The following is a 144,179-nucleotide window of genomic DNA, read 5'->3' on the forward strand; positions in this document are numbered from 1 at the left end:
CAGATACTGTATATAAACTAAGAGTAAGACAAGACAAAGCTTACAAATTAATGAAACATTTCAACAAATAAAATAAATAATCTGAAAATAAATTGGATGTATGAATCTGTTTGTTTACAGTACTATAAAACACTGATGATTCTGCATGCACCAGATAGAAACGTAGACTTAACAGCGTTGTAGAAACTATAGCATGCAATATCTAGCAAGAACAGGAAGACACCACAGTATGACAAAATCAATATGCAACTGGTAAAATATGCACCAAATATTGCAAAGTAAGAATACTTGATTTTATGAACAACCTGCTGCCAAAGTGGTTTTATAGCTGAAGAATGGAATATAGTGCAGATGTGCCCAATTTATAAGAAAGAAAAGAGACGTGAATATCAGAATTACAGAGGTATCAGCCTTCTGAATTCATGTTATAAACTGTACACTAAAATTGTAAGGAAACGACAATCGCCAGTAGCTGAAATTACTTTACCTGAGGAAATCATGTTCAGACTGTATCTTCACCATAGCGCCGCAAATAGAAAAACACTGTGAATTCAGTTTACCATCATTTCTTGCCTTAATTGATTACGAAAAGGCGTTTGATAAAGTAAATCGCAAAAAACTGTGAGAAATTTCGAGAAACAGATGGATCTCATCTCATCTTGTGACAGCGCTCAGGGTTTACTTGCGAATAACAAAATATAAATAAAAAAAACGGGCAGCAGACATACTACTGCTGAACCAAAGGAAGTAATTAGGCGAGTCGCCTCTCACCCACTCATTTTGACATATATATCGAGGATGTAACCAGAACTTGGGTGCTGACAACAAAACATTTTAACATTAATAATTTAGATGCTAGTACACTACCTTTTCTGACGAACAGGTGATTTGTAATCAGAATGCAAATGACTTACAAGAAGGTGTCTTAATTTCAGTAAAATAGCCAGAGAACACAATCTGAACATCTCTATCAGCAAGACCAAATCAATGGCATTTTAAGAGTGAAACCTACGAGCAGATCATAGACCAAGTTAATTCATTTAAATATTTAGGTTGTAGTGTAGGGTAAACCATGAAATGGAAAATAAGTTTTATCTGTTAAACTATTTCTGCGGAATTTTAGCAGAACATTGGGAAAGAAAGTCCTCAGAGATACTCTGTTAAAGTTCTATTAGGTTATCGCTATACAAGCGCTGATCTATGGACGCGAAAAGTGGATCCTTAAGAAGTAAGATGAGAAGAGAACAGAAGCGTGTGAAATGAGGCTGGCCGGCTGTTGTGGCCGAGCGGTTCTGGGCGCTTCAGTCTGGAACCGCGGGACCGCTACGGTAGCAGGTTCGAATCCTGCTTCGGGCATGGATGTGTGTGATGTCCTTATGTTAGTTAGGTTTAAGTAGTTCTAAGTTCTAGGGGACTGATGACCTCAGATGTTAAGTCCCATAGTGCTCAGAGTTGAACCATTTGAAATGAATCTGGATATACTGAAGTGGATAAAAAGAGAAACGATTACATCCGCGCTGAACAGAATATGCAAAATATACATTGAGGTGACAAAAGTTATGGGATACCTTCTAATATAGTGTCTAAGCTCCTTTTGCCTGGCATAGTACAGAAACTCGACTTGATGCGTTTGTAGCCGCCCATTATCGCGAAAGTATTGGCGGTGTAGGACTTTCTACACGAACTGACCTCTCGATTATGCCCCTTAAATGTTCGATGGTATTCATACCGGGCCACCCGCGTGACCAAATCATTCGCTCGAATTGTCCAGAAGGTTCGTCAAACCAATCGCGTACAATTGTGGTGTGGTGACACGGTGCGTTGTCGTCCACAACAATTCTACCGCTGTTTGGGAACACGAAGTACATGAATGGCCGAATATGGTCTCCCAGGAGCCGAAAATAATCATTTCCAGTCTCTGATCGGTTCGGTTGGAACGGAGGACCCCGTCTATTCCATGTAAATACAGGCGACATCATTATAGAGCCACCACCAGATATTACAGTGCTTTGTTGAATATTTGATCCCATCGATTCGTGGGGTCTGCCCCATACTCGAACCCCATCATCACCTCTTATCAACTGAAATCGGGACTCGTTAGACCAGGCAAAGGTTTTCCAATTGACTAGGGTCCCATCGATAGGTTCACGAGCCCAAGTGAGGCACTGTAGGAAATGTAGTGCTGTTAACAGAGCTATTCGCGTCACGCCGGTCGTGGTGCCTGAGCGGTTCTAGGCGCTTCAGTCCGGAACCGCGCGACTGCTACAGTCGCAGGTTCGAATCCTGCCTCGGGCATGGATGTGTGCGATGTCCTTAGGCTATTTACGTTTAAGTAGTTCTGGGGGACTCATGACCTCATATGTTAAGTCCCATAGTGCTCAGAGCCATTTTGAACCATATTCGCGTCAGTCGTCTGCTGCCATAGCCAGTTAGTGCCAAATTTCGCCACGCTGACCAAACGGATAAGTTCATCATACATCCCACATTGATTTCTGCGGTTATTTCAGGCAGTGTTGCTTGTCTTTTAGCACTGACAACCATACGCAAACGACGCCGCTCTCGGTCGCGAAGTGAAGGCCGTCGGACACTGTTCGGTCCGTGGTAATGCCTGAAATTGGTATTCTCGGCACACTCTTGACACTGTGGATGTCATAATATTGAATTTCTTAACGATTTCCAAAATGGAAAGTCTGTTAATTCCCGCCGTACGGCCTTAATCACGTGAATGACCTAGTCACAAGCGACAGCTCTTTCAATGTAGTGTCCTTTTATAACTAGTGCTCGCGATACTACGGCCATCTGTATATGTGCATATTGCTTTCCTATGGCTTTGATCGCCTCAGAGTATAAACTGGGGGGGGGGGGGGGGGGCAGAAGATGTTTAGGAAGAGCAATGAAGAGATTACATGACCAATTTTGAAGAGGACAAAAGGTGTGTGTGTGGGGGGGGGGGGGGGGGGGGGAGGCAAAGTCTGTGATGCATAATGGAATACGTGCCTTTCTGGCTACGTAGGCTGTCCCAGTGTAATAACTGATAAAATTCTTCTTAGGTCTGCAGCCGGATCACGAAATCATCTTCATGCATTTCTATTTACTGTGATATGTCAAAAATCTTGTTTCGATGAGATGAACCATTCAATAGAATGGGTGCTACGTCTTACTTGATTCGCCCTGTATATCCTCGGAGCTTTGCATCTTCATAGACCTATAGTTCCCATCGCAGTCCTGGTCGTGACAAGATAATCTCTGACCCGCCTGCCACTTGGTGTCTTGCAGATGGGCTGAGGTCAAGGTTGGCGTTGGCAGGCAGCCAACAGGAAGGACTGACTCACTGAGTGAGTGTGTGTGTGTTGCCTGGCGACAGGTGGTGCGCTGGCAGACATGGGAGGGTGCCGAGGCGGGCACGGTGCCCGGTCTGCGCAACCCGCTCGCCAACGGCTCGCTGCTGCTGCCCGCCTTCACCGCCGACCAGTTCCGGCCCGGCGTGCACCGCACCGCCTACCGCTGCGTCGCCCGCAACGCCGTGGGCTCCGCCGTGAGCCGCCGGGTCGCCGTCACCGCAGGTCAGTCGTTGCGCACACCTAGCTACTCGCTCTGCACTTGCCAACTACGTGTTCCGCAACATGCAGGACTTAAGCACACTGCTGGCCATCAACCCGCTAAGTGGGCATGACGGACACACATTACCTGATCAAAAGTACCCGAATACCCCCGTGTAATGCAGACTTGACCACTGGATGTCAAGAGACGTAGCCCCGCCAAAATAAAAGGATGCGTGGTTATTGTGTTATCAGCAGAGAAGCAATAACAGCCTATTGGACCGATCGTGAGAGCTCGCGCACTTCAAACGTGGACTAGTCATTGCATATCGCCTGAGTAACAAACAAATCAGGGTATTTTAACCCGTCTAAAGCTGCCCAAGACGGCTGTCGATGATATTATTGTGAAGCAGACACAAAAAAGGTAAACCACGACTATGCAGATCTCATATACTGACAGCCAGGGCCCGTGCAGCATTGCGGAGGGTGACTGTAAAATATCGCATTTAATCACCGGAAAAACGTCGATAATTTGACTTAGAAACGCATTTAGTATTTAGTGATTATGAGAAATCCTTTGATAACGTAAAAAGATCCATTTTGTGGAAAATATACGAAATAATAAGTTTTCCTAAGCACCTTATTTTGCCTTAGAGACTATATATAAATACAAAAATAGTTAGAAGCTCAGTCTGGAAAATGACATATTAAATTTTACAAGGGTGTGGTCTATCATAAACTTCATTTAATTTATATATTGGCGACACAGTTATGAAGCTGAGAGATGATATACAGTTAGGAATTAATATATCATCTAGTGTGCTATTAAATACTCATATACTGATGACCAGACAATTATTCAGGAAACAAAAAATGATTTACAAAGAGCAGAATATACACTGAGCCAAAACGTGACATATTACAACTTTATTATACTGCAGGGAAACCAATAACTGTACATGGAAACACGACGTCTAATTTGATGCGATGGCAGCATATGGCGCCTTGGGTATAGTAGAAATACTGCAGGGTCGTGTGGCCGAGCGGTTCTAGGCGCTTCAGTCTGTAACCGCGCGACTGCTACGGTCGCAGGTTCGAATCTTGTCTCGGGTTGGATGTGTGTGATGAACTTAGATTAGTTAGGTTTAAGGAGTTCTAAGTACTAGGGGACTGATGACCTCAGATGTTAAGTCCCATAGAGCTCAGCAGAGCCATTTTTTTTTTAGAAGAACTGATAACGGTTTCAATGTCATCCACCAACTGGCAGCGCAGTGGCACAGCTACCAGAGTGCCGACTGCGTTTGCCCTGGTCACAGCCAGAACGCTCAGTGTGGTGCAAACGTGTGAAGCAACCGGTCAACCGTTCCACAGAAGTACACTCGTGATTCCTACAACCAACTGAGCGAGTTTGAAATAGGTCAAATAGTGGCCTTCCGAGTGTCGTGATGGTCCTTTCGGATAGTTGCCACAGGAGTTGGGCATAGTGCATCAGTTGTGCAACGATGTTGGTATAGTGGTCGTGTGAGCATTTTCACTCCCGTAGATCAGGTTCTGGTAGTAGTCCACGCAGTACAAACGCCCGTCAGCATCGACATATTATAACAGTCCCAGTGGTAGATCGTACAGCTGACACAGCACAGATAAGAGGGCTTGTAAGCACAGAGGCATCAACACGAACTGTTGCGAACCAGTTGCTATGGGAAGGCACAACTTTAGCCCGTCTTTCACTCACGCCACAGCATTGACGTGCACCGCTCGACAGGTAGGATCAGAGGATCATTTGGAAGATGGAATGGCGCGCTGTGGCCTTCAACTATGAAACCAGATTCTGCCTTCGTGCAGGCGATGGTCGTTTGCGCGTTCTACGTAGACCTGGTGAGCGCTGTCTCGTAGGGTGCATCCGTCCAAGACACGTTGGCCCCACACAAGCGTGCAAAAACCTACAACTGACGTTCACTTTCGTTGTTTCTGAAGGGGCGCTAACCAGTGCTCAGTAGATGCAGAATGTTGTTTAGACCCGTTTTGTCTCCTTTCTAACAGGAATGTGATGTATGGTTCAACAGGATAATGCTTGCTCACACGCCGCCCGTGAAACTTAACGTGCTCTTCAAGACGTGCAGCAACTTCCCTGGCCGGAACGATCTCAGCACTTGTCTCAAGTCGAGCACGTGAGGGACATGACGGAACTAGAAACGACTCGTGTGACTCATCAGTCAACAACTCTTGAACAGGTAGAGCAGACGTAGAATAACGTATCCCAGGACAGTATTCACAATGTGTACGGTCTACTCGATGCCAGAGTCAGCGCCTGCATTGCCGGCCATGGAGGCTACCACCACATACTGTGGGCGTTTGAGCGTGAGTCAATACCTGGTATCTCAGAACCGCGTGTGCTACTGATCTGTAAATACAGTCATTCCATGTACTCCACATGCACTGTTGCAACAATAAATCTTGAGTGAATTACAAACCAATAAATCGATATACTATATTTCTTTTGGCAGGGTATAACTGCAAACAAAACAAAGATAGTGGCTTTCAAAGGAAATAATCAAGTCAGATCGAAAATAATAATAAATGAGAAAATTTTAGAACGAGTATCTCACGTCAATTACCTAGGTTTTGGTATTAGCCTTAACTATGAAAAATCCCTTTGAGAGGAAGGTTAATAAATCTCTAACTATCTGTAGAACAACTAGAAGAAGTTTGGGAAGGAAAACAAGAAAGGAAACACAAATGAAATTCTATACAGTTATGCCTGTACCTAGTCCTGTATATGGTTCCGAATCAAGGGTAAAATCATTGGGTGTACAACACTGTCATTTTTGGCTCTGAAGCCGATAATATGGGCAGCGGGTGCTAAATTTTTGGTGTGTTGAGGTCGGTGACTGTGTCCTATCTTCTAGGTCCTCCTGGCATTATTTTTCAATACGATAACATGAGACAGCAATTTTCCCGTGTCGCTTGAGCTCCCTTGTTACCAAGAGCGTTCTTTAAACAGGCCACTTCGTTCTTCACATGTCTCGCATCTGATCAAGGGTTGCCCGGAGACTCTAACTGCCACTGAGACTCACTCACTGGCTGGTTCGATGTGACCCGCCAGGAATTTCACTCCTGCGCTAACCTCCTCATCGCAGGGTAAGCTCGTTCTAGTGCCATGGAAGTTATTCCCTGATGTCTTGACGCATCCTGTCCCTTCTACTTTCCCGTGTTTTCCACATGTCCCTTTCTTCTACGATTTTCAGGAGAGCCGCCTCTTTCCTTATCTTATTAGTCTAAGCACCTTTCAAGATTCTTCTCTATCACCACGTCTCAGATGCTTTGATTCTCTTCGGTTCTGGTTTTCTCACATTTAATATTTCACTACCGTACAGTACAGTGACCCAAACGTTCGTTCTTAAAAATTTCTTACACAAATTAACGCCCATGTTTGGTACTAACAGACTTCTCTTCCCTCGGAATGCCTTTTTTGTCAGTGCTACATTTTTTGTGTCCTCCTTGCTCCGTCCGTCATGGATTATTTTGCTGCTTAGGCAGCAGAATTCCCTAACTTCGTCTACTTCGTGATAACCAATTCTGCTGTTAAGTTTCTCGCTGTCCTCGTTTCTGCTGCTTGCCGTTACTTTCCTCTTTCTTCGATTTACTCTCAACCTACATTCTGTACTCATTAGACCGTTCATTCTATTCAACAGGTCCTGTAATTCTTCACTTTCACTAAGGATAACAATATCATTAGCGAATGTTATAGATATCCTTTCCGATGAATTTAAATTCCACTCTTGAACATTTCTTTTACTTCTGCCATTGCCTCTTCGATGTATAGACTGAACAGTAAGGGCGAAGGACTAAAGCTCTGTCTTACACCCTTTTGAACCCGAGCACATCGTTCTTTGTCTTCCAATCCAGTTGTTCACTCTCATTCAAAAATGGTTCAAATGGCTCTGAGCACTATGGGACTTAACTTCTGAGGTCATCAGTCCCCTAGAACTTAGAACTACTTAAACCTAACTAACCTAAGGACGTCACACACATCCATGCCCGAGGCAGGATTCGAACCTGCGACCGTAGCGGTCGCGCGGTTCCAGACTGTAGCGCCTAGAACCGCTCGGCCACACTGGCCGGCCTCACTCTTATTCCTTGGACATACTGTATATTACCTGTCTTTGCCCATACCTTACTCCTATTTTCTTTGGAAATTCGATGATCTTGCACTAATGTACTTTGTCTAACGCGTTTCATACGTCGACGAATCCTATGATCGTGTCTTGATTTTTTTGCAGTCTTGCTTCGAATATGAAGCACATCAGAACTGACAGATCCTAAACTTTCTTTTCAGCTCTTCTGCATATTGTTCTTGTCAACAGCTTTGATCCACTAGCTTTTAATCTGACTGATTCACGGAGTAATCTAATTTTGCTATCTTGAAAATTATGTGGGTTATGTTTTTCCGAACGCCTGATGGCATGTCGCCAGTGTCTTAGATTCTACACAGGTTTGGGTGCCACTGGCCGCAATGATTTTAGAAATTCCAATGGAATATTGTCTATCCCTTCTGCCATGTTTGCTTTCAAGTCTTCCAGGGCTTTTTTAAATTCTGATTCTAGTAGTGCATCCCCTATGTCTTCCACATCAAACCAGTTTCTTCTTCCGCCACGTTATCAGGCAGTTTCTCCCCTTCATATATGTTCTTTCTGCCTATCCACTCTTTCCTCTGCATTCAACAGTGAAAGTCTTATTGTCCTCATAATGTTACCTACCTTGGCTTTAATTTCACCTAAGGTTGTTTTGACATTTCTAGTTGCTATGTCAGTCTTCCCGACGATCGTTTCCTCTTCGATTTCTTCACATCTTTCCTGCAACCATTTCGTCATGGTGGTCCTACCATTTTAGTTTATTTCATTCCAAATGAATTTATATTGCTGTATTCCAGCATTTCCCTGTATATTTTTGTACTTCCTGCTTTCGTCGAACAGTTGAAGTATTTCTTCTTTTATCCACGATTTCTTCACAGTTACCTTAATTGTACTTATATCTGTCTGTCCAGCGGCTGTGATTGACCTTTTCAGAAACGTCCACTTTTCTTCAACTGAACTGTCTTTTCTGATATCGCTTATTGAAATATCCACATCCTTAATGAATTTGAAATGTGTTACATCATTCGTCAGTACTTCAGTGTCCCACTTTCTTCCACACTGTTTCTTCTGGACGATTCTCTTAACCTTCAGTCTACTCGCCAGCATTACTAAACTGTGGTCTGACAAGGAGAACACGACAAATGCCACAACCCGATTTCCCAGGAACTTCACTCACTGGAAGAGGATTCGAAACAAGCGAACACGTATCTCAGCCTATCCGTAGACAGGCCGTTTCTGTAAAAACGACGGCCAAAGTTTCCGACGTATTTTCGAGGTACCTTGTGTACCTTCTACAACGTGATATTCTCAACAAAATGGTAGCTCAGTGGTCGATATTCCCACTTCGCGTGCGGGGTAGTGGGTTGTCCTAGTTCCGTCTCTTACCGTTAGCGCCACATGTGTTTTATGTTTCCTTTCAGTGTCGTGTGAGTCGTCGTCACCGTCGCACTGCTGTTTATCATCTATGGCTGTAGTACATTAAGACATGTTTTCATAAAAATGATCTGAAGATAGACCCCAACTGGCAGTTTGATGACAAACGATTTGTGACCATAGACGTAAATAAATCAAATTTATTAAAAATAATATTCCCTCTCACTTGCACATATGTGGTATCGGTTTCATATTATTTAACCAGCCAGAAAGGAATCTGCTTTATTTGTAATCAGAGCGACCACCGCCGTATCAAATATCCGCATCGTGTGGTGGTGTTAAAACTCGCTTACAGTTTTAAAAATTGACTTCAGTGGATGTTCTCCCACAGGTATCTGCAGCTGAGCCAATCCGAGCTATTGAGGGTGACAGGGGGACCTTTGAGGGATGATGCTCGTGACTTTACCCCGCTGCCCAACCGTAAATATATTACCGTCGTCACTCCCGATGTGCCGGCCCTGGTTTTCAAAACAAATGTCGCAGAATGCAAGACAATGGTGAATTTGAGGAACTTTTTCTTTCGTCTACCCCTTCGAGTAGCCTTCCATTGAAAGACTCTCTTTTCTCCGGCCTGAGTTTGTGGACGACGACGCCATGGTTGCTTCTGCAGCAGTCATATTGTGATGCAGGCGTCGTCCAGGCCGCCTCTCCTGCGCTGCCTGTTACAGACTCTGTTTCAGAACTCCACTAGTCCCTACCTTCTCTGATATCTTTCTTGTTGTCTCAGCTACTCAAACTACTTCTGCACCTTCTGTCGCGGCCTCCATGTCACAACCTTTTGATGAGCATAAATTGATTGATTCCCAAGGGCAGGAGGATCCCGTAATTACTAAACAAATCGCTATACTCGAGCTCCTCCAGCCAACAAGTGGGTTGTGGAGGTGTCTCCCTCTCAGTCTGAAACGGATTTTCTGCATGGACAACCCACACAACTGCATTAGGTATCTACAATTCCGAGGAGCCGCTGTGAAGGACGTATCCAGCCTGAGAGAGTCGGATCATGGAAGGAGAAAAAACAGTTGGAAGATGGGGGACATGTTCAAATTTCTTCTCCCTCCGCTTCGTCCATTGATTCTGCTATTGCTATCGGTATATAGCTCCGTTAGAAGATGGTTTTCTAATTTTGTAGTTCTTGTTCCACTTCAATTGTCTATGCAAGCATATACTTCTCTCACTTTGACTCTTAACAGGACTGCTGCTGATCTCCGGCTCGCCGCATTGCGACATTTTGTATATGCTTGGTGCAGATGTACTTTTTTTTACCTGTGACTCAATTCCTGGGTTGTCGACCATTTTAATGTGGCTTCCGTCCTTTCTATGGGCACTGCCTTGTTTTCTAGGGTTCCCTATGCCCTTCTGGCTCTGGTCGTTCTGTGGAACGTTCGCATTTCTGCAAAGAGGAAATCATTTATCTACTTCTTAGATACCCTACAATGATTCTATTGGGTGGTGATCTGACTTGTGTTCTCCGGTCAGTGGATCAGTCTCCTAATTTCAGTTTTACTACAGAACTGGGTGACATGGTGCGCTTCTTGCACTTACGTGAGGCGTGGGTTTCTTGATATCCTGTACTTGCCCTACTCACTTATATTACTGCCCCCTCTAGCAGTCGACTTGATCGCTTTTACGTTTCTGATTCCTCGTGCGGGCAGCTTTTGGACGTTGATTTGATATCCGACTGTTTGACCGATCATTGTGCTGTAGCCGTCAGATTTAATTATGTGCAGCAGCCGATAAAAATTTATCGTCGTCCGTGGATGCACAATATAACCTATGTATATGACTATTCCCTTGGTGTTATCGTTCAGGATGGGGCAGTCGCTCTCGTGCTATGGAATGTTACTCTCGTCTGTTGTGGAATGGTGGACACTGCATGCTACATCACAAATTCGTAATGCTCTCATGCGTTTTCGTACAGTAAGAGCGACAGACGTCCAGCAGTCTCGAGAATTTTATTACTCCGTATTACGTCAATTTTACGACAGCGCTAGAAAAGCACGTCTATGGATTATGGGTGTAAGGCGAATTAAAGCCAAACTGCTACAGTCGAAACAGTTTTAGACGGAGGGACTCCGGAAGAGATCTCAACCATTTTTACAAAATTAACTGATTTCACTGTACCATCTTACCCGCGTTTGTATTGCAACTTTCGCTAACGCCTATGGTCGAGTGTCAACGTCACAACATGGCATTTTCAGTTTAATTTGTAACTACTTCTTCAACTGTATGATCACCAAGCTCCAATTGAAAGTTCTTCTGACGACTTTTCCCTTTGCTGCATTGCATCGTCACCCACGAATTAAATGATGTTCTTTTGAGTGCTTTCCACAATGACGATATATACAATATGTGATCAAAAATATCCGGACACCCCCAAAAACATACGTTTTTCATATTAGGTGCATTGTGCTGCCACCTACTGCCAGGTACTCCATATCAGCGAACTCAGTAGTCATTAGATATCGTGAGAGAGCAGAATGGGGCGCTCCGCGGAACTCATGGACTTCGAACGTGGTCAAGTCATTGGTTGTCGCTTGTGTCAATGTCTGTACGCGAGATTTCCACGCTCCTAAACATCCCTAGGTCCACTGTTTTCGATGTGATAGTGAAATGGGACCATGAAGGGACACGTACAGTACAAGAGCGTACAGGCCGACCTCGTCTGTTGACTGACACTGGCCGGCGACAGTTGAAGACGTGTACAGACCATCACACAGAAATTCCGAACTGCATCACGATCCACTGAAAGTACTGTGACAGCTAGGCGGGAGGTGAGAAAACTTGGATTTCATGGTCGAGCGGCTGCTCATAAGCCACGCATCACACCGGTAAATGCCAAACGACGCCTCGCTTGATGTAAGGGGCGTAAACATTGGACGACTGAAAAGTGTAAAACATTGTGTGGAGTGACGAATCACGGTACACAATGTGGCGATCCGATGGCATGGTGTGGGTATGGCGAATGACAGGTGAACGTCATCTGCCAGTGTGTGTAGCGCCAACAGTAAAATTCGAAGGAGGTGTCGTTATGGTGGGGTCGTGTTTTTCATGGAGAGAGCTTGCACCCCTTGTTGTTTTACGTGGCTCTATCACATCACAGGCATACACTGATGTTTTAAGTACCTTCTTGCTTCCCACTGTTGAAGTGCAATTCGGGGATGGTGCTTGCATCTTTCAACACGCTCGAGCACCTGTTCATAATGCACGGCCTTTGGCGGAGTGGTTACACGACAATAACATCCCTGTAATAGACTGGCCTGCACGGAGGCCTGACTTGAACCCTAAAGAACACCTTTGGGATGTTTTGGAACGTCGACGTCGTACCAGGCCTCACCGACCGACATAGATACCTCTCCTCAGCGCAGCACTTTGTTAAGAAAGGGCTGCCATTCCCCAAGAAAACTTCCTGCACCTGATTGAATGTATGTCTACGAGAGTGGAAGATGCAATCAAGGCTAGGGGTGGGCTAACACCATACTGAATTCCAGCCTTACCGATGGAGGGCACTACGAATTTGTAAGTCATTTTCAGCCAGGTGTTAGGATACTTCTGATCACGTAGTGCATTATGTTGTTACCGGCTGTCAGTCACTAAGTCTCCTGCATTGGATGGTATTTACAAAGAGTTTTAGGTTCGTTTTCGGCTTCATGTAGGTATCACACTAACGTCGGTAGTTAATGAGGTGGTACGGAGCTGTCTCGCTTCCTGCTCCTTTCAGGGAAGGAAGGAAGGTAAAATGGTCATCTACCTGAAAACCGTGTCAACCTGATTCTGACTCACTTCGTCATCGCTCAGACTATAAACACCCATCTCTCTAAGTTGATCGACAACATCTTGGCCGTTCACCATAGTTGTTTGCCTGGACACACAAAACTGACTTCTGTTATCGAATGTCGAGATGTCCTTCCGGTCGTTGTGACCACTAATGTCAGGGGGATTTTCTCGATTTCGAAAACGGATTTGACCGTGTGTGTTAACCGCTTTGGGTTTTACTCACGACGCATCCCAGGTCGACATCTACATAGATACTTCGCAAGCCACCGTACGCTGCATGGCAGAGGGTATCCTGTTCCACTAATTGTCATTTTCTTTCCTGTTCCGCTTCCAAATAGTGTGAGGCAAAAGCGACTGTCTGTATATCTCCGTATGAGCCCTAATATCTCGTATCTTATCTTCGTCGTCCTTACGCGGCATGTATGTTGGAGGCAGGGGAATCGTTCGCCAGTAGCTTCAAATGCCGGTTCTCTAAATTTTCTCAATAGTGTGTCTCGAAAAGAACGTCACCTTTCCTCCAGGGATTCCCAACTGAGTTCCCGAATCATGACCGTAACACTTACATGTTGTTCGAGACTAAAAGTAACAAATCTAGCAGCTCGCCTCTGAATTGCTTCGATGTCTTCCTCCAGCCCGACGTGGTACGGCTCCCAAACAGTCGAACAGTACTCAAGAATAGGTCGCACAGCGTCCTATATGCGGTCTCCTATACAGGCGAACCACTCTTTCCTAAAATTCTTCCACTAAACCGAAGTCGACCCTTCGCCTTCCCTGCCACAGTTCTAGCATGCTCGTTCCACCTCATATCGCTTTGCAACGTTACGCCCAGATAGTTAAACGACTTGACTGTGTCAAGCAGCACACTAATACGGTATCCGAACATTACCGGTTTGTTCTTCCGACTCATCTGCATTAACTTACATTTTTCCACATTCAGGTCTAGCTGCCATTCATAGCGCCAACTGGAAATTTTGTCTAAGTAGTCTTGCACCTTTCTACAGTCACTCAACTTCGACGCCTTACCGTACATCACGCTGTCATCAGCAAGAAACCGCAGATTGCCCTTCACCCTGTCAACCATATCATTTATGAGCACTACTGTCATTAAAATTGCTACACCAAGAAGAAATGTAGATAATAAACGGGTATTCATTGGACAAATATATTATACTAGAACTGACATTTGATTACATTTTCACGCAACTTGGGTGCATAGATCCTGAGAAATCAGTACCCAGAACAACCACCTCTGGCCATAATAACGGCCTTGATACGCCTGGGCCTTAAGTCAAACAGAGCTTTGATGTCGTGTACAGGTACAGCTGCCCATGCAGCTTCAACACGATACCACAGTTCATGAGTGGTGACTGGCGTATTGTGACGAGCCAGTTGCTCGGTCACCACTGAGTAGACGTTTTCAGTTGGTGAGAGATCTGGAGAACGTGCTGGCCAGGGCAGCAGTCGAACATTTTCTGTATCCAGAAAGGCCCGTACAGGACCTGCAACATGCGGTCGTGCATTATCCTGCTGAAATGTAGGGTTTCGCAGGGACCGCATGAAGGGTAGAGCCACGGGACGTAACACATCTCAAATGTAACGTCCATTGTTCAAAGTGCTGTCAGTGCGAACAAGAGGTGGCGGAGACGTGTAACCAATGGCACCCCATACCATCGCGCCGGGTGATATGCCAGTATGGCGATGACGAATACACGCTTCCAATGTGCGTTCACCGCGATGTCGCCAAACACGGATGCGGTCATCATGATGCTGTAAACAGAACCTGGATTCATCAGAAAAAATGACGTTTTGCCATTCGTTCACCCTGGTTCGTCGTTGAGTACACCATCGCAGGCGCTCCTGTCTGTGATGCAGCGTCAAGGGTAACCGCAGCCATGGTCTCCGAGCTTATAGTCCATGCTGCTGCAAACGTCGTCGAACTGTTCGTGCAGATGGTTGTTATCTTGCAAACGTCCCCATCTGTTCACTCAGGGATCGAGACGTGGCTGCACGATCCGTTACAGCCATGCGGATAAGATGCCTGTCATCTCGACTGCTAGTGATACAAAGCCGTTGGGATCCAGCTCGGCGTTCCGTATCACCCTCCTGAACCCACCGATTCCATATTCTGCTAACACTCATTGGGTCTCGATCAACGCGAGCAGCAATGTCGCGATACGATAAACCGCAATCGCGACAGGCTACAATCTGACCTTTATCAATGTCGGAAACGTGATGGTACGCATTTCTCCTCCTTACACGAGGCATCACAACAACGTTTCACCAGGCAACGCCGGTCAACTGCTGTTTGTGCATGAAAAATCGGTTGGAAATTTTCCTCATTTCAGCACGTTGTAGGTGTCACCACCGGCGCCAACCTTGTGCGAATGATCTGAAAAGCTGATCATTTGCATATCACAACATCTTCTTCCTGTCGGTTAAATTTACTTAATTTTCTGCTGTTGTTCATTTCAGTATGTGTTCATCTCACCAGAAAATCTTATAGGCTTTCAGTTTCGCTTCACTGACCTCCGCTATATTTAGATTGAGCCTTTGTATTTTCCTTTTCAGATTTTCTAGCTTTCGAACTACATTCAAATTTATGACATTCCGTGTCAGTTTTTCTTAATGACTTCTGGGGTAATCTGATCCAGGAGGAGGTCATTAATTGACCGTAAGTTAGCCAGACGCCAAAAATAAGCGATCCAGAGGGGTCTTAAGCGACTCATGTAAAGGTGAAATTTAGCCACGGAATTGACAGAACCCACTCTCTCTGCGACATACCATGGAAAATCGTGAGCGCCACCTTTATATTACGGTTGACTCGCACCGCAAACGATTGACGATGGTATAGACGCCTGATGACTTTTGTCCCAGTGAAACACCATCATCTTCTTGCGAAGGTCATTAACCGGACTAGCTAAGTGCGTGAAACTGGCACGAACTTACGAAAGAAATTTGCCATACCGATAAACCTAGATACTGCCTTCTTATTCTTGGGCGCAGGAAACATATGTACATCCTCAGTGCGAATCCGGTTTACGCGACTCCATCGGCAGAAACTATATGCCCTAGGAAGGACATCTGCAGACGTGGCAATCTCTGATAGCCTGAGAGTCAATCCTGTCTCCTTAAGACGCTCTGGAACTGCCTCTTGGTGCCTCAGATGCTCAGAAAAAGTGATGCTATGAACCACTTCATTGCCCAGATAATTACAGGTGCACTTAAGCTTCAGGTCACCCAAGACACAGACCAAAACACGGGACAAAAAAGCAGCACCTTTGGATAACCCAAAATGAACTCTACTAAACTTATAGCGATTCAAGTCCTAGAAATATGCAGTGACACGTTTAGAATCTTACATAATGGGATTTGATAATACACTTGGTTTAGGTCAAGAGCATTGATAAACTTGGCCCCAGCAAGCCACGTGAAACAGTTATGAAGATCAGGTAATTGCAGACCTCAAAATGGTTCAAATGGCTCTGAGCACTATGGGACTTAACATCTATGGTCATCAGTCCCCTACAACTTAGAACTACTTAAACCTATCTAACCTAAGGACATCACACAACACCCAGCCATCACGAGGCAGAGAAAATCCCTGACCCCGCCGGGAATCGAACCCGGGAACCCGGGCGCGGGAAAAATGCATACCTCAAATCAACCGTTTGGTATACTAACCTATAGTCTGCCATCTGGCGGAACTCCCCACTCTTGCTTTTCGGCACAAGAAATATCGGAGACGGGTAGAGCGAGTTAGAGGGCCTTAATATTCCTTTTCATAACATCTCCCTAATTAGTAAGTGGAACTTTTCATCTTGGGCGGAGAAAGTCTGTAAGGGGCTCGCCGGACTGATACCTCATCTGTAAGGACTACTTTGTACTGTAACTCGTTTGTGACCCCAAATTTATCGGTTAACGCCTGGGGAAATTGAGCAATAATACGCAACAGCTGATCAGCCTCACTTGGACTCTAGTGTCCCACCTCAAATTTGGCTGATGGCGACAAGACATTACTTAGTCTCAAAAAGCATAGGGTAATCTTCTAGGCAGGCCCAAACTTGCAGTAGACCACTCTATCCCAATGATCTAGCAACAACCCGGTCTTGCGTATGAAATCGCATCCTAAAATCGCATTAGTGGATAGCCCTTCCCCAACAGGAAATTAATCAGCCAAGAGGAGTTGTAAAGACTTAACTTCGCCCTCAGTTCCTCAGTCAGAGGCAACTCCTGTCCACTCACAGCACGACGCCGTCGCAACGAAAGACGCAAACCAGGTAAATTAGAAATCGCCCTAAATTCCAAGTACCATTAGTAGTCTAGGAGGGACACATAACTACCTGAACCAACGAGGGGGCAGAAAGGGTCTCGGTCCAACTGAGCACAAACAGGAGGCAAGTATTCCCCTAGCACAGCAGTAATACGACGGTAAAACGTCGGACGACCACTCTCTACACGGCTCTTCCTTTTTGTGTGGGCTCTCTCTCCACTGCACCGGGCAATCACACACAAAAGTGTCGAGCCTAGTGTCACTAGAAACTTTTCTTGGGCCTGTTACGTTTGAAGGTAACGGCTTAGCACGTCTCAGAAACCACAGGAACACTTCGATGGTTGTGCCTCAAAAAATGGTTCAAATGGCTCTGAGCACTATGGGACTTAACATCTATGGTCATCAGTCCCCTAGAACTTAGAACTACTTAAACCTAACTAACCTAAGGACGTGACACAACACCCAGTCATCACGGGTTGTGCCTCATGTCATTACACTGTTGGTATTCGAAACTCAACACTTCGATTCCGGAGACCAATGCCTCTAACCCAGGAGGAATAGAAGACTTTTCCGCAAAGCCAATGCGCGAGCGGTCCAGTGTCCTCATACCTTCCAATACATGGTCAACTGTTTCATACTCAGTAAGCTGCAATTCTAAGGCGACACTGCACTCTAGATCCGTACAATACATTTGGTCAAGGTCTCGTGAGTCCCTTCTTGAACTCTTTAAAGTCTTTTCACTTAAGTTCATTTCTAATACGAAGTGAACGTCTATATTCCAACATAACTTCTGTGAGGAGTGTTACCATAATATGACTTAAATGTTTATTTCACACTATAATAGTGAAGCCATAGCCACAGTACATAGTTTTTTTTCTTTGAAAAAAAATGGTTACATTACCGGTTTCAACGAACCTTGTCATTTTCAAACGTAAAACATCAGTTGGAGAAATAGAATAGGAATTATAACCATACATCTGCCAACAATTACGTGAAATACGGAGACGAGGCAACCGAGGCAGTGGTGGCACAACCAAGTCACTACAAGCTATGCTCATGCTTGCCCAACCGTTCATTCTATGTCCTAATGTAGAATAGATTAAAATTACACCAGGGTAAAAATTCTCAAGAGTTCTTGCATTGTGTGTTGCCGTGACACAATGATCGTGTGGCTGATATAAATTCATAAGTCGTAAGTGTATCAAGCACAGCAAGCTTGCGTCTGGAATGCAGCACATTATTTTACTATGTTCCGAAAAAAGAATCTCAAAACACACTGTACTCTCATGCAGGACTGACGCACTGCTAACTTGCCAATATGTTAGCTAAGGTGTTGAAACCAGTAAGTAACCCACATTTTTAAAAAAAGAAAAAAAACTGTGAGCTGTGACTGTCGCTTCACTATTATAATGTCAAATAAACACGAAGTGAAAGCTTAAATTCAATAATCACATACGAAGACCCTTCAGCCCTGGCAAAACTTCGAAAAAGAGACGACTTAACACGCCACACGCTAGTGAATACAACTGCAGGACGATTTCATGTGACATCACCAAGACATTAGCATGAAATTCAAATTTAACACTTAGCCACAAAACAAATTACACCTCAGTCAGATTTTTCTCAGAAAGTTGATTAATACCGTGGGCAAAAGTCCCATCGTGTGAGGCAATTTCCCAAAAGCACTCCCAGCTGATTCTCGGAACGCGCCTACCGCCTGACTTGCTTTGAAGCCTTATAGGTGCGGAAGAAATTTCCTGCTCCCCACCGAGCGAGGTAGTACAGTGGTTAGTAAACTGGACTCGCATTCGGGAGGGCGACGGTTCAATCCCGCGTCCGGCCATCCTGATTTAGGTTTTCCGTGATTTCCCTAGATCACTTCAGGCAAAGGCCGGAATAGTTCCTTAGAAAGGGCACGGCCGCGTTCCTTCCCAATCCTTCCCCCAATCCGAGCTTGTGCTCCGTCGCTAATGACCTCATTGTCGACGGAACATTAAACACTAATCTCCTTCTCCTGCCACCAGCCATCGTGCCCAGGTCTTCCCGACTAAAACTAGTCACGCAAGCTGCATTCTCTCATCTGGCCATGCAAATGATGGGCTAGCTAAACCTGATCAGCACTAAGTTTAACATGTTAGATATCGCTTAAAAGATTGTCCCAGTGTCGTAATTGGCTCTGAAGTTTATACACCTGTTTTTGGATGGGCTGTCTGTTTTCTAGGATGTCGACGTTTTGGCGTAAAGCCGACAGGGCAGCAGCACACTCAGCTCACCCGCCTCATCAAGGCGTCATCGTTGACAGGTAAGGAAGTGTCGATATCCGAGCATAATCGACTCATCGGTTCAGCGACGCTTTTCTCGCAAGGCTACCATCTAATTATAGTCTCGTAAATCAATTGGTCCCTCTTCAGGAAGGAGATACCATGACAACATCGTGACCCCATGCTCAGCGGTGTTCCTGAAAATACAACAGAATTAAGCATAATGCATAATAAGCAGTTAAAATAACAAAGACAAAATACCGATTGATGTTTCACGGTAAATTTCCCCCGCTGCTAACCCAAAATACCCATGCTCTGAACGACCACTGGAGCGGCACATTCAGGCGGGCTAACTTAACTGGGAAAACAGCCCATGGAAATCAAGGAAGTGCTGGGCCGAGGTTCAGTTACACAACATTCACCATTGCATAAGACTATAAAGCACAAAATATATCGCCGGCCGAAGTGGCCGTGCGGTTAAAGGCGCTGCAGTCTGGAACCGCAAGACCGCTACGATCGCAGGTTCGAATCCTGCCTCGGGCATGGATGTTTGTGATGTCCTTAGGTCAGTTAGGTTTAACTAGTTCTAAGTTCTTGGAGACTAATGACCTCAGCAGTTGAGTCCCATAGTGCTCAGAGCCATTTGAACCACAAAATATATCGACACTCCTTTGGTCCTCAACGATGACACGTTCATGAGGTGGGTGCCACTTTAGCTGTGCTCCTGCCAGGTCGCCCTTACACCATATAAAACAAATGCGCCAGACACTTGTTGTCTTCTATGGCCATTATATACACTGAGATGCCAACGAAACTGGTATAGACAAGCGTATTCAAACACAGCGATATGTAAACAGGCAGAATACGGCGCTGCGGTCGGCAACGACTATATAAGACAAAAACTGCCTGGCGCAGTTGTTAAATCGGTTACTGCTGCTACAATGGCAGGTTATCAACATTTAAGTGTGTTTGATCGTTAGTCGGCGCACGAGTGGTGGGACACAGCATCTCCGAGTTAGCGATGAAGCGGTGATTTATCGTAAGAGCATTTCACGGGTATACCATGAATATCAGGGATCCGCTATAACATCAAATCCCCAACATCGCTACGTCCGAAAAAAGATCCCCCATGAACGGGACCAACGATGACTACAGAGAATCGATCAACATGACAGAACTGTAACCCTCCCGCAAATTGCTGAAGATTTCAATGCTGAGCCATTAACAAGTGTCAGAGTGTGAACCACATAATGAAACATCATCGATATGGGCTTTCGAAGCCGGGGGACCACTCGTGGACCCTTGATGACTGCATGACAGAGAGCTTTACGCCTCGCCTGGGCCCAGGAACTTCGACGTTGGACTGTTGATGACTGGAAATATATGGCCTGGTCGGACGAGTCTCGTTTCAGATTGTATCGAGGTGATGGACGTGTACAGATATGAAAATAACCTCATGGATCCATGGTTCAAATGGCTCTGAGCACTATGGGACTTAACATCTATGGTCATCAGTCCCCTAGAACTTAGAACTACTTAAACCTAACTAACCTAAGGACAGCACACAACACCCAGCCATCACGAGGCAGAGAAAATCCCTGACCCCGCCGGGAATCCGACCCGGGAACCCGGGCGTGGGAAGCGAGAACGCTACCGCACGACCACGAGATGCGGGCTGGATCCATGGACCCTCCATGTCAGCAGAGAACTGTTCAAGCTGGTGGGTGCTCTGTAATGGTGTGAGGCACGTGCAGTTGGAGTGATTGGGACCCCGATACGTCTAGATACGACTGTGACAGGTGACACATACTTGAGCATCATGTCTGATTGCCTGCATCGATTCATGTCCATTCTGCATTCCGACGGACTTGGGCAATTCCACAATTGCTACTGAGTAGCTCCAGGAGCACTCTTCTGAGTTTAAACACATCCGCTGGCCACCAAAATACCCAGTCATGAACATTATTGAGTATATTGCGATCTTGATCGTTGCCCGGCAGTAACAGTGTGCCAGGTTGGATCGTTGGAGGAACAAAATACACGAAACCGAGGGACCCTCAACGACAGGCGTGACCCGAGCAAACGTCTGCGCATCACGGCTAAGCGAGTCGAATAGCTCCAAGACCATGGGTGACCCCTACACTAAATATCTATCCTAAATAGAGCTATTTTTCCGCAATAGGTGGCATCTTTATGTCGTATACTGTGTACCGTTGAACAACCAAAAAATTTGATCAAGTGCTTACTCCAGTTAAAACTTCCAGGTTCAGAAATCTTCGTTGATATGTATGACGTTCTGTCTCCTAATGCGGGAGACATCTCCGAAGGTAAAACGGCACCTGCAAAGGTGTTTCACACAGGCGGGGCCGAAACGGGTGGGAATAGTCTTATACTGGGTGATTCCATGACGATGTTATATACAAAATAGTAATTAAATCAAGACCCTAAGCTGTCGACAGGCGTTGATATACATCAACGGGGACAGTTGAAAATGTGTGCCACGACCGGGACTCGAACCCGGGATTTCCTGCTTACATGGCAGACGCTCTATCCATCTGAGCCACCGAGGGTACAGAGGATAGTGCGACTGCAGGGATTTATTCCTTGCACGCTCCCCATGAGACCCACATTCCCAGCTTAATGTCCATACACTACATTCGTAGTGCCCATTTTCAGCTGTCTCCGTTGGTGTATATCAACGCCTGTGGACAGCTTAGGGTCTTGATTTAATTATCATTTCATTCTAAGAGAGCTGCATGGTCACCGATGGTGTCTGTTCTTTCGGACATATCCGAAGAAACAGATACCATCTTCATATATTATATACAAGATGGTTCAAATCGCTCTAAGTCCCCTAGACGTAGAACTACTTAAACATAACTAACCTAAGAACATCAAACACATCCATGCCCGAGGCAGGATTCGAACCTGAGACCGTAGCAGCCGCGTGGTTCCCGACTGAATGGTCTAGAACCGCTCGGCCACAGCGACCTGCCGTTATATGCTTCCAGGGATGATGGAGAAGGGTAAATTTGGAGTAATGCTCCCTGGTCCGGAAACGACCTACTCGAAAGTTATAATCGAAAATCTTTGTGATACCTCTGACAGTGGAATACATGTCGTGTTATTGTTCTTGCTAGGACTGAAGAAACTTTGAGAGATGGTAATCTGGACGTTAAGAAGAGAAAAAAGTCGAGTAAACATGGGCTCTTCCAAGAATACCTCAAGAGCTAAAAATAATTACTCATTTTCGATGCTGTGAAACCCATCGCTCCTATTGAAGAACTGATCATACCTCTTCGACATTTTTCTTGTTTTGGTCCATACTATCACCTCTGGAAGTTACCTACTCTACAATCTTAGCAACAGAAGTATCGGTAAGTGTATCCCACTGTTAAAGTTATCAGAAATGAGAACGAACTTTACATATAACTTTCGACTAGGTCGTTTCTGTATCAGGGCCCCTTACCTCAGATACATTTACCTTCCTCCCCCATCCATGAAAGCCTGTAATATCATCACAGAATCACCTTTATAGCGACCACCGCCTCTCAGCCTGGAAGTTTTAATTGGAGTAAACAGCGTAACAGCGGCCGTGAAAGCCTATATTGTTTGAGTAATCACTTGTTCTTTCTACTGTTCTGTACACGCACATATGTAAACTGTCGTTATTGGCTATCTTCACTGGTGCTGTAATTTTAATGGCTAGCAGTGTATAAACAGCTGCTATGTTTGAGAGGAATCGGCCCTCGCCACTAAGAAAGAAACAGGCACACCCAGTAAATTGGATGCCACCAGACGTTGCACTCATCATCAGCATAAAAACCGAGTACGTGAGGGTCGAGATGAGTGATTTAAGTACATTTGATGAGACGAAAATGTGATTGCTCATTCCAATTTCGAAACATTGCAGTCATTAGATGCCGCCGTGTCAAGGGTATTTCACGACCACCCGAATCTACGAGAGACGCTAACCACCGTGTTCGCGACAGGTGTTGGCATCGACTCTTACAAATCCAAAGGCAGCTTTGTGGGCAATAAAAACAGGTGAACACTCATTATGTCTGCCCCCTTACCTGAGTGGTCAGCACGTCTGCCTTCCATGCAGCGAACCCTGGTTCGATTCCACCGGCTCGGAAAGTTTCTCCACAAGGGGAGTGGGTCTTGGGTTGTTCTCATCATCATTTCATCCTCATCGACACACAAGTCGGCCAATGTGACGTCAACTGAAAAGAGTTCCAACTCGGCGGTCGAACTTACCCAGGTGGGGGTTCAACTTCCCCACGTAAGGACTCCCATTCATCAGTGCCATACGATCAATCATACTGTCCACAGCCATCTGCGAACCTACACATTATTATTATTAACAACAGGAATAAATTCCCCTAATTACTCTGCAATTATCTTGGTATTTTTATAAAAAATATTGTGTAGATTGCATAAAATATTGTATTTTATTTCAGCGTTTCGGCTACTGTCGTCATCAGGTCAAAACTTAAAATTCATAAAGCACAGTTCAGTATCAGCTCCAATGAAGCCTATCACAGAGATGGGCGTCAACTGCCATGGCGAAAATAGTAAGTGCAATAAATGAAAACGTAGGCCTGTAAAGCGTTGCAAACTGAGTCATACGCAAAAGAGTATAAATATGAGCCGACTTCAGAAAGTAAGTTACACTTTATCATGGCAAGCCAAGTAACTTTTATTGAATGCTGCATCTGAGGTCATCAGTCCCCTAGAACTTAGAACTACTTAAACCTAACTAACCTAAGGACATCACACACACCCATGCACGAAGCAGGATGCGAACCTGCGACCGTAGCGGTCGCGCGGTTCCAGACTGAAGCGCCTAGAACCGCTCGTCCACTGCGGCCGGCTCCGCTGCTAGGTCGCGGAGCCATTCAACAACCTCTGTTTGAACGTCCTCGTCGCTGGAAAATCTCTTCCAACTTTCTCTCCCCCCCCCCCCTCTCTCTCCCCCCCTACCTCTCAAGATGTTCATTCAGCTTGCCGAAACGATGAAAATTGTATGGTGACATAGCCTCACCCATACCTGTGCGGCCCTGATCACATTGTTAACGCCAGTTCACTGTGGCCGGCCCATATTGTAATCTATCACCTCCCTTGTAAGGGTTATGTTATTTTAAATTTATTCATGAAAGTAACATGTCATCGAAGGAAGAATACAATACGTGACCGGAAAGAAAAGAGCACATCAAGTCATAAAATCTGCAAGAATGTATTAGCTTTGTTGATCTTTTCTTACGACGTAGAAAGATTTTCACGCGTAGGAGTTTACGTTCATTCTCATGCAAGATATAGCTTTAGGCCAAGCCATCGTCGTTGGAAAGTAGCGAGCATGGTGTAGGCGGGTCGTGTTATCCTTAATCTTCAATGCAAGAAGTTAGTTTTGCATGGTACTAATCGGAGTTCTTTTAAAACGGAGGCTGCAGTTTCGACTTACAAATATCTAAATGGGAAAACGATAGCACGTTTATGGCACGCTATCGTCGCGTCACCAAACTGCCGATTTCCAACTGGTTTACAGGCCAAAAATTGTATGCTACAGAGATAAAGAGAAGATAACTCAAACAGCGGTATTATTTAAGAAAGGGCGCAAATTACAGAAATGATAGAAACGTATATCACCAATGCACGAAGAAGAAGAAGAACAAGAAGAACGAATGAACATCAGTTCTATTAGTTTAACAAAAAAGATCTAAAATGTCTTTCACAGAGACGTCACATACAAAGACGAAGTTGATTTTCTCAGACAATCTTGTCTCTGATTTCGAAACGTCAAGTTCCTGACAGTTAGGCTGGCTACTCGAAATGAAATGTTTTGGTCCCGGCAGAGGTTCGAGTCCTCCCTCTGGCATGTGGTGTGTGTTTGTCCTTAGGATAATTTAGGTTAAGTAGTGTGTAAGCTTAGGGACTGATGACCGTAGCAGTTAAGTCCCATAAGATTTCACGCACATTTGAACTTTTTTTTTAGTGTTTTGTTACAATACGCCGTCAGAGTTTCACTTTGAATTTGTGGGCAATTTAGATGTTTTCCCACAAGAATCTTACTGTCCCTCGTACTTCAACTTTAGAGTAGGTTTTCAGTTGCCGCGGCATTTCACTCGCCTACTGTGATCCACCTGTAATCCGTACTGCAGAAGGACTGTATAGGACACCTGGAACATGAACCCTCTTCTGACAATGCGCCAGTCTTGTTGCATCACGTGGCGACATGTGTAACTTCTTCCCTGAAGTGCCTGCCTACGTAAATACTGCCTTGCCGTGCGTGGTAGCCGCGGGGTCTTTGGCGCCTTGCTACGGTTCGCGCGGCTCCCCCCATCGGAGGTACGAGTCCTCCATCGGGCATGGATGTGTGTGTTGTCATTACCGTAAAAGTTAGATTAAATAGTGTGTAGGCCTAGTGACCGATGACCTCAGCAGTTTGGTCCCATAGAAACTTACCACAAATTTCCCAAATTTTATACTGCCTCAGTCCTATATCTTCGCTCATCGAACACCACAACACACAGAAATCTGAATGGAAGAAATGATACCACCATAAAAGGCCACCCTGAAATACGAGTCGTAACAAAAGATACTAGCGCACCAAAACTGCCAAGTGCCAAGGCGACCGATTCCGGTTACCACCAGAGCACATTGTGAAGCCGTTATTGAATGAAAGGAGTTAACGTGAAATGGAATGGGGCCATTCATAAGTCTGCCGTAATCTGTAACTGGAGAATGACGCAGTAATCATGTGAAGTTGTCACAATCTATATTTTTCCACTGTCAAGATGGTCCATGATCGAAACCCGTAGTGAATAAATATATTGTATGACAGCACGGTGCGTGTCATGCATTTCTCCAAGCATGTGCATCCGTCTGGCCCTACAGTAACTCCAGGCGATCTGTGCTCTCAGCAAGTCGATGCACCACTACATCTTTCAGGAATTGTGTTCACAATGCACTAATCAACCTTCTGAAGCTTCAAACCGTACTATCACTTTTGCCTTCCTTTAAATTATCAAACGAATGGCTTTAATTTCAACAATCAGTTGTCATAAAGTGTCAGATGATTTTTGCCTGTGATATGAATAACTGAAATAAAGCAGCATTCATCGCACGGGTCTAGTCAACCGATGGTGGTAAAATAATTTCAAACTTAAAGAAATAATGTCGGAATCGAATGAGGAAGATCCTGCAGATTACAGCTGGGACGCTAGTGTGTTACTTGGTCACGGTGATGACAGATATTAGAGATTAATGGTCTGTGGTGTCCATTCACCGACACTGAGGACTTATGACTACATGTTGTTCATTTGTATATGTTAATGTGGCGGCTCGACTGTTTCATTTAAACACACTTTTAATACTTTACGTCTGAAGGAGGTCCACGCTTGCCGCAACCAATTATTTTGTCATTGATCATATCCAAAATTGAGATTTTGTCAATAGTTCCAAAACAAATAAATCTCTCAGTCACGTGATCACTCTTTTTCCAAAACCTCATTTGGGGTTATCGTAGTTTCCCCCCAAAATTTAAGAAGAATGCAAAAGGAACTGACAAAGAACCCAAGGCTGGATAAAAACCAGTTGAGAAACTCAGCTCATTAGAAAAAAATATTTACTGCAAATAATATAGTTGAATGAATCTTGGTTTTGATGAAGTTCTGATTGATCATATGTTAAGCTCTGATTTACATTCGAAAGGAACAGTTGCTCTGTTTCTGCCCCTTTCCAGTATATATCCAGTAATTTCACATCCTTTTATACATGCTGTTCTCAGTGAAAGTACAGTCTAGAAATAACACGTTGCCAGCCCTTTGACACTTTTTAAATGCTTATTTTGCCACGATGCGTTCTACATCAGCCTTGTGCATTCATTTGTTTGTCATACGTATGTCACTTAGCTAAGAAAATAACATGCAAATTGCGTACCATATACAACAAAGACTCTATAGGGCATACACATGTGTTGCCGAAAAGAAGTCATTTTCGTTCTTCATAGTAGCAAACGAAACTGATACAGAACGTGTAAGCAACATGGCATTCAATACTTATGGAAAGTCGGTAGTTCTGTTTTCATCACATTCGTAGAACGCTAGAAAATATGTTCTATTTCAGTATAATTGTTGGCAACATTTCAATGAGCTATAAAATTAACCACATTGTTAACTCACTGACGCACAACTGCCCTAGAATTCGTAAAAAATATTTTGACTTTATTTTTCGTCTCAGATATGGACATTATCAGTCGAAGCGACATAACAAACAAAAACCAGTAAATTATAATTTAGTCTTAAAGTGAAATAGTCATCTTGCAAGGGTACATTCCCAAGTGATAATAAACGAACTTGATGAAACTTTGCGGTGTGTAGAGGGCACAAAATAGCGCAATATGCATTTTTTGTTCGTCCGCAATTTCAATTTTAGGGGGTAAAATACACACCGAAACCTACATAAGCATTTTAAGTTAAGAGGGAATATCTTCGAAATGATAATCTATAAAAAGTGTTTTTCACATAAAAGTTGATATGTTATGTAATTAAAGTTCTTGAGAATTCTATAATCAACTTTTGTAATAAACTGAAATTTTACAAAATACCCCATCACCATTAATTAAATTTGAAACAGAAAAACTCTTCTTACAACTTAAAGACGCTTTCAAGTCACATACATACCTGAGTAATAAAGTTAATTTCTGAAATCATTTGTGAAAAATAAGCTGTACACAATGCGCTGTCGGAGCATTTTCCACGAACCTAATTAAAGTATCTAAACATTCATTCTTATTCTAATTATTTATTTTACTTATATTTGTTTTATGTTTGAAATTGTTGTTTTACTTTTTCCATTAATGGGTTTTTTTCTTTTGCTTTTTAGTTTAACGTATCTACGTGTATTTTGTTAATTGAAAGTAATAAATAAGTCATTATTACTGTAGGAGATATGCTTAAAACATAACTTGGTTTACATCATGGACATAAAATTAGCGAAATTTCTTCAGTAACTTACACGATGAAGAAGACAATATAAAACAAAATTCAACAGGATTTCTAATTGTCACAAGTGATCCTCTAAATAACCTGATTTGTATCACGCGTATTTCAGTACATTGGTAAGCCTTGGCGAAGAGAACTGATTGTGTACTAGTGACTGCAGCTCGATTGTATTGTTCTCAAGTGGAAATTGACATCTTAACATTCAACAGAACTTGATCTGAAAATCTTCTCACAAAGTTGTTCCAACATCGAATACAGTTCAAGGCTGTACCTGTGTCATCGAGAACTTTGGGACCACCAGATGTTTCTTGTCCCCGGGTACGTTGCTCAAAACGGCTTTTTCACACTGTCCACTTGCTTTTTCATAGTTTTAAAAGAGACTAATGGTGGGTTTGGGCCGAGAATTCGAAAATATCTATTGGACGCTCCAAATGCCCATGTCTCAGCACTTAAATCTGGTGAACAGAGCTCTGACCAAGTCAAAAGCTCTTTGGAAGATGTTTTCTTCCCGGGCGAGAGAGAAATGTCTGTATTACTAACAGATTCTTGCAGAGGTCCGTTTTAAAGACCCTTTCACATTATCGCATCTGAGAACAAGGAACTTCTTCCTCTGGTGATCCCAGAGGGCTCGACGGCTCAGGTACAGCCAAGGTTTGTATGCTGCTTTCGATGCTGGAAGAACTTTAAGAGAGCACTCTCAGATCTAGATCTGTTGAATGATTATAATGTCAGTCTCCACTAGCGAAACAATATCATCAAGCTGCAGTCATTAGAACAGAACCAATTCTCTTCGCCAGGGTTTACCAATGTACTGAAATATGTATAATACAAATGAGGATACTTAGAAAATCACCTGTGACTATTTGAAGTCCTGCTCAATTTTGTTTCATAGTGTCTTTTCCATTGTATATATCATGTGAACAATTTTCGTTCATTTTATGTACATGGTGTATAAAAACGATAGGTTTTAAGCATTTATTTACAGATTATCAATATTTTAATTATTTTCTATCATAATAACAACTCATTATTTTCATTTAATAGAATACACATATGTGAAACGCCAAACTATGAAACAAACAAAAATATGAATTTAAAACGTAAAATAACAATTTAAAACATAAAACATAATAAAATAAATAATTATAAGAGTAATGAATGCTTAGATATCTTAATTAGGTATGTTGAAAATACTGTGACAGCACATAGTTTACAGATTATTTCCCAAAAATTGTATTTCAGAAACCATCTTTCTTATGCATGGATGATGTTGCTTGAAAGCTTCGTTAATTTACGTTGTAAGAAAAGTTTTCATTTTTCAAATTTAACTAACGGTAATGGGGTATTTTGCAAAATTACAAATTATTACGAAAGTTCATTACACAGTTTTCAAGAATATTAAATACGTAAGTTATCAACTTTTATATGGAAAATATAAAATATAAAATCCAAAATTCTGTTTTGGGGTGTGTTTTCCCCCTTAAAAGTGAAATTGGTTCAAACAAAAAATACATGTATCGCACAATTTTGGGCTGTTTCGCCCCTCATAAAGATTGTTGAAAGAGGCTTGGGAATGTTCCCTTGTTAGTTAAATTTTTGGTAATTTTAGTCGTGGTGGCTAAAGAAAGATCACAATAAGCTGTTACGATTAAACATTCCAGATCGCACCTCGCAATCAGCTTCGGTTAGTTACATACTAGTAACAAGGCCACACTAGGAAATACGAAAAGCAGCTACCAACATCGTAGCTGCTTCAGACAACGAGTGTCTGGGGCGTTTACACAGTGACAAGCAAAGGAATGTCAGCCATTCCCATACAACCACCACCCTCTTTCACCCTGACGGTGACTACTTGTCCTGGTATGTACTCCACGACACATCAAGAGGCGTCCCCTCAACTTCGAGCGAAGAGACTGGTCAGAGGTTCGTCACATGTGTGAGCACATCTCACTCTCTGGCGTGCTAATGTCCTCGGCATGAAGTGAGGCCAATTGACCATTGGGTCTGCACCGAAATTCTGATGCGTTCCTCTAGCACATACTGTACTTGCGGTTTGGAGAAGGACGACTCAGATCGCCGGTCAGCCAAACAGATTTGGATTTTGCTTAATTTCTTAAGGCAAGGATGGAGTGGTTCTTTGAAAAGTACACGACCGATTTCATTCCTCAACCGTCCCCTATCTGAGTTCCTTTTCCGTCTCAGCCAGATGTTAAATCCTAATCCATCTCATAACCTTCCTCAAATATGACAGGCAACCAATAATACACAAATATAGATGTATGAGGTGTACCAGTTGCATCACACACCACCCACGGAACACCGTACAAAATATTAGCCACTTCCTTAAGGTAACAAATTGGTCACTTTGGAGAGATACTAAGTGGTCATGTGACCCTCCACCACTAACCTATCACAGTGAAGTGATGTGTACATGTTAATCTTTTGTATGGACTCAGCTCCGTAAGATCTGTTGTTAGGTCCTTGGCTGTAAAGGTCGAGAAAATGTTAAGTGATACATATACTCTGATTATTTAGATTTATTTGCTTATCAAAAGTTCGGCAACTAACAATTAAGGCAAAATCATATTCGAATTCACTCATTGTCAGTTAATGCTTCATACACAATAATAGCAACTTTTGGCAACTTTTTAATAACATTGAATAATGGCAACCTGTGTCAACGATAATCTGACGAATCTACCATGAGTGTCGGTGAGGGGAGGGGTTGGGTGGGGGGTTGAGGGGAGTGAGTATGAACGGCGTAGGTACTGAGAGACTTACGAAACTGGTTGGCATAGAGCAGAAAATCTGAAGGTAATAAGTGGAACTGTTAAAGGCAATACGTAGGATTGTTGAAGGCAGTATGTCACACATGTTGTGGATTTTGAAAGCAAGCTGGTCATGAATTTGCAAGGCAGATTTTCAGTGTACGGGTCTCAGAGTGAAAATTATAAACTGACTTGAAATTACCTGCATCTCATGCAATAGCGGCTCAGTCTCACCATAGTGTAGCTGTCGGCGACTTAAGTACTGAGACCTCAGTCAATGGCAGCGCGGGGTAAGTGTCACATGGTCCCAAAATGCATCAGATCAACTGGTGGCTGACATGGCGGAGCAGTAGCAGTGCTCCAATACCAGAAGTTGCGAAGACAAGATCTGAAACTGATTAAGAGATGAAGCGAAGTGATCCCTGTGCGAGACCACCAAACAAGTCTGGCACCGCGCGCCGCTGAATTTGAATCCCCACCAGACGTCACGGACGTCGCGCCATAAGCTGTGGCGGCGCGCGCCTCCTGGACTGCATTTAGAGTGAGGGCGCCACAGTGGAACACTTGGTTGCAGCGGCCAATAGCGGCGTCCCCGATAGAGTACTTAAGCGCCTGCCTGTCACTCAGCCTGGGGATGCCTACCAGGACTCCATTCACACCCAAGTTGACGGCCACGCCCTTACCCTCCAATCTCCTGATGACATCTCTTGCACTGCTGCCTTCCTGCACCAGACCTTGTCTGACGCCGTCGCCACCCATATCCCCACCAAAGCAATCCACTCTCACCGCCCCGCCCTGCCTCCACAGGCCGTCCTTCTCTTTCGAGAGTCCCGCCGCCTCTACCGCTCGTTTCTCCGCACTCGTGACCGGGATACACTTACCCACCACCGGTGATTTCAACGACACATCCGCAACCTGCTTACTGCGAAGAAACGCCGTGCCTGGCGCCAGACATGTACACAACTCGACATCACGCTCCCCATAAACTCTTCCAAGTATTGGTCTGCTTTCCACTGCCTTACTGGGAACCGCCCCACCCCCCCCAGTACCCTCTCCTCCTTAATGACCGTCCCATTCCTGACAACCTCAGTAAGGCCAACCACTTTGCCTCTCACCTCTCCGACGTTTTTTCCATCCCAGATGATCCCCACTTTGATTATTCCCTCTTCCCTGACGTCATGGATCGTACAAATACCTCTGTTCCTCCCCTTGCTCCTATCTTCCAGTACTTGGGCCACACACCACCATCTGAACTTAACACTCCCATCACTACACAGGACATCAGCCTCACACTCAGCACTAAACGCAACACTGCTCCCGGCCACGACTTCATTACCTACCGCCACCTCAAACACTGCCCTCCCTCCTTCCTTTCAGTCCTTGCCACCCTCTACAATGTCATCCTTGCCACTGGCTTCTATCCCGACCTGTGGAAAACCTCCCGTAACCTGATGTACTCCAAACCCAAGAAGCCTCCATCTGATGCCTCTTCCTCTCGTCCTATCTGTCTCACTTCGGTGTTCAGAAAGCTCTTGGAATCCATCCTTTCCCGGCACATCCATCACCACCTCCGCCAAAGCCACCTCCTCCCCAACACCCAATGTGGCTTTCGACCTTCCTTCTCTGCTGATGACCAACTCCTCCGCTTCACTCATCTCCTCTCTCTCCAGCTTAACTCCCGTCGCTCTGCCATTTTTGTCTCCCTTGACCTCAAAGAGGCCTATGACCGTGACTTGCATCCCGATCTCCTGTTTAATCTCCAAACCTACGCCCTTCCTATCAACTACATCCGTCTGATGGCCTCCTTCCTCTCCCACCGCCCCTCCTATGTTACCATCCATAACGCCAATTCCCACACCTTCTACCCCTCTGCAGGTGTGCCCCAGGGCTCTGTCCTCTCCCCTCTCCTCTACCTCCTGTACATGGCAGATATGCCCCAACCCCCCCACCCCTCCAGTACACCTCTGGCAATATGCTGATGACACCGCATTCCTTGCCCTCGCTCCTGCCCTCCAAAGGTCCCAACGCCTTCTCCAGAATCACCTTGACCTTTTTGCTGCGTGGTGTAACCAGTGGCTCCTGAAAATCAATCCTTCCAAGACCCAGGCAATCATCGTAGGTCATACCACTCGCTCCTTCCGGCTCCTGGATTTCTCCCTTACTGTCTGCACCTGTCCTGTCCGCCTCACCCCCACCCTCACCTGCCTTGGCCTCACCATTGACCGTCACCTCACCTGGATCCCTCATCTCTGCTCCATCCAATCCAAAGCCCACAACCGCCTCTGACTCCTCAAACTCCTCTCTGGCTGGACATGGGGGTTGCACCCCTCTACCATCCTCCACACCTACAAATCCTTAATCCATCCCATCTTCTGTTATGCCAGTCCTGCCTGGATATCTGCCCCCCCCCCAAATTCTATAAGTCCCTCCAGATCCTTGAGCATCATGCACTCCGCCTCGCCTTCCGTATATGCCTCCCGTCCCCCACGCGGATCCTCTATGATCTCATTCCTTTCCCCCATCTGCTCCTATTCCTCGAACACATCTGTGTCCTCTACACCTCCCGCCGCCTTGATCCCCCTCACCCCCTGGTTGCTCCCCTCCTCTCCCATCCCCACCCCCCTGCAACGTCTTCACTGTTGTGTCCCCCCTACCCTCCATCTCTACACCCTTTATCTCCTTTTCCAAGGTGGCTTCCATCAACTCCCCCTCCTGGATGATGCCCTCTCTCCCTCCATTTATCCCTCCTATCAACTCTGATCCTCACTCCCCCTCCTTTCCTCTGTCCTTTTCTCAGGCTCCCTCTCCCCCCCCTTCCATCCTCTTTTTTCCCCACCTCCCCTCTCTCTGCCCCCTTCTCTACCCTGAGTCCTTTTGTGTTTCCCTCCTCTGCCTCCTCTCATTCCCTCTCGCGTCTCCCTGCCCCTCTCCCCCTTTATTAGTCCTCTCCCTCCTTGGTTCCCCCTCCCCTTTTCGTTTTTTTCCTTCCTCCCTCCTTGTTCTTCCCCCCTCCTCCAGGTCCCCCCCCCCTCCCCCATCTGCCTTTGGCTCGGGAGTGTCATCTTTGTGCCGCCCTTTTCGTGCAGTGTTTTACAGTGAGTGTTTTACAGTGAATGTTCCGTGTTGTGTTTTTTGGGAAGTGTTGTGAACGACCATCATACTGTCGCTGGGTGTGCTTTTTATCTTTTGCGAACAGAAACCAGACTGTCCCATGTTTTTTAATTGTGTGTGTACTATGTTATTCGTCTGATTCCTGTGTCTTTTATTAACATTGCCAACCCCTTTTGCTTTCTGTTTCAACTTTCCGCATTTTTCCGCCATTTTACACTTTACATCACCGTATTATCGCCTGTTTTTCTTGTTTCTTTTCTTCTTCCGTTTTTAAAATAAAGGTCTGTAGGCTGTAGAGCAGCGTACTAAGCTGCTGCTAGCCCGCCCCCTTCGGGGGGAATTGAAAATAAATAAAGGAAAAAAAAAGCTCAGCCTGCGAGTCTAACCTTGCGTACGTCTCAGGACCTATCGTCTCGCATTAGACAGCGTATTTCCTTTCGTGTTTTCTTTACGAGTGAACGTGGTTCTCTTGTTTGGTTCTCTTGACTCTGTTGTCCGTTCTTGTTGTGTCGTAAGGTCCTTCGTAGGTCGTGTCCACACTCTCCCGTTGTGTTGTTGTTCACGGGCCACTCCGCGAGTCCGGCCGCGTTTCCGTCACGTCAACCCCGCGACTGTTCCGGTCGCCGTTACAACAGGGAATGTTTATTTTGCCACTTTTTTAAATCAATCTCAATTTGATTGTCTCCGCTCTGAAACTTCTGAGCTCTGACCAATCGAAATGTTGCTAATAGACTGTGGATAGCTTTCTCTGGGCTATGTTTTACTTCGATAACCAATCATTTCTTTTCTACCATTCTCCTTTGAAAACGTCATTTCACGCTTTTACTGTCTCTCTCCTCGGCCAATGAGAAACCTTCGCTACAGCACTGTCATACTTCTTTCACCATGGATAAGAATATGTGAACCAATTCCCGTAGGTCTTCCATCTTTAAACAAAAATTTTTGTAACTGCTGTGTGTTTGGTGCTATCTCAGAGTTTTCAGAATCGTAGCTAGGGGTTCTCTTCTCGCCTACGGAATAGCGATCTCCAGCGTCTCCCCCAAAAGTTGGCAGTTGGCAGTCTACATTCGGCTGACAATAGCGCCTTTCGCTAAAAATTCCTTTTCCTTCTGTCTCATAAAATCATTTGCATCAGCAGTAGCTACAGGATGTCTTAATTGTTGTCCATTTGTACGGTAGCACCGTAGGGCGTCACGAAGGTGCATGCTGGGCCCAGCCATGGCAATGATGCATCCCCTCGTTGGCCTTCCAAGAAGGAATCAGCAAAGTCCCTAGTTGTTCTAATACTTCACTCTGTGCCTGTGTCACCCAGTGTGCTTCCAAAACATTTCCTTGTTCCCAGCAAACATGCAAATCGCTTTTAGATTGTTATGGACACTAACACTCACTTGTACGTTTTACATCAGTTAATTTATCTGACTGTAATTTATTATTCAACATGAGGATGGGTCTCTGCCATGAATTTATGTAAATTCATATTTGATGAACGTTCGAATAAACTGACCTGTAACAATACCCCTTCCTTAAAATAGAAAGTTTTCGCTTCAGCAGTTGTGCTAAAAGTCCAAATGCATTGAGAAAATTTGACTCCTAAATGGTATTTCCTTCACATGCTCTTAAGATACACAACTTGGGATGCGGATGTTACCAAGGTAGCTTGTTTATTTATTCTTTACCCTATCAAACCATGGTTCACTCATCCATCAGTGTTGCTGGTGCATTACACTATTACATTTCACAAGCTTTGCAACTTACCCATCAAAATCTTTACCACTGAATCACAATTTATCTGCTTTCGTACTAAAACATCAGAAATTATAATAAACTGTTTTCGATTCATGCACAAGCCGATGCACCAAAAAATCACACACTAAATCAAAAACACAATATATCAAAAACGATAATCAATTATTTTAAATCCCCAAACAATATTCTGACTACGTCATTCATTCTTTCATATCATACCATGTGATAATTACGATCATTATGAACTACTATCAGAAAATAAAATTGACAATATCAAACCATGAATCATCAAAGCTTTACCATTAATGTACGAACATCATCATATGTCATTACCAAAATATAACACCTCATCATACTTCATAAGAAATCACATACAATACATTGCTATAAGTCATCAGAATATATATGTATGTACCACAAAATGAGACAGCTAAACAAAATACACAACTATAAAACACAAATCATAACAATTAAATCATGAAACTAAAAAATATTTTCACAATAAACTATACATGCAGTGCAGCTTAAAGAAATAACAATATGTATAGTAATCATTTTCTCTATGGCAGTACCTGCGTTGTTGTTCATGATTAAAGAAAGGCTTGTAAACATAAGTTTTAACTACTCTGTACATTTTCATTTATTGTCCAGTGAGGTTCATCCACAATTTTCGTCCTTTGTTTGAAAAAAACAGTTAGAGTTCTCATAAAATTCTAATAGTTTTGCATCATTATTGTTTATAACTGTCCCTGAAAATAAAATCATATAAAACAAACAAGAATTTATGTTATTTCGAGGCATAGCTAGTTCGCCGCACTAGGTATCACTGTCATTGTTCGAATAAGCTTCACTACCTGGAGATCGCTGTTCATTCACAGCTGGTTCATCTTAGCGTTACGGATGGGGTTCAGATTGGAACAAGATAACCAAATTGCAACTGGGTATCGTTCATAGTGTGCTAGTTCTCCAAAGTTCATTGTGCACACACACTTATTATTCGATTTTCAAATTCTCGAAACGCAAGTGACCTTAATTGTGTCCTGCAGAGTCGTCTATAATCAGCTAAGGGTATAGGAGTGTGCCATTGTAAAATGGTGATCACGACACTTACTGTGTTCCAGTTGACGAAGGGTTAATGACCTTTGATATTTGGTGTTGCTGGTAGCGACTAGTGTTGACGTAAAAAATGGTTCGACATTTGCATAACACATAGCTGTAAGTTCATAAATTTTTAAGTGCCTGGTGGTGAAATGCCGTGTCAGAATGTTCTCCCAACATGGTGCGTGGTCTCACGTGGAATAATAGTAGTCAGCATACGTCAAATGGATAGGTACGGTGCCTCTTGTCAAAGCCGGCAGCCCATCAATGAGTGCCATAGCCTTTGCAACTCGTCCTCGTGTCGGCTGCGTGATCCGGCACCCCACAGCTTCGAGAAGTAGTCACCAAGGACGGGGAGGGGGGCGAGGGGGGGGGGAGGGAGCAGAGGGAGAGAAGGAGGTGGTGGGCGTCCCGGCCGGCGGTATTTGTGACCAGCAACAGCTTCGTCCTCCCTGTCCATTGTAGACTGGATTCCCTTTTTCCCTTTCATTTCTTCAGGCAGTGGATCAAAATGGCAGCCCGAGACAGCAACGTCGCACCGAGCTGACCAAGTTTAACCGATTTTCGAGGTGTGTGTGTGTCCATCAATTTCTCACAGCCCAAGACCCATCCAGACTAAAAAGCATCACCTAACGTCTGCGAATGCCCTCGTATTTCTCGTTCTCGTGTGGCTTCAGCAGCCTCAGAATAGTTTACAAACAATAATTAGTTAGACAATTTTACGACCAATACAAATTATCTTCATTACACACACAAATATTATTAATGTATGCATTTGTATACCGTTTCTTTTTAAAATTCATTACAAAATTTACTAATTTCATCAACGAAATCATTGTTTGTTTCCTCTGAATTAGCGCTTTAACAAAATGAAATTACATATATTTAGAAAGGTTACTCAATGAAATCTAGACTTCTTTTGCTTACAACCATTTCTTTAACGAAAATTAAACTACTTAAGTTTACAAGAGATAATCACTGAAATTTATGTTTCTTGAATTAAAAGCTGCTTGTACCTTATAAATCCAAAATTGTCTGCATGAAGTGAAATTAATTCTTTAAATTTCAGAGTTACATGTATCTCCTTTATTTCTACTTTTTTACCATAAAAATTATAAATTCGCACTAATTAGGCACTGTGTTGGGCTTAGTTTGTGTGCAAACTGGGATATGGATTCGTTAATTTTTTTGGCTTACATGCACTTCGATAGACCCGAGAGATCTATCAATATTGAGTGGTTATCTTGCTACTGCCAGCGGCAGCAGCAAATTATGTCACCTCTGGTCTACGGTGGCCACCGACAGTTCCTAATTTAGCTACTGTTACCCTCCATTCATTTTAAATTGTTATCCATTAGCTCGTTTATGAAAATCAGTGTCCCTTTTTCTCAGCTGTAAATCGTAAAACCGTAGCAAAAGCACGCATATAATTTGTTCGCATCCTACACACGAAATTATTCTGCACCACTAGTCGTCGTTTTCTGTAATTACATTTTACCTGTTTCTCTTTATTCCTATTTTACCTCTCACCGTCTTCCGTGATGATTCGTTGTCTGTCCCCATATGTGTTGATCGATCCAAGATTTCATCCTTGTAGTTCGCCTTCTTTTAATCTTCATTTTGGTTTCGATCCTGTCACGTGGGTAACTCTCATACAGTTCGCGTTATGTTAACAATACCTGGGTATAACTAAAATTGTCACATCTTAACCTCATCAGCACATAAAATATTTAAATCAGCCCTAAACTTCCTCTACCTTAAACATCCTCTACACAAAGTCATACGTAAATGGCAGCGTCCTTTATTAAGTTTCATCTCCCACAACTGACAATACATCAGTTATCACAACATGACAGCGAGTGTCCTTTGCCTCTCTTAAACGTCTTAAAATATCATTTTTCATGACAATTAATCCTCAATACTCTACTTGTGCATTTACAGCCAACAATCGTGCAACGTTCCTCTTCTTCGTAACTCCGTTCCCATCTCCTTGACTTCCCCCGACAAGTGCGTTTATTCCATGCGATTTCAATTATGTGTTTCCCTGGCTTTTGATGACGGAACATAGATTCGGTATCATGTCTCCATTAATGCTCTCATTGTTTTAACATGTGAAATGTGAAACTTCTTCCTAACCTATTCTCGGATCTCCACACAATTCCACTTTCCTAGATTCCTATAGCGCCTGACCATACTCCATTTTCCGTACCTCTGAAATTCCCAATTCGCATGTGATACTTGTTCTAACTCCTTGACTCAAACACTCCTCTCCATGGATCACCTTCGTCATTACTATCGAGTGTCACTTCGTCATTACGATCACGACAACTTCCCTTCACCCCAGGCAGACATGGATCCAGAAGTACTATCACATATGACATTTCTTCATCCTCGCTTATCTCTTCTATCTTTTCCGCTGTGTTGAACAGCATGTCGACGAAACCTCTTAATGCGAAAACGGCCAAGTCCTATTCCACTAAGTTGGAGCTCACGAAGGCAGTTTTCTTATCAACGGAGTCACACGTCCATACAGTGGAGTCACTCGTACACACAAGAAGCCACTCGTCCATACATCTTCCAGTTCGTCATCATCTTTAACATCTGCTTGCATCTCTTTAATTCGAACCAGCAGGGCATCACATGGTCCCGGCAATACGTCATCCCTATCATCTCGCTCCTTAACTAATGAAAGGGGAGCAACACTTTCCGCCATACAGTTGGTTTCAATAGTGGGGCCTAGTGTCACGATTTCCTTTAAGTTGTTTGCACATTTTACTTTAGAACTGGGGCCAATATCACTATCAGCTGCTTCTGACATCTCGTTTATTTCGTCCTTCGAATATTCTCTCTTTTTCACTAACAGCACATCAGACAAGCAGCCTTCCTCAATTATTGTTTGCGTATGGTCAACAAACTGTCAGTTGAAATCTTCGCCTTTTAATTTTATCTTCGCTAATCCCCCTCTTCAAATCCAGTGTTGCACTGTTGTTGTTGTTGTTGTTGTGGTCTTCAGTCCCGAGACTGGTTTGATGCAGCTGTCCATGCTACTCTATCTTGTGCAAGCTTCTTCATGTCCAAGTAACTGCTGCACCCTACAGCCTTCTGAATCTGCTTAGCGTATTCATCTCTTGGTCTCCCTCTACGATTTTTACCCTCCACGCTTCCCTCTAACACTAAATTGGTGATACCTTAATGCCCCAGAATGCGTTCTACCAACCGAGCCCTTCTTCTAATCAAGTTGTGCCACAAATTCCTCTTCTCCCCAATTCTGTTCAGTACCTCCTCATTAGTTACGTGATCTACCCATCTAATTACCAGCATTCTTCTGTAGCACCACATTTCGAAAGCTTCTATCCTCTTCTTGTCTAAATTATTTATCGTCCATGTTTCACATCCATACATGGCTCACTCCATACAAATACTTTTAGAAACGACTTTCTGTCACTTGAATCTGTACTCAATGTTAACATATTTCTCTTCTTCAGAAACGTCTTTCTTGTCATCGCCAGTCTACATTCCATTACCTCATCACTTATTTTGCTGCCCAAATAGCAAAACTCATCTACTACTATAAGTGTCTCATTTCCTAATCTAATTCCCTCAGCATCACCTGATTTAATTAGATTACATTCCATTATCCTCGTTTAGCTTTTGTTGATGTTTTTTTTATATCCTCCTTTCAAGACACTGTCCATTCCGTTCAACTGCTCTTTCAGGTCTTTTGCTCTCTCTGACAGCTAATTACAATGTCATCGGCGAACCTCAAAGTTTTTATTTCCTCTCCACGTATTTTAAATCCTATTCCAAATTTTTCTTTTGTTTCCTTTACTGCTTGCTCAACAGACATATTGATTAACATCGGGGATAGGCTACAACCCTGTCTCACTCCCTTCCCAACCGCTGCTTCCCTTCATGCTCCTCGACTCTTATAATTGTCATGTGTTTTCTGTACAAATTGTAAATAGCCTTTCGCTCCCTGTATTTTACCCCTACCGCCTTCAGATATTGAGAGTATTCCGGTCAACATTGTCAAAAGCTTTCTCTAAGTCTACAAATGCTAGAAATGTAGGTTTGCCTTTCCTTAACCTATCTTCTAAGGTAAGTCGTAGGGTCAGTATTGCCTCACGTGTTCCAGCATTTCCACGGAATCCGTACTGATCTTCCCCAAGGTCGACTTCTACGAGTTTTTCCATTCGCCTGTAAGGAATTCGTGTAAGTTTTTTGCAGCTGTGACTTATTAAACTGATAGTTCGATAATTTTCACACCTGTCAACACCTGTTTTCTTTGGGATTGGGATTATTATGTTCTTCTCGTAGTCTGAGGGTATTTTGCCTGTCTCATACATCCTGCTCACCAGATGGTATAGTTCTAGCTGGCTCTCCCAAGGCTATCAGTAGTTCTATTGGATTATTGTCTACGCCCGGGGCCTTGATTCGACTTAGGTATTGCTTCAAAAAGTCCAATCCCAGTTCTGCTTCCACTGTCTAAGTCCTTACTATCAATAAGCTGGCCGTCGGCATTACCAAGTGACATTCAAAGTCTACCTGTACTTGCTCTTTAATTTCGTTTCACTTCCCGTACACTGCACGCTGAATCCTCATCCTTTGTATATTGAATGACACCCACCGTTTCTGCTTCTCACATATAACATACAATTCCTGGCCCAGCACCGAGACCTGTCGAAAACGTCCATTACTTGTTTTCCTCCCATTACTACGTCCAAGGTCGGGCACGTCACTACTTCTATCTTGTTGTGTTCTACTTCACTCCCTTTGCTAACGTCCATTCCAGCTCCGCGCGGTCCACTAACAAAGTCGCTGGTATCCTAACGTTGCTAACTGAGATTTCGGAGTGTCCTCCACTAGTCGACTTAGGTCATGCCGTGGCTCCTCATTCCCTGAATTCTGTCGTGGATCAGGTCGTCTGACTTCAGTTATTTCTATCCGTCCTCTGGCCTATCATTTCTCCTGCCGTCGTTACTTCTTGTATCATAGCGTCCATTGTCTCTGCGGTAATTTCTCCTATCGTCTCCCCAGTCATCATACATTCCATGGTCGTTTTTCCTATTGCACCCCTTCCAATTTCTCTCTGACGGATGTCTTGTTCTGCTGATTTTCTGGCGAAGAAGTGGTTTGCATTGTACGTATTGACTCGCTTAATTCACCGCTTCTGTCATACTCTAATTCGCACAACAACTGCTGGAATCATTTTATATCATCCATATGCCTCACAACGATCTGTATTTGTCTTAATTTGATGCGGTAGCTCACACAAATCGCTATCAATTCGCAGACCGAATGCGGCACATCCTGCTATGTCTTTAAAATACTGCAGTGGATCTGATCATCACAACCCTCCATAATTTTCGATCACTATTACTCCCATCTAAACTGCTTCTTGTTTCGCTTTTGACCAGTACGCTTCCAGGAAGGCACTCGTCAACTCACCAAAGGATCTACACTGTTTCCTGTTTCCCTCATATTCTTGCAGTCTTCTTCTCTAAAATGTTTCCACTCAAAACCGACTTTCAGCGAATTTGGCCAAAATCTCTGAATCGTTTCGCGGAAGTCTTCTATACGTACTTTACGATGTGAATGGTTCTCACTATCAGGAAACAGTGGAAAATTCTATACCGACATACAGTGTTTCCGAAGCTCTATCAAATGATACTGTATCTGTTGGCACAGTGGTAATTTCTAGAGGATCGGAACGTGACTAAACTACCCAAATTCGACATAATCTTTCCTTTAATTCACAAAACTCTTGTTCTTCTTGTCACTGTGAACCGTCCCCTGTTGAATTTCATTATTACACATAGAATATCGGCAACTGTCTTTTTCTTGCAACTTCTAACGTTTCACTGCTTCTGCGATTTATCGCTTATTGTGCATTTTTGAATTATACTAGGTCTTTGATCCTCACATGATCGCTAATATCGATCGGTTCTGTCCAATCAGATGTAGTCGCATAGCTGTCTGCTAATTGGTCTAAGGAGTTGGTCAACACCCCCACTTGAGTTACTGCTTTGTCCATCGTCTTCTGCAGAGCCTCCATCTTCTTTTGTGAGTTAGAATATGCTTCTTTCCACGGATTAATATTTTCTGTGGCTTTGATGTTAACATCCACTCTCCAATTATTTCCTATATTTTGGAGTCGACACTACTGCCTTCTACTTCGCATTTCGCAATGTGGTCTTCAGTTTTCTTATTAGTGGATCCTATGTGATCATCTAGTTTTTGTTTTAAATTATCGAACTGTACCTTGCATTCTTCCCTCAAATTCTTGAACTGCGGCCTCATTTTTCTCGTTACTTTTTCCTAAGTAAAAGGGCACGGTTTCTACATTGTTATATTGTTCACCACTTTTCTCCTCGATATGTTTAAATTGTTTATCATATTTCTGTTGACTTTTCTTAAGCAAATCCTCGCTTTGTTTGAATTGCTAAAGTAGGAAAGTCCGCAAATCAAATGTTGCGATTGACAACGTCATAGATTCACGACTGGGACTTCTCGGTTCTATTCTTTCGTGTCGTGTAGCTTCTAACATTGCCGTATCAGATCTAATTCCATGCTACTCTGTTCCTGCTATTTCGATTTATAATACTTCTTTGCTGCTTGTTTCCTGATCGTGTTCCTCACATTTATTACAGTCTCACTGATTCACTGATTCGCGGTTCTCTGTTTCTTGACCATTTTCCTGAAGTACTTCCATCTCTCCGTTACTCTTGTCTGAATTGTCTGCTCACTCTTATTACAATCTCACTGATTCACTGATTCGCGGTTCTCTGTTTCTTGAACATTTTGCTGAAGTTCTTCCATCTCTAAATTTCCGTTTCTCTTGTCTGAATTGTCCGTAATCTCTCTTTCTGCTTTACTCATTCGAGCTAAACCTGGCGTCCACACTCAAGTAATTTATGACACGTGCCAACAAAAAATTCAGAATACTAAACCTGCTAATTTTCACACCACAACCAAACAGGAAGTGACTCAACATTCGTTCATACAATAATCATCATTCTGTCCTGAACATATCACACACGCGTAAAAAATGAAATATCCATTCTGAAATTTCAACGATGAACCTTCCTCACAATTATGGAGAAATACAAACCAATCTATTCTGTTCCTCGCTAGAAAGATAACAAATATGCTTATGATCTTGCACTTAATATTAATTTATTGTCCGTGACTGTAGTTAGTATTAAGGTGATAATGTATGTCCTTCAATAAATATTTGCTTTTTCAAATCTAACTGCAATATCGAGAGTTCTTATTGAAAGTATGCTGTGGAGGCATCGTCAAAACTATCGGTCCTGCTTGGGGAGGGTAGATAAACTGTTAAGTGATAAACGTCTTCGAACTACTTGGATTTATTTCCACTTCAAAAGATAATCAATAATAATTAAGACAAAATAATGCTTCACACACAACGAGGCCAACCTGTGGCTACATCTCAATAACTTTTAGTAATGCCAACCTGTATGAACGCAAATCTGTTAAGTCTAACATGAGAGTCGTCGAGGAGAGGGGGCGGAGTGCGAATGAGCCACCGAGCACTGAGTGATTGTCCTAAAATTTGGTAGGGTAGATTAGAGTACCGAAGGTAATACGCAGAAGTATTGAAGGTATTGTGTAGAATTACTGAAGGTAATACGTCACACCTGTTGTAGACTTTTAGAAGTAAACTGTTCATGACTTTGCAAGAGAAACCTTCAGATTGAGCGTCTGAGAGTGTAAAATTACAAATTGACTTGAAATTCCCTACATCTCTAACACCAGCGGCTCGGTCTCGCTTTAGAGATATCGTGAACTATAGTACTGCGACCTCAAGCAGTGGCGGAACCAGTGGCCCTGTCTTCTAAGTGTCGGATAGCCCAAACATTTTCCAGGTTCCCCAAAATGCATCAAGACAGCTGGTGGCTGAAGCTGACGGAGTGGAGCAGCAGCAGTCCTCCAACACCAGAGGCACGACGACAAGATCTGAGGTAGAATAAGAATTGAAGCCAAGTGAACCGATTCTTGTGTGAGGGCGTCCGACAACGAAACTTTCTTTGCCACGTTTCTAGATACGTGCTCAACTTGACTGGTTGGGCTGTGAATCTTCTGTGCTCTGACCGATCAAAATGCTCCTTAGAGAGCGCAGGTGTCCTTCTTTGTCCCATTCTACGGACTATGTTTAACTTCGTTAACCAATGATTCCTTCCCCACCATTTTGCTTTGAAAAAAAAAATCATTCTTCAATATTCCTGTCTTTCTCTCTTTGGCCAATGAGAAAACTTCCCACCAGTACTGTCATGCTTCTCTGTCACCCTGGAAAAGTTTAAATGAATCAGTGCCAGTAGATTTTACGTTCTTGAACAAAATAAATGGTTCAAATGGCTCTAAGCGCTATGGGACTCAACATCTGGGGTCATCAGTCCCCTAGACTTAGAACTACTTAAACCTAAGGACATCACACACGTTCATGCCCGAGGCAGGATTCAAACCGGCTACCGTAGCAGCCGCGTGGTTCCGGACTGAAGTGCCTAGATCCGTTCGACCACAGCGGCCGACCCTCGAACAAAGTTTTTTGTGAGAGCTATGTGTTTGGCGGCGTCTCACGATTTTCAGTGTCCTTGTTTGGAGCTCTCCTTTCACCTGCAAGTTAGCAGTCTCCACTATTCGTCCAAAAAGTCAGTTTTCTATGTTCGGTTGACAATAGTGCTTTTTGCTAAAAATTCCTCCTCACTCCACCTCATAAAAATACTTACGTGAATAGTCCCTACAGGATGTCCTAACTGTTGTCCGTTTGCACGGCAGCGCCATGCGGTGTGACAAAGGTGCACGCTAATGACCATCTTTCCTCGCTGCTCTTGTAAGAACGGCTCAGCAGTGTGCCTGGCTGTTCCAGCAGTCGGCTGAGGCCCACGTCACTCAGTGTGCTTCCAAAACATTCCTTTATTTTCAGCCGGCATTCAAATCTGTTTTAGGATACTATGGAAACTGACAGTCACTTGAACCTTTCATGTCAGTACATTTCTCTGACAGTAATTAATTATTCACGTCGGGGGTGGGTCTCCATTATAAATTTATATGAATTTACATATGTAGCTTGACTGTTCCGAAAAACTGTCACATAATAATACCGATGTTTAGACGTTACAGAACGGCAGAAACCAGCTATCGTCTTTGGACCTCCCCGTGACTACTTCGTGACTGAAAATGCCAGTTTCGTTAGTGTATCAGTGCAGACTATCCGTCTTGCCTGCAAGCAATCTATTATGGCGTAAGAATAATGGTCATATAAAGATCTTGGATCAGAGGTGAGTGCCTCGCCCCTGCCAGTGTCACTCATTTCAATACGAACAGCATGCAAATGGAGTCGAGCACTTCGCAAAACGCCATTACTCACAGCGGCACTAAAGCTCCACTTCAATGGACCAAGCAACGCAGAATCTGGACACAAGCTGCCTCGAGGCCTCTGGTGTCATATGACGAGTTGTGAATTTGCTTCTTTCAAAATGACGTGATGTGTCGAATGTTATCACCCAGGCCAGTAAAGCTTTGAACCTACAATGCGTCAACAGGTTACCTTCCATTCGGAAATAACTGTGACTGACGCCCGAGCAACAGGGACTTACACGCATTGAGAATAAAAAATAGCGCGTTGAGAATGGCTAGCTACTTTCCGAAACCTGGATTTGCATAATAAAATCTAAAAAGGACGACTGATTGCTGCGCTCTATAATTTATAAGTTACAAGTTGGATACAGACGTGCTTCTGCGATGTTTTTAGGATATTTCCGTTGTATGACTTGTTCCCTCTCATTCAGGTTTCCATGGGCACGACCCAGGACGTTTATTTCTTCTCCGTGGCCATATGTCTACAACTTCATGATGTATAGACGTGTCTTCCAAGACGACAATAGGCAAATGCACAGAGCTGTATTCATAAATTTCTGGTTTGACGAACACTCAAGTACCGTGTATTTTCATGTTTTCGCGACGCAGTGACTGCTCCAGTAAATTTCCAGACTACAGCCTTATGAATCCCTCTTCTTCTGATATTGCGGCTGAGTATCATCCAGCCACCTTCAGTGTGAACCGAATGACTTACGTTCCAGCACTCGCTCCAACCCTTTAAACTCGCGGGCCGCACACTGTGCATGCGGCCACAGATACACAAGGCGCCACAGACTCTGATCGTTGGCAAAGAGGCGGCAACGATGGTGGCTGCTAATGTTGGATGTTCTGATACGATGCAAATACGATGGCACTTTGAGGCAAGCAATGTATCGGAAACCAACGCATACGGATTTTTATTTACGTGCAAATAGCCGCCACCATCCTTCCCAGACGATGAGTGTTCACAGAACTCTGGTACACAGAGCACGTATCATTGGTGGCGAGAGCAGTCTTGAGAACGAGCTTCTACACTGGAAGTGAGTGTTTCAAACCAGTGGGGATTGCCCGTAGCAGATGTGTAAGGCACTAAAAATGAAACCAACGGTGGGCATAATGAAAGCAGGAGAAGACATTGACAATTTTAAATCCATGGCTTTCTTTCCTTGTGTGGGAAGCCTGTTGTCAAAAATAGGACCGTTACTCAGCAAACACAAAGTAAAAGTGATTTTTCGCCACCCACCAAAGACGTCAGCATTCTCCGATGCAATTAAAGACGATAGATGATTTGTTGCTTCGGAAGCCTGGAGTTTACAAACTCCTCTGTGAGTGTGGCCTTTCATACGTCCGACAGACGACACGTAAAGTCCGTGAAAGATGCACAGTACACCGCGGGTACACCCGCCTCTTGCAGCGTAATAATAAGCAGTGGCAGAGCACTGTATTGACGCTGGACGCTCTATGATGTACGAAAATGTCGAAATTTTAGCATCAACTTCGTCTTTCTGGGACTCTGTAGTGAAGAAGCAATTGAAATTCAGCTGGCGACGAATTTACTTAATAGAGATAGCGGCTTCAGCATGGTTAAATCATGGAATCCGGCACTTTTTGTAATAACCTTCAGAGAAATCGCCACATTACAGCTCACAGCGATGTGGCAGCTTGAATCGACTGCGCAGCCACAGATCTAATTCATGCATATGTTGTATTCGTATCTCTTTGCCTCCGATCAGTGTCTCTGATGCCTTGTGTATCTTTCGCCACATGCGCAATAGTGCTGTCCGCGGGTTTAAAAGGTCGGAGCGAGTACTGGAGCGTGAGTCTTTCGTCTCACTCTGGAGAAGGCTGAAAGATACAAAGCCGAAACATCATAAGAAGAATAGGATTCGTGCGACTGCACGCTCGAAATTTAATGGAACACTCATGCACCCAACTGCACTTTGGGTGGCTCGCTAAATCACCTGATCGTTAGCCCACAGAGAGTGATAGTAGAAATGAATTTTGCCATGTGACGTGTAATGAGTAGAGCAGCGCAAGTGGGATGATAGCTACTTGCCTCATAGCGAGGTAGTGATTCTCGATGGGATGGCTCGCCACTGGGTGTTGTTCCTCAGAGTGTATTTACTAGTCATTTGCTTTGTTGGGGCCTTTCTGCCCGTTGCTGCACTATGCAACAGTTGATGGCAACCTTTGTCATTAACGTGTCGATGCCCACGAAGTCTGATTTTGGAGGTTGCGGATACCACCGTTTCGAGGTACTTATGGTACACCCTTGATAAGGTCGCCCATAAGAAAGACAGTGCCTGCACGACCTAGGTGATATAGAGTTCTACACATGAGGCATCCACGGTGGGTCCACGAGCAAACGACTTCAATTTGTACGTCTGGACTATACTGTAACGCCGACGACCAGTATAAGGATTAACGACATCCTAGTGACGTGACACGCTTAAGTTGATTGAGTGTACATAAACATTGTGATGATAGTGTAGAATCGAAACCAGTTCCAAAATACCAATGAACTGTCATTTAAACTGCTTGGTACAGGATGTCTGAAATATATTCATTTGATTTCACGAGAACACAAAGATGGTGGACAAAAATATGGAAACTCCACATAGACAGTACATTAACAAAAGTAATACGGTGTAGGAAAACGGTTGGCATCCAAAACAGCTTCCAGTCGTCTCGGAATGACTAAGTACAGGTTAAAAAATTGTTCAAATGGCTCTGAGCACTATGAGACAACTTCTGAGGTCATCAGTCCCCTAGAACTTAGAACTACTTAAACCTAACTAACCTAAGGACATCACACACATCCATGCCCGAGGCAGGATTAGAACCTGCGACCGTTGCGGTCACGCGGTTCCAGACTGTAGCGCCTAGAACCGCTCGGCCAAATCGGCCGGCAAAGTACAGGTCCTGTACGGTTTTCAAGAGAGTCTTATACCACCCGTCCAGCTACACAGGGGCGACTTCAGGTAGCTATGGTGGAGGTGGCTAGCGATCGCGTACCCATCTCTCCAAAGTGGAGCAAAAAAGCTCAGTAATATAGAGATCTGGTGACTTGTGGCAAGGGTAGATGCAAAACTTGATCCTCGTTATAACGAACGATGCAAAACTTGATCCTCGTTATAACGAAACCAGTCCTGGACGACGCTACCTCTGTGAACCAGAATCACCGTTGCGGTTCAAACACTGTGCCATGGGATGCTCAGTCAGAATGGTACATAATCCTTGACAGTATTGCGACCTTTAAAAGTACCTATGGGGCTCATGGAATACCACGATATGGCTGCCCATCCCACCGAATCACCACCGAATCTACGCCATGGGTCGAGAAGCTGGAAACAGTATGAAACCATACTCATCCAACCAAATTCTTTTCTTCCATTGTTCCACACTCCAAGTTTTATGGCTTTGGAAACACATTTTGTTAACGTGACCATTTGAATCACTGACATATTATAGCTCGCCCTGCAATTATAGTGCTCTCTTCTCTCTCTCTTTCTCTCTCTCTCTCTCTCTCTCTCTCTCTCTCTCTCTTTGTGCCGACAAGGTTTGCGAGTGTGACATTCAGCACTACACTGACTTTTACAGATGTCGTCCTCTTGCTTTTCGTCACAATCCTCTTCAATGCCCGTCTGCCCTATCACTCGTCTAACACTTTTCTCCGTGTTTTGACTTAGCGGATGATGTTTCTCCCCTTTCACTGTCTTTGATATCAATCTTCTGCACCGTGCCTCTTGAATCACTTCGGGTACCTTCTTTACGGCAGCCCCAACCACACGAACACCAGAAATTTGCCAATTATCGAGTCCTCCTTGCTCCGACGTAACGCACTCGCAACTACACCAGAACGTTATTCTAACCACGACTGACAACGTATTGAGGGCATTCCACATGTACCGTTCGTGATCAAATACAACAGCGCAACCAACAGGCTTGGACAGCATTTGTCGCAAAGTTTCCCTATTTTTGTCAAGTATCTGCATCTCCTACGTCAATTAAGATAAAAATTTGGGTGGATTACAAATTATGTGTGTCACTACGAAGTTATTTACGAAAGAACCGTAGTTTTATAAGGGTGTAACATTTACAAGCATTCGCATTGAACCCTGGGGTACTTTTCGTAATTACATTTGGAATCAAAGTTTTCATTTACGTTCCACTGCCAATTCTATGTGGCGCCACTGTTCAGCCAAACTTCATAGGATGAGAGTCACATAGACGGACTCTCCTAATTTCCCACAAAAAAAGCCACTTACCACAAGATTACATGACATGTAGGCCAAGGGTGCAATCCGAGATTCTTGTGTCCCCTACAACAAATCAACCACCATTCATCCAGCTCACTGTTAAGGAATGAGCTTACATACAGGTTTCAGTGTGGCGATACATCATACTGGGGGAAAAGGAATTACTGAATGTTCTCACAAATGTGGAGAAAGACAGATCTCTAACATATCCAGCTAAGTGATTCGTCTATCCAAGTGAGTAGGCAGGCGAGCTAGTTACACCACAGATACCCCTACTGCCAGCCACATGAACCACTACTGACCACCAGTCACGTGAACTTCCATCTCTGATGCAAAAGTTAAGATACATTCCAAATTTCTATTTTCATTCGTGTGGAACATATAGTGTTCTGAAATAGCATTTCTCTTATTGAATTGATCTCTAATTTATGCAGAATAATATACAATTATTTCATGTAGTGGAACTATGCGCAGCTAAGACTGTGTCAAACACGAGCGCAAAACTTTCAAAAAAAAGATGATTCAGTTCAGAGAATCAAAGCCAGTCGATACCGATAACGTTCCGCCGTACAAAGTGCTGTCAGCCCTTCGGCATTTGGCGAAATGCGAGACAACGATACTTCCAAGCGTAGAATCGGCAGATCTGATGACAATAGCCGCTATTGTGCTGCGCAGACGCAAAAGGACACCGAAGCGAGCTGTCTGAATCGATTGAAGCAATGAAAGGAAAATCGCATCTCCAGCGAAGCAGAACTGTAAGAGTAAACCCGAAGACTTTCACGGGAGTCAAAAGAAATTCTGGCCGCTGCTGCGGAACGGATGGAATTGTTTTACGTAAGTTAATACGAAATACGTTTTAAGATAACCCACAATATTTTGCTGTGTGTATTTGTTAAGGAAATAGGATTAATGTCCCTATGCGACCAAAGAGCAAACTTATAGTTTGGTTCTGAAAGACTGTGCTTTTTTTTACGCACCCTACTTCGCTAATTGGTTTTAATAAACGTTGGCCTAGATCTCATTCTTGATGTAAGCTTTCCAAAATTCACTCCTATATTTGCCATAACCTCTTTCCGTAGATTCAGTAAGTGCAAATCAGAGAATTCCATACCTGAAGAGTTTACTAATGGTTCTCACAACAATAAGTACTATAAACCCATTACCTTTCCGATTTATTAGTATATTTGACGGAAGTTAATTGTTGTGATCAAGCATGAACCATTTTATAGCTATTGTTTTAGACATACAGTAACAGTTTCTACTGTCCCTTGCACAGTGAAAGTTCAACGCATAAAATTACTTAGGTCCTAATAAAAAACGTTCAGACGTTCCCGATAAATTGCTTTCCGCGTTTACTTTTGCTCTACTCAGCTATACATTCCGATTATCCAAGACTGTCGTGTGTACCCTCTCGATGATTTAATACATGGTTATACTTTTGTGGCCTACTTTACGTGGATCCTCTTCCAGAGACGTTTCCCACGCCATGTATCCCCGTTTGAATTCAACAGCTCCCATATTATCAATATCATTATTGTTTCTTTACTTCCTCAGACCTTAGGTCTGGTTAAAAATGGAAAGTGACGCGGACCTTGATCAAGCGCGACTTCCTTTTAACTGTATGGTATATGTTACATTGCATTTAGGAACTTAAGGGTAATTGAACAAGTGTCAATAATTACAGATTTCTGTAGTTGTATATATAAGTTTGGATGTAGCTGTATTGCATTGATGTACTGGTGGATATTGTGTGGTATGACTCCTGTAGTTGATAGTATAATTGGTATAATGTCAACTTTATCCTGATGCCACATGTCCTTGACTTCCTCAGCCAGTTGGATGTATTTTTCAATTTTTTCTCCTGTTTTCTTTCGTATATTTGTTGTATTGGGTATGGATATTTCGATTAGTTGTGTTAATTTCTTCTTTTTATTGGTGAGTATGATGTCAGGTTTGTTATGTGGTGTTGTTTTCTCTGTTATAATGGTTCTGTTCCACTATAATTTGTATTCATCGTTCTCCAGTACATTTTGTGGTGCATACTTGTATGTGGGAACATGTTGTTTTATAAGTTTATGTTGTAAGGCAAGCTGTTAATGTATTATTTTTGCTACATTGTCATGTCTTCTGGAGTATTCTGTATTTGCTAGTATTGTACATCCACTTGTGATGTGATCAACTGTTTCTATTTGTTGTTTGCAAAGTCTGCATTTATCTGTTGTGTTATTGGGATCTTTAATAATATGCTTGCTGTAATATCTGGTGTTTATTGTTTGATCCTGTATTGCAATCATTAATCCTTCTGTCTCACTGTATATATCGCCTTCTTAGCCATGTGTTGGATGCGTCTTGATCGATGTGTGGCTGTGTTAGATGATACGGGTGCTTGCCATGTAGTGTTTTCTTTTTCCGATTTACTTTCTTCGTATCTGTTGATGTTATGTGAGCTAAAGGGTTGTAGAAGTGGTTATGAAATTACAGTGGTGTAGCCGATGTATTTATATGAGTGATTGCTTTGTGTATTTTGCTAGTTTCTGCTCGTTCTATAAAGAATTTTCTTAAATTGTCTACCTGTCCATAATGTAGGTCTTTTATGTCGATAAATCCCCTTCCTCCTTCCTTTCTGCTTAATGTGAATCTTTCAGTTGCTGAATGTATGTGATGTATTCTATATTTGTGGCATTGTGATCGTGTAAGTGTATTGAGTGCTTCTAGGTCTGTGTTACTCCATTTCACTACTCCAAATGAGTAGGTCAATATTAGTATAGCATAAGTATTTATAGCTTTTGTCTTGTTTCTTGCTGTCAATTCTGTTTTCAGTATTTTTGTTAGTCTTTGTCTATAATTTTCTTTTAGTTCTTCTTTAATATTTGTATTATCTATTCCTATTTTTAGTTGTATCCTAGATATTTATAGGTATCTGTTTTTTCCATCGCTTCTATGCAGTCGCTGTGGTTATCCAATATGTAATCTTCTTGTTTAGTGTGTTTTCCCTTGACTATGCTATTTTTCTTACATTTGTCTGTTCTAAAAGCCATATTTATATCATTGCTGAATACTTCTGTTATCTTTAGTAATTGGTTGAGTTGTTGATTTGTTGCTGCCAGTAGTTTTAGATCATCCATGTATAGCAGACGTGTGATTTTGTGTGGGTATGTTCCTGTAATATTGTATCCATAATTTGTATTATTTAGCATGTTGGATAGTGGGTTCAGAGCAAGGCAGAACCAGAAAGGACTTAATGAGTCTCCTTGGTATATTCCACGCTTAATCTGTATTGGTTGTGATGTGATATTATTTGAATCTGTTTGGATATTAAGTGTGGTTTTCCAATTTTTCATTTCTATGTTTAGGAACTGTATCAATTTAGGATCTACTTTGTATATTTCCAATATTTGTAGTAACCATGAGTGGGGTACACTATCAAAAGCTTTTTGGTAATCAATGTATGCATAGTGTAGCGACCTTTGTTTAGTTTTAGCTTGATATGTCACCTCTGCATCTATTATCAGTTGCTCTTTACATCCTTGTGCTCCTTTGCAACAGCCTTTTTGTTCTTCATTTATAATTTTGTTCTGTGTTGTATGTGTCATTAATTTCTGTGTAATGACTGAAGTTAATATTTTGTATATTGTTGGTAGGCATGTTATGGGGCGACATTTAGCTGGGTTTGCTGTGTCTGCTTGATCTTTAGGTTTCAGATAAGTTATTCCATGTGTAAGTGTATCAGGGATTGTGTGTGGGTCTGCAATGTAACTGTTAAATAATTAAGTTAGATGTGAATGTGTTGAGGTGAATTTCTTTAGCCACAAATTTGCTATTTTATCTTTTCCAGGGGCTTTCCAATTGTGAGTAGAATTAATTGCTTGGGTGACTTCATGTTGCAAAATTATCACTTCAGGCATTTGTGGTATCATCTTGTATGTGTCTGTTTCTGCTTGTATCCACCGTGCATGCCTGTTATGTTGTATCGGGTTTGACCATATGTTGCTCCAGAAGTGTTCCGTGTCTGTTATGTTTGGCGAATTGTCTATTTTAATGTGTGTGTTATCTATTGTCTGGTAAAATTTCTTTTGGTTTGTGTTGAATGTTTGGTTTTGTTTCCTTCTATTTTCACTTCTTTTGTATCTTCTAAGTCGTTTGGCCAATGCTTGTAATTTCTGCTTCTTTTCATCTAATTGCTCTATCACTTCTTGTTGTGAGATTTTACCTAACCTTTTTCGTTTTTTTCTGACATTTCATTTCTTATAAATTGTGTTAGCTGTCTGATGTCTTTTCTCAGTTTTTCTATTCTGATCTGTAGCCTGTGTTGCCATGCTGGTTTTGTGAGTTTCTTCTGTGAGTTGGTTGGTTCTGATCTCTGCCTAGTGTGTATATTTAGTGTAGTGAGTGCACCTATATAAACCAGTAGTTGTAACTCTTCCATAGTTGTGCTTTCATTTATTTTGTTGTGTATGATTGTGTTGATAGTTTCTATTGTTGTTTCGACTTGTGGGTTATTTGGCGGTCTATGCAAGAATGGTCTAATGTCTGTATTTGTGTCTTTGTATTCTATATATGTCAGCTGAAATTTTTCTTCTATATCTAACATGTGTGTCACTTCATGTTCTATTTGTGCTTGTTCTGGTGGCTGTCTTAAGGTTTCGTTTTCCTCTGACTGTTTAATTGATGAGTGTTGTTCTTTGTTTGTTTGCTCTGGGATGTTTTAGTCCATTACTGTATTTTCTTCTTCTTATGATTGCACATTATTTTGTTCCAGTATTTGTTGTACTTGTTGTTTGATGTTTTCTAATTCTGACTGGGGTATCCTGTTATTTTTGACTATTACACGGATCTGATCAGCTAGTCGTTGTTCTGTTAAAAATTTTAATTCTGGGTATCTCGTAATAAATGTTGTGTATACTTGTGATCTGTATCCAGTTATGTTGGTTCCTAGGTTTGTTGCTTGGTAATAACAGAACATGAGGTGTCGATTAACTTCATCTGACCATCTCATCCTCTGTCTTTGCTTTCCTTCTAGGGTGGTTGCAGGAAGCGTATCCTGCAAAACACCTCTATTTGGATTTGAATCATTTTCCAGTTAGCTAGCAGTGTCGTTACCATTGTGCGCGGGCATAGGGTTCAAGCGTCGTCCCCGACCATGAAGGCGCTTGTCCGAGGCTTCTTTAGTTCTGTCCTGAACCAACTAATCACACAAAAAGGGGGGTTAGCCCTATTAGTGGTTTGATCTTTTCGTCGCCTTTTACGACTGGCAGAACATACCGGAGGCCTATTCTTTTCCCGGGCCTCCACAGGAATCATTATTATTATTATTATTATTATTATTATTATTTTACTGCTGAAAGTTAAGAAAACCTACAATAAATCTGCACGAATTTCCACTCTCGATGAGCCATGTGAAACGAAGAATTTCGTGGCGACAATATTCCAGATTATCTGTTTGCACATAACGGCTACAAGTTTAAAAAGTTGTTAGCACTACTCTGTCCCATTAGTTACAGTGACAGATGACTTATTTTATTGTGCAATATGTACCAACATACCTCGTACAAAATTTCATTGATGTCAAAGTCATATCTCTGCCAAATCAAAGTTTTGATTAAAAATTATTTTTTATTTATTTCAGAATAAAAATATTCATGGTTGCTAAGTTCTTTAATCTTAATAACGCATTTCACACTTATGTGGCATCATAAGAGTGTGTAGAAGTAGCTGGATATGTAATCAGTCCGTCATAAATCCATATAAAAGGAAAATGGACGTAAAAATAACTGGATAGATTACTTGTACAGTTCCTTTTGTGTCCATTTTCCATGTTATATGGCTGTATGACGGATGGATTACATATCCAGCCATTTCCACACCTCTGATGATGCTCCAAACGGAGGAACATATCAATGAGATTAAATAACTCAGTATCCAAGACTGTTTTTATTCTGCATTCACTCAAAAGCGGTTGCTGTGGTACACTGCCACATTGGAATGGATTTTTTTTTTAAATTTTAGGTTTATATTTTTCTAATTGGATTAATTCGAATATACTGATCTGGTAATACTGACTGTAACCGTTCAGATGTCCTTCTCTGTACAATATTTCATGGATCACAGGAATAACACTTGTAGCCAGTGCCAAATAAATATCACAAACCACCGAAGAGAGACTTCCCTTTGTCATTTTGAAGAAAATAAAAATTCACTCTGTCTGAAATTTAGTTTTCAATTATACCAAAGTCGCAAGAGGAATCTTTCGATCCAGTTTCCATCACATGAATCATTGTGTGAGTTTACAGTTTAGGCATATGCTGTTCCTTATTTTCTGAATTTCTCGATAACTCTCTCAAGCCCTGCAAAGTTTTAGTTTTCTTACACAAATGCCATTATGTTTCACAGATATTTCACGAATCTTTATACTGTGAAACTAAAGAGAGTCTGTACAATGACGCAGGTTGAAACAGCATATGTAATATACATGAGTGTGGGCGTGCGTGCGTGCGTGTACATACGTGCAAACTCCTCTTAAAAGGAATTCCTGTTTTAAGCGCTGTCATTGTCCTTAGCTGCTGGCTGGAAATATCTGACAAGCTCTTCATCCGTTGCCGAAGCCTCCTCAGAAACAAAACTTTTCAATTAGCTTTAATTCTGTTTTAATCGATGAATATGCTTCCTTTGAGGAAAAAAGGACGCCAGAAACACAATTACACGGACTAACGGAAAGACTTTGTGACCTAAGAGTTAATCTCGATTATAAGTATGCCTTGTTGTAATCAAAGCTTTCCTAATTAAACCTTTGAAATACGATTGAGAAGTCATTTTCCACTGAAGTAGTTCTTTTCTCAACGTCCTCAATAAATGTTGTGAACTGTTACTGACGAAGGTAATTTTATACTGCAGTCACAGCGTATTTTTTGATTTTTTTTAACATTTGGGGTTCGAAATTCAGGGGAGGGCCGGATAGTGAACATTTTTCGTTGACACACTACACGTACTACATTCGAACCACTGTGCTATTGCTGTCGTTTCTTCCCTCCCTTTGTGTAACTCGCCTGCGTAGAAATTTTGGTATATGACTGCACCGTACCGTAGCTTCAGACACTGTTAATTGGGCATCATATACGGAAACGTTTTGCTGAAGATGACAACAACTGCGGAAACATAAGTATATTGCGCAAAATAATTGAAGGGACACTTTTTGTTTCTGAGCACTATCGGACTTAATTTCTGAGGCCATCAGTCCCCTAGAACTTCTTGTAGTTGTTGTGGTCTTCAGTCCTGAGACTGGTTTGATGCAGCTCTCCATGCTACTCTATCCTGTGCAAGCCTCTTCATATCCCAGTACCTACTGCAACCTACATCCTTCTGAATCTGCTTAGTGTATTCATCTCTTGGTCTCCCTCTACGATTTTTACCCTCCACGCTGCCCTCCAATACTACATTGGTGATCCCTTGATGACTCAGAACATGTCCTAACAACCGATCCCTTCTTCTAGTCAAGTTGTGCCACAAACTTCTCTTCTCCCCAATCCTATTCAATACTTCCTCATTAGTTATGTGATCTACCCATCTAATCTTAAGCATTCTTCTGTAGCACCACATTTCGAAAGCTTCTATTCTCTTCTTGTCCAAACTATTTATCGTCCATATTTCACTTCCACACATGGCTACACTCCATACAAATACATTCAGAAATGACTTCCCGACACTTAAATCTATACTCGATGTTAACAAATTTCTCTTCTTCAGTAACGCTTTCCTTGCCATTGCCAGTCTACATTTTATATCCTCTCTACTTCGACCATCATCAGTTATTTTGCTCCCCAAATAGCAAAACTCCTTTACTACTTTAAGTGTCTCATTTCCTAATCTAATTCCCTCAGCATCACCCGACTTAATTCGACTACATTCCATTACCCTCGTTTTGCTTTTGTTGATGTTCATCTTATATCCTCCTTTCAAGACACTGTCCATTCCATTCAACTGCTCTTCCAAGTCCTTTGCTGTCTCTGACAGAATTACAATGTCATCGGCGAACCTCAAAGTTTTTATTTCTTCTCCATGAATTTTAATACCTACTCCGAATTTTTCTTTTGTTTCCTTTACTGCTTGCTCAATATACACATTGAATAACATCGTGGAGAGGCTACAACCCTGTCTTACTCCCTTCCCAACCACTGCTTCCCTTTCATGTCCCTCGACTCTTATAACTGCCATCTGGTTTCTGTACAAATTGTAAATAGTCTTTCGCTCCCTGTATTTTACCCCTGCCACCTTTAGAATTTGAAAGAGAGTATTCCAGTCAACATTGTCAAAAGCATTCTCTAAGTCTACAAATGCTAGAAACGTAGGTTTGCCTTCCCTTAATCTTTCTTCTAAGATAAGTCGTAAGGTCAGTATTGCCTCACGTGTTGCAGTGTTTCTACGGAATCCAAACTGATCTTCCCCGAGGTCGGCTTCTACCAGTTTTTCGATTCGTCTGTAAAGAATTCGTGTTAGTATTTTGCAGCTGTGGCTTATTAAACTGATTGTTCGGTAATTTTCAGATCTGTAAACACCTGCTTTCTTTGGGATTGGAATTATTATATTCTTCTTGAAGTCTGAGGGTATTTCGCCTGTTTGATACATCTAGCTCACCAGATGCTAGAGTTTTGTCAGGACTGGCTCTCCCAAGGCCGTCAGTAGTTCCAATGGAATGTTGTCTACTCCTGGGGCCTTGTTTCGACTCAGGTCTTTCAGTACTCTGTCAAACTCTTCACGCAGTATCGTATCTCCCATTTCATCTTCATCTACATCCTCTTCCATTTCCATAATATTGTCCTCAAGTACATTGCTCTTGTATAGACCCTCTATATACTCCTTCCACCTTTCTGCTTTCCCTTCTTTGCTTAGAACTGGGTTTCCATCTGAGCTCTTGATATTCATACAAGTCGTTCTCTTATATCCAAAGGTCTCTTTAATTTTCCTGTAAGCAGATAAGCCTCTACATCCTTACATTTGTCCTCTAGCCATCCCTGCTTAGCCATTTTGCACTTCCTGTCGATCTCATTTTTGAGACGTTTGTATTACTTTTTGCCTGGTTCATTTACTGCATTTTTATATTTTCTCCTTTCATCAATTAAATTCAATATTTCTTCTGTTACCCAAGGATTTCTACTAGCCCTCGTCTTTTTACCTACTTGATCCTCTGCTGCCTTCACTACTTCATCCCTCAAAGCTACCCATTCTTCTTCTTCTTTCCCCCATTCCTGTCAATTGTTCCCTTATGCTCTCCCTGAAACTCTGTACAACGTCTGGTTCTTTCAGTTTATCCAGGTCCCATCTCCTTAAATTCCCACCTTTTTGCAGTTTCTTCAGTTTTAATCTACAGGTCATAACCAATAGATTGTGGTCAGAGTCCACATCCGCCCCTGGAAATGCCTTACAATTTAAAACCTGGTTCCAAAATTTCTGATACCTTTTAGTATCTCCAGGGTTCTTCTATGTATACAACCTTCTTTCATGATTCTTAAACCAAGTGTTAGCTATTATTATGTTGTGCCCTGTGCAAAATTCTACCAGGTGGCTTCCTCTTTCATTTCTTAGTCCCAATCCACATTCACCTACTACGTTTCCTTCTCTCCCTGTTCCTACACTCGAATTCCAGCCACCCATGACTATTAAATTTTCGTCTCCCTTCACTATCTGAATAATTTCTTTTATTTCATCATAGATTTCTTCAATTTCTTCGTCATCTGCAGAGCTAGTTGGCATATAAACTTGTACTACTGTAGTAGGTGTGGGCTTCGTATCTATCTTGGCCACAATAATGCGTTCACTATGCTGTTTGTAGTAGCTTACCCGCATTCCTATTTTCCTATTCATTATTAAGCCTACTCCAGCATTACCCCTATTTGATTTTGTGTTTATAACCCTGTAGTCACCTGACCAGAAGTCTTGTTCCTTCTGCCACCGAACTTCATTAATTCCCACTATATCTAACTTTAACCTATCCATTTCCCTTTTTAAATTTTCTAACCTACCTGCCCGATTAAGGGGTCTGACATTCCACGCTCCGATCCGTAGAACGCCAGTTTTCTTTCTCCTGATAACGACATCCTCTTGAGTAGTCCGCGCCCGGAGATCCGAATGGGGGACTATTTTACCTCCGGAATATTTTACCCAAGAGGACGCCATCATCATTTAATCATGCAGTAAAGCTGCATGGCCTCGGGAAAAATTACGGCTGTAGTTTCTCCTTGCTTTCAGCCGTTCGCAGTACCAGCACAGCAAGGCCGTTTTGGTTATTGTTACAAGGCCAGATCAGTCAATCATCCAGACTGTTGCCCTTGCAACTACTGAAAAGGCTGCTGCCCCTCTTCAGGAATCACACGTTTGTCTGGCCTCACAACAGATACCCCTCCGTTGTGGTTGCACCTACGGCACGGCTATCTGTATCGCTGAGGCACGCAAGCCTCCCCACCAACGGCAAGGTCCATGGTTCATGGGGGGGGGGGGGGGGGGGGACTTAGAACTACTTAAACATAACTAACCTAAGGACATCACACACATCCATGCCCGAGGCAGAATTCGAACCTGCTACCGTAGCGGTCGCGCGGTTCCAGATTGTAGCGCCTAGAAAAGCTCGGCCACTTTGGCCGGCTAACCAGTCAGCAGGTATGGATCAGTGGATTGGTGTCTAGTACTAAGACATTTTCAAAATATCCAACTAAGGTGCGCAGATGGCACCAGGGGTACAGAGTTGAACACTCTTCTTAATGAAAGAAAGTCAAACGCCTGTATAAATGCACCACATAGTTCTGTGAACGACAGATTAGTATATCAATTACTTTTCTATAGTCTTAGACACTACAGACTGTTTAAACATATAGTACATGAGCCTCACTCCATAAAATAATTGTTCCAAAAGTAATGTAATTAATTGGAGACTATGAGGTAAAATTATTGTTTAACTGAGTAGCAATTTAAAGCTGTGTTCAGGATTGGAACTAATTGATCCAATCGAGATACGATTTTCGAATGAAAGGAAAATATAATAGCCCTGCCCGTAATGATTTACTTAGCGTTTCTTCTACATTATTACGTAACGCACATGTGTCCTTAATAAATGACTCCATGTTCACATTATTTGCATTGTATTTCAGAACTGTGCTGGTGTAACAATTATGCCTCACAAATTTCGAATGGATGGTCTAGAAGGGCTTTTGGACTGTGTACTAGAAATCAGATTTGTGCAGAAAGGCGAGTAGAAACAATAATATCTAAATTAAAAAATTATGACTCCCACTGTGATTGTGTCGTAACGCTTTGCGCAATAAATAACTAATTCTGTTTCGACGCGGTTTAGTGGATCTATGTATTTAATGTAAGTTGTAACAGGTAACTAGGATCGTACGCACCCTCGCACGACTTGTCATGTAGCTGCATACGCCATGTTGTATTCCAGCGAAAGGAAATTAATCGGGTTTCAGTCCTGGTGTGGCTCACAATTTCAACTTTCCACATATAATCAAGGGTGTGGATAGTTGACTCAGTCCCTTAGTGCACTGTTGTCACTCGGAACTCCACTGCGTTCTGTACTGATTAGTTTGATAGGCAATCCATATATAACTATAGAGTAGCGTTGATCGTGATAGTAGCTACTGGAGATGTTGGTTGAAGACTTCTATTTCAACGTCACGTTATCTACTATCAATGCATGCTAACAACGTAATCGTATACCTGGTATATAAAATCCTCTCAGAACGAATATTTATCGAAATGACCCATAAGGGATGGCAAAAATTTGTCGATTTGTAGCATGTTTCATTAATTAAATCTCTATGAATACAATTTTTGGTCCATCCTTATAAGGATTGGTGTACCCCATCAATGCAACAAGAATCAAGACTGGATTTATAAAACAACAGAGAAAAGAAGATAGCGTTTTAATGCTTCATGTGCTCCGCATAGTGTCCCCGACTTGTGTAAAACGCACAGAACGTTCATGTAATCATGTGAAACTTTCAGTAAAGTCGTTCATTAGCATGTTGTGCACCTCGCTCATTTACATTGGCTTGAGGGTCGCTCATGTCGTCAACGCGTTAACCCTTCATGTGAATTTCTGCACTCTCCCGTTTTGCCGTACGTTTGTATTGATAACACAAACATTCTGGAAAATGTCTTGAACACTTTATTTCCACTGCGACTTGTAATACGACATTTTACACAATACGGTCACACATCCACTACATAAAGCTGCTTCTTAGAACTGACTGGCTGCCTGCACACTTCGTTTACAGTTGTTAGTTCAAGCTGCCACCGCAGTAACTGCCCAGAAGTCGCTTATGCCTCAGGCATAAAATCAGTCTAGGAACTTCTTGGACGGACAGTATTTCTTCTTCTTCTTCTTCTTCTTCTCCTCCTTCTTCTTATTTATTTTTATCTACTCCTTATTATGCTCTTCAATTTTTATTCCATGATAGACCCTATTGTGTTCACCTTACCAATTTATAACCATTTTCCCTTTTGTGTCATAAGTTACGGCTACTACAGGCAATCTACATCCGGCATCCCATTCGCACCCTGACCCGTTGTTTGATTTGATTCTGTCCAAAAGTCTTTCCACTTAAAGTTCTTTCTTAACATTGGCCTTTATTTTCGTATAAAATAAAGAGCACCCTAGTGTGTCATTCAGCACCAAAATTTCATTTCTGTCTCCTAAATTCACGTTTTGTCGATTTTCTTTTCTACTCTACTTACGCTTCCATTCATAAGACGTGGAACTGTAAGACGGTTGATAAACTTCGTTCGTGAACTCTGATGAGACCTTTTTTTTGTAGTTCTTGAATGTTTCAGCGTATACTTTCAAATTTACTCATCTGACAACATAGCTCCACATCCGTCTCGTACAAAATATCAAGTTTCATATATATATATATATATATATATATATATATATATATATATATATATATATATATATATACCAAAAATACCTCTGGAACAATAACAGCTATTGGAAAACGACTTTCACCGGTATCAATGTAGGGCTGGAGCCCATGAATGTACATATTTGGAAACATTCTAAAACGAAAACATATGTGTTTTTTAACACAAACTTATATTTTCTCTTCAGAAATCCATAGCATGACAAAGCACATACACAATGGCGTTGATTGCATCGCAATATTCCCATTACATCCCGAGATATTAAGACGCGAAGTTGACGCTTGAAACACCCGACATGCGCTGCTAGCGCACGTCCTGAGGCTCAGGCGTGAACCCCATGCTGCCCGTAATCGCGATGTGATTGACATGCATAATCACACTTCCACACTTATCAAGAGGTCCGAAACGAATAATACGTTCTGCTGCCATCCTGCATTAACGTCGTACATTCCAGCAGGTATTTATCCCATAGGCTAGGGGTGATGCGGTTCTGTAACATATCTGTGTACCGCAACGTTAGTCACAAAGTTAACTTCGCTTATCGTTAATCCGTTACAAAAAAGGTAATGCCGTTCAACGTTAAAACTTTACTTTACTGTAGATCTAGCGCAAGTGACAGTTAATCATTCACTCGTAATAGTAAAATTCATGTTGATGATTTTAGTGAAACGAGCAAGTGGACTAAACATTTTACCGTTGTTTAGGTAAAAATGTTTTGATTTGGGAAGTTCAGGTAGGACATAGAAGATGAATGTAAACATGTTTAACCAATTAGTTTTATTATCACATAATTATCAATGGTATGTTTATCTAATGCGTTAAATTACAAATTGTTGCAAACAAATGTTTCTTAACATCACTGGGTAAAATGGCCCTTTGTAGAAACTTCCACTGTGATACCAGCACTACATATAAACATAGAGTTCACATCTCATGGTCAAAGTGATGCCCATTGGCTTGCATACGTAGGGTCACTCTGCGGATGAAGGATGCCCTACTTCGTGCTACTGTTTCTTCTTTGATGGATGTACAAGCATCAATAATGCGTTGCTTCATGTCCTCTGGTGTTGTTGGTTCATGTTGGTAGACAGCATCCTTCACTGCTCCCCAAAGAAAATAATCCAGCGGTGTAAGGTCCGGAGATCGGGCAGCCACCTAACTGGGCCACCTCGTCCAATCCACCTACCAGGGAACTTACGGTTCAGAAGTCGTCGTGCTCGTAAGGCGTTATGTGCAGGGCATCCGTCATGCTGATACCACATGACCATTCTCCGGTTGAGAGGTACGGTGTCCAAGAGAACAGGAAGATTGTATCGTATAAATCTGGAGTATTGTCTGCCGTTTTGGATGCCATTTATAAAGAAAGGTCCGATAATGGTATCTCCAATAATCCCACACCAAACATTAACTTTCCACGGACGTTGATGCTCTACCTGACGGATCCATTTTGGATTGTCTGCGGAACAATAATGCATATTCCTCATATTGACAATTCCTTTGTTGGAGAATGATGCCTCGTTGGTAAAGAGAACATCTACAAAAAATTTGGATTAGTCAGAAGTTTTTGCTGAGCCCACCGACAAAATGTTACCCTATTGCGAAAGTCATTTCCATGAAGATCCTGGTGTAAATGAACATGGTAAGGATGAAATTTATGACGTTTAAGAATACGCTGTTCACTTGATTTCGACACACCAACTTCACGTTCAATTTGACGTGTGCTGATTTGAGGATTCACAGCTATGGTAGTGAGCACAGCAACTTCAGCACGTTCATCTGTGCTTGTTCTAGAACGATGTCGAGGTCTTGGATTTATGCTTCCCGTTTCACGTAGACGAGATGTGCGACGATCAAACATCCGGCGCGAAGGCGATGGCTTGTCAGGGAATCGCCTTCTGTACAGTCGTTCTGCCTTAACAGCATTTTGTCCACCTACAACAAGGTACAGTACAGGTATGTAGAGTAGGGTAGAAAACAGACATATTAACTTAATAATCATAATGTTCGCTAACAGTACTATCAACAAACAAGCAATCTCATAACGTATTTCCCGTCAACGTACATTCTCCATAGATCATCAGCATTTCTACCATATCTTCATTTGTGTACATTATACTGTACAGTATAAGTTCCACAACACAACGTTTATTCACAATGTGTAGTACCCCCGTGCCGTCACTAGATTACTCTGATGCACGACTACACTGGCAAGCGGTGTACTGCACGCCAAAGCAACAACAAATGGGATGCTCGGAGGGTGGTGGAGTACAGGAGTTTGCATGGGTCGCAAATCATAAATAAGGCAAAGTGGTAACTGTGGCAGTAGTGGGAACTACGTTGGACACTTGACTAGGTAGAGCCAGGCCCTGCGCGACAGGCACAATGGGTCATACAACGCATTAGATAGACCTTACTTTGGGTGTGCAGGATAAATAAGACAACCTGACGGGTGTACACCGATCGGTACTGGTTCACATTGTGTGCGTAGATACGTAAAACGTGCACGAGGGAAACCATTATGTGCTTATGAGAGTTGATGGCAGCAGACCATATTATTCGTTTCGGATCTCTTGATAAGTATGGAGGTGTGATTACACATGTCGATTACATCTCGATTACGGGCAGCATGGGGTTTACGCCTGAGCCTCAGGACGTGCGCTAGCAGCGCATGTCGGGCGTTTCAAGCGTCAACTCGCGCCTCAATATCTCGGGATGTAATGGGAATATTGCGATGTAATCAACGCCATTGTGTATGTGCTTTGTCATGCTATGGATTGCTGAAGAAAAAATATAGGAGGTCTATTTAAAAAAAACATAAGTTTGTGTTAAAAAACACATACGCTTTCGTTTTAGAATGTTTCCAAATATGTACATTCATGGGCCCCAGCCCTACATTGATACCGGTGAAATCGTTTTCCAATAGCTGTTATTGTTCCAGAGATATTTCGGGTGGGCAAGATAGCTGGGACACCCTATATATATATATTACTTGATCTCTAATTTGTCTTCAGTTATTTTGTTTTCACTTTCGGTTAAAATTCTATCGGCATCTTTTTTCTCTAAAACTTCAAAACTATTAGTTTTATCTACGTTTTTCGCATTAAAAACTGCTTTTTGTAGCTCATATCACCACATTACATCTGGTACATCATTATGAAATGATATATTTATTGCAACTGTTATTTTCCCTCCAAATTCCGGATGAATCCACGGTTTCCATTTTACAACTGTGTCGTTCACGTAAGTAAAAGAGTTAGAGATGTGCTACATTCCTCTATTGATGGAAACCAGTTCTGTAGAGTGCCCTTTCTTTCTGAGAGGAAGATATCATAGTTCTACTGAGGCGGCTTGGATTTCCAATTTGTTTTGAAAACAGTACATAGCTCATATATCAGTTACGTATTTTTTATGAAATGGAATGAGAAGTCGTGTGGCTAGGGCCTCCCGTCGTGTAGACCGTTCGCCTGGTGCAGGTCTGTCGAGTTGACGCCACTTCAGCGACCTGCGTGTCGGTGGGGATGAAATGATGATGATTAGGACAACACAACACCTAGTCCCTGAGCGGAGAAAATCTCCGACCCAGCCGGTAATCGAACCCGAGACCTAGGGGTTGACAGTCTGTCACGCTGACCACTCAGCTACGGGGGCCGGACACGTATTTTTTATACTTGATAGCACATCGGTGCCCAGATATAAGAAAAACCGATTTTAAAATAATTCTCATTTATTCTTCAGTCTCAGTTGATTTTTAATTACATGGCCGCGCGACTGCTACGGTCGCAGGTTCGAATCCTGCCTCGGGCATGGATGTGTGTGATATCCTTAGGTTAGTTAGGTTTAAGTAGTTCTAAGTTCTAGGGGACTGATGACCAGACATGTTAAGTCCCATAGTGCTCAGAGCCATTTTTTTTTTAATTACATGGCATATTTTGATCATTCTGAATAATCTTAAGATCTAAAACAAAGCACAACTAAGTAGATGCTTCAGCAACCCGTCTTTGTCTTCAGAACCTCATATCAGAGCTCAGTCTTAGATCTGAAGACGATCCAGAGAGAACGAAAAATATCATGTAATAAAATTTCTCTTAAATATCAATAGAGTTGCTAAGTCTCTCGGGACGAATATGTCACCTATAGTGAAAACTTACTTTACTGCAGATTATTCAGTGCATTCTGTAAAACAGAAAAACGAAATATAAAATTTATGAAAAACTGTTACAGACAATAAGTCATTACTAAAAGACGGTGCTTGCCATTGGATGCCTTGTATCTAATGAAATTTATGCTAGCATACAATTACTCATTTCCTGTGATGCTACCGCTCTTACAACTGCTTTTGACTGTCATAAAGACATATGCCCAATGATATACGGTGCTACTAATCATGCTAATGTTCTTTGCTTTTTACTTGGAGCCAGTATTCCGAACCTCTCCTAACATGGTTTTCATGTGTAACATAATGGTCCTATCTAACTGAACCTACCCATTACGGAAAAAAACGTGCGTAGTGCTACGTTTTAAGGCTTACAAGTTTAAGTTTCAGTGGGTAAACACAACTGCTACATCATGGTGAAACAGAAATAATAACTCACTGCATAAATCAGTAAAACATAATCATAATCACTGTCGTGAATTTTTCATTTAAATCTTTTGTTATTCAAATTATTACTTTCGTTATTGTTCCAAGTTTCAAATATTTGTGTTCATCGTCGCACATTTCAACAAATGCCGATTTCTAGTACACAGTCCACAAAGTCTTTTGAAAACCATCCATTCAAAATTTTGAAACGTCTTTTTTTATATCAGCACAGCTCTCAAACACAATGCAGTTCATACGAACATGGAGACATTTGAAATGGCAAGTGTACATTGTATGTACTAGTACGGGAAAAGCACTAAGTAATTCCTACTGTATATTTGAATTTGCAAACATTGTGTCCACTACTAGCAAACCTTTTTACCACTCCTTTCGTAATCGTAAAGTGCATTATTTAATTAAGGTAATAACGCTGATGCGACGCTGTATAAATAACAAACTTGCCTTCAAACAACTGTGATGTTGTGCGCAGCCTCTCTCAAGTGTTGCAGACATAGTATAGCAACTACCACAGCCGCAGTTTCAAGGCATATATAATTACCCGCAGAATCCATTTACCTGTAGCTGTCTGTATTTACGCGGTAACGACTGTTGTGCTTCTGTTTCTGCTTACAGTGGTTTCTGGTCAGCGGTACGAGGCGCAGGTGCACGACGAGTTCGTGGTGTCTGGCAACACGGCCGTGCTGCGCTGCCACGTGCCCGCCTTCGCGCGAGAGTTCGTCGACGTCACCGGCTGGTTACGAGGCGAGCCACCCACTGAACTCATCGCAGACGTCGCCTCAGGTTCGTACAGCAAGGTCGCTACAGTTCATACGCTGTGCTGGGATGCTCTGTCCCATGAGGCAGAAGAATTTTCGTTGTTCTTAGTTATAATATGCACTTGTAAGATTACAAAAAATTTTCAAAGTGTTAATGTTGTGATTTTCTGTCCGAAGAGTGGTAGACTGCAGCTGTACACGTTAATCTATCCTGTACAATCTTCCCTACCTCTGGGAAACTACTACAGCTTACCTCCATAAGAACCTGATTACCATAGTCAAGCACTGACCATCCTCTACAGTGGGTTATCCCCACTACATATGCTACCAAACTGATTGTCTCTTGGCGCATCAGGATATGTCCTATCAACTGATCCTTCTTTTAATCAGTATGTGCTATTGTGCTATTAGCTTCTCTACTCCCCAGTTCTATTTAGTGCCTCCTCATTAGTTACTAGATTCACTCCATCTAATCTTCAGCATTAAATTCTTTTCTCCCCAATTCGATTCAGTACATCTTCATTTAATATTCGATCTATTCATCTAATCTTCAACATTCTTCTGTAATAGACGTTCAACAGCTTTTGTTCTCTTCTTGACTGACTGTTTACCGTCCACCTTTCACTACCTTACAAGGCTACACTGCTAATACCTTCAGAATAGACTTCCTAGAGGCTTAAATTTATATTCTATGTTGACAAATTCCTCTTTTTCAGAACAGTTTTTCTTGCTGTTTTATATCTCCTACGGCCATCGTTATTTTGCTATACAAACAGAAAAACCCCTCTACTGCTTCTATTACCTCATTTCCTATGTAATTTCCCCAGTGTCACCTGATTTCATCCGACTGCTTTCCACTAGCATACTTTTTCCTGATATTCGTCTTATAATCGATTTTCAAGACACTATCCATCCATCATTTGTTTTTCCAATTGCTTTGCCGTCTCTGGCGGAATTACAGGGTCATCGACAAATTTCAAGTTTTTATTTTGCTCCCCGACTTTTAATGGCCTTTCCTAATTTCTCCTCGGTTTCCTACCTGTTCAGTTCACGGATCCATAACATTGGGGATAGGCTACAACCATTGTCTCCCTCCCTTTTCAACTATTGCTTCCATTTTATGTCCATCGGCTGTTATAAGTGCAGTCTGATTTTTATACAAGCTGTGGATGCGTTGTAGCTCCCTTTGTTTTGTTTCTGCTAAGTTAATAATTCTTGATAGTGTATTCCAGTTAACAGTTGTCAAACGCTTTCTCTAAATTTACGATTGATATAAATTTAGGCTTGCCTGTTTTAAATCTATCTTCTAAGTCAATTCATATAGTGAGTATTGCCTCACATGATTCTACGGTTCTGTAGAACACAAAAAATCTCTCGCAAATTATTCGTGTTCGTGTTTTGAAACGAAGCCCTTAAGCTGACGATTCGACAGTATTCACACCTGTCGCCATCTACAATATATGGTGTTGGGATTATTACATTCTTCCGGGATTCTGAGTCTGTTTCGCCTATTTCATACTTCTTGCATATCAGGTAGAACAGTTTTGTTATCCTTAGAACCGAATAATTCTGAAAGAATGTCGTCTGCTTTAGGTGGTTTTGTTTGACTGAGTATTATAGAGATTTGTGAAATTCTTTTCGCTGTACCGCATTTTCCTTGTCTTCTTCATTTACTCCTCTTCCCTTTCCATTATATTATATTAATGTTCGTTTCCTATCCCTTTCAGCCATGCCTTATTTGCTTAGTACTGGCGTGCTGTCTGAATTCTTGATATCCACATAGCTACTTCTATACAGGCTGGCATCTCTCCTCTAGGCATTCGTGTATTAGGCAACGGCTAACTGAAATGTTTGAAAGACATATAATTAACTACATTGCTACATCAATAGAGAATGTGCCTTGTACGTTGAGTGTTAAATGCAACTACGCCTAAATAGTCATAAGCTAGCTGCACATAAATAACCATCATCACTGTGCCATATTCATAATCCACAGTGCAACAAACCTATTTGCCATGTGCTAGTTTGAAATAATAAAAACTGCAGTCGCCTGACCGAAAATAAGCCTATTTTCAACACATAAGGCAGGCAGCACCCTGTTTCATATATGTCTAGCTGTGAAACACTATCACCTTTTTATCCTGTTCTTAACTCTTAATCTTGACTGGCACCTCGCATTACCTACGCTGAACCTCCAACAGAAACTGAATGATCACATTTCCCACATAAGAATCATCATAATAGGAAGCAAAAAGAATGATTAAATATTATTGGGCGATTCTTTTCATAATGTTGTATTTGGAAAACAGTGGTTATACGCGGTCTTACCACCACCGCACTTGGAGATTCTGAAGAATTTTCGTTGATCTCGGATGCACTCGATATGATTCACCTGTCTGACACTACTGAATCCAGGCGTATGCCTTTCTTTATGCCAAACGCTCGCCTGCAGATATGATATGATGTTTACGACGACTGCAGTAATGTATCTCCTACAAATTCGCCAACGTCGCTGGGTATGGAGCACTGTAAGCAACATTGACGAAGCCACACGAAAACCCCTCTCATTAAGACATGCAGCGAATGCCCGATCTAAATTTTCGTCTGCATCTGTACTCCACGGACTACGTCATGTTGTACGGCGACAGTTACGTATTGCATTGCATTCAATTCGGTATTCCAATTCCACTGGAGGTCAGTAAAAACGACGAAAGATGTCGGTACCCGTTTTCTGTTAGCCTTAATTTCTGTACGGTCACGGTCATTTCGATACAAGAGGAAATATGTTTCCTGATTCACTTTGTAACGTGGACACTCCGTATTCTGTAAGGAAGGCTCGGCGTGATGCACGAAGTCTCCGGGGCGCAAGCGGCTCTTTGCTCTGTCTGCTGTTGATTCCGATGTATAAGTACAACTCAAGTGGATTTTCAATTGGTCATCCTTGGACTAAACTAAATATTTGCTTTAATATTTCTTGCCCGGTGTCGGATTTGTGTTACCCAGGGTGTAATCCTCAACTGATTTATTTGAAGTTTTCTGTCTGGGAGTAAATGCACTTTCAACTACCCTGGTAAAAAGGTTAACTTCACCGAAGACTTTCAGTGATAAAACCTATTTCTGCAATGCGCATGCCGTAAATAATATCGGACGGAGTTGTCAGACTTTCGTAAATCCTCAATCTCAAACTGTTTTCAAAAACCCATAGCAATTATCACTCAACACAGATAAAAATTACTTTCTGTAAGCTTTTTTTAATCTCTTATGCTCCTTAAATGAAAACTCAGAGAAATTATCTTCACTTCTTGTTGATTTTATTACATCGTAGCAAATTAACAACAGATCTTAACAGTAAAACGTCCATCGTCATAATGTTACATAATCGCATTATGTGTCAGTCAATTAACACAATGATATTGACTTATTTTGCAATTACAGATATCTTTGTAAGTAACTGGACCGAGGGCATAGGTCAATAGTCGTTGGCAGGATCTTTTTCTATACGCTGGCCGCTGGTTGGTGTGTCGTAATGGTTGGCCTATTATCTCTGGCGGATTTGACGAGGATGCTACCGTCGGCGTATTGCGGCACTCTTCCTCACGACATTAAACAAACATAAACATGCATTTATGTACAAAAATTATTAAATTACATATTTAAATAGAAAACAAATTCGGAATGCAATTACTTAATAGCTCTCGTACCATTCTCTTGTCACCTACACACACTGAGGCGGCAAGAATCCTGGTGTAACTGACGCTAAATCCTTTACACCATACTGCCGGTCACGACAACAAAGCGTTCCCGAAGTTTTTTTCAGTATTTTGAGTAAGACTAACCGGAGAATCATTCTTTACTTTCAGACTGACCCTCGTAGCTTTGTTGTATGCTTTGGAAACGCAAAGTGTGATACTCAGGCGCGGCCGTGCGGGATTAGCCGAGCGGTCTGGGGCGCTGCAGTCATGGACTGTGCGGCTGGTCCCGGCAGAGGTTCGAGTCCTCCCTCGGGCATGGGTGTGTGTGTTTGTCCTTAGGACAATTTAGTTTAAGTAGTGTGTAAGCTTAGGTACTGATGAGCTTAGCAGTTAAGTCCCATAAGATTTCACACACCACGCAGAGTGGTTATACCACGTATAATTAAACCTGCTACACTATAAAGACGGCATAGAATGAAGTGTACTGCTTGCTTGGATACATAAATCACCAGCATATCCGGTCAACCACACCAAGCATATAGTGATAACGCCATCTACTTTTTGTACACAAGGAAAGATTAAGCAACGGGCTTCTCATTCACATATAGTTTCTGAACGTTGTTTGTGAGAACATCGTGTTTTGCTTACAGCTTAGCAAAGTGTCATTTTCAGCGCTTCCCGACGCTGTATACGTATTCCGTGATCCGCCTCTTCTTTATGTATCATTAGTAGTTATGAATACTCAAATGTTCGGCAATTAAGGCAATTTACAATGCCTCGCAGTTTCTAAATCAGTTTGTGGATTTTTGGCTCCGGTCTTAATTTTAGTGCTTATGGGTTCATCACTATATAAAACATACTGAGCAAATATAATGCCAACCTGCTCTTCTCAAACACAAGCACGGGTACAGGGTATTGCTATTTCGGAAAGACTGTGTGGAGGTAGTAACCTTTTGTCTACCTTCTGTTTGTCAGTGTTTTGGTAGTGATCTAAATGATTTCTTCGGATAACTGTGGAAAGTGGTTGTAAACTAAGGCATTGTATTGGTGTTTTGAATGACTACGGAAAGACTAGAGCAGAGAGAAAGAAATATGCTTCCGACATTAGAACAACACCATGGGTAACTGCAGAGATTAATGGCACCATCCAATGAACAGGTAACCGTCTACAACTTTACAGTGATTTTAGCTATATAAGACTAGTGAAGACAACACATTTATTTGCTGAAACCGGTAAGAGGAAAGTAGAACTTCTTCTGGAGCTGACGACTGATTTTAAAATGACATTCATTCATTCACTCCTCCTACCTCAGTCGTTTTTACCCATACAATTACTCTATTACGCCTTAAGGCAACGGAGAATGGTGAAAGTTGCTGTACTTGGGGTTAAAACAGAAGACAATGATAAAAGAGCTAAAAAAGGGCACAGAGGAATGTGGCAGGTTGTCCACTTACAAAAAACATGGCTGAGCCAGCCACACTGTTAACACGTTACAAACATCTCCCTAAAATTTTAGGAAACAAGTTGGACAAATCACAAAAACTTAAAACTCTCACCACATTGGTTAAATGTTACACCTGCATTCCTTGCCGGCCAGTGTGGCCGAGCGGTTCTAGGCGCTTCAGTCTGGAACCACGCGACCGCTACGGTCGCAGGTTCGAATCCTGCCTCGGGCATTGATGTGTGTGATGTCCTTAGGTTAGTTAGGTTTAATTAGTTCTACGTTCTAGGCGACTGATGACCTCAGAAGTTAAGTCACATAGTGCTCAGAGCCATTTGAACCATTTTTGCATTCCTTCCCGTAACAGGAACGTTACACCTTCACTCCTCACCGTAATACCTACATTCGAGCGTCAAAAGTTTCTGGCAATACCTTGACTTCTGACAGCTGCATACATAGTGTGCGAACATACGAGTGTATTACAACTTGTAGCATTAAGAACAACAGTTACTTATTGCCTCTGTTCCATTAATTCAACTTGGTAAGCGTCCCCAGCCGCCAACATTATTCAGTACTGGTCGAACGCTGGCTTTGCAAGAAATCTGTCTCGTATATGAACTATATTTCCTTAGCTTTCTTACACTAAATCTGAATCTGGCATCTGCTATTCGGTGGTAGATTTACGTGGCCGTTCCGCCATAAATTGCTCCTAAGAGACATTCGTACGTACTTGTCCTTTTCTGGCAAGCAAGATTACGATTTCCCATGATTTCCCTGAATCATTCAAGAACAGGGTCGGTACGGTTCCCCTGAAAGGCCAAGACCGACTTCCTACTCCCATTCTTTCCCATTCCGACATAGTTCTCCATCTCTGATCACCTCGTCGTTAAATCCTAATCTCTTCTTCCAATTGTGTTCATTACATTACATTTATATTATATTTATTTATGTTAAGAGTTTGCTGTCAATCTCTGCACCGGGTATTAACCATCTTCAAGCCACTTTATACTTAGAAAGAAGTTCTTAATGATATCACCTGCGCCCATCCAACAGCGTCGTCTGCGAATATATTTGTAGAAGTGTAGGTGTTATTTGACTTCTGTAGATTATGTTTCAAGTTGTAGCCCGTCAAACCCATGTACCTGCTGAGTTACGGTTTAGGCATCCTGGACTATAGCATGCCAAAGTCGTTGGTCTCGCAATCTTGAAAATATTACGCTACTCTTTCTTGTCCGTTCATTGTGGCAGTATCCAATTTTACGATATATAGGCTCTTTCCGTGACAGTTTTCTCGGCAAAAGGTACAGGACCAAAGCCAAGTTGTTCAGTCACGACGCAAAAGACGGCTGCCTCGCTCGGCCTCAGAAACGACCTCAGGATTTTTTGATCTCCAAAAGTGTAGTCAGTACTGGGTGAATGAAATGTTTCTTGTTTCGTCCGTCAATCTCTCATCCTTTGTCGTACAGATGATCACTAACACCTGCTGTTTTACATATCATTAGGCTGAAGTTCGTAGAGGATGTATGCAATCACCGTCGATATTTGTATCTCAAAATGTGGACCTGTTTTTTTCTCTCTAATTCCGGTAAGCAAAGTACAAAAATTTGTCGAGTCCATCTTCGATTCTTAGCATGTGTTTTCCTTACTGAAATTTGCAATCACTGTCGCTCAATTGCAGATACCACTTACACATTAACACTACAAAGGTTCGTGACACAAACCGAGATTTAACTGCCATCTAATGTCAGAAACACCATCCCTTTGCGCATATTCAGTTACACACCATCTCTGATACAATGCTCTTACCGAGCGAGGTGTCGCTGAGGTAAGCACACTAGACGCGCATTCAGGAGGACGACAGTTCAAACCCGCGCCCGGCCATCTGATATAGGTTTTCCATGATTTCCCTAATTATCTTGAGGCAAATACCTGGATGGTTCCCTTGATGGAGCACGGCTACTTCGTTCTCTATCCGTCCCTAAAGCAATGGGACCGATGACATCGCTGTTTGGTCCTTTCACCCATATCAACCAACCCATCAACAAACCTCTTAACGTGCACGTTTCCGAATAGGTTATATCTCCAGATAAATGAAGCGGAACCCCTTCAGATTTCCTTCTTTCAGGTGGGGGTAAAATCATGTTTCAGTCCAACAATGGTGAAACTGTAGTATTGCAAAATCGTCCAGTAACGTGTAACCATCTCCTACAGAAACCTCAGGCATTTAAGAACATAATATTTTTCTTAATCTGAACCTCTCTAATCCTATAACTTTCAAACAATGTATCAACAAACATTACATGTCCTTAAAAATAGGTGAGGCTCGTGTGAAATGACATTATAACATAGGCTTATGCTGCACACTATCACATTCTCTAAACCACCAATTTTCTTAATATCTGCAGGGCGTATTAATGCATCACAAAACCAACCATTACCGAGCTGGTTCAAGTCGACGTTAATATGGCTAAAGTACAGAATGCCACCAACAGATACGGAGGATCCAGCAAAAGCAGTGTATGATCCATATGGTTAGGCTTTAATTTTAATGTTCTCCAAGGACTTGTAGATTGTAGACACAGACCGTCGTCTTCCCATACCGTGGCGAGGCATCACTACAACAGTCATCACCTTTAAACCAAACATACACAGATTCAACATCATTAATTTTTCGTCTATTACGTGTTCCCAACACAGTAGGCATGCTAAATGTGTAACATGATTTACCAGATACCATCAATAAATACAGAGGATCCAGCAAGAACAGTTTGTGAGCCATCTGGTTCGGCATTAATTTTAATGTTGTCCACAGAGTTGTATATTGTAGACACTGATCATCGTCTTCTCATCCTGTAACAAGGCATGTTGGTCCTTCGAATGCAGTTACCAGTGCAGCAGCCAGACGCAAACCGACGGTCAGTCAATGTCGGTTGGCCTTATATACTGTTGGATGCTTGAGCCTCTGTTTCTCGTTGTAAGGTCAACGAAACAAGCTGACGTTTACGACCACAAGAGGCAGAGGTTAAAAATAGACCACCAATTTTTTTAACATCTACACAGCGTATTAATATGATACAAAACCAACCATTACCATGTTGGTTCAATTCGACGTATGATCTCATGACGCAAGGGCTAAGAGACGCAAAAGTTTATAAGTCCGAATCCTTACCCGGAAGCGTGCTGTGGTCGTTTTAGTAGCACGCTGCGGCCGAGGCAACTTTGAGATACGCGCAGCGTTGTGATAAGCAGAGCTGGACTGGAATGGTTTCGTAATCGCTCTGAGTGGAGCCAAAGGAGAAGGGTGATTAATTTATAAAGAGTAAACTTTAATTACGATAGTACAAAGTCACATATTAAGGCCTACAGATGTTAAGGCCTACAACGAGAACCAGGGGCTCAACCATACAAGGCCAACCGATGTTGACTGCCCGTCAGTTTAGGTCGGGCTGCTGCAAAGGGAACTGCATTGAACGGAGCGAAAATGCCTCGCTACAGGGTGAGAAGACAACGATCAGTGTTTACAATGTGCAGCTCTGTGGACAAGACTAAAATTAAAGCGAAACCATATGGCTCACAAACTGTTCCTGCTGGATCCTCTGTGTTTGTTGGTATTAAAGTCAAAATGTCGAATGATTACTGTCGAATTCACTAATGCGAATAGATGCTGAATTTCGATCAACGCTACGTTCACTGTGTTCGCAACGTAAGTTAAGAATATATCCTCACAGTTTATAAAGGAATTAATCGAAAGCCGCTATTTTCTGTATTTACATTTGAGATGATCAAAAAGTGCCAATCGCACTTACTAAAAGCATCCGAGATAATATGCCATGCACAAACGAATTTCTTAGACACACGGCGTTTCGTTCCCATCTGAGGAAGACTTATATAACGGGGCTGTAGCTCCTATCCCTTTCAACCCGAATCCATATGATAGTCCGTGTGCGCTTTTTATTCCTTTTTTTCTGCTGGGCTGTCTCTCTGTCCTTGCTTCAATCTACTTGCAACAGCTGTGCACATTCTGCATTACGTATTTCTCTTTTTTATGTTGCCACTTAGCGCCAAACTGTAAGTGATTTTGTCAAGATGAAAGCCCCGTCCTCCATCACGTCGGCAGGTCGTAATTACGCTGAAGAGAACCGTTCAGGCGATCTGTTGTGTATAGATATTTGAAAAGGAGTACGTAATGTTGTACTATCGACAATTACTAGTAATTTTAAGTCTATGCTTAGTAATTTCGCAATAAATTTCTTCTAGCATTATTGTGCCAATTAGCTATTTACTGCATAACTTTAGCCTTGAATGAATACGGCTATGTGCTCGTCCCATTACCCCCTCTTTTTCGTTTTTATTGGAAGGTTTCGATGCAAAGAAGCTTCATTATACGTATTCATTTCTGTTAGAGGATTCCGTCAGAAGACGCATTGGGCACCTCAAACAGTCAAAAATATACAAATCTCATCCAAACCTAGGTCGGGACAAGCGATTTATGGTTATGATTACTGGCCCATAGTGATTTTTTCACCTCTAACGAGTCAGAACGAGCACTGCAATAGCGGAACTAAAAGTGCATCCAATGCGACCACTACGTGTTGCAAAAAATGAAGCACTCTGCACCAGGTCTTCGTATTACAGATGTTAGAAATGTATTGTGATTTATACGTTATTATTCCATAAAATACTATTCGTAAGCTGGACAGCATTTTGCTTCCATAACTGTCACACAAAAACAAAATAGGGACATGCCTTTATTCTTTACATTTCTTCATGATATCAAATACAGATTGTTTCAAACAAGGTGCCGTCGCTCTTAACGCACACAGAAATAATTGAAACGAATATTTATTTAGTAAATGTAAGAAATGTTACTTCTTCTGTAGAACTATGAACACTCTTTATTTAATTATATTCCAGAATTATAGCAACGAATTAGAATTTTTAAAAGTAGAACATAACTCTTTTTTGTCATGAAGCTGATGTATTTCAGTCAAGTGTATACCAATCAATTTACATAAAATTTCCATCAGTTTTGGTTAGGGACCGTAGTGATTCTCGAGTATCTTCTCGATAGCACCGCTCTTGATCATTACAGAGCTGAAAGTCTGAATGAGTGCGGGATGGTGTTTGCTCAAAGATGTACACAATACCACCTTCACACAAACTTTTATTTCTTTCTACGTTTGATTATTAATAACGACGGCCAATTTGTCTACTACGAAAAGTTATTAGCGCACTATACCATATTAGCGCCTACCATTACAGTGTCGAAGTTAATTGTTGTACTGTAGCACAAAACACAGTTCACACCAGCGCCATCATATAGTAATTTAATATAATGGATTACACATCGGTATTTCATGTAATTCAGTCCCTAATGAGAATCAACATGTCGAACGGTCACTCGTTTTGACGACAATGACATTCTAGCCGTCTTATCAGCCACGACAGTCTTCAGTTAAAATGTTCATTAATTTGAGGTACTGTAATCGCTCGAAAGAGTTTAAACATTCACATTAAAAAAGTGTCAGCGTTGACGGTACACGTATTGTAGTGTAAAAAACGTGAATGATTGTGGCGCGTTCCAACAAGGGGAGTGCACCCGACATGAGATTCATTCATGGGCTTACCTAACCACGCACTGCCAATTTTGGGTGGCGTCCAACAACTTCAATAACAGGGTAAGAATAAACTGTCATCTAGTAAACTACATTATGTTTAATAATAGGCTGCGTTCGAGTTTACTGTTTGGATTAACTACCGGAAGTAGTGTGATTTTGACTTATAGGTAACACTGCTCGTTGGAAAGTTAGAAAATTACATGGATGTGGATCTCCTTGTTTACATGTATGAGAGCAGATTGCAAATTAGGGTAAATTACGTGAAATTAGTGAGATAACTGACTCATGCTGTACGTCATATTTTACAGAACAATCCAAGTAACAAAAGTAGATAGTCGAAAGCCGGATTCTAACAGTGGTTAGGGAATGATAGATGGCACTGCTTATGAACTTATTATTTCTTCAAGTGATTAGTGTCTGATAATTCAAATCGACAGAAAACTAACACTGACAACAGTACCTGGTAGTTCAGGCATACATGCCGACGTCACAAGCAGAAGATGGAGAGATACTGAATAGCTAATTCAGTACATAAAGGGAAATGTAAATCTAACAGTCATGGGTGATTGGAACGCGGTTGTAGAGGAAAGAGTAGAAGAAAGGGTTATGGGAGAATATGGGCTTGGTAGTGGGAATACGAGAGCAGAAAGATTAATTGAGTAATACAATAAACAGCAGTTAGTAATAGCGAATATTCTGTTCAAGAATAGCAAGACAAGGAAGCATACTTTGAAAAGGTCGGGAGATACGAGAAGATTCCAGTTATATCACATCATGGTCAGGCAGATATTCCGAAATCAGATAGTGGAAGCAAAAGCGTACCCAACAGCAGATATAGACTCAGATCACAAATTAGTAATGACAAAGAGTAGGCTGAAATTTAAGAGACTAGTCAGGACAAATGAGGAAATACATTGGACAGGGAAATGTTAATGCTTCAAGTTGTTTGACGCTATATATACTACAATAATGAATAGCTCAGTGGGCAGTTCAGTAGAAAAGGAATGGATACCTCTAAAATGGGCCTTCACGGAATTTGGAAAGAAAACTTAGGTACGAGGAAGGTAACTACGAAGAAACCATGAGCAACAGAAGAAATATTTCAGTTGTTAGATGAAAAAAGGACGTACAAAAATGTTCAGGGAAAGTCAGGAATACAGAAACACAAGTCACTTGGGAATGAAATAAAGAGAAAGTAGATCCATGAAAAATGTGAAGAAATAGAAAAAGAAAATTATCGAAACGATTGACTCAGCATTCAGAAAAATCGGAACAACATTTGGTGAAAATAAAAGCAAGGGCGGTAACATTAAGAGTGCAACGGGAATTCCAATGTTAAATTCAGAGGAGAGCGCAAATAGGTGGAAAGAGTACACTGAAGGCCTCTGAGAGGGGGAGGACTTACTGATGACATGATGGACGAAGAAATGGTAGTAGACAGGAAAGAGACAGAGGATCCAGTATTAGTATCAGAATTTAAAACAGCTTGTGACGATACAAAATCAAATAATGCAGAAGGGATCGATAACACCATCGCAACGTCTAAAACCATTATGGGAAATAGCAACAAATTTACTGTTCAAGTAGTTGTACAGAATGAATGAGACTGGCGATATACCACCAGCCTTTCGGAAAAACATCATCCACATAATTTCGAAGATAGCAAGAACCGACAACTACCATGATTATCACACAATCTGCTTAACAGTTCATTCGCCCAAACTGGTGACGAGAATAATATACTGAAGAATGGAAAAGACAACTGAAGATCTGTTACATGACGATCGGTTTGCCTTTAGAAAACGTAAAGACAACAGAGGCAATTGTAACTATGCGACTGATAATGGAGACAAGACTGAAAAAAAATCAAGACACTTCGATAAGATTTGTCGAACTGGAAAAATCGTTCGACAACGTAAAATCGTGCAAGAAATTCTAAATTCTGAGAAAAGTAATGGTAAATTGTTTGGAAAGACGGCTAGTATACAGTCTGTAAAATAATCAAAAAGGTACAATGAGACTAGAGGACCAAGAACGACGTGCTCGGACTGCAAATGGTGTAAGACAGGTACGTTGTATTTCACCCTTACTGTTTAATCTACATGTCGAAGAATCACCGACGCAAAAAAAGAAAGGTTCAAGACAGGGATTAAGATTCAAGGTGATAGGATATGAACGATAAGATTCGCTTATGACATTACTATCTGCAGTGAAAGTGAAGATGAGCTACAGGATCTGTTAACATCAGAATTGGGAATCACGAAGTAGATGAAGTTAAGGAATTCTGCTACCTAGGCAGGATTATAACCCATGAGAGACAGAGCGAGTTAATTGCAATTGTCAGTCTACACTTAATATCCTCTCTACTTCGGTTATTGTCATTTATTTTGCTCTCCAAGTACCAAAACTCATCTACTTTTGGTGTCTCGTTTCATAATCTAATTCCCTCAACATCTCCTGATTGAATTCGACTATATTTGATTATCCTTGTTTTGCTTTTGTTGGTGTTCATCTTATGTGCTTCGGTCAAGAGATTGTCCATTCCGTTCAACTGCTCTTGAAAGTCCTTTGCTGCATCTAACAGAATTTCAATGTTGTCGGCAAACATCAAAGCTTTTATTACTTCTCCCTTCGCTTTAATTCCTGCTTCAATTTTTTTCTTGATTTCCTTTACTACTTGCTCACTGTACATAACAGGGGGGAAAGGTTACATCCCTGTCTCACTCCATTCTCATCCACCGCTTCCCTTTCACGCACCTCGACTTTCACACGTGCCTTCTGCTTTCTCTACAAGTTGTAAATAGACTTTGGGTCCCTGTATTTTACCCCTGTTACCTTCAGAATTTCAAAGAGAATACTCAAGTCGAATTTTCAAAATGTTTCTCTAGGTCTAAAAATGCTACGAACGTAGGTTCGCCTTCCCTTAAAGTACCTTCAAGATTCGTTATATGCTGACTCACGTGCTCCTACATTTCTCCGGAATTCAGTCTGATGTTCTCCGATGTCCTGTTCCACCAGTTTTTCCATTCTTCTGTAAAGAATCCGTTAGTATTTTGCAACCATGACGTATTATACTGATAGTTCGACAATATTCACTGTTGTCAGAAAGTGCTTTCTTTGGAATTGAAATTATTACATCCTTCTTGACGTCTCAGGGTATTTCTCCTGTCTCATACGTCTTGTACACCACATGGAAGAGTTTTGTCATGGCTGGCTCTCCTATCAGTAGTTCTGAAGAAATGTTGTCTATTCCCGCGGCCTTGTTTCGATTTAGGTCTTTCAGTGCTCTGTCAGATTCTTCCCGCAGTATCATATCTTCCATCTCATCTTCCATTTCTACAATATTGCCTTCAACTTCATCTCCCTTGAATAGATACTCCACCTATTCATCCACCTTTCAGCTGTTCCTTCTTTGATTAGACTTGGTTTTTCTTTTGAGCTCTTAATATTCAAACAGCTGCTTCTTTTTCTCCAAAGACTGGAATACAGCCGGCATATAACTGAGGACGTAAGCTGCAGCTGCTACGTTGAGATGAAAAGAATTCCTGATGAGCCGCATTAAAACCAGTCAGAAGACCGATGACTAAAAAAAAAAAGTTCAAAGTACAATACAGGGAAGTGGGACTGCTAGACTTGCTGTTGGTGTGGATCATCTTTTTCAAATATACTGCTTAGATCATAGGGTATTGCATCTTGGGAACTGGGATTTTGAATGTCCTAATGAAAAATAATTACAACAACGTAAACACGTCAACCAAAATGATAATCTGAACAATAAATTCACGTGAATTTAAGTCTAAATAAGAGTGAGATTTGTATGCAAATGTCATATTCCAGTAGATAAATGTGTTGAAAATACGATAAAAATTAGCCAAGAACATTGGTTTTCTTTTTTTTTTTTTTTTTTGGCGTAGAACAGATTTAAAGAATCTACCATTCCATTCAAAGCAGTCAGAAACGTTGAAATTTTGAGGGATGGGTGCAATATGCTGTACATGAAGTTCTTGCTATCACAGAATGCCAAACTTTTTCGATGAGCTGTTTGAAGTCATACTCCGTTGCACTGTAGAATATCGCCCTACACTGTCGTATGCAAGGCGGATCGTAATGTGCAGACAAACTAGGCCACGGATATCTAGGGGCAGTAAACAGTCAACTAGCACGTTGTCTTGTTTCTGATGCTCAGTGAATACCGACGCAATGTCTATGAAGCTGCCATGGAGTTTTGTCATGAGATGCCCTCAGCCATTATGTTCTTACGTGCAGAACAACGACTTCAAGAAACAAGTAGTTTGGGAAGGTGAAGCGGTAATAAATGACCACCCGCAGGAAGTGAAGATACAGAAGTGGTTTGTTTTAGCTGCAATATATCACGATCCGCATTTCAGTTTACGAGCTGTTTTTGGTATCAACCTTACATTTGTGTTCACATCACGTGCACAGGTTTCGCACAAACCATCTGTTTTTATGCCCTCCTTGCTTTGCCAGTCGTAGAAGGCAGCAGATTTACTTCACTTTGTCTACGTAGTGGTCCCCGTTATTGATGTTGTGTTTATCGCTTATCTCATTTCTTCTACTCCTCATTACTTTCGGCTTTTTTTTTTATCCTCAATTCACATTCTGTACTCAGCACACTGTACATGCCAGCCAACATATTCTATAATTCCTTTACAATTTCCCAAAGAACAACAATGTTATCTGTGAACCTTATCTCTGCTATCTTTTCAGTCTCAATTTTGATGACACTCCTGAACATAACCAACAATGCCGACTGCACATATGCAGCTGAAGGAGTACGGTCTGTTGCAGGAGGCCGCTTCTCTGCGTTCCCGTGGGGTGAGCTGCACATCCGGGAAGCCGGCGAGCAGGACGGCCACGCGGGGCCCTACCGCTGCCGCACCAGGCACAGACTGTCCGGAGCCGCTGCACTCAGCGCGCCTGGAAGGTAGGCCGCCGAGTGATGCAAGGCGCGGTATCTGCTGCGCTGCTTTAATGGCCTGGGGGACATCACGCGCAAGCTGTCTGCCCTGATGGTATAGTGTCACCTAAGAGCCCGAGTGACTGAATCCCAATCTAACCACGGTAATTTTTCACTCTACCTTTAATGTAGCCTTCAGTCCTCAATGCTGCGGAGATTCTGCAGAAACGCTACGTGGTTCGGATTTCACGTTAACCTGTTGGTCCCATTTCACCTCCAGGATTCCAAAGTAGGTTAGCGACACTCAAGTTACCAAAGGATTTCCAGTTGAAAGACTTGCACCAGGCCAATGAAGCACACTAATTACTACTATTTTATTCAAGGACTGACCCTCTTCGATTTTCTTAATGCATATAGAACTTGGACCTCAGTGTCCAGGTATGAGATTCCTAAAGCAGCATGACACAGTTCTTAAAATAACTCTAAAAATCGTCTCTGAAGATTTGAAGATTTACTGGCACTGTTTAAGTACACGCTGCATTAACATAATCGGCCTTAGGTTAACAGGGAGAGAAGATGCTTGGAACAGGGAGAGAAGATGCTTGGAACAGGGAGAGAAAATGCTAGTTGTGGTACGAGGTACCCTACGCTACGCACCGTATGGTGGATTGCGGAGTATGTATGTAGAAGTAGATGTAGATGTAGATCGTGTAACGTGAAAGTCTTCGTTATAATCACCCAGATACTAACAACATTTTACTTTTTTAAATTTCATGTTTATTAACAACTAGACAGTGTATCACAAACAAATATAACATCATTTTGTTGTTAATTACTTCAGATACGAAAATAATTTAAAATTTTATACAGAAATCGAAAAGTTCCTCGCTCTAAATGAAAAAAATTACACGTATCAATAATACTGTTCAATCCCTAGAAAATAAACAATAATATTTTACATTTGAAGTTTTGCATTTTTGTAAGAGATTTTTAATTTGTTGTAAATACTACATTTTCATGCAATTATTAGTTAAAACAAAACTTTTATCTTATTAAAGAATTACGGGTCAGGATTTTGTCAGTTAAAATTTCCATTCCTTAATCGATACGGAATACAAGACAAAGTAGAAATCATTGCTGTCAGCAAGATTTGTGTCAGTAACCTTACAAGTACAAGGCTTATACGCTAGGACGACATTTCTAGAATTCCTTAGAGTCTGAGTCGGGCTGCCTGAGGACATTACCGACTAGGTACTGACCTTCGTATCGTATAAGTGCGAAGAGAATTGAAGGAGGCCAGGCAGTAAGGTTGCCTTGTAAAATCGTATTTAAATTTTAAATGTCGTCAAGAAACTAGGCAATTCAAGGGGATCTAATGTACTTACAGCGTTACCAGTTGGTAACCATTTACGATGTTAATAAATATTCTGAAAAATGTGCTGGACATCTCTTTTTCAAACTATAGTATTATGGACTACTTCCAAAACAAAATGTTTTCCAGTCATTACCAAAAAATATAAATCGCAACAAAATTTTCGAGAAAAATATATTTTTACGGCAATCTCTGGAAAAATTCTTAAGCACTGATATATTTGTACTGAAAAAAGTATTAATTTTGAGTTTTTAGATGCATGCAATACATATTTTATCGTGGAAACATTTAAAGTACTCTGAGACAAAAAAACAGGTACCATAAGAACTGTGCTTCATAACAAAAATGGTCATTAAGCTACGAGAACAAGATGAAAAGTTTCTGGTCTGGCAAAGGGACCTTGCATAGCATAAGCCATCAGTTGAAGTATGAGAAATGCTATTGCAAAAATTGATATACTTATTGCAGATTCCCTGGAGGTTAGCCATTCGCATACATCGCTGAACAAGAACATCACCTGACGTAGGCTTCTGCAGCCATTGTCACAGTCAATAAAAACACTCTGAAGAAGGTCACTTGCAACAGTGACCGAAACGTCGGTAGTTTTACATGCTGATAATGCGGAAGAATTTTACTGAATCTGAAAATGAAGTTATCTCTGTACTCATTAACCCTATATGTCCATCGTACATAATAATCAATAACAAAAAATCATGCTTTTAATGTGAATGATACATTTAATCATCTGAATTGTTAGAACTACTAATATGATAAGCATTCCAGCCAAACAACAGTCCAAATTTTTGAGCTCATCAGCTTCAACTGACAAAGTCTGGGCTTATGCATTTCACTTAGTCTGAAAAACGTCCGTCTCCTGCTGGATCAACGAGCTAGGTGGTCATTTTTGCTCCTGTGAACTGTCCTCTCCCTCTCTAGAGAACGGCAGTACAAACTGGCCTATCATGAGACTTACAGAAACCTGTTTTCCCAACATTCCTTCAGTAATTATTGCGGTTTTCTCAATTAAATTAACCAAATTGTGGTAACTTCAAATACTGATAAATGAAAACTGCACAACGTAGATCCTAAATCGTTTTTTATCCATTTAATTATTGACGATTTTACTATTGCACGTAACCTCGTCATGAAAAACAAGTCGCTCAGTTAACTGTCAACTACCGTTTCTCACACCTGGATGGCTCCGCTTGGTGTCAGCATGCCTTACTCTCACCTCGGTCAGTTACGAATAATAAAGACAGTGCTGACGTCACGCCACCTCCTGACAGGTGGCTCTCGCTGTCTCTGAGACAGCATCCGAATGCTTTCTTCACCTTCAAATGCGGCAGAGATATGAAAGTAATCGAGTCAGTAAAAATAACAACAATAGTGGCACATATCTTCAATTTTTTCTCTGCTTAATTTAATAACGATTGGTGCAAACCGCATCCTTATCGTACCTTTGGATCGGTAGATATTTAAATTGTAATTGAGCAAGTGCACCATAGTTAGCTCGAGTGTGTGACGGCTGCGTCCAACTATTGTAGCAATGAGGGCTACCGAGCACCCAGTAAAATGCAAGTGGAACGTTATAACGATTCTGGAGTCTTGTTACAGGGATACTACCAGAAAATAATTATAAGTAAGACGCAGTTTATGAGGGCAGACACCTCTTAGCAACAGGCGGTTGGACCGATCTCATGCCTTGAAGAGTAGGAGAAGCAAATATAGTACCTCTTGAAAAACACGTTTTTGAGAAGATAGCATGATCTTAAAAGTATTTCAACCAGCGTTACAAGGTAGTTGGGACTGTAGGATCTAGAACGTGGCATTATCATACCAGAATTTCATATACTTCAGTGTTTCACGGGCATCGCGTCGGATAATGCTGTGGAATCTCCACAGTGTTTCAACGAGTTAGCTGCTGTTCATCTTGAGTTTCTTACTCAATGTTGCTGCAGTGGCTGACCAATATATGTGCTAGATCGCTAGAATAGTGCTAAGGGTTGAACTATAACGTCATAGTAGGCAAAATGATAGAGGTCAATCACGTCCCGTATCCTATGCCGGAGAAACGGATCACATTCTTCGAATGCGCGATGCGGCAAAAGCGCGTCTGCAAATTCCGAGGCAGCGCGTGCTCGAGGATAGTGTTGACGTCCATTTGATGTGTCCGGACTCTGATTATCCCTCTGTGTTGACTCGTCGGATTCTTTCTTCTGCGACCGGTGATGCCTTAGTACTGCCAGTGCTGGTTCCCGGGCGTTGCTGAGTTGAAATACCGTGTCTCTATTAATGAGGTCGATACTTATACGAATTTCGCCTGCTTCTTTAATGATGAAGTACGTGGAGGCCGACGAAAGAATTCTTGTCTTTCCATTGTTCATGCTATGTTAAGTGTCAAGCCAGTGTTAAGAAAGATCAGATTCTTCTGGTTGACCCAATCTGGTATGACGTCCATGTTCAGCGCATTTATCTATAACAGTGCAACACGTCTGGCAAGGGATTTTATATATCCCTGGTCACATCAGACGTAGGTTGTCTTTGAGAGAATCCAGCATCGTTCGCCCTCGCGTTGGACGGCAGAAGACATATTTTATGTTTCCTGAACAGCCTGCCGATCTTAAAGGACACGCCTCCGGCGTGGGGTAGAAAAACAATCCTCGTGGAGTTCTCCGTTTCTTCAGGCTGTTATTGAGGCTTAGCGCGTGCAGGTTGAAGTGCACTTCGGATCTGTTTTCTACCGTATCCGATTTGTACAAACGCAGAGCGAAGATGGCTAAGCTCGGCTGATACGCGCTCTGGATCTGAAATAATTGTATTCCTATGAACCAGAGTCCGTAAAACACCACTGCGTTGAGACGGACTACGGCAGCTCGTAGCTTGTAGATAAAGGTCAGCGTGAGTTGGTTTACGGAAGGCATTGTGACCTAAGGAACCATCATTCCTGGGATCAAGACGCCTAAGAACCGGAGGTCACCATTTTCTTCCACTTCCATTGTGAAGAAAATACTCGGATGGTGGTAATTGAGGTTTACCAAAATGTAGGAAGCCCCATGTGGCATACTACAAAGGTGACGTCCACATATCTCCAGCTACATTTAGGTTTCAAAACCGGCGACTAAAGAGTTTTTTGCACTACGTTTTCCATAAAAAGCTTAGGTACTGTGGGAGACAGATGAGCACCCATAGCAATACCCTTAGTTTGCCCAAAATATTGTCCATTAAATGTAAAGTAATTCCAGATAAGCCCATGTCTGAATAGATGTAGGATGTCCTCCTTCTGCTTAGCTACTGTGAGTCGTAGTGAATCCCCCAGAGGTGCTCGCGTGAACAAAGAGATCACATCAAAATTCGCTAATAAGTCAGCTGGCTCGAAACAAAAAGCCTTCAGTCGCTGTATAAGATCTTCTGAGATTCGAATATGATGTTCGCATTTCCTACCAAAAGTTTCAGAGGAGAAGCCAGATGTTTTCCTAGGTAAAGTGTTGGGGCTCTTATATGCTCATAATGGGACGAAGCGGAACCCTGCCCGTATGTATCTTACCCCAGAAAGTCGTTGTGGAACTAAGGGCTTGTACTCTTAAGTTCTTTTTAAGATGTTCAGGAAACCTGAGGAGGACGTATTCTTCCTTTGTACTGCATCAGTTCGATCCTTCTGGAGAGGACGACACGCCGAATCCTGCAGTAAAACAGTTATCTCGTTAAGTGAGAAGTTGCAGGCAGGAAAACAGCAGCATTTCCCTTGGCAGGAAGTAAAATTACTATATCTATGTCTCCTCTTAAAGAACAGAGCGGCTTTCTTTCTTCAGTGTCGATATTCTGCTAGGGTGCTGGCATTTTAGTTATGGCCTTGCAATTCTCTCGCCTTAATTTTTCAGCAATCTCTGATTTCAAGACACCTTGCTCACGGCGCTGATAAAATCCTCGAACGGCAACATCTCTGTGGTGGGCGCATAATTTAGTCCCTTTTCCAACACCGATTTCACAGCATCACTCAGTCGTTTATCTGTGACATTAAACGTAGTGTGTCTGCATATTATATGTTCTTGCGATGACTGGCGTTTAAGGCTATGGAACTTGGAATTCGACGCACCACGACTTGCTGCCGCGTCCGGTCCGAAAGCGATAATGTAGCATCGTTCACCCATTCCCAGGAATCCGCTGACGGAAACGTCGCGATATTCAGATGACATGAAAGGAAGCTCCTGGCGGCTCTGCCTAATTCTCACCTTGTGTAAAGGTTTCTTTCTCTCAGCACTGTCATACTGGCTCGTTACTGAAATTTTAAACTAGTTGCAGCGGACGGTGTGTCTAGGTCAAAGGAGGACAGCTGCAGGTGGTGTGACGTATCAGGACGAAGAGCAGGCCTGCCAGCTAGTTCTACGTCAGACGAGAGCCGTGTACTGCAATGTTGCCTAGAGAAAAGGCGCTGTGAGTACGGAACTGGAGAGTACAGTCGGCTCTAGCGCTCTTAATGACAGTATATTATTGTGAGTACAAATAAGACGGAGCAGCCATTGTTTCTGTATGGAAAAACCTTATTCTGTTTGTGCATTGCGGTTAAGTTCCGAAGTGTTTAGGATGTAATAGAGTAGTACGGAAAGTTAATAAATGCAATTTACGGTGTCATTACTCTGTGTGCCACAAAAATGAATGTGAGAAATATCAAGTGGAAGAATGTGGAGCAGTAATACCGAAATTAAAGGAACATGCTGATGTGAAGGACTACTAAAGTAGCGAAGCCTCTGCCCATTTGAGCTACGTAATAGCTCTTCGTATAGCTAAAAATGTAAGGCCGTTTACGGAAGGGGATTTTGGGAAAGAAATGATTGTGGTCGCCGCTATAGAAATGTGCCAACATTTGGTAGAAGACTTGAAAGAGTAAGTTAGTCTCGTAAGACTATTATGCGACGTGTTCAGGAAATGGGTGCAGATGTTCATGAGGAAGTAGGTATTATGGCACGTAATTTTCTACGTTGTTACACTAGCTGTCGATGAGAGTGGTGACTTATCAGATACTGCACAATTAGCTATTTTCATTGGGGTGACTATGACAAGCAGAACGTCACAGAGTAACTGTTAGTTTTAGTTCTCCTTAAGGGCACCACCACGGGGTTGGACATTTTCAAAGGGGTTGAAAGAGATCTTGGAAACGCTGACCTGAGTTGGAATAAGCTTGTTTCTGTCGCAACAGATGGAGCTCGGTCTAAGGTATGAGTCAGTCGGGTTAACGACATAGATGAATGAATATATAAGACGTATTCTTAGAGCAATACATGATCTTAATGCAATCCAGTGCAATCTGCATCAAGAGAATCTTTGCACCAAATAGATTAAAGTTAAAAATATTATGGATACCATAACACAAGTTAAAAATTCCATTCGGTCAAGAAACCTTAGACAAAGACAGTTTAAAACTTTTATTGGAGAACGTGGCAGTCATGATGATGATCTCCTTAACACTGTATCGTGCGCTGGTTGAGCAGGGGTTAGGCGTTAGATCGATCCTTTCAGTTGAGAGAAGAAATAGCGTTATTCATGAATAATCAATACCACCTTGATTTCTGACTTATCTTTCCTTCCTCACATAACAGGTCACTTATACCAAATCATGACATACAGTGGGCGAATGAACTGCTGGCTGGTAACACTGTGAGTACGCCAGTCATTAAATTCTATGAAGAATATGTGCAAATCCTATAAGATCTTCGTAACCAGTTTAAGTCCATGTTTCATGTCTAGTGCTTTTTACCTCTTTGCAGCCCTGTATTCGGTGGTAGTCAACAATATTCCTACCAGGTAACAAATGGAACTGTTAAACTTACAATGTGACGATTTATTGAAGGGCAAATAAAACCACAAGGAGGGCATGACTGATTTCTACAAGAATGTTCTCCAAATCAGATTTCCAAGGTTGTATTCACTTGCTTCGTGAATACTATATGTGTTCGGTTCGGCATATGTGTGCGAAAAAATCTTTTCTGTTATGAAATTAGCAAAATCAAAAACCCGAAGCACCTAGTCAGGTCATGACCTAATATGCAGTCTTCGATTACAAATATCCAAAACATTAGATACTATCACTGATAAACTAGTTAAAAAACTAAATTGAAAATATCGAAAATATCGTAAATGGCATTACATTCTGTTCTGTTTAAGTTATAACATGAATGTCCTCCACATTAAACTAGAACTTTTATATATTTTTTCATGGCATATAGCTGAAATGCAGTTGTTTATAATCTGTGACGATTAAATAATTGAAACAGTCAGCATTAAAATTACGATATCCAAGGCATCAGTTGTGTTCTTAACATCAGCTTTTTCCCGTCTTTCCTAAACTTCTGCATCCCCCACGCTTCTTCCCCTGTAGCAGCACTACAGAGGGCAGTGACGTCACATGCTGAAATCTTGTTCCTTGGGAGCTTGTACAGCGACGTGGACTGACGTCACACCGGCGCTACCTGTCCTCCTCTGGTATTGGTCAAACGTAAAAGTTGCGCCCTCTACCATGAGCGGGCAAAAGTTAGAAGACAGGTTACTGTAGCGGTGCTAGATTGTTGTGGGCGTGACGTGGACTACTTACAAGACAAGAACAAGTTTACTAACATCTGAACGCAACTATGAAACTGCGGAGTGCCTTTAAAAAGGATAACGGGCTGCAGATATCCAGGAAACTGGTGTTTCTTCGTGTGCATTGCTCGTTGAGGGACTTGCCCCAGTTTTTTAGATGTGCGAAACACGTTAGGTCCAATGGTACCATAGTTGGCCAACCTTTACGATTCATTTAATGGAAAGCTAGGAATCAGCGACCGCAAGGTCGATATAGCATCTTTTATTACGAATTTGAACAAGATAAATATGATAGGAAGGTATTACTGTTTCACACTGACAATTAGATGACTAGAAAATTTCTCAACAGGCAGCAACGAAATTACTTAGCACTCGGAAGGAGACGTTTAATAATCCATCGCTCAGATGCAATAATGCTTTGAGCTTAGCTTGCGCAGTGGAAGCCAGGAATGAACAGCAAGCAACATGGTTCCGAAAGAGTATTAGAAAGTTACTCCGAAAATAAAGAAAGCTACATAAAACATTAAAACTAAATAGAGTCCTTGCTGATAAGCAGTACTTGAACAAATATCAGACTTTGTCAGCAACGTAAGATGCATTCAATGAATTGAAAAGTAAGATCTTCCGTCCAGAGAAAGAAAAAAAGCAACTTTTTTATAATACAATAATTAATTAATGTATCAAAATTAATTAATTAATGTATCTTGGTGGTACCAAAATGGAAGATGATGAAGTGGAGGCTATAATACTAATTTCAGACATCAGAAATTACCTAGCTGAATCTATCCTGCATTCGGTACAAGTAAGAAGCTAAAAATTAGAAATATAGAAATAAGTGAACACGGAGCTGCAAACAACTGAATACTCATGGTAAAGGAAAGACCACTGGACACAGAGAGCTTCGTCAGATTTTATATTCACTACACGAAAGAATGGGCACTTTTTCTATCAACATTATAGTAGCAAACATCTAAATAGGAATTCAGTTGTAGTGATGACTTTCCACTTCTTAATAGGAGGTGCTGCGCATCACATACAGTCTTATTTTAAGGACAATGATATGCTTCTAAAGTTACTGATATCTTTATCTGATTATTCGTGTAGGGGATGGATGTCCTAATTACCATTCAGATGCTACGTTAACAGTTCTCCAGACGTTATTCGCAATTATTTTGGACGCGTTCCACGTGGACGCTCTCCAGGGCTTTGAAACACTATACGTGACGATACTAAGAAAATAATTTCTTTTCTGTTTGTAAGTTGCCATATTTTTAGGAATCGTGTCGAATAATTAGTTACGCACGAGACATCTTCATTCCTGTAAGCAATGACTGAGCAATAGCAGCGGTCACATAGCCATGCAGTTTGCAGTTCGTGCCTGATTACCATGTAAGTGTCGTTATCTCTCTCCGTCAATTGTCGCTCTTGTGGTATAAAACGTGTCCATGTAAAGCTCCCTTTGACAAACGATTTACCCTGAATCGCAAACATTCACGATAATTGCATTTAAACAACAGCGTTTTCGGTGGATCCTCCCCTCCCACACGCGCCGTGCGCATGCTTTGCTATGCGCTGGGAGTCGTTCATTGCACTGGTTACTCTTAATTATAACGCTAATTAGCTTGAATAATGAGTTTTGGGTACATTCATGATAACGGACGAAACTCTCTTTTCCATCCGAGCTGGTTTTTTATGTTTTTTACGTACATTTGAAAAGCGACATGACTGTACGACTGTTCTCTTCTACTTCCTTCAGTTAATCGTGACTGGCTTTTTTTGTGTCGTAATAAAAACAGCATCACTCCCTACAAGGTGGGAGTATTTTTTTCTACCTGGAATCAAATCCATATTACATCTCGTACGAATAAAACGATGGAGATAGGATCAACACAGTCGAAACGCCTTCAGTATAAAATTTCCTAAAGAACAGAGAGCAGAGAGAGAGAGAGAGAGAGAGAGAGAAGAACCAGCTACTAACAAACAGAACTATTTCAGAGGACCACTGAGGTCGGCGTCGTCAAAGACTGAAGACTAGGTCTGACCAAGAAGCAAAGTTTAAGAAACTGGCAGTGCTGTTCGAAATGTTTTTGTGAAACAACACGAAACTGAAAACCGAATTGTCGTTAAGTGTTTTGAATCTCTCCCATTCCATCCGACAGTATCTTATCCTAACATTTGTATTATTTCATGCGGAAGGGTCGCAAGTTAGAGACAAGGCTGAATTAAGATACGATCTATAGGAGGTCGTGTTAAGGCCACTTCCCACAAAAGCGAAGGTCCAAGACATGGAGACGGACCATTCTCGTACGGACGTTATTTTTAAATATGTTGTTGCTGTCTATGTTCCCTGTCGTTGCAAAACCAAAATTTATAAAAGCGTGCATTTGTGAGTGCCATACACCGATATGGAAAAATGGAGAAAATACATTGTTGCAAGTATAAACATGTTGGTGCGTGATAACTAAATGTAACACTTAGCTAAGGCTTCAAAAAACATGAATAAATTTCATTCACTTTTGCCTGACCTCAGTTGTTTCGATTATTGTTTGTGGGAGCCATAAGTAGCAATTGCTTACGCAGCAGGCATTCCTAGCGCAGAGACACCCCAAGTCGTGAAAGGTTGCGAAATAGTCGACTCCATTTGAGGGTGTTGCAGGTGTGACAGCCAGTGATCTGACAGGTAGAACTGTGAATAGATGCAAGCGGACTGCTTTTGTAATACTTGTTAATCTCGTAAACTGAGAAATTTGTGAAATGCTGTTTGATCTCTATTACTAAACGGCTAAAACGATCGCATGGTCCCAATTGCAGGTCGCCTTCTAATGGCTCAGGGGCAAAAAAACTTTGATTTTCAAAACTTCCGTATAAATAATCCAAAAATTTTAAATGCTGTCATAATCTACTCTTTAAGGGTTAACACAAAAAGGGAATTATTTAAGTTATAAACTTGGCAGATGTTTTGAGGCAGATTAACTAACGGCGTGCAAATTACCCAGAGTGCATTCATCTAGTATTTGAGATTGAGAACACTTAGCAACTTCCTGAAAACTGTAACATAATTTCAAATTTCGGTGTTCATGCCGTAAAACTTCAGCATCGGGAATGATGTTTTAATTTATTTCGTCTTTACTTCTAACTCAGTTCGCAACATATTTTGGATATACCATAAGTACCATTGAATGTACCTGCAAAAGTATATCATTCTTCGACACATAGGTCAGCAAGATCTGACCTCAGAAACATTGAAAAGAGTGAAAAAATTGTTTTCCTTACAATGGAGCATAAATTATCCAAACTATATTCATCCAGCGTTTGATAATGAGAGCATTTAACGATTTACAGGAAACTGTAAACACAGTTTCAAATATGGCTACGAAGTCTTTCGCGACGTATTTCTCGAATAAAAATCCCTCGGTGTACATGCCACGTCAATTCAGGATAAGGACAACACAACACCCATCCTGAATTGACGCGGCATGTACACCGAGAGATTTTTATTCACAGTTTCAAATGTTTCTGAAGTGATCAGAAGACTGAACCTCTTTTATACATGGAAGTTCGATTCTTTAGAGAAATGGATATGGGGGCTACCAGTTAGAAGGAAGAAACTCGAAAGTTTATTTGACATGCGTGTATATGCCTTTTTCACTGATTTCGGAATCCCCTAGGCTTGTGAGATATTTCAGACGCAGCATGGTCAATTGAATTAAACTCTAGATACACCCCCACAGAACCCAGTAGCGCTCTTTTTCGCTCTGTTGATGTCGGCGACGTAACTTGGCACGAAATCTGTGCAACACCGAAAGTATAGGAGAGCCATCCGTATACACTACCGCTCGTCCGTCACCGACAGCGCACGTTGATTGGTCGGAGGTTTTCCAAGCTACTCACATACACTCGATAGCGACCCAGATACACTCAAAAGAAAGCAAACGGAGTGACCTCGTAGGACAAATTAGCGCTCTCATGCCCATGTCAATATCTGTGTTCTGTGGCTTTCAGCAAGCAACGTCTGGGTCTGTGACTTCTGTGCGCAGAGTGATACTATCCACCACTGAAATGGTGACTGTACTATGGTGCTGTCCGCCACGATAGCTGAGTAGTCAGCGTGACGGATTGCCGTCCTACGGCCCTGGGCTCGATTCCCGGCTGGGTCGGAGATTTTCTCCACTCAGGGACTGGGTGTTGTATTGTCTTTATCATCATTTCATCCCCATCCGGCACGCAGGTCGCCCAATGTGGCGTCGAATGTAATAAGACCTGCACCAAGGCGCCAGGACCTGCCCCGCAAGGGGCCTCCCAGCCAATGATGCCAAACGCTCATTTCCATTTACAATGGTGCCTCTATCGTCTGTTTCGGTTCGCGATCGTCGACAGTGACCGTTGTCCTGGAAACCTTATTGCCCACGTCACTTCGAAGTGTAGGCAGCAGTTCGCTCCGAATCGAAAGATTCTTGATGCACCCTTCGCATGAGACCACGTGAAAAACACAGAACATCAAACACATCGGTGATGGGTTGTCCCATTAGATGGGCATCTCGCTGCGACCAAATGCGCTGATATAGTGTTTCTCCCTACGCTTAACTATCACCCTGGCATGGCGAATCAAGAATATCGTCCTGGCACAAGGATATTAGCTGCGAGGATACTGTCAAAGGCGTTGATAGAGTTTTTCTGTTCGTAGTAGAATGGCTCTTGTAGTCTGACACTCAGGTATGGCTGCTGCCGATACTGAGATAACGATTTGTAAAGAGCCAATCTCTCGCGGAGTCAGGGATTTTCTCCGCCTCGTGATGCGTGGGTGTTGTGTGATGTCCTTAGGTTAGTTAGGTTTTAGTAGTTCTAAGTTCTAGGGGACTGATGACCATAGCTGTTAAGTCCCATAGTGCTCAGAGCCATTTGAACCATTTTTTTTAAAGAGCCAAACTTCTAATAATATAAGGAAAATAAATCTGTTCACAATTTTTTTTGAAATTTTCGTTATCAGCATAAATAAATGAATATATAAGTCACAGAAGAAAATCTCATGTTGATAAGAACACCTAATCGCGAAAAATAACCACCATATCAGTTTACATTGGTAACCTCCAATGTCACCATTCGTATTAACAACTCAGTTTAGATCGGTTATAGAAATGTATGTGTCAAAGTTACGAATTTCGAAGACTTCTTCATTACCTATAATGAATAAATGTAATAAATTTTACTATGGATTAGCACCATTTTTAGCATACACTATGTGATCAATAGTATCCGCACATGAACGGAAAACGGAAATGCCGTGTGGCTAGGGAATCCCGTCGGGTAGACCGTTCGCCTGGTGAAAGTCTTTCGGGTTGACGCCACTTCAGCGACTTGCGTGTAGATGGGGATGAAAGGATGATGATAAGGACAACATAACAACACCAGTCCCTGAGCGGAATCCAACCCGGACTGTTAGGTATGACATTCTGTCGCGCTGACCACTCGCCTACCAGGGGCGGACCGCACAGCAATTAGTGGGCACTAAAGTGCGCGTCATTTATGTTGGTGGCCGAGTTTAGGTTCGTTCTGCGCATCTGACGTCACAAAACATAGTCAGCCAATGAACAGAGAACGACGTTGCCAGATCTTGACTGCAGTGCAGAGCATGGATGAGTGTCTTCAGTTTTAGAAACGTTCAGTCATAAATAAAGTAATAGAACAAAAGCAATGTCTTGATAGCAGACTTTCTTTTATAGAAAGTTTGGAAAAAGTATTCTTTATACCAATTGCTTCATATTCTATTAATTAATTAAACCAAACAAGCAATAAGACTCCTAATTCAGGCGATAGCAAGGAAAGGTGTTTGTATCAATCTCACGAACCGCTTTTTCGCAATAAAGAACAGCAGTAATTGTTTATTTCCTATTGCACTTCGACGAAGCGTGAGTAATTCATAGTCTTACCAACAATGTTTGCCAATATTTTGCGTGATCTGTTAGAGCCCTCATGGCGTTCATTAGTCAGACGAGCTGCGTTAGTGTAAGGGTTAAGGTGTTGGGCTTCTACGCGAAAGGTTATGAGTTCAAACCTTGTGCAGTGCTTAATATTTTCATTATTTAAAAACAATATCGAAGTGCCTTACTTCACGAATTATATTCGTTTGAATGCAATTTTTTGAAATTTCTAGTGCTTTGTCTCTTCATTAACCCTTTTGCTGCTGCAGACACTTGATCTCCGCATTCCGCGCTGTGCGCGATTTTGTCATCACTGCACTGCTCGCCTGTGCAGACACATGGTGTTCCCACTGCTTTGACACACTTATCATTCGATTTCACAAAAACTATTTGGCCCAAAAATTTGATTTTTACACGACTTCTTGACTGATACCTTCCCCCCCTAAATGACTTAATTTTGTTTCGATGTTCAACGCAGTTATTAAGCAGCATTAAATGTAGTAAACCATTGTACGAAATTTTCAAGAGATTGCAGAGGTAGAAGTCCATAGCGTATACTTTCCGTATGGGCGATTTTAGTTGCCACAATGTTGAGAATGAAATGTGGACAAGGTACCTAAATTTCACATAAAATTTACTGTATAACAATATCTCATTTAAAAAATGGTTCAAATTGCTCTGAGCACTATGGGACTCAACTGCTGAGGTCATTAGTCGCCTAGAACTTAGAACTAGTTAAACCGAACTAACCTAAGGACATCACAAACATCCATGCCCGAGGCAGGATTCGAACCTGCGACGGTAGCGGTCTTGCGATTCCAGACTGCAGCGCCTTTAACCGCACAGCCACTTCAGCCGGCAATATCTCATTTAATTTAAGTACCATAAACGTGTCGTATGTAATATTGAGAAATATTCCGTCTTTCGCGACTGTAATAAAAGTTTTATTTACACCGGACGTGTTTGGCTTTATTTTAAAGCACTTCAATCAATGAAAGGTATGGCACATACACAATGGTACTCATGTTCTCTTTCCTGTTTTTGTTCCACAGTCGCAGTTTCACCTATGGTACTGAAATATATTCCTCTTCTGCAACTGTAATAAGCGACTTATTTAGACCAGACGCGTTTCTCTCTTTTGAAGCATCTTCAGTGGACAGTATTTTGTCTCCTCCATTGCCAAGTCACCTGTCGTAGTTTTGTGCTGCGGTAACACAATATTCAACGTGTGTGTTGGCTGATCAGTGTTTTAGCGAATAAATGATGTTTGTGTGTGCCACACACAAAAATTATATTTGACATAGCTCAGAGCACTTCACTGATAGACGGTATATTCAAGTCCTAATGTTTTTGTAAGTCCACAGTTTTGTTTAATGTACTTTGTCTACTTCCTTTTGATTCATTGAAGTGCTTTAAAATAAAGCTAAACGTGCTCAGTGTAAATAAAACTTTTGTTACAGTCGCGAAAGACGGAATATTTCTCAATATTACGTACGACACCTATGTGGTACTTAAATGAGATATTGTTATACAGTAAATTTTATATGAAATTTAGGTATCTTGTCCACATTTCATTCTCAACATTGTGGCAACTAAAATCGACCATACGGAAATATACGCTATGGACTTCTACCTCTGCAAACTCTTCAAAATTTCGTGCAATGGTTTACTACATTTAATGCTGCATAATAACTGCGTTGAACATCGAAACAAAATTAGGTCATTTGTGAGGGGAAGGTATCAGTCAAGAAGACGTGTAAAAATCAAATTTTTCGGCCAAATAGTTTTTGTGAAATCGAATGATAAGAGTGTCAAAGCAGTGGGAACACCATGTGTCTGCACAGGAGAGCAGTGCAGTGACAAAATCGCGCACAGCGCGGAATGCGGGAAGCACGTCTTTGTAGCAGCGAATGGGTTAATGCTGCCGTGGTGGCTTTACTTCATGAACTGCGCGCTCCCCCCTAAACGTAAGGTTGCGAACTATGCTATACTATGGCGCTACTTATATTGGCGCGTGCGTCGTGTGCAACTGGCAACGCAGCAATCTCCCGCGTCTGGGCGGGCATGCGCGAGCCGCCAAGATAAAAGAATTGAACTATAGTGTAGTCGTCTGGCCACTCTACGCCAAATTATGAGACCTTGAACACTGCCGGGGGCGCTTTCACTGAGATGTATGAAAGTTTGTGGAGGAGTAGCAACCCATTCTTGTGGAAGAGCTGAAACTAGAGAAGTAGTGAGGTTTTATTCTGGGATCTAGAGCAACTGTGACGCTGTAACTCATCTCAAATGTGTTCCATTGCATGCAGGTCGGCATTGTGGACAGAAGAGTGTATTTCAGGAGTGTTATTGTGCGCTGGCCGGAGTGGCCGTGCGGTTCTAGGCGCTACAGTCTGGAGCCGAGCGACCGCTACGGTCGCAGGTTCGAACCCTGCCTCGGGCATGGATGTGTGTGATGTCCTTAGGTTAGTTACGTTTAATTAGTTCTAAGTTCTAGGCGACTGATTGAAACGTCCCCTTTTGAACAATTATACATGACTGTGCTTAAACTGACACACAATATTTTGTTAGCGCAACGCAATCTGACTTTCAAAATTCCCTACAAAAGAATGGCCCTGACTAACATTAAACTATACCTTTCACAAATCACTTACCTCACAAAAATCTTCGCTGCTCAAGCTACTGCAACACAGCGAGCGCCACTACTGCCAGCTAAATAAAAGATTCAAACTATGGAAGGCACTAACTACTGATAGGGATAGTTAGCAAATGAAAGAAATTAATAGAGAACAAACAATGTATTTACCTTGATATCATCATATATAAATATAGCAGTTCATGACAAATTTCAAAACTCCGCCATCTCTCCCCCCACATCCACCACTGCTGGCGGCTCACCTCCAACTGCGCATCGCTACGCGCTGTTCACAGTCAGCTGCCTAACACTACAATGGCGAGTATTACAACAATGCAAAGCAGCCACAGACTGCACACAGCACAGCCAGTGATTTTCATACAGAGGTGGCATTACCAATAAAAAAACCTAAACAGCCTACTTACATTATGACCTCAGAAGTTGAGTCGTATAGTGCTCAGAGCCATTTCTTGTTACTGTGCACGAACCACTCTCCACAAATACTGAGTTGTAATTCTGACCGTCTCTACAGTACGCAGTACACAATGCTACAAAATGTGTTCATATACTCCCGTGTTTAGTATTTTCTTAAGCTCAATAGAGGAACCACAACCTGACCACGAAAGACAGATACCGTAACAAAACCTCCTCCTTACCCCACTGTTGGCACTATACACAATGGCCGGCAACATTCTCCGGGCGTTCTCCCAACCCAAACCTTCCATCGGATTGTCACAGGATATGGCGTTGTTTATCACTTCAGACAACTCGTTCCCAGTCATCCACCAGTCAGTGACGTTGCTCTTTACACCACCTCAAGCGCCACTTAGCACTGACCACAGAAATATGTGCCTTGTTAGGAGCTACTCAACCATTGCACCACATCGTTTTTAACTCGCTCCACGCAGTCGCTGGACAGCTGGTGGCACTCTAAAATGTTCTCTTGATTTCATGTGATATTCTGCAACCACCCTCCGTAATTTTCGACGGTTCTTGTCCGTCAGTACTTGGGACCGGCCTGATGTTGGTTTAGCTGTTGTTGTTCCTTCGCGTTTCCGCTACACACTCGTATGAGTTACAGTCGACTGGGGCGGCTGTAGGTGGGTTAAAATGTCCGCGATGGATTTGTTCCTCGAGTGTCACTCACTCACTAGTAGACGGTCCACGTATCAGAGCTCCTCTGACTGACCCACCCCGCTGTTACTGCTTCTCTAGTGACCACATTATACGCCCCTCTTCCTTTAATACTGGTGGGTCCACCTGCAATAACACCTTGGGTTCAATTCTCCACTACATGTGGGAGTCCGAATACATTTGATCGGATAGTGTGTTATTCTAAATTATCAAGTAAGTGTAAGACTTTTTTTAAAAAAAGTGTGTAAGAACCAAATTTACCTAAAGCAGGCAAATGTAACTTACCGATTACTTTATTATACACTACTTGCCATTAAAATTGCTACATCACGAAGATGACGTGCTACAGACGCGAAATTTAACCGACAGGATGACGATGCTGTGATATGCATATGATTAGCTTTTCAAACCATTCACACAAGGTTGGCGCCGGTGGCGACACCTACAACGTGCTGATAAGAGGAAAGTTTCCAACCGATTTCTCATACACAAACAGCAGCTGACCGGCGTTGCCTGGTGAAACGTTGTTGTGATGCCTCGTGTAAGGAGGAAAAATGCGTACCATCACATTTCCGACTTTGATAAAGGTCGGATTGTAGCCTATCGCGATTGCGGTTTATCGTATCGCGACACTGCTGCTCGCGTTGGTCGAGATCCAATGACTGTTAGCAGAATATGGAATCGGTGCGTCCAGGAGGGTAATACGGAACTCGGTGCTGGATCCCAACGACCTCTGATCACTAGCAGTCGAGATGACAGGCATCTTATCCGCATGGCTGTAACGGATCATGCAGCCACGTCTCGATCCCTGAGTCAACAGATCGGGACGTTTGCAAGACAACAACCATCTGCGCGAACAGTTCGCCGACGTTTGCAGAAGCATGGACAATCAGCTCGGAGACCACGGCTGCGATTACCCTTGACGCTGCTTCACAGACGGGAGCGTCTGCGATGGTGTACTCAACGACGAACCTGGGTGCACGAATGGCAAAACGTCATTTTTTCGGATGAAATCAGGTTCTGTTTACAGCATCATGATGGTCGCATCCGTGTTTGGCGACGTCGCGGTGAACGCACATTGGAAGCGTGTATTCGTCATCGCCATACTGGCGTATCACCCGGCGTGATGGTATGGGGTGCCATTGGTTACACGTCTCGGTCACCTCTTGTTCGCATTGACGTCACTTTGAACAGTGGACGTTACATTTCAGATGTGTTACGACCCGTGGCTCTACCCTTCATTCGATCCCTGCGATACCCTACATTTCAGCAGGATAATGCACGACCGCATGTTGCAGTTCCTGTACGGGCCCTTCTGGATACAGAAAATGTTCGACTACTGCCCTGGCCCGCACATTCTCTCACCAATTGAAAACGTCTGGTCAATGGCGGCCGAGCAACTGGCTCGTCACAATACGCCAGTCACTACTCTTGATGAACTGTGATATCGTGTTGAAGTTGCATGGGCAGGTGTACCTGTACACGCCATCCCAGCTCTGTTTGACTCAATGCCCAGGCGTATCAAGGCCGTTATTACGGCCAGAGGTGGTTGTTCTGGGTACTGATTTCTCAGGATCTATGCACCCAAATTGCGTGAAAACGTAATCCCATGTCAATTCTAGTATAATATATTTGTCCAATGAATATCCGTTTATCATCTGCATTTCTTCTTGGTGTAGCAATTTTAATAACCAGTAGTGTAATATCCAGCCAAAGCGTCAAAATATTAATTTTAATATCCTAAATAGACGAAGGCAGGTGAAAGGGAAAAAGGTAGTTGGGAAATCATGACTCCCAGCCGCACAGGACATTGTGATATTGCAAAGCCAAAAGCTGAAAATTTCTGTCGGACCAGGACTCTAAACTTCTCTAGGTCTGTTGCCTTAACCGTCTTTTTTTCTTTCTTTTTTTTCCCCTTGTGTCTCAGCCTTGCTCAGGGGCCATGCTAATCTTCTCTGTATCGTCTGTATCGTTCCAATTTTAGTGTTTGTACTGCCGAAGCAAGTACTTCTCGGCTATCCGGACACACCTCCTGTCCGACACAAATTCTCAACCAATCGCTCGCTGCTTTGCTACGTCCGTCGGTCATCACACCTTCCAGTCAGAAATTCTCGATTCCCGTAGAGAAAAATATGTCATACAGCCGTAGCGCTCTATTATGTTGTAATGTAACCGAGTGTTGTCTGTTCAGTCGGTTATGTCTGACAGAACGGGCAACACTCAGTTACATTAATACTGAAGTTAAATGGATTGTTGCTCTCTGGTATCGTCGCCATCTCGCGGCCGCCCTGTTTACTTGAAGTGTTGAAACTGTAGTCGTGGCCAAACAGACCACGACATGTGGCCGACGTGCAGCCTCTGGAAGACAAGTGAGCATCGACTGAAACGTGGCCTGCCGCATTTGTTGTTTTGGTGCAACAGCAAGTCTCGAAAGATCAGCCAAGTCTGAAGTCGTTTTGTTCACTGAGCAAGCGATGTGTCTCTTACTTACCGCGAACTCAGATGTCCTTTTCGAGCAGAATGTTTAACGTGTAGGTTTTCGGTGCCGTGTGTAAAATATCTAGATTGTCATATCCAGCGCGAACATTAACAAAACCGACTGCAGGGACGCATTCCTCACTGGAAAAGGAGGGAAACGTTTTCTATGAATATGTGACCAGAAATGGACGGTGTCCATGCAGCGGGAACGAATCGTCCCGGAACACAGTACAGAGCTGCGTCGCATCCACGTCACAACATATTTTCAAAGTGGCCACAATGGGATTGTAGGTGATACGGAATGTAGCGGTTGTCATGCAGGATACACGTAATCCTTCTTTGGTGCGTAGCATGCTGGCGGGCCACTTGCCTGGAGCTTGTAATAGGGTTCGTTTCGACATCCTGTAGAACCCGGTTCTCCATAGTGGCCGAGCGGTTCTAGGCGCTGCAGTCAGGAACCGCGCGACCGCTAAGGTCGCAGGTTCGAATCCTGCCTCGGTCATGGATGTGTGTGATTCCTTAGGTTAGTTGGGTTTAAGTAGTTCTAAGTTCCAGGGGACTGAGCAGGAACCGCGCGACCGCTACGGTCGCAGATTCGAATCCTGCCTCGGGCAGTTCTAGGGGACTGATGACCTCAAATGTTAAGTCCCATAGTGCTAAGAGCCATTTGAACCATTTGAACCATTTGAACCGGTCCATATCTGGTGTACGGACAGTGCGCCGCATCCATACACGTTCATCTTCCTGAAAGGACCCATGATTACACAAGGGCCCAAACAGGGCTTGAAATGTTATGCGATGTGATTAGTGTGGTGTCACCGCCAGACACCACACTTGCTAGGTGGTAGCCTTTAAATCGGCCGCGGTCCATTAGTATACGTCGGACCCGCGTGTGGCCACTGTCAGTGATTGCAGACCGGGCGCCGCCACACGGCAGGTCTAGAGAGACGTCCTAGCACTCGGCCCATTTGTACAGCCGACTTTGCTAGCGATGCTACACTGACAAATACACTCTCATTTGCCGAGACGATAGTTAGCCTAGCCTTCAGCTACGTCATTTGCTACGACCTAGCAAGGCGCCATTACCAGTTTATATTGAGATTATTAATTATGTATCATAAAGAGCGATGTTCTCCAATTATGGATTAAATTTAAGTATTCCAAGATCTTCGTACTTTATTTGCAATTCTCAAGACATTGTCCTGTTCCAGACCTCACGCCACTCTGCGTGAGCTTAAACGCGTGCCTTTCGGCTCACCTCCTAGTGGCTTGGCTGTCTTGCCTAGTCACTACAATTAGTGTCCGTGAGGGTAGTTGTTTCGTTATAGCCGTGCTGTCTCTCAACCGATTGCATGTGCTTCAACGTACATAAACACCGTATCGTCTTGTTCTCATTATGAACACCGGACCATTCTGCTGCTTACAACACCCTGCTCCAATTACACAACCTGCAACACACAAGGAACACATGGCACGCGGTCAAAGAAACTCTCATCTTCTACCGTGACAACGATGAATTTCCGGACACATGTTCATAGGACCTCTTTTGCTCCATTCTCAGTCAGGAATCCGTACCTGTATTTTGCCGGTTTTATTAATGTTCGCCGGTGGCGGTTGCCGAGCGGTTCTAGGCGCTACATTCTGGAACCGCGCGACCGCTGCGGTCGCAGGTTCGAATCCTGTCTCGGGCATGGATGTTTGTGATGTCTTTAGGTTACTTAGGTTTAAGCAGTTCTAAGTTCTAGCGGACTGATGACTTCAGAAGTTAAGTCCCATAGTGCTCAGAGCCATATTAATGTTCACCCTATATGTGGCCCACTTTATGTTACGGGATTTCAGTTGCCTGTCGCAGGAACTTTTCTTCGAACGTGCGCTGTTTGAACCGGATGGCAATATTTTTGCGTGTTGTCTAACATTAAATGTGTTACAAGTCTTGACAATTAATTTTATAGACTCATAAATTTATCAAGTTTGTTGCCGATTTCATGATGTTTTATTGCTCCCGATGTTTGTGTACCACAAAAGCCTACATTCAGTTTAGTCATTTTTTTTCTTTTTAAATTGTCAACCGTTTTCTCTGAAGGAACACCACTATATTCCATTGCAACGATTTTTTTTTTATCGCAAGCATCCTTTAGGTGCTGTTGTCACTGGGGCGATACCATGTGCGATACGGGACGTGATGTGACTCATGATACAATTCAGAAGTAACTCGAATCGGTGGAAAGGGTAGAAACGTAGTTAAAGCGACTTAACTGTTTCACACTGGCACGATAGGATTCCCTGCCGTATAGCCAGACGCAACACGGACTACTGGTTGCTGCGAGCAACTGTAACATATGATCCACGGGAAGGAAAATTTGAGTCATTTTATGTGTTTCGAGCCGGCTGGTGTGACCGTGCGGTTCTAGGCACTTCAGTCAGGAAGCGCGTGACCGCTACGGTCGCAGGTTCGAATCCTGCCTCGGGCATGGATGTGTATAATGTCCTTAGGTTAGTTAGGTTTAAGTATTTCTAAGTTCTAGGGGACTGATGACCTTAGCAGTTAAGTCCCATAGTGCTCAGAGCCATTTTATGTGTTTCGAAAATTGTTTTACGTAGATGAAGCAGCTGCATTCGTCACTGTAGTTATTTCCTCGGTTAAACTGTTAAAATTGGTGTAAAAAAAATTAAAAACGACTGTTTTGTGATTCGTGCGTGTTCTCCAATATGCAAGCTTACTCATTCAAATTTAAGGAAATTATTCGACAAAAGAAAACTTTTCATCCCGAAGTCTGATTTGACGCCTGATGATGAATTGGTTTCCATTGCGTCATGGTCCACTATTACAGGAATACCTCAAAATTAAGTAAAATGCGGAGCATATTTTGAAAAGTTTGCAGTAAAAACTTTAGTGGCTTGCCAGTTTACGTTTCGTGCATTTTAGGTCATCCAACGCTGCATGGTTCAAATGGCTCTGAGCACTATGGGACTCAACTGCTGAGGTCATCAGTCCCCTAGAACTTAGAACTACTTAAACCTAACTAACCTAAGGACATCACACACATCCATACCCGAGGCAGGATTCTAACCTACTACCGTAGCGGTCGCGCGGTTCCAGACTGAAGCGCCCAGAACCGCTCGGCCACTTCGGCCGGCTCAATGCTGCATACCAAATGTAAGTATCATATCGGAATTGTTCTTAACGCTGGAATCTCTCTGCAGTCTTGAGTATATACGTGAACTATCTGGATGCGCCCGCGGCGAATCTGGCAACGGCGTCCCACACGCGAAGCTGCTGCGGTCTGCCGTGTCTTGTTGCCTGTCGTATCGCTCCTGAAGGAACTCGGGTGTCGCACGGCTAACCGCCGGTCGCGTCGAGCGACCTTTATTGCAACGTGTAGTATCACATTTCGTATTGCTTCACTGAGAGCCGCGTCTTCGCTTGCAACACGTTTCGTATTTTTATTTTTTTTTTCTCTTTTAGCTTCTTAAACATTTCCTTGGAGCTGCTCTCCTTATATACCTTGCTCCCCGCCTCTTGCACGCTTATGGTAAGCCCTTTCTAGATTTCATCTTTATTGAGCAGAGGATCCCATATATAGCTTATCTAAAATTGGGTCGTTTCTAACTTCTTGGATGGCTAGAGTAGACGATTATGATTTTATCTGTCTATCGTCTGTTTTCTGAAAATTCCAAAGAAATGTATACCTTTTCTCTTTGTCACCATGACGCCGTGGAAATTAATGCTATTCTCTTTCTTGAGATCAACATATATTTAATTTTTCATTACACTGCAATCATTTTTCAGCTGTTTTACACACATCACCCTTACCAACTTCATTAAGTAGCATAATATCGTCCATGTATCGTGTATAATAAATTACTTTATTGTTGGTTTTTACTTTTATCTGACACATTCTGATGAATACTTAAAGGCGAAAAAGATTGTATCGTAATGTTAATACAATAAAAAATGTCCATGATGGAATATTACATCTTCTAGACGTATAGTTGCTTCAGTGAAGCAATTCAGTTATTTTATACAGTTTGTACTGCAGTCCCCCGACTCTCAGTATTCTATGCAGTGTTTTTCTTCTTCTTCTTCATCTGCATTTTCCTCTCCTTTTTCAAGTAATTTTAGGCCACATCACTATTCTTCCTCTTTCAGTGGTCGTATGGCCCATTGGCTCCAAGCTGTAAGCTATGTCTGGTGGTCTGCTATTTCCAATTCTCTGTAAATGCTCTTTCCGCATCAGACTTAATATTTTATAATCTCATTGATAATGAAAACTTAAAAACCTCTTCTCTGTTTGCATTAATTCTTATTCAGTAATGTACATTGAGGTGACGAAAGTCATGTAATACCTCCCAATACCGTGGCGGACTCCCTTTTGCCCGGCGTAATGCTGCATCTCGACGTGGCGTGGACTCAACTCACTGCAAGACCCCTGCGGAAATACTGAGGCCATGTTGCCTCTACACCCTCCCATAATTGTGATAGTGTTGCCGGCGCAGGATTTTGTGCACGAACTATCCTCTAGATTATGTCCCACAAATGTTCGATGAGATTCATGCTGGGCAATCCGGATGGAAAAATCATTGGCTCGAATTGTCCAGAATGTTTCCAGAATGAGCTTTTCACTCTGCAGCGGAGTGTGCGCTGATATGAAACTTCCTGGCAGATTAAAACTGTGTGCCCGACCGAGACTCGAACTCGGGACCTTCGCCTTTCGCGGGCAAGTGCTCTACCATCTGAACTACCCAAGTACGACTCAAGACCCGTCCTCACAGCAGAGGCAAAGGTCCCGAGTTCGAGTCTCGTTCCGGCACACAGTTTTAATCTGCCAGGAACTTTTTGTCCAGAATGTTCTTCAAACCAATCGTGAACAATTGTGTCCCGACGGCCGGCTGGGGTGGCCGAGCGGTTCTAGGCGCTACAGTCTGGAACCGCTTTAGCAACGGTCGCAGGTTCGAATCCTGCCTCGGGCATGGATGGGTGTGATGTCGTTAGGTTAGTTAGGTTTAAGTACTTCTAAGTTCTAGGGGACTGATGACCTGAGAAGTTAAGTCCCATAGCGCTCAGAGCCATTTGAACCATTTGTGTCCCGACGACATGGTGTACTGTCATCCATAAAAATTCCGTCTAATGGTCTCCAAGTAGCCGAACATTACCATTTCCCGTCAGTGATCAGTTCATACAGACCAGACCGCCCAGTACACTCCACGAAAATACTGTCCACAACGTTATCGAACCATCACTTGCTTTCACAGTGTCTTGTTGACAACTTGGGTCCCTTGTCTTGTGGGGTCTGCGCCACATTCGAACACTACTCTCAACTCTTATCATCTCTAATCGGGGCTCATCCGACCAGGCCACGGTTTTCCAGTCGTCTAGGATCCAAACGATATGGTCACTAGACGAGGAGAGGCGCTGCAGGGATGTCGTGCTATTAGCAAAGACACTTGCTCGGTCGTCTCCTGCCATACACCATTGACACCGAACTTCGTCACATTGTCGTTACGTATAAGTTCGTCGAAATGCCACATTGATTTCTGCGGTTATTTTACACAGTGTTGTGTGTCTGTTACCACTGACAACTTTACGGAAACGCCGCTGCTCTCGGTCGTTACGTGAAGGCGTCTGCCGCTGCGCTGTCCTTGGTGAGAGGTAATGACTGAAATTTGGTGTTCCCGGATACTCTCTGGAACTGTGGATCTCGAAGTATGGAATTTCCTAATAATTTCCGAAATGGAATGTCCCATTCGTATAGTTTCAACTACCAGCCGCGTTCAAAGTCAGTTAATTCCATTCATTTGGCCGTAATTACGTCCGAAATTCTTTCGCATGAATCACCTGGGTACAAATAATACCTCCGCCAATCCACGGCGCTTTTATACTTTATGTATGTGGTACTACCGCCATCTGTTTATGTGCATATCGGTACCCCATGACATTTGCACCTCAGTGCTTCTACATAGCATATGGTTCTTTTGGTCTCTACCCATGAGCTGCTTACCAGCTGGTACAGGTAGGACTTGGCAATTCACAATTAAGTGCCTGGCAAAGATTCATTCCACCATCGTCTAGTTATTTCTCAACCGTTCCACTCTCGAAAAGCGTGCGAAAAAAACGAACAACCAAATCTTTCTATGCCAGCCTTGATTTCTCTTATTTGATTGTGATGATCATTTGTCGATGTGTAGGAGGGCGTCAGAAAATCGTTTTCACACTCTTAGAAGAAAGTTTCTGATCGAAATTTCATGAGAAGATCGTGAGGCAACGAAAAACGCCATTGTTTTAATGACTGCCACTTCAGTTCACGTAAAATATCCGTGTCACTCTATCCCCTATTTTGCGGCAGTACAGATCGATCTGCCCTTCTTTTAACTTTTTCGATGTCCTCCGTCAATCCTGAGGCGGATCCAACTTCGCACAGCAATATTCAAGAAGAGAGAGGTCAAGCGTAGTTTGATCAGTCTCATTTTACACGTATTCTGCCAACAAATCTCAGTCTTTGGTTTGCTTTTCCCACAGTATTATCTATGTGATCTTCCTGTTTAAGTCATTCGTAATTAAGTAAGCATTTAGTTGAATTTACCTTTACATTTGTGTGATTTTTCGTGTAACCGAAATTCATGCGGATTGTTTTTAGTAATCATCTGGATGACTTCAGAACTTTTCGTTATTTTGAATCAACTGATACTTTTCGCACCGTACAGATATCTTGTCTAAATCATTTTGCAATTGGTTTTGATGATATGATGACATTACAATACGTTAAATTACAGCATCATTTACAAACAATATAAGAGGCTGCTCAGATTGTCCCCAACGTCGTTTACGTTAATCAGGAAAAGCACAGGGCATATAAAACTTCCTTGGGGAACGCCTGCTTTTACTTCTGCTTTACTGGAAGACTTTCCCCCAGTTACTAAGGACTGTGACCTTTCTGACAAGAATTCACGAATCCAATCACACAACTGAGACGATACTCCGTATGCACGCAGTTTAATTTGAAATCTCTTGTAAAGAGCGATGTCAAAAGTCTTCTGGAAATCAATTTGTCAACCCCTGTCGATAGCGATCTTTCTTCCTGATAATAAAGAGCTAGCTGTGTTTCACAAGAACGATATTTTCTGAATCAGGCTATTTGTCAATAAATCGTTTTCTTCTAGGTATTTCATAATGTCTGAACACAGTATACGTTCCAAAATACTACTGCAAATATGGAGCTATACTAGCATCATGTTCTGAAAGGAACCTAACCGGAATACAATTTGGACCGGGGGCCTTGTCTTTATTAAGTAATTTAAGCTGTTTCGCTACATCGAGGATATCTGCTTCCATGTTACTTCGTCTTCTACGGTGAAGGAATTTTGGAAAACCGTGTTTAGTAACTCCGCTTTACTGACACTGTCATTGGTAACATTGCCGTTGCTAATGTGGTGTGAAGGTATTGATTGCGTCTTGCCACTGGTGTATTTTACATACGAATAGAATCTGTTCGGGTTTGTTGCTGGATTCGAGGCAGAGTTTCGTTGTAGAAAATATTAAAAGCATTTCGCATTTAAGTTCGCGCTAAATTTCGAGTTTCTGTAAAACCTTGCCAATCTTTTTTCTGTTGCTTCTGCGGCAGTGTTCTGATCTGTTTTGGGTACTATGGGGGATCAGTAAAATCCCTTATTAATTTATTTGGTGTGTATCTCACAACAGCCGTCGATATTATTTCTATGAATGTAAACCACATCTGGGCTACGCTTACATAGATAGATTGGAAGGAGACTCTCATTAGGTCTTAGCTCACGTCTATTAATGATGGCGTTGTGACCAGCATTTTTTACTTTTTGTTACATAGGTACTGATTCCCTAGTAAGCGTGATCGGAAGATGGCCGTTAATCTACCCATAGTAACAATCACCAAATCGTAATTACTCGAATATTTACAATCATGACGTTTTCGATATCCGTCAGGAGGACACTTGATACCATGCCACATAAGTCAGGACACTTGATATCATGCTAATTTGTGTCCCCGTGAAAGATATTCCTGTCGCCATCTCTTACCATCTCTTCTGTATCACACCATCTTCCACATCCGCAATCAGATGTATCGCTCTGACTCTGATTAACTTCGACATATAACTAATTTTTGTTGACTTGCAGGTACATGCGTTCAGTGCTGATACATACTGTAACTCCTGCGCCACATTATCACAGCACACCACTAGAGTAACCAGAGAAAAATGGTCCAGCTCACTGACAAAGCGGAGTATCCTGCGGTAATTATTTTTTTTCGTATGACAAAGTAGTTAGGTGGTGCAGGCGCTTCCACTATGATCTGGATTACCAATAACGTAACGGCAGAGCGGCAATCGCAGGACAAGTAAGGACCCTGGTGCTCGAAGACCGGTGTGTCACAGCCCAGTCGACAGTGCAAGAAAGAGAAAAATCGGTCTTGGGCGACCAGTCTTTAGCACCTTGTACGACTGCTCACAATCATATACCCCGCCAACCGAAGCAGCTGCTGCTGCGTCAGGCCACATGACTTCTTTAGGCTCCTAATCACAAAGCGCGAGTTCAGAGTGCATCACTAAGACTCCGATACAGCTGGTGCTCAGCGTTCTTCGGGACTTTCCTGGAATGCTGCTAATCGATTATGCTCGGGGAAACCGTCATAGGAGGATACTGTCGATATTTCCTGGCGAGGTCACGGGAGGGAAGATGAGAAAACGAACCGTCGAAGGAAGTTATCCAGGAAGTCGTTTTTGTTCCACGAGAGCGCCCCAGGTCATTTTCTACAGGACACACTCGTGCTGCTTCTTCGGCTGCCGAATTTTACCTCTCAACCCCACGTTTTTCCTGACATGGCACCCTGTGCTTGTCTCTTGTTTCCGCGGATGAAGAAACCATAGCGTGGCAGGAATGTTGCGGATGATGGCCGAAGTGATTTTAGAGTTAAAGCGTTTCCTGAAGAGCCAAAAAATGACTGCTACAACGAACGCTTTCACCAAGTCATCGACCGTTGGGAAAAATATGGTGCATGTTTGAGACTGTGTCAACTGTTGTGGCCGATCTGAATTGTCATATTATTTTTCAAAACCAGATTCGCCAAGATCTCTTGTAAATATTTTATTGATTACCAGTTTCTGCAGATCTACGCTGTCATCCAAGATCCTATGGTGTGCCACTGAAGAGCCCAAGAAATTGGTACATCTGCCTAATATGGTGTAGGGCCCCCGCGAGCACGCAGAAGTGCCGCTACACGACGCGGCATGGACTCGACTAATGTCTGAAGTAGTACTAGAAGGATTTGACACCGTGAGTCCTGCAAGGCTGTCCATAAATCCGAAGAGTACGAGGAGGTGGAGATCTCTTCTGAGCAGCACGTTGCATGGCATCCCAGATATGCTCAATAATGTTCATGTGTGGGGGGTTTGGTGGCCAGAGGAGTGTTTAAATTCAGAAGAGTGTTCGCGGAGCCACTCGGTAGCAATACTGGTTGTGTGGGGTGTCGCATTGCCCTACTGGAATTGGCCACGTCCGTAGGAATGCACAGTGGACACTAACAGATGCAGATGATCAGACAGGATGCTTAGGCAACTTTCATCTGTCAGAGTCGTAACTGGACATATCAGTGGTCCCATATCACTCCAGCTGCACACGTTCCGTACCATTACAGAGCCTCCAACAGCTTGAACAGCCCCTTGCTGATACGTAAGGCCTATGGATTCATGAGGTTGTCTCCACACCCGTACACGTCCATCCGCCCGATACAATTTGAAACGAGACTCGTCCGACCAGGCAACATCTTTTTAGTCATCAACAGTCCAATGTCGGTATTCACGGGCCCAGGCGAGGCGTAAAGCTTTGTGTCGTGTAGTCATCAAGGATACACGAATGGACCTTCGGCTCCGAAAGTCCATATTGATTATGTTTCGTTGAAGAGTTCGCACGCTGACACTTGTTGATGGCCCAGCACTGAAATCTGCAGCAATTTGCGGAAGGGTTGTACTTCTGTCGCGTTGAACGATTCTCTTCAGTCGCCGTTGGTCCTGTTCTTGCAGGAGCTTTTTCCGGCCGCAGCGATGTCGGATATTTGTTGTTTTACCGGATTCCTGATATTTACGGTACACTCATGAAATGTTCGTACGGAAAAATCCCCACTTCATCACTACCTCGAAGATGCTGTGTCCCATCGCTCGTACGCCGACTGTAACACCACGTCAAACTCACTTATATCTTGAAACTTCCTGGCAGATTAAAACTGTGTGCCCGACCGAGACTCGAACTCGGGACCTTTGCCCTTCGCGGGCAAGTGCTCTACCAACTGAGCTACCGAAGCACGACTCACGTCCGGTACTCACAGCTCTACTTCTGCCAGTACCTCGTCTCCTACCTTCCAAACTTTACAGAAGCTCTCCTGCGAGAGTGCTTTCAGGAGTGCTAGTTCTGCATGTTCGCAGGAGAGCTTCTGTAAAGTTTGGAAGGTAGGAGACGAGGTACTGGCAGAAGTAGAGCTGTGAGTACCGGACGTGAGTCGTGCTTCGGTAGCTCAGTTGGTAGAGCACTTGCCCGCGAAAGGCAAAGGTCCCGAGTTCGAGTCTCGGTCGGGCACACAGTTTTAATCTGCCAGGAAGTTTCATATCAGCGCACACTCCGCTGCAGAGTGAAAATCTCATTCTGGATCACTTATATCTTGATAACCTGTCATTGTAGCAACAGTAACGATTTAACAACTGCGTTGGAGACTTCTTGCCTTATATAGGCGTTACCGACAGAAGAGCTGTATTCTGCCTCTTTATATATCTCTGTATTGGAATACCAATGTCTATATCAGTTCTTTTGGCGCTTCATTGTTGTACAGATCTGTCGAAACTGATAATCAATAAAAAGATTCACAAGAGATCTTGGCGAAACTGGTTCTTATGAATCGTATAAAATATGTCGCATTGATGGGTGAGTATGTAAAGAAGGATTAATACCATCTCCAGGTTTCACGGTTGCAGCTTGATTTAATTTTCATCTCAGAAACATTACGTCGAAAGAACTTCATGATCATTCAAAACGTGTAATCTATGACTTGTCCGATAAAGTGTCATTTCCCCGGCGGGCTAGATACATTTTGAACCATTTGCTAGCCGCGGCTACGTTCGCCTGTCAGCAGCTTTGTTATGATGCCTGATGGTAAGTAAGTAAGCCATTGTGTGGGCAGCAGCGTCAGCTTCTCTCATCTCTCTGCCTGTTCGGGTCAGGGAAGCACGATGCATTCACGCCCCGCCCCACCCCCTACAACTAACTCAACAAACAACGTAGCACGCACAAAGCATTGCATGCCAGCGGGCGTGGGTAGGTGCGCGCGCGTATTCATACTGCTATTGCAGTAGCTATACATTATACAGTGTGCATACTATGGAACTAATTTAACAATTTCTTAACCTTGTTTTATCTACATTGATGTAAAACATGCGTTTCACCTCTGCTACACACTTTTAAGTGTTAAATTTTCTTCCTCAGAGTTGGAGCTAACTACATACCAAATTTCATCGAAAAAATACTTCAGTGGTTTAGTGGCGACAACTTAACAGATTTACTTTCGCACGTATTGCATTTCCAGTATGTAAGTATGGGTTAATGACGTTGAGGATTGTGTAAGCATTGTATTCATTATGTTGAATCGCATTGTGTAGAACATATCAACTAGTAACAGCATTTTCACAAATACGATAAAGATCAAAATTCAAAAACTAAATAGCATTTTCAAACAGTAAATACGTTTCCCTAATTCCCGTGATCTCCTACAAATCAATAAATATCTTCTACTACACACTTTCTAAAGCAACCTGTGTTCTTCGTCGCCATTCAAGCTATCTCCAAATGAAATTCCATCAAAATGGTTTCAGCGGTTTAGTCGTGAAAAGGTAGCAAACACACTTTCGCATTTATAGAGCTTTAAATTACGATGTATTTTTCCGAGATCCGATTTTGACAAAATGAAGCCTACACGTTGCCCCAAGCGATTTTCACAAAATGTAGCCTGTAAGTTGCCCCAAGCTATTCTCAAGTTATCTACCCAAACCGCATAAAAATTCGTCAGATGGTTTTGGAGAAGAGCGTGGTCAAACAGATAGAGAGACACGACGGTTTACAGTTTCATTATTAGTACAGACTACGCCATTCTGTGAGGTTTGTGGGAACACAGTAGAATGCTACTCCTCTAGTTGTTGTCATCAAGAAAAGTTGCCATTATTCAAGGCTGCTGTAATTTTCCCTTTGGTTGACTCGTATTTCACCTACTATGTCATCGTCAGTAAAGAGAACTCTGTATCCTTCTTGTTGTGTGTGTGTGTGTGTGTGTGTGTGTGTGTGTGTGTGTGCGTGTGCGTGTGTCTGCGTGTGTGTGCGCGCGCGCGCGCGCGAGTATGTAGTTTTTTATGTACCCGCTTATCACGAATAGCTGCACACTTAAAGCTTTTGCCGCCAGCTCCACCTGTTGCAGACTATTTGCCCGTACGCATCCTCCATATCCTGAGCTTATTAAAAGAACAGGAACGTTTAAATCCGGAACGCCACGCGAAAATCTGAGTCTCGAATACGAAGCCATTACTTTAACAGACACTCAGGGAACAAAAACTACTGACTGCACGAACAAATGAAGTCTCTTGTTTGACAGCAATAAAACTTGTGTCGTATTTCAAATTCGTTTGTCTGCGACATGCAGCTACTGTTGTCCTCATCCATATGCAGATTGCTTCTGTGGAAATATTTTCTTTTATAACGACATGGAAATGGTATTTTAGAAGCGCATGAACCATTTTTTATGTGCATGTAACAGATGCTGGGATAAAAAGATACTGTTGTTTGCATGAAAATGAAATAATAAAGGAAAATTGTGATTAAAGACAGCCGTTAATCACCGCAATGGCCTTGCGCCCCACACTCCTAACCCCTTACTACTTACTACTGTTAATAATATTTCTAATGTAACAATGGTAATGACACGCGCATTGAAAAATAACGTAATAAAAATCTTACAATTGTTAAAAATAAATATCGTCGATATATTCTCAGAATATCTCAAGCGATGTGTAGATTTATAGAGACATTACACAACATGAATAAATCTCTAAATAGAACATGTGCCACTTATAAGGTTAGTATAGCTTTCGGACAAGGAAGACAGAACTGTTTGCTGGACTGAGCAGTTCGTTTGCAGAAGTGATGAAATGTTGTATTGAGCTGATAAACGGACAATCTGGGGATAACAGCACAGAACGCGTGTGATAGCTCAAACAAGAGCGATTACCGGCGAAGAAACCTTGACTGACGACGGTGAAGAAGGCTTTCTTCAGTAAAAAAGTGCTCCAAATGTCAGATAATGATATGGAAATGTGAAAAAGGGTTTTGGGTTTATAAGTCAACAATAAGCAACGAAACTTCCTGGCAGATTAAAATTTTGTGCTGGAGCGAGATTCGAGCTCAGGATATTTGCCTTTCATGGGCAAGTGCTCTGTCAATTTTTTTTTTACTTGTTGATACTATTTTATTCTAAATTGTTCGTTGAATTTGTCGGAGCAGTGTTCGTCGATACCCGTTCAGGATCTTTATTGATCTGTTAACTCAGTTTTTTTTTTATTATTACAGAGGGTAGCTAACCCTCTGACCAAGCACGCTGATCTATCGTGCCGGCACTAAGTGAGCTACCGAAGTTGACTCAGGACTCGTCCTCACAGATCTACTGCCGCCCGTTCCTCATCTCCTACCTTCCAGACCTCACCGAAGCTCTCCTGCGAAACTCGTGGGATTATACGTTTTTCCAGGACAGCTAGTACCGCGAGAGGCAAAGATCCCTAGTTAGAGTCTCTGTCCTGCATACGGTTTCAATGTGCCAGGAAGTTTAATACCAGCGCACTCTCCGCTGCGGAGTTAAAATTCATCCTGGGAACAATAGGAAATGTTCAAAGATGGAAAATATTCGATGGAGGAAAAAGTCAACAGCACGGGGACGCATCTGGGAAAAACAGTGGACAAAGGGCAGAAAGCATGCGAAATGGACAACATAAGCACTCCGTCTTCAGGCCACAAGTGGCTTATCGAGAACATCCGACCGCCGTGTCATCCTCACTGAGGATGCGGATAAGAGGAGCGTGTGGTGAGCACACCGCTCTCCCAGTCGTTATGACGCTTTTCTTTGACCGGAGCTGCTGCTATTCTGTCAAGTAGCTCCTCAATTGGCATCCCGAGGTTGAGTGCACCCCGCAAAAACGACATACAGCTATTAAAATTTAGATGAAAACATACAGCAGAAGAAACCGGACACGTGTGAATAGTACAGGCGCTCTGAAGGTTGCATACAAAGTTAGTTATATACGTCGATACCTCATTTGTGGGTTTTAATGAAGAGTGAATTTGCATCAAAATACGTGACATAAATGGCCGAAACTTCTGATTCCATTGACTGAGATCCTGAAATTTTTTACACCGCCCACGGACCGCAGACCTTAGTATTTGAGATAAATTTCTACTTGATATCAATACCCGTTGGTGAGAAAAAGGAGTCTTAACAGACGGACAGACAGACGGTCAACAAAGTGATCCCGTAAGGATTCAGTTTTTACAGAATGAGGTTCTGAACCCGAAAAAAATCTACGAGGAAAAGCAAGGAGGAAATAAATCTGATAAAATCTTTTCTAGAAAGAAAGTATAGTAGATGTACAGAGATGAAAAGAATTGTTCAAAATAGGAAGAGCTTTAACCGACATCAAGCCAGTCGGAACGCTAACAAGTTAATAATATTGTGCCAGTATCAAGTTTCATTTGGATAGACTGCAGTTAATAAAATGGTATGACCGGTTTCACTTGTGCTAGCAATCATCTTCAGATATAAAACAGACAGACATAAGCATTGTTCATAACACGGTCTTTCTTCTTACAATACGTACAACATACAAAGAAAATAAAGAGACAGAGATCCTACTTCAAACAAATATGGTTACAATGTGTAACTCTTGACATGCTGTACAAACAAGTACTAAGTCATTAAAACTACGGTGTGTTGTATGATGGCCGGCCAGAGTGGCCGAGCGGTTCTAGGCGCTACAGTCTGGAGCCGCGCGACCGCTACGGTCGCATGTTCGAATCCTGCCTCGGGCATGGGTGTGTGTAATGTCCTTAGGTTAGTTAGGTTTAAGTAGTTCTAAGTTCTATGGGACTGATGACCTCAGAAGTTAAGTCCCATAGTGCTCAGAGCCATTTTAACCATTTTTTTTTTTTTTTGTTCTATGATGTTGCTATTTATGGTAGAGACAAAGACAGAGGCAAACGTACATCTGCTAGAGGGCGCCACTGTATGCGCCATTACATGCTTAAATATCTCATCTTCTTTTTTTTTTCCTTTTACGGACGTTAGCCTGTACATTCACGCGTGGGCACGTTTTTTCTAGATTTGGCCATGTTAATGTCAGAGGATAGCTGGATGTCCACCCTATCGCCGCGTCTATCTCGGACGAGATTTGTGTACGCAGTCTGTCTGCGTCTAGTGTTACTCCAAGTGAAAGTGTGAGAGCGTGTTCGAAACGTCTTGTGAATCGTGTAACTGATGGCGGATAGGGGTACCAAGCCCTTTATTCACCTACTCAGATATGGGAAGCGCCTACGAGCCACAAACAGGCTGCCCTCGTCATAAATTCCCCAAACGGATACGATTTGTGGCCATCACGTCTCCCCAAATTCCGAAAGTGGCTTGACAACTTGCGCGGTTATCGGGTAGTGGGATACGATTTGTGGCCATCACGCCTCCCCAATTTCCGCAAGTAGTGTAACAACTTGTGTGGTTATCTGGTCATGGAATACGATTTGTGGCCATCAGGCCTCTCCAAATTCCGAAAGTGGCGTGACAACTTGCACGGTTATTGGATCGTGGGATACGATTTGTGGCCATCACGCCTCCCCAAATTCCGAAAGTGGCGTGGCAACTTGTGTGGTTATTGGGTCGTGGGATACGATTTGTGGCCATCACGCCTCCCCAAATTCCGAAAGTGGCGTGACAACTTGTGTGGTTATTGGGTCGTGGGATACGATTTGTGGCCATCACGCCTCCTTGAATTCCGAAAATGGCGTGACTACTTGCGCGGTTATCGGATCGTGTTCATAAATTTATCGTATAAAAAAAATCAATCAGGTGCAAATCAGACGATTTCGGTGGACAAAAAATCAACGTGATTCCACAGTAACACTCCCCAAGCCACTGTAGCACGATTCTGCCCTTGTGACAAAGACGTTATCCAACTGGAAGATGCCGTCGCGTCGGAGAAGACATCGAGCTGAAAGGAATGCAGTTCGTTGGTAATAATGTTCACCCAGACCACAGCTAACGGCCCTCCTTCGATTAGTAACACCGACCCGCTTCCGTGACGTGTGCATGTTTGGAGCAGCCGTTCGCCTAGATGACTGCGTAACCCGACACGACCATGCATCTGATGTGATAGGAGTCGTTATTCATCCGACCAGGCGACATGTTTCCACTGAGTTTCCACTTACCCACAGTCCAGTCCCAATGATCCCGCCCCACTGCACTGTAGTTGACAATATCGTTAAGTCAACAAGAGAGCTTGTAGGGGTCGTCTGCTGAGGAACCATATGTTCAAAAATGTGCGCTGAACAGAGTGCCTCAAAACAGTCGTGACTTCACCAGTATTGTCTCTGTGGTCAGATATGCTACAGTTCGCCATCTGTTCCGGAAAGCCTCTGAACTCGACATTCTATGTTGAGGCGTCGTGGGCTACTCGAAGTTTCACCGTCTTTCAACCAATTTCCATAGATGTTTACCACAGTACCACTCGAACAGCCGAGCAACTTCCCCGTTTTCAATATGGTAGTATGAGGCACGGGGCCATTGCAAACTGCCCATTGTCAAAATCACTCATGTCAGTGAATTTCCCCTTCGCAGCCCTTACCATCTGTCGAATTATTTCCCATTGGCCCTGTTACTTTCATACTGTATACTTCCCTTCCTGCCTTAACGTGTCCGAAACGCAACCAGCCGGCATACTGTATCGCAGTGGGCGGTAGTCATATTTAGGCTCGTATAGTGTAACAGGAAAATTAGCCAAACCACGTTCGAAATTGCACGGAAGACCGTGGATAAAGCACCAGCCAATCTGAGTGTGGTTTTAAATGGTTTTCCACACTCGTTAAGGCAAATGTCAGCGTCGTCCCTTACTTTCGCCTCAGAAAATACGATACACTAATTATATCAGAGCGTGGTGTCGGACATGTCCAAAAGAATAGACACCACGCACTTATATAATTGATTCGCCTAGATGGGCAGTGGGTCCTCCGTCTTCAGTGCGGATGCTGAAGTAAGTCCGACATCCTGTGGGAATGGCAGAACAGCGAGCATGGAGGAAATGGAAATGGACAGGGACTGCTGATGGGTGTCGCTCGGTGGGAATGTAGGTCGGCTGTGAGATGTGCCGAGACAGTCGGCACAGTTGCGAAAACACTTTGACCCGGATGGTGCAACGGTTAACGCTCCTGGCTAGTAGGCAGGAGATCCTGGTTTCGAAACCCGGTCCAGTACGCATTTTCACTCGTGGCCAGGTAATCCCGCGTAATATCCCGATGCAGCAGACATCAATAACTCCTTCCCTTTTCTTTCCTAACTACCTCCCTCAACCTTCAAATTACATACGCTACACTCACTGTTAAACTACTATCACATATAGAATAGAGTTTCTATTATTAGCGGATAGGTGGCGCATACGACTTCCTCCTGACAACTGATGCGACAGGAAGGGCAACAGGCAGCAGGGTCAAATAAAACAAATTTGCCACATCCTGAGTACAGCGGACCCCTCAACGGACGGGATTAAAGTCATATAAAAGAAAGAAAGAAAGTGTATATAGAGTGATCAGAAACAGTTTGAATTTTAAGTTTCTTTCACGTGGATCTTGAGCTGAGAAATGACGGTTCGGGGAAAAAAATCGATATATTGCTCCGTTTCTGAGCTATTTAGCGTTGAAATTAGCGATCATATCGTTATCGCGCATATTCAATTACTTCCACGCGCTAAAATGCGGTAATGCACAGACATATGTGGGTCTGTGAGTTATCACTTGTTGAAATGGTCATTACCAATTGTACCGCTACCGCCACGGTCCGGACACCGTCTCAAGTATACTTACGATGTACTCAATGAATGTGACGAAAAGAGTGTAAGAAGATCTTACGGCCTAACTTTACTGATGTTTACGCTTGGCAAGACCGTGAATAGAGCACTTACCTAGCGGAGTGGACGCAAGAAACAATCATGATAATATGGGGGACCGGACTTTACACTTTCGTGAAATAGTTCTCTACGCTATGATTATTTAACAGTGCGCTACTCACAACCTTGTCAATATCGGATTGCGTGAGGCGCTTTTAGAATTTGTTAAAATTTATGTCTACGTGGAGCGTTCATACAGACAAAAAAACATAAACATAATCTCAGGGACTGTATTTCGAGATACCACATTAAAATATTGCTGCAGGATATCTTTACTGTAGTGAATTTAATTAAAAGAAATATTTTAATAAAAGAAAGTATTTCCCTTTTTTTAAGCGTAATAATCTTCGTCTTGCCGAGAAGCGGCCAATTTCTGAACTTAACTGAATGTTCTTAGTCTTCACTTTAATACGACATAAGTTAATGAGTACACTTTCTTTTCCGTAATAATTATGGTGCGAGTATTTTACAGTGTCCGCTGATCACGGCACGCAATGAAATTACTCCTGCGCAAGATTTCTGCCTAGAATTGTCGATTGTTCGACCCTTCTTGTTGTTTATTCCGCATGGTGAAAACCTTACAAATAATATTTTTATTTCTCCATGAAGGTTACTATGCACATGAAAGAAAAATGCACAATCAGCATAAATTACCACATATTATTTAAAATTTGCAACTTACAATATGAAATGGCCGTCATAGGGTGCGTTAGCTTCGAGGCTACAACAGACAGTGAGTAATAACGCTGGTCATTTTAGTTTCTTTCGCCAGCGAGTAAAAGAACAATTAATCACCACAAAAATCCTATACAGTTATCTTATAGAGTCTTTTTGTACCATTATTGTTTCATTTAATTATAAATTACCGTTGTGACAGCTAATTGCACGCGCATTTTCAGAGGTTTATCTTTCATTTTACTTTGTTTTGCGTCTGACTTGTCGTCGCACGATTTAATATTTTGTACCGTGTATCGGTGCAAAGTTAAAATGTGCCTTTTTCGGGAGTGACAAATTTAAACTATGTGTGCAAAAGCTGCGTTTGTTCGGTATGGGGAAACCAAACAAAGAACACCTTGCCGGCACCGCCTCTGGCAAGCTGCTTGAATTTGCGCACACGATGACCAGATTGGCTAATATCAGTGCTAAATAACTGGGAAGCAACGCAACGTATTGAATCTTTTTCTTGACAATCAATTTTCAGCACAACTTCTCCTGCAACAGCCTTACAAGCTTTTCCGTTTCTGACCACCCTGTATAAACAACAAAGAGTACATGTGACTTCTAGGAAATATTCGCTGCTGAATTCGTGAAATCCGAAACAACGAAGTCGTGCTCCTCAAGTTGCTGCGAGCGGATAAAGCACATCTGTGGCTCTTAATAAGTTATTATTAATTAGTAACAAGTGGAATACGGAAAGTTTACCCAAGCTAGCTAATGCCTCATTAATTCACAGGTCGATAGCACCGAGTGACAGAACGGGTATTCGAAGAAACTGCGGAATGAGACATGAAAATGGATTTAAGAGCCGCGCATCGCCAATGATGCAGGTTGATCCAATTATTTCTAGAGATTAGTTGTGTTAAAGCTGGTATAATCTCATCCGTCTGTAGATTTGATACATATTATTTTACCTATTATTTTATTTATTGCCAAATTATAGACCTGTTACCTGATGTTTAAAACAGGTCGTACATCTTACAATTTTCGTTTTTCATCTTTTTACAGTTTTCTTTCCATTTGTTTTATCTACAACATTTACAAAGAATGATTCAAAATAACAATAATTTGAGGTTGAAATATAAATAAAATGTTGTTGTTTTTAAGAAGAATATAAATAGAAGATAGGATACATACGCGTGTCTTATTAAATAAGAGAGCTTAATGTGTTAAACATCACTGTCACGGCGATCTCTCAGTCTCCTAAAGAAATAAATTTTTCATTTAGCGTTATAAGGTGCCCTTGATAACGAAGTATTCTTAAAAACTTAAACTTACAAAGAATAAGATTATGTTATCGATTACGATTAAGCGGTTAGAGACCTGATTAGATCGAGTATAAGAGCACTTGCTAGAGGGTGAAAGTCATTATAACCTCGTACACTCTCTTGCTAGAAGGTATATCTGTAATTAAAACATGATACACCTCTCTCAATCTTCACTCATAAATCGGTTGTAGAATCCGCCTCTTCCACGCGCTCCGAGTGCTTCATCATTGGACTGTCATTGCGTATAAAAATATTCCTAGACACAATATAGAAACGTAAAAGCCTCATTTTAGTAACATAGAATACGTTCCGTTTCAACCAACGTCTTTGCACTGCAACCACATTACACCGATGAGTCCCGCTCCTATGGAAGGATGGGTCATCCTGAACAAGTAACGCTTTAAAACTACCTGTTTCCACAGTGGAGAAATGGAGGAATGCCACAACCTGGTAGTTGGTTTCAGCAGTCATAGTTTGCTATTCCTCAACGCCAAGGACTCTCCCTCCCGTGTCAAACAGCGGTCGTACAGCGCTGAATAACGTACCAGATCCTGACGTAATTCCTACCCATTTTTATACTTACAAACATACGTACCCCTGTTGTTCGCTTGCATTTGTCACGAGTCCCTCTCTCAATTAACGCTTACAAGTGACTGGAATAAAAGCTAGATTACTCTCTTTTAAAAGAATAAGAAACAGGTACGTAACGTAATAGACTAACGTCATTAACGTCAGTTTGTTACAGGATTCTATAACACGTTCTGCATTCGAGAATAACGAATCACTTGAAGAGACAAAAGCCTCTAATGAAGTATCAGCAAGCATTCAAACATATCACTCGCGTGAAACGAGCTTTTGCCGCGTGATATCTCACCAATTACTGATGCAGGGGTATACAGTGTATACGTAAATAATCAGGGCGTGTTTTTCCCGAGTTTAACGACGAAAACGTGTGGTGCGCGGATTATATGTTATAAGGTAGGTACTGATCCGTCTGTAACAGTAGATCCCGTTTTATTATAGAGTTGTTGCAGCCTCAATCTTTGACGCATCAGTAGTTCGTTAGAAGTGAAATACTAACCACGTGTTAACTTGTTGAATATCGCTACAAGTTCTAGTTACAGCTCGTACACAGTTAAAGAAAAAAATATTGAAGAAGTAAAGAACAATGGAAACCGAGTAGCCGGAAGAAAGTAAGATGTGGGTGAGTGTTGTATCGCAGCTGGCTTCAAGAAACGAACGGTAATCCCCTGGTATTTCGCGGCCAAAAAGCGAAGCATTCGTACCTCGGAAAAAGGCTCTGCGATTATATACGTAGGTGAGAAGCGACAGTCTGTATGCGCTACTACTATATAGTGAAATGCGCCAATTCAAAGCATTGGATTTACCCAAGTTTCAAAGGTATCGGGGTTTGGCTATTAAGACTTTTCAGTTGAAATGGATTAGGCTTTCGGAGGAAAACTGCCATCCCTCATCGGCTTCCAGGCGATTACGAGGAAAAAGTAGTGAATTTTCATCGCTACGTGATAAATTTGTGTCGGGAACTTCCTATATATTATCGCAAATACGTAACGCGGATCATACGCTAGTCTATTTTGAGATGCCGCTCGACAACACCGTGAACGGAAAAGGGGAATTCAGCCTGATGATACGAATTGTCGGCAGTGAGAAGCAAAGGTTGTACAGTGATAATGTATGTAACTGACGATGGACGAAAGCTGCCACCTTACGTGGTATTTAGAAGGAAAACTATTCGGAAAACATCAGTGAAAGGCATATTTGTGTGAGTGCATTCGAAAGCGTGAACGGACAATGGCCTTGTGGTTGTCTGGGTGACGCGTGCTTGGCAACGTCGCACTGGAGCGTTCCTGAATTTACGTAACATGTTGGTCGTGGACAGTTTCTGCGGTTATACAGCTGAAGAAGTGCGGGACAAGCAAAAACGGAAAACTGACTTGTTCATTATCCCTGGAGGCCAAACAACCGTCCTGCAACCACTACGTGTGTGGATATATGGGTCATTCAGAGCTGCACTTAAGCAGCAATATACCCAACGGATGGCCGATAAAAACCAGAAGTTCATATCGAGTGGTAAAATCAAGCGTAAGGATTTGTCCCAGATTTGTGAGAGAGTAAATATGCATGAAACTTCATTCCGCTGTCACTGATGGAAAAATCTTTCAAAAAATGTGCTATCACAATGTCACTGGACGGAACCGAGGATGACGCTCTATTGTAAGATGACGACGACATCGTTTCTTCCGCTAGTGATCACGGTGAAAGTGATGACGAATAGAATGATTATGTTAGAATGATTTTTTTCTGAATAAAACATAAATTAAAGGCAATATTTTTTTCTTTTTCCTCTCTTAAGAATAGTGTGCGCAGATTATTCAAGGGCCTATTTTTCGCGTATGTACGGTAGATTGATTTTTGATAGTCTTTTGACACCATTCGACACTGTCGATACCTCGTAAAAGGACATACATACAGTGTAGCTACGTAATTGTGTGATTCGTTCGGTAATTATTTGATTGATGACATAAAATATGGTATCGTACACACAAAATAATCCACAGAAAAAAACAGTTACGACGGGAGTAGTATAAAAAAGCGACGCGACCTCTGTTATTATCGGCATACAGAGTCATTCAGTTTCATAACACTACATCTTTTAGAGGAACGAAGAATTTTTGGTAACTTTTAACTTACGCATACGACTACGAAGTGTTTTATTTTCAAAATAACTACACGATTATATATTTTACATGCACGTAATTACGAGCGCGACATTGAGATACACTTTACAGTTACAGATAAAAGTTTCCATTCAACTTTCACAAATGTTCCATAGCTTTTCACCAGACGCATGACAAACATCAAACTCGTCCCTTACTTTAACGAGCATGTCTGGAGTTACTGCTTTCACTCTTGTAGCTGCGCTTCGTCGCAGTTCACAGTAAGTTGTGGAAAGGGAAGGCACGTAGACGAAGTCTTAACGAGCACTCGAATGCGGTCTGTGCATTTCCTTTTACATAGGCAACTAGTGTGTTGAAACTTCTAGTGCCATCGGCGACAGTTTTCATTTGTAGTAGGTCGGCAAGAGCTTTCAGTTGTAGTAAGTTCGGTGCTGCACTGTCGCCGACAGTAACGCCGCAAAGGTGTAACTTAATTGCAAGAGTTGATACGGAGAACGCAAAACGCCTTTCGTCGCTGTGTTATCGTCGTCTCGACGCACTTTGGGAAATAAACGATCGAGCTAAGAAGAAAGCTATTTGGTTCGGGGAGACAACTTCAAAGGGGCAACTTAAAACTGTCACCATTGCAAACATTGTAAACATAGTTTTGATTCTTCAGTTAAAATTTACCCCAAGTTTCTATTTTCATTCATATAGACTATAAAGTCTTTTGAAATCGAATGAAACACAGAATGTAAACGACATAGCAGAGGTGCGATGATCACAGTCACCCTGTCTGCGGATGATATACATATACGATGGAATGGGTTATCGTTCAAATACTGTAAGGTAATTCACAATTTCATTTTTTGTAATAAATGGTAGTTTACTTTAATCGGGAATAAATGAAAGATAAAGGAGGGAAAATCAAATAGCTCTATAGTATAATATTAATGCTATGCCGCTGGTCGCAGCAACATGAACATCTAACCATAACAGTACCAAAAGATACGAGCAACGATGATTATTTAAAATCAGTTGCTAGGTGTGTCAATAGAGGACTTTAATTTATTACAAAAATGTCTAAGAAAGTGGAATGGATCTTCAACTTCTGTGCGAACTGTCCTTGAGTATCATTTAGTCATTTGAGAGCCTCGACAAATCAGAACACGGAGACAGTAGAAATTAAAATAATTCCTGCTAGATTGAGTCAGAACAACGATATGCTATGCAGGAATGTTATACGATTATCTTGGAAAGTCACTCACTCTTTCTGCGGAACTCTCACGAGAAATAAGGTATGAATTCATATTCAAGGTGTCCGTAATTAAAGTTACGCTTCCAAACGCTGTATAAAGAGAACCACTGTTCAGAATGTCGCCAAATTTGAACAGCTCATTATTAAGCTTTGGGACACGTCATGGAACAAACAAATTAACAAAAATTTTACCAATACATGGGGCTGCAAGCGTCTTAACGTAAATGAGGTCGTCTACAAATTACTAACGAATCGCAATACGACGGCTATGGTTTGAGTTGCATATTACAGCATGCGTACTGTTCACTTTGCATGACCGCACAAGTTGGCAATCAAAGGTTGTGGCACTGTTAGTTAGGTAACGCCATCCACCACTGTGAGACCGTACCGCATCGAATGGAAAAAATCGTTTTTTATTGTCCTGAGACCAAAAACCGCATAAAAAACAAAATGAACTCGGTTTTTAATTGCCCTGGGGCCAAAAACCGTATAAAAAACAAAATGACATCGGTTTCTAATTATCGTGAGATTGGCGCAAGACGCGTTCAATATGTTGTCCACAGTTTTCTAACAGAAGTTGAAATCGAAAAATAGCATGATCCACAACAGATCGGGGTGCCCCGGTAGTCACTTTTAGAATGCGTTACGCAATGCGTGCCTTCAATTCAGTTACGTTTGTAATTGCATTGAATACATCTTTCAGATAACCCCTTACCCACAAATCACACGGATCAAGATCAGGTGATCTGGACGGCTGTGGGGATATTACGGTTGATAATTCTCGCATTTCAGATATGCCTCTGCAGCAGCTGTTTTGTGCGGAAGAGCGCCATCTCGCAAAAAAATTATCCTTCCCCATATCGATGCTGTTGAAGGGTTAGGATGGTGTTGGTTTGCAAGAGATTCTCATAACGCTTACGAGTGACGGTACATGCGACAGGATCAGCAGGTCTCATCTCCTCGAAAAAATACGGGCCTACGGTGAACGATGATGTCAACCCGAGCCACGTCACTTTTGCAGAACAAGGTGGCACCAGTTGATGTGCGTGCCGATTTTCCGTTCCCCATATTCTGCTACTGATATGTCGTTGGAGATGGAAATGGGCGTCTTCTGTCCACAGTGTGTTCCATGGTCATTCACTGCCCTATTCCATGTGAGCTAGATATTCCAAAGCGAACGTGTGTCTTTCTGGCAGGTAACAGCTCCTGAACATGGATGACTTTGTGTGGATAGCAATGCAGGTTATTTCGTAGGATTTTATCCACCGTGTTTACAGGTATGTCCAATGTTCGGGCAATTTCCCGTGCACTGCATGTTTGAACACCACCGGTCGATCCCCTCCTGCAATGCTGTGGCCATATCTTAAACAGACTTCGGATCAACTGTTTTTATTCCTCTGCCACATAGCACTTCAAAAGTACCTGTCTTTTCGAATTTTGTAATCATTTTCTACAGATACTTAGCAGACACCAGACCAATGCCTATTTCCTTAAGAAGAGGCTTATCAGCAGCACGCAATCCTTAATGGAGACAGTGTTGTTGGGCGTCTTGGTCGCCAACTGAGGAACAGCCGCGTGCCGTGCGTCTGTTGGTATGAATATTCTGACGATTACAGTGCCATCTGTTGGTCAAATTTTCGTTTCCCCTTGCGTCAATAATACAGTATTCAAATATGACGTAATTCTGTTGCAGTGAATTTCATTCTAGAGCGTTTTGAAACCGGACAACCCGTATATATGTTCCCTGATGCTGCAAAATACTGTAACCACCCGCTTAACGACGTGTTTTGCCCACCTTTGGAATGCGATACAGCAGCTAATCTGCGTAACATGGATTCATCAAGTAGATTGCCTGAGGTATGTAGCACCGGGTGTCTACTACAAGTCTCGTAATTCTCGTAAATAACGGGCCAGTTTGCAAGCGCGGAGCGGTCTGCCGATATCGCCTCAGATGTGTTTCATTGGCTTCATATCAGGTGTTTAATGTCGTTGCCAAGGCATCGATCTGAGTTTACTATCATGCCTTTGAAACGAATGTAGCACAATTCTGCCCTTGTGACACGGAAATTTTTCCTGCTGGAAGATGCCGTCGAAATCAGGGAAGACATTAAAGTGAAAGAATGCAGGTAGTCACATAGTCCACAGCTACACTGGTGCGTTGCATTACCACTACAGGTCCCATGAAATCCCAGATGAATATCCACCACACCATAACTTAATCACCCACTGCGCCTTGTGTCCTCCGTGTCGCGCATTTTTGAGGAGGCTCAAGGACGGTGTGTCCAAACATAAATATCGATCACGTGTAACAATAAACGTTATTCAGCCCGAACGATGCCCCTCTGTTGCTGCACAGTCCAATCTCGGTCACTCCGTGATCGCTGTAGCTGTAATTCACGAAGGAGATCGCTCATCATCGCAATACGCAGGTGTTCATCTACTGCGGAGCCCCACGTCCTGTAATGTTCTCTGTACGGTATGCCATAAAACGTTTGTGCCTGCAGTCTCTCGTCAGATCTTGCACGTTCCGCAGTTTATGCGTTTTGCGGAGCGGACAAGTATCCAGCCTTTACGTTCTGTGACAAGCCGTGGACCGTCCTTCATCCACTTTCCATAGATGCTCAGGACCGTAACATGCGAACAGCAGACCTGTTTGCTCCCTCTGTTTCCTTTTAGCTACTTTCGTATCACTCATCCGTGCCCCATGTCCCGCACATCTCCGACTGGCTGATTTCACAATCCTGCTGATAGGTGGATTTTTAGATATACTGTGCATCTCTTGTATGTAATACTCACGACAGTAACATGCGAGCACCAGACATGTTTGACTCCCTCCGTTCCCACGTAATGTCCTTTTAGCTACTTTCGTATCACTCATCCGTTTCACACGTCCCGCCCATTTCAAATTAGCTGATTTCACAATTATGCTGATAGGTGGACTTTAATATACATCGCGCATCTGTTAAATGTAGATACACCTAGATTTCCGTCTTTCACAACGTGGGCCAACAAAGAAGTATTAAAAGTATCTTTGTCTCAAATGGACTAGTAATCTTCACTGTCCTGTCGGATGAATATGACCACCTTAGAAAGACAGTACAGCCTTCTTTTACAGCTCAGACTGCTACGAGACGTGCAGAGAAGGGTCACTGAGGTTTTTGAAGCCCTGCCGACATCCGTGCCGTCGCCAGCTGCGCTACGTTTCTCAGTTGAAGATCCATGGCGCGAACAGTCCGTTTGAGGTGGCCCTCTGGTTCTCGACTGGGTTTAAATCCGGAGTGACCAGGGGAATATGGTAAACAGATCCTGTTGCACTTCATACCACCCACGTACACTACGAGCTGTCTGACACGTTGCAATGTCGTGATGATAGATGCCATCGGACAGAGAAAGAACAAACTGCATGTAGAGGTGGGTATGGTCCCCCAAGGATAGATGCTTACTAATGTTTTCATCCATTGTGCCTTCCAGAATGACGAGTTTACCCCAGGGAATGAAATGAAAGCTTTCCCATAACATAAGGCTTTACCTTCTGACGAGTGTTATAGAACCCAGTCCGTTGTCCTCGATGGTGAGTGCTCATCGGAGGTGAGGGTATCATCTGGAGTGCCCCAGGGAAGTGTGGTAGGTCCGCTGTTGTTTTCTATCTACATAAATGATCTTTTGGATAGGGTGGATAGCAATGTGCGGCTGTTTGCTGATGATGCTGTGGTGTACGGGAAGGTGTCGTTGAGTGACTGTAGGAGGATACAAGATGACTTGGACAGGATTTGCGATTGGTGTAAAGAATGGCAGCTAACTCTAAATATAGATAAATGTAAATTAATGCAGATGAATAGGAAAAAGAATCCCGTAATATTTGAATACTCCATTAGTAGGGTAACGCTTGACACAGTCACGTCGATTAAATATTTGGGCGTAACATTGCAGAGCGATATGAAGTACGACAAGCATGTAATGGCAGTTGTGGGGAAGGCGGATAGTCTTCGGCTCATTGTTAGAATTTTGAGAAAATGTGGTTCATCTGTAAAGGAGACCGCTTATAAAACACTAATACGACCTATTCCTGAGTACTGCTCGAGCGTTTGGGATCCCTATGAGGTCGGATTGAGGGAGGACATAGAAGCAATTCAGAGGCGTGCTGCTAGATTAGTTACAGGTAGATTTGATCATCACGCGAGTGTTACGGAAATGCTTCAGGAACTCGGGTGGGAGTCTCTGGAGGAAAGGAGGCGTTCTTTTCGTAAATCAGTGCTGAGGAAATTTAGAGAACCAGCATTTGAGGCTGACTGCAGTACAATGTTACTGCTGCCAACTTATATTTCGCGGAAAGACCACAAAGATAAGAGAGATTAGGGCTCGTACAGGGGCATATAGGCAGTCATTTTTCCCTCGTTCTGTTTGGGAGTGAAACGGGGAGAGAAGATGCTAGTTGTGGTATGAGGTACCCTCCGCCACGCACCGTATGGTGGTCTGCGGAGTATGTACGTAGATGTAGATGAGTGTTACAGGGTGTTTTCACGCCGTACACGCCGACACCCATGTGTCCAACGGGACGCAGAACGCTATTCACCTTAAAGGGCCACCTGTCACCACTCAGTGGACGTCCACTTGTACTGGCGTACCAAATCCAGACTTCGTCGCCGATGAACAGCAGTCAGGATGGGTGCATGAACCAGGCGCCTTATGCGATGGCTCTTGAGCAACGACGTTTGGTGGACGGTCTTGACGAGGCACTGTTGGCAGTCCGTTGGTTCACCTGGGCGGTCACTTGCTTAACAGTTCCACGTCTATTCGCCCGTACATACTTCCACAGCCGTCGCTCACCCCTGTCATCTATGGCCCGTGGTGCACCACAGCTGCTTTAGCGCCAGTCTTGAGTAGCGCCATTTTGCCATGAGCGGTATAAATTAACCACAGCACCACGATGACTGTTTACAAACTTAGCTATCCCGGTAATGCTTTAATAGTTGGGTCGAAAACGAGTGAGGATGCCCTTTTGCTCCGTTTCCGCACTACGACAACGACTGCACTGCTTTACATACGCTTTATATACTCTCCACTGCCAGTGCTGCTGCCTGCTGTCTATGAGTGAACGTTCAAATGTGTGTGAATTCCTAATGGACCAAACTGCTGAGGTCATCAATCCCTAGACTTACACATTACTCAAACTAAATTATGCTAAGAACAACACACACACACCCATACCCGAGGGAGGACTCGAACCTCCTGCGGGAGGGGCCGCGCAGTCAGTGACAAGGCGCCTCTAACCGCGCGGCCACTCCGCGCGTCTTTGGGAGTGATTATTGGACGTTAACGTCTGACATAGGCGGTGGTCACATTAATACGGCTGGACCGTGTACATCCTTTGATGTTAATAACTACGTTTCGGAGACCCAAGTTTGTATCAGTCTTATACGTGTTTTATAAATAGCTAATATGATTATACGAGTTAAGAGCCTGAAGCCTGCGCATTCGTCCCCATGCTGTCCGGATAGAATTGGCATTATGACGTCCCAAATTCGATTCGGCTGCTATTTGAATCTCAATAGCCTGTCGATCGGCCAGTGTGGCTCTGCGAAGATGACGTGACGTCCATTAGTGAAGCATTTATGTTCCTCCTTTGTGGCTGTTTACGTTGTAGAAACTTACGGATTTGGGTTACTGAAGATCCACTGTAGACACAGTTCACCTTGGGAACTCAGATTCGTGTGTAGAATCCTATATGCTATGACCTATTCCTCTTAAAGTGATTATCAACTCGTTACGTGTTCCTATGTTCACCACGCACCTTTCTGTAACCGACTGCTGGGGTATAGGTTTACACCCGAGCGGAAGCCGTATCTAGCCCTGAAGGACAACACTTTCGGTAACTTTTGATTGCTCTCTGTTTAAGGCTGTACTTAGATTGGTAAACTCTTTGCAAGAACATTAATAGAGATCGTAGTAAAGGTTGCACTCCGCGCTACCCCAGGTAACTGCTCCTTGCACCTTGTACAGAGGTTATCAATAGATGAAACAATCCGTACTCACATACTTATGTTACAGTACACTGTAATATACACGAGACCGAGCACCACACACCAAACATGCATGTTAGGGAGCTTCCAGGTGAACAATCAGTTATAAGGAGCGATCAAAAAGTTTCCGTTCGAAGATCACGCTAAAACCTTTCCTACATGTCGATGGCTAGGTAGCGTATACTCTGCAGCAACGCACTCAGAACGAAAATTTTTGATTGCCCGTTACATAAAACACTCCACTTAGACCCAAAAATTAGTTCATTCGCTCAGAACACAACAATTCGAATTTTTTGTAAAATATCGACCTCCAAACTCAGAAGAAAGATCTCGAAATGTGAGAGCAAGCCAATAAGTAAACACAGTTTTTTTCTGCTGCGCGATTACAGTACTGACTCAACAACGACATAACCTCACAGTTGGTCTTGTGTGCCAGCTAATTTGGCTCAAGGGAATATCTCTGTTCGTAGTCATTTCAGCTTTATTATAAGCGCCTCGTTTTCCGTACGCACAAAGGATGAGAGGAGTGATTCAAAAATTGGTTCAAATGGCTCTGAGCACTATGGGACTTAACATCTGTGGTCATCAGTCCCCTAGAACTTAGAACTACTTAAACCTAACTAACCTAAGGACATCACTAACATCCATGCCCGAGGCAGGATTTGAACCTGTTCCAGACTGAAGCGCCTAGAACCGCACGGCCACACCGGCCGGCAAGAGTGATTCGTTTTCTGTTCCCTGGAGGGACTATGATTGTGGATATTAAGCACACGTTTGAATAACAACGCGTTGAAAACTGGCTCAGTAAATAAAAAAAGAAACTTCCTGGCAGATTAAATCTGTGTGCCGGACCAAGACTCGAACTCGGGACATTCCCTAAAGCGGACAAGTATTCTGCCGACTGAGCTACCCATGCAAGACCCACACCCCGACCTCACAATTTTACTTCCACCAGTACCTCATATCCTACCTTCCAAAATTCACAGAAGCTCTCCTGCCAAACTTAAAAGACAAGCTGTCCCGGAAGAAAGAATATTGCCGAGACATGGCTACAGCCTGGGGGTTATTCCCAGAATGAAATTTTCAGTGTGAAGCGGAACTTGGGCTGATTCGAAATAGCCTGACAGATTAAAACTGTGTGGCGGACCGAGACTCGAACTCGGGAGCTCTGACTTTCTCTGGAATGTGCTTTATCAACAGCACTACCCAAGCACGACTCACGATCCATCCTCACAGCTGTACTTCCACCATTACCTCCTTTCCTACCTCCCAAATTTCACAAAAGGTCTGTTGCGAAATTTGCAGGACTAGCGCTCCTGGAAGAAAGGATACTGCAGAGATATAGCTTAGCCGAATCCTGGAGATGTTTACAGAATGAAATTTGTCGCTCTACAGCGGAGTGCTAGTTTTGCAAGTTTCGCAGGAGAACTTAAGTGAACTTTGGAAGGTAGGACATGAAGTACTGGTGGAAGTACAGCTGTGAGGAATGGATGTAAGTCGTGCTTGGATAGCTCAGTCGGCAGAGCACTTACTTGCGAAAGGTAAAGGTATCGATTTCGAGTCTCGTCCGGCACACAGTTTTAAGCTGCCAAGAAGTTTCATATCAGTGAGCACTCCACAGCAGGATGAAAATTTCATTCTGGAAAAAATAAACGAATGGGTAATCGCGTTGAAGACGACGTATGAATATCAGTGAGGAAAAGTTTTTGGAGGAGACGTTCGACTTCTAAAACAGCTGAGTGAATGATTCATGATGAACGTCGTGCCAGAATTTAAGATACTGCGTGTGAGTGGAACATTAGTAACTTTTCAGAGTTTGAAAGTGTCCTTGTATCTTTACACAATTGCAATGTTTGTACTTGTTGGGTACCTCGTGAAATAGCAGGCAAACGCAAACAGGACCTTTTGGAACTCTCTACATCACATTTAACGCGTTTCGAAGAGGAAGGAGAAGACTTTCCCTCTCTCCATAGAAACCACTGACGAGATGTGAGTCCGTCACTACGAACCACAAGTAGGTGGCTGAGCATAGTGTGGAAACATCCATCTTCACTTATAGTAAGGAAGTTCAAAACTCAAACAAGAAAGGAAGGAAGATTGGATTTAACATCTCGTCAACATCTAAGTTACTAGAGACGGAACAAGGCTCGGATTCTGTCAAGGATGGGTAATGAATCAGCTGAGCCCTTTGAAAAGAACCATCGCAGCATTTTCCTGGAGCGATTTAGGGAAATCACGGAAAACCTAAATCTGGATGGCCGGACGCGGGTTTGAACCGTCGTCTTGCCGAATGGGAGTTCAGTGTGCTAACCATTGCGCCACCGCGCTCGGTGAAAGTCAAACATCTAAATTATAGTTGATGATAGTGTTTTGTTCCGTATGGAAACTCACCTTATTCATTGTACTCGTAAAAGTCAAACAGTGTAAAGTGAGACATACTGTGAGTTACTGCGAGATCTGTTACAATGAAATCTATTCCGCAAATTATGGGTATGACAATACGCAAATGAAACAGAATTACATAACTGTATAATGCACTTTGTCCGTGAGAATTGAGTACGGTCTATAACAACCACGTGCTGCTACCAGCGTCTCTACACATCGTAGCATGGAATCGACGTAGGCGACAATGGTTATAGATGGACCAGATCGAACAAGCTGCCGACCAACCAAATCGCCTATATGTTAGATAGGCGACTTGTCAGACGAACGCACAGGTCAGAGATGCAATGGTACCCGTCGTTCTTTGAAGAAAGCTTACACATTTCTGCCTCATGTGTCTTTGCACTGTTCTGCTGAAATATGGAACATGGGGCTGCCTGCTGAAGAGGTAATTGCACCTGCTCCAAAATCTGCCTAATTTTGCCGTTTGCTGTTCAGATTGTCCTCCGTACGTTGGAGGTGAGATCATATGTTATAGCTAGTGACACCCGTAACCATCCCACTTGGACGCCATTCGCTATACCGTTCAACAATGCAATGCGATCGATTGCGTTCATCACGGTAACGTCTCACATTTATGTCGCCATTTTTGTACCCCACCTGGAAGGCGGCACCTGAATAGGAGCAGGAGCAGGAAAAATACGTCGGTACTGCATGTAAGTAAAAGTGGTTTATTGGAGCCTGAAGATATATACAGAGGCATACATAACTTGTACAAATGAGCACAGTCTCAAGATGAAGCTGAGTGTCCCGGCCGTCTGCTCTTGATCAAAAGGGCTGAAACTGGAACTCCCGCTCCGGCTAGAGTGAGCTGTCGTTGGTACCAATTTATGAACCTATGCCGTGGGATCGTTGCTATCGATACCACAGCCATCACAGTGGGACACGCTGAAGCAGGAATCTTCCAAAACTCTATATTTTTCCCCACTGTACACCTGGGTAGTGGTGATCGAAAGTCGTTGGTGATTTCTGGTCAATGAAGGCTTACCCAATGGCATCCGTGTCAACACTCCAGCTCTCAGCAGACAGCATCGAACTGTCAACGCAGGCATATCCACGTTGAAGCTCTCCAACGTCAAACCACCATTTTGGACGAAGCTTTTGTCGCAGCCATGAGGACAACATTGATTCTTCCATGCTCTGTTCACACTTAGTAGTCCAGTACCCGCTCGCCGCTGTGTATGACCCTCTCTGTCCCCCAGTTCCACACACGCATCATTATCGTTGCAGCGTGCCCAGTACGAATCGCAGTTTCACTGTATGACAAACCCATTCCCTTGAGACCAATCATTCTGGACCGTCCGAATTCACATGCTGATATTGTTCCCTTTTCCGTCGGTGATGCACACCGACACTTGTTTGAATGTTACTAAACCGTTTGATGACTGTTTAGCAACAATGCTTGTGTATTATGATATATCTGGGGGTCGAAAAGTTCTCTGTAGGAATAAGCATCGGTTCCGAAAACAACGAACGTACATACAAACGCACGTTAATTCTCATTCCTCGCTCGCCTAAGCTACAGCCTCTGATCATGTTCAGTCCTCAGATGCATGAATCGTAGTGGTTGCTGTCTTCTGCCGCAAACTGCAACAAATCAGTTTTCTATAAGATGTTCTGATCCAGCCTCTAAGTCAAGTGCTCCTTTCCGCGCATTCGCAGAAGTCTCCTTCACAGTATTCCAAGCCAAAGGGTGCTCTACCGCTCCTCAAAGTGTTTCCTACTACACCTCAAACAGAAGTGTGTTCTACTGATCTTCGAATCAAAGACTGGTCTGTATCGAGAAGTAACTTCGTTCTCCACTCAGCAAATTTACTCAAATTCTCTTGCGCCAATGAGAATTGCTCTGCAGAGTGCTGACCAATGATTCATTTGTTAGCAAGTCAATCATCGTCCCTCCATGTGAAGGGTTTGCAATATTAACCAATCGTTACAAACCTGGGCTTGCAGTTCTTAAACAATACTGAGTTACTCTTCAGCCAGTGCGATGTTGCAGCCAATGAAGCAACCTCCAGAATGAGATTTTCACTCTGCAGCGGAGTGTACGCTGATATGAAACTTCCTGGCAGATTAAAACTGTGTGCCGGACCGAGACTCGAACTCGGGACCTTTGCCTTTTGCGGGCAAGTGCTCTACCAACTGAGCTACCTAAGCACGACTCACGCCCCGTCCTCACAGCTTTACTTCTGCCAGTACCTCGTCTCCTACCTTCCAAACTTTACAGAAGCTCTCCTGGAAGGTAGGAGACGAGGTTCTGGCAGAAGTAAAGCTGTGGGGACGGGGCGTGAGTCGGGCTTGGGTAGCTCAGTTGGTAGAGCACTTACCCCCGAAAGACAAAGGTCCGAGTTCGAGTCACGGTCCGGCACACGGTTTTAGTCTGCCAGGAAGTTTCAAGTTTCAAGCTACCTTCACGTACACACATCTCGAAAATTGGCGTCAAACCTTCCCTACTGTGCTATTTGTTCAGGTTAGCCAATGAGGTCTGTAACAACTTTTCAGGCCATCGATCATCCACCTCACGTAATGTGATGACGGTCCTGTCCTCACAAAGCAGACCAGCCGCTTCTCACGCCACACCAAGATGTTTATCTATCACTGACTGTCCCTCACATAGCATTCCCGCAAAGCGTCTTCTCAGTGAAAAACAAAGTTTCTTTGAATTACGTTTGGCCGGATGTCCCTGCTAGTAAAAATCGCGATTCCCTGCGAGTGCAGATATTCATCATGCCATGTTATCTACTTCTGTAACTGAAGTCCTGGAACCAAGTCACACAAAGCATTGTTGAAAACCGGCGGCAAGGTGCCAGGTCATCACCAGGCCTAACAATAGCTGGGTTTGCATTCCGTACTTGCCTCTAGCGGTCGCTGCAGCTTGTGCTGTCCCTGAAAAGGCAGGGTTGCAGCCTCTCGGGGGTCGCCCCTCACATTGGGTCTGTGGCATGGCCCGTGCAGCTGAGCTCAACACGCACTCACTTAAGCTATAGCGAAAATTACGTGCATAAACTCCACCGTTAAAAGAAGGAATTAATACAGTAGCTGATGGCTTCTTCTGGCAGTCACTGATGTTATTAACCTTTCCGCTGCTGTGTGTGTGTATACAGTTCCTGATAACCGTTGACCACTTGCATTTTCCTACAGTTCTATGGACGTCTGAATGCGTCCTGATCCGCCGGCCTACCACAGTTATGGACGAGTTATTTCCATATCTCGGTGAATAAAAATGTTTCCAGTATTTATCATATAACATACGTGCCTCACTGCTTGCTATTATTTGCAGGAAATCTCGCTTCGATATCTGCAATCTTTTAAGAGATATGACGATTGATACGATTACACGATTAGCCATGCCAAAGGATGCAAATGGGCGCGTCGTGCACGACCGTCCTTCGGATAGAAAATCCCATAACTCGAGAACGAAATCAGATATCGTTCTGCTCTCAATTTTAAATAAAATTTCCATATCGTATCTGTATTTGATTTACTGGAATGTATCAGTTAAAATGAACCATAGAAAAAGGTTACAGAATGCGCTTTTACCTCTGCAAAATCTTTAAAATTTCGCGCATTGCTTTTACTCAGTTTGATGCAGCATAATAACTATGACAACAACGAAAAGAAATTCAGCCCATCATCAAGTGAGACATTAGACTCTTAGATGTGTTGCAATCAAATTTTTTCACCTAACAGTTTTCGAAAAATTGGATGATAAATATTTTATATCAAGAGAAACCTCGGATGTCAGCGTAGACAACATTTCACGTAACCTGATGCGGTGAAATATCACGGATAACGAAAATAAATTCGGTTCTTCATCGAGTGAAGGTTTCTGGTTTAAACCAGATGGCAGTCATAAGAGTCGAGGGGCATGAAAAGGAAGCAGTGGTTAAAAAGGGAGTGAGACAGGGTTGTAGCTTATCCCCGATGTTATTCAATCTCTATATTGAGCAAGCAGTAAAGGAAACAAAAGATAATTTTGAGCATGAATTAAAATCCAGGGAGAAGAAATAAGAACCTAGATGTTTGCCGACGACATTGTAATTCGATCAGAGACAGAAAAGGACTTGGAAGAGTAGTTGAACGGAATGGACAGTGACTTGAAAGGAGGATATAAGAAGAACATCAGCAAAAACAAAGGAAATGAGACACTTAAAGTAGTAGATAGGGTTGGGTTCTTTGGGGAAGGAGACCAGACAGCGAGGTCATAGGTCTCATCGGATTAGGGAAGGACGGGGAAGGAAGTCGGCCGTGCCCTTTCAGAGGAACCATTCCGGCATTTGCCTGGAGCGATTTAGGGAAATCACGGAAAACCTAAATCAGGATGGCCGGACGCGGGATTGAACCGTCGTCATCCCGAAAGCGAGTAGTAGATGAGTTTTGCTATTTGGGCAGCAAAATAACTGATGAGGATATATAATGCAGACTGGCGATGGGAAGGAAAGCGTTTATGAAGAAGAGAAATTTGTTAACATCGAGTATAGATTTAAGTGTTAGGAAGTCTTTTACTGAAAGTATTTGTACGAAGTGTAGCCATGTACAGAAATCAAACATGGACGGTAAACAGCTTACACAAGAAAAGAATAGAAGCTTTTGAAATGTGATGCTACAGAAGAATGCTGAAGGTTAGATGGGTAGATCACGTAACTAATGAGGAGGCACTGAATAGAATTGGGGAGAAGAGGAATTTGTGGCACAACTTGACAAGAAGAAAGGATCGGTTAGTAGCAAACGTTCTGAGGCATCAGGGGATCACCACTTTAGTGTTGGAGGGAAACGTGGAGGGTAAAAATCGTAGAGGGAGACCAAGAGAGGAATTCACAAAGCAGATTCAGAATGATGTAGGTTGCAGTAGTTACTAGGAGATGGAAAAGCTTGCGCGGGATCTCGTCTACATCTACATCTACATGATTACTCTGCTATTCACAAAAAGTGGCTGGCAGAGAGTTCAATGAACCACCTTCAAGCTGTCTCTCTACCGTACCACTCTCGAACGGCACGCGGTAAAAACGAGCACTTAAATTTTTCTGTGCGAGCCCTGATTTCATTTATTTTATCGTGACGACACATTTCTCCAAAGGTAGGTGGGTGCCAACAGAATGTTGGTGATTGAAATTTCATGAGAAGATCCCGTCGGAACGAAAAACGCCTTTGTTTTAAGGATTGCCACTCCAATTCACGTATCATATTTGTGGCGCTATCTCCCCTATTTCGCGATAATACAAAACGAGCCGCCCTTCTTTGTATTTTTCCGATGTCATCCGTCAGTCTCACCTTATGCAGATCGCACACCGCACAGCAATATTCCATAACAGGGCGGACAAGCGTGGTGTAAGCAGTCTCTTTAGTAGACCTGTTGCACCTTCTAAGTGTTCTGCCAATGAATCGCGGTCTTTGGTTTGCTCTACCCACAACATTATCCATGTGATCCTTCCAGTTTAGGTTATTTGTAATTTTAATCCCTCAGTATTCAGTCGAATTTACAGCCTTCAGATTTGTGTGACTTATCGCGTAATCGAAATTTAGTCGATTCCTTTTAGTACTCATATGAATAACTTCACACTTTTCTTTATTCACGGTCAATTGCCCCTTTCGCACGATACAGATATCTTAAATGACAGCATCATCTGGAAACAAACTAAGACGGCTTCTAAGATTGTCTCCTATATCGTTAATATACGTCACGAACAATAGAGGACCTACAACACTTTCTTGGGGAACGCCGGATATTACTTCTATTTTACTCGATAACTTTCCGTCTATTACTACGAACTGTGACCTTTCTGACAGGAAATCAAGAATCCAGTTGCACCACTGAGGCAATATTCCATAGGCATGCAATTTGGTTAGAAGACGCTTGTGAGGAACGGTGTCGAAAGCCTTCTGGAAATCTAAAAATATGGAATCAATTTGACATCCCCTATTGATAGCACTCATTACTTCATGAGTATAAAGAGCTAGTTGTGTTTCTCAAGAAGCATATTTTCTGAATCCGTGCTGACTATGAGTCAATAAATCGTTTTCTCCGAGGTACTTCCCGTCGGGATCTCATCTACTTCGACTACAGTATATGTTCCAAAACCCTACTGCAAATCGACGTTAGTGATATGGGCCTTTATTTCAAAGGATTACTCCTACTTCCCTTTTTGGGTATTGATGTCACTTGAGCAATTTTCCAGTCTTGAGGTACGGATCTTTTTGTGAGCGAGAGATTGTATATAATTGCTAAATATGGACCTATTGTATCAGCATACTCTGAGAGTAACCTGACTGGTGTACAATCTGGACCAGAAGCCTTGCCTTAATTAATTGATTTAAGCTGTTTTGCGACACTGAGTATATCTACTTCTATTTTTTTATCTTGGCAGTTCTTCTTAATTGGAATTCAGGAATATTTGCTTCGTCTTCTTTGGTGAAGGAATTTCGGAAAACCGTGTTTAATAACTCTGCTTTAGTGGCACTGTCATCATGTCATCAGTGACTTCACCGTTGTTTTCTGCCAAGTTTAGAGACAGAGTTTCGTTACAGAAATTATTAAAAGCATATCGCTATATTTCGAACTTCTGTAAAGCTTTGCCAGTCATCGTGATTTTGCTCTCTTTTAAATTTGGCTTGTTTTTTCGCCTCTGCCACAGCGATCTGACCCGTTTTGTGCACCATGGGGGATCAGTACCATCACTTAATAATTTATGTGGTATATATCTCTCAATTGCTCTCGATA

The 144,179-nt window shown here is 42.6% G+C and overlaps 1 pseudogene; it reads right to left on the reverse strand.

Annotated features, from left to right (window-relative positions):
* Positions 1 to 104,245: 104,245 nt before the first annotated feature.
* On the reverse strand, positions 104,246 to 104,362 carry LOC126458768 (U6 spliceosomal RNA; annotated as a pseudogene).
* Between the last annotated feature and the right edge of the window lie 39,817 nt (positions 104,363 to 144,179).

Source organism: Schistocerca serialis, chromosome 2 (genome assembly GCF_023864345.2).
Source record: "Schistocerca serialis cubense isolate TAMUIC-IGC-003099 chromosome 2, iqSchSeri2.2, whole genome shotgun sequence".
Classification (NCBI taxonomy): domain Eukaryota; kingdom Metazoa; phylum Arthropoda; class Insecta; order Orthoptera; family Acrididae; genus Schistocerca; species Schistocerca serialis.